Source organism: Manihot esculenta, chromosome 9, assembly GCF_001659605.2.
Source record: "Manihot esculenta cultivar AM560-2 chromosome 9, M.esculenta_v8, whole genome shotgun sequence".
In the NCBI taxonomy this organism is placed as follows: domain Eukaryota; kingdom Viridiplantae; phylum Streptophyta; class Magnoliopsida; order Malpighiales; family Euphorbiaceae; genus Manihot; species Manihot esculenta.
Window position 1 is genome coordinate 37,323,980 of NC_035169.2, and position 110,023 is coordinate 37,434,002.

Consider the following 110,023-nt stretch of genomic DNA (forward strand, 5'->3'; position numbering starts at 1 on the left):
AGCAATAATTTAAAGATGAGTAAATCAATAAGAGAAGAATTCTAGTTGAAGAATGGATCTATTTCAGTTTGTTTAGAATTGATCATTGATCTTTTCGATACTCCTATTTATTTCAATAAATTAGTTTAGGATGTGGAAGACGCTTCTCACAATCCAAATTCCTCCTTAGTTCTAGTTTGATTAGGAAACGTTCGCTAATCAAACACTAATCAACAAGTCGCCAAGGAACGTCCTTGGGGCATTGTAGCATCGAACAACTGTCAACTGCATTAAGACTTAGAGAAACCTAATTCTAACCTTGCCAACCGCGTGGTCAAGTTTAGATTATGCAACTTGATTAAATGTGTGTTTAAATAATCTAAGCAATTACGGACCTAAATTATTCAAACAATTGTTACTTAAGCAATTAAAAGCAATAGGCCTAAATTGATTCTAAGAGCAAAGCAACAATTATAGAAAGATCAAATTGCATAAATATTGAAAATAAATAGAAGTTTAATAATGGAGATTTAAATCTCCCAATTCATCACAAATCTGAAATTCACCAACTTCAACTAGAAAATGTTGGATTTAGCCACTCATGGTGGACAAAATCACAAAAGGAAGAAGAAAGAAAAGAAGGATAATTTCTGCTGTGTTGCTGGAGAATTTCCGAGGATGGCAGATGCTGAAAGAGATGATCAGATGCCTTTGATGCTGCCCTTTTATAGCTGGAGAGTCCCAAGTCCAATTTGATTAGGGTTTTGTAATCTTAATTTGATTTGGTCTTCTTTGTAGTCTTTGATTCCTCTTTGAATTTTGTGTTTGATTGAGAATGGAACTCTCTAAATGAGGGGCGTGGCTCTTGGGACTGATCTTGTGGTGTTTGAAGTGGACTTGGACTTCTTTCCTTTGAATTTGGATTTTCTGCTCTTTTCCCGCCTCTGCTGTATTTTCTGTTATTAAAGTGATTTGGGCAGATTCTGCAAGTGATTTGGGCAAATCACTTGCTCATTTTGCCCCAATCGCTTCCTGAGGTTTAGTCCAGTTTCTGTCTTTGTTTCTGCGAGCGACTTGGCCAGTTCCTGCGAGTGACTTGGGCAAGTCACTTTGACCCAATCACTTTTCCAGCTTTTTCTTCACTTTTTCTCTAACTTTCCAATTTCTTCCTTTTCTGTAAAAACATATCAAAAACATAAATTAAGCTAGAAAAATGTGTAAATAAACAGTAGAAAATATAATAAAAATGTGGCTAAATTATGCTTGATCAGCAGCTTACTTTGGAGCCTTTCATTATGTCATCAAACATAAGGCTGGCCATAGTAATAAGGTGGCAGATGCTTTGAGTAGGAGGGCTGCTCTGTTGATTACAGTTAATCAGGAGGTTGTAGGTTTTGAATTCCTGAAGGATTTGTATGCTACAGATGATGATTTTGCTGATATATGGGCTAGAGTCCAGAATCACCAGCCTAATGGTGGGTTCTTGATACATGATGACTTTCTTTTTAAGGAGAACATGTTATGCATCCCTCGATCTTCCTTGCGGGAAAAGTTGATTCGCGAGATCCATGAAGGAGGTTTGTGATAAGTGGTTGTCGAAGCCGTCAAAAATAAACCTATTATCAATCAACAAATAAATTTGTAGATAGTGGCAATAGGGTAGAACCACAGGGAATTGACACCAAAGATTTTCCTAATAATGACTAGGTAAATAGCAAGTAAATAAAAGAGGGGGGGTTTTGATTTGATGATTAAAATTAAATAGCAAAAGAAAGCAATAATTTAAAGTTTGAGTAAATCAATAAGAGAAAAGCTTCTAGTTGAAGTCTGGATCTATTTCAGATTGTTTAGAATTGATCATTGATTCTTTAATACTCCTATTTATCTCAATAAATTAGTTTAGGATGTGGAAGACGCTTCTCACAATCCAAATTCCTCCTTAGTTCTAGTTTGATTAGGAAACGTTCGCTAATCAAGCACTTGTTAACAAGTTGCCAATGAACGTCCTTGGGGCCTTTGGCATCGAACAACTGTTAATTGCATTAATACTTAGAGAAACCTAATTCTAACCTTGCCAACCGCGTGGCCAAGTTTAGATCATGCAACTTGATTAAATTTGTGTTCAAATAATATAAGCAATTACGGACTTAAATCATTCAAACAATTTGTTACTTAAGCAATTTAAAAGCAATGGGCCCTTATTGATTCTAAAAGCAAAGCAACAATTATGGAAAGATCAAATTGCATAAATATTGAAAATTAATAGAAGTTTAACAATGGAGATTTAAATCTCCCAATTCATCACAAAATCTGAAATTCACCAACTTCAACTAGAAAAGAAGGAAATTAGCCACTCATGGTGGACTAAATACACAAAAGATGAAAAGAAAGGAAAGAAAGAAGCTGCAGAGTTTCTGGCGAGGGGAGAAGATGCTGAGTAGCTGATCCGAAGATGCCCCTTGCTGGTTTGGAGGCTGCCCTTTTATAGCTGAAGAATTCCATCCTTCTAGGGTTTTGAAATCCCTTTTTAATTTGGCTTGTGATTCCTCTTTTGATGTTGAATTCAATTGCAACTGGAATTCCTTAGGTGAGAAACTCTTTCGTGGCTCTTGGAATTGTGTTGGTAGTGATTGAGTTGGATTTGGACTTCTGAAAATTCGAAATTTGGTTCCCTGCTGTTTTCTCGCCTCTGCTGTCAATTTCTGCTGTCATTTGGGCAGTTTCTGCGAGTGATTTGGGCAGATCATTTGCCCAATCTGCCCCAATCGCTCTCTGGGATTCAGTCCAGTTTCTGTTTCTGTCTCTGTCTCTGCGAGTGATTTGGCCAGTTTCTGCGAGTGATTTGGGCAAATCACTTGCTCATATCACTTCTGCCTGTTACCTCCAGGTTTCTGCTTCAGCTTGATCTGGGCAGTGATGTAATACTCGGCTAGAGTCCGGCGTCGGAATTCTACTTTCCGGTGGCGTTCGGGATGTCGGAAGTCTCTCGAAGGGTTCGATTTATGTTTTTCTAAACTGTTTTGGTATATTGCATAGTTTTAAAGCATAAGGAAATGAGTTTTGAGTGAAATGAACCAAGGCAGAAAAGTCAGGTTCGGCCGCCGAAGTTGAGGTTCGGCTGCCGAACATGCATGGCTTTCGGTTTCACGTGTGGCCGCCGAAGGTGGTCTAGCCAGCCACCTATAAATGGCCCTCAGTCGGTTGAAGCGGTAAGAGCGCCGTTTCTTTCACTTGCTGAGGTGAAACTTTGTCCTTTGTGAGTATTTCTTCATGTTTTCATTCAATCATGCAAAGATTTGATTAGTTTTCATGATTATTTGAAGGTTTTAAGTGAAAAACTCAAAGTTGTGAAGTTTGGAGAGTGTGAAGGGAAGTTGTTTTCACAAACCAGGCTTAACAGGTATGAGTTAACCCATCTAGAGCAAACTCTAGTCAGGGGTACAGAGTACAGAGTACAGAGTACAGAGTACAGAGTACAGAGATAGTGAATGCACAGGTTAAGCCTTGGTTCAGAAAAGAATTTTTATTTTCACAGAAAATGTATGATCATGTATGAGTTTACAGGTTCACAGAGAGGATAGCAGGCTTGCTACGGGTTCTGGCGGCCTTAAGCCGACCTGAATCCTAGTGCCGGTGACGGTCCATTTTGAGGTCGTTACAAGTGATTTGGGCAAATCACTGACCCAATCACTTTTCTGTCATTTTCTGCACTTTTTCTCCATTTTTCCAATTTCTTCTTTTTCTATAAAAACAAGGTAAAAACCATAAATTAAGCTAAATAATGTGTAAATAAACAGTAATAAATATAATTAAAATGTGGCTAAATTATGCTTGATCAGTTTGAGTGGTCATTTGGGGCGTGACAAGACTATTGTTGGGTTGGAGGAGCATTTTTACTGGCCTCAATTAAAAAAGGATACAGGTCGGATGGTTCAGAAGTGCCCAGTGTGTCAAACTCAGAAGGGGCATTCGCAGAATACAGGCTTATACACTCCACTGCCTATTCCAGCCCATCCTTGAGAGGACTTGTCTATGGATTTTGTTCTTGGTCTTCCACGTACTCAACGTGGATCTGATTCCATTTTTGTTGTTGTTGACAGGTTCTCTAAAATGGCGCATTTCATTCCCTGTAAGAAAACTAATGATACTTCTCATGTAGCAAAACTGTTTTTCCAGGAGATTGTTCGCTTACATGGTGTCCCCAAGACCATTACTTCTGACAGAGATGTGAAGTTTCTAGCTCACTTCTGGGTGACTTTATGGAAACATTTTGGGACTGAACTTCGATACAACAGTGCTGCCCATCCCCAAACTGATGGACAAACTGAAGTCGTGAACCGAACGCTTAGCAATCTTCTACGCTGCATCTGCAGTAACAAGAAAACTGCTTGGGATCTTGCTATTGCCCAAGCAGAATTTGCTTACAACAATGCGATTCACAGCTCCACAAAGATGTCACCGTTTGCTATTGTGTACAGAAAAGTCCCAGTGCATACAGTTGATCTTATCGCACTTTCCACAGGTTATCACAACAATCTTACAGCAAGCAACCTGGCAAAGCAGCACGTGGATATTTTCAAGCAAGTACAACAATGCCTTACGGAAGCCAATGATAAATATAAAGCTACAGCTGATAAACATAGGCGTTTCAAATCCTTCAATGTCGGTGATCAAGTTATGGTGTATTTACGCAAGGAACGTAGTGGAGGACAGAAAAAGCTGGACGCCAAGAAGATTGGTCCATTCCGGATCATTTAGAAGATTAATGACAATGCCTATGTTCTTGACCTCCCATATGAGATGAAAATTTCCAAGACGTTTAACGTGGCAGATCTATTTCGGTACTATCGTGCTGAAGACAACTCGAGGTCGAGTTCTTTACAAGTGGAAGGGAATGATATGGAGCAGTTAGCATTGGACTTTATAGCAGACTTGGATCGGGCCTAACTTTTGCTGTCGACATCCGATAGAGACCCACGATAGCTTTTCAAAAAGGGAATTTCGAGACGCACGACTTTTAAAAGTGTGACGAGGGCCATAGGCTTGTCACGAAATTCGACATGGAAATTCCATCGTTTAGGGGGGTCAATTTTGCAGTTTAATTATTTTTTTAGATATTTTGGGTATTTTCGTAATTTTGCATATTAGGGTTTTATTTCTATTATAAATAGCCTCCCTTGACTATTAGAAAGGCACTTTTCAATCTTTGAGGAATTTCAATAAGACTTTTAGTCTTTCATCCTATCTTTTCTCTTATTTCGTCTTAGTCAAACGATATTGGTTGAAATTCCTGACGGAGTCTAAATAGTCCTTTATCACACTGTTTTTTCTGAAATTGTCGGTCTGGTTATATTGGACACAGCAGAAGAGGCAACGGGTTTAAAAGAACATGTCATGAACATATGACCAACTCTTCCACATTCATAACATATTTGCAGGATGCTTTCATATTCAATAAATTGAACTTGCCCTTTTATATCTAATTTCGATATTAACAACTTTTTGAGATTGATCGAGACAGCAACTCTTGCAAATTTTCTATGTAAAACATTGTCTTTTTTCTCATCAACCTTAGACCACTTTCTCCCGTGTGGATGCAACCCTTCTCAGCATTTTCTTATAATACAAGTGTAGTGGGAGACCCGAGAGCCTAATCCACACAACCACCGTGTTAATGCATATGGATTTTACGTCAAAAGAAGATTTCCATGGTTGAACCAACAATTAGCTCCTAAGAACGATCACATCCTTCCACTTTCTTGCTAATTCGTTTTTCAGAGCATCTGAAAAAGAGATGACAGAAACCAAACCAAACATGGTAATTGTAACCTCATATAATCATCAAAATAAATTTCCACACCAAGATTTAAGTATGCTGAGAATCCATGCTTGTGGCTCCAATTGCCTTGTCTTTGAAGGAAATATTTATTTGTACAAAGGATGTGCTGTTATCCCTTTGTTTCACCTTCTTTGCCGCTCCATCGTTCTCAATTTCTAGTTCTTCATAGAATCTTGGAGAGCTCTTTCACGTTAGATAAATACTTGTATATTTAATTTAAACAATGCTAAATTGAAAAAATGATTAAAAACATGGAAAAAGCCTGGAAAAGTAGAAATGCTTTATGACCATGTATAATCTGCGCTACTGTGTTTGAGACTGCTTTTGCCGTAACGCGCCAAAAAAACAAAAGATTAGACAGCTGGATATTGACACGTGTTGCACAGTAGGAATTCGAGATATTACCACATGGGTTTTGATTATTCGCTTGCTAATACACCCCTGGGAGAGAATTTCGAGTTTTCCTCCCATCGCACGACAATTGCGTTACCACCAAACTGTACCCAAACAATAAATATAATTTTTCCGAACAACCCACAGATTTAGTCATTTCACGGGGTCCTCTCCTCCTAAATATTTACCCTTTTTTTCCGGAAACAAAATAATTATAATTTTCAATATATATTAATTTCATTTTTATGAATTTTACTAATTATGAATCTACATATTTTACAAATAAATTTATTACAAGGTTTTCAATTTTGTTCCAATTTAATTTTCCTTTTTTACTTTATTGTTCTTAATTAAAAAATTAGTTTGCTCAAATTCAGTTTTAATTTATTTTAAAAAACTTACTTTAACCAAGCTACTACAAATTTGACTTAGCTTCAATTTAAATCAATCTGACTTTTGATTAAAATCCGAGGGTACGAGCTACTAGAACAAGTATAACCCTTATTCTTGCTGGCTCGTTGAAGGCGTGAGCCACCCGCCGAGCGGTGCCCCCTTTATTTATTTATTTTTGTCAATCCCATGTAACTCGTGCAATTTGATGTACAGGTCCACAGCCCCCCCCCCCCTTTTTAAAGGTGGCTTCACTTTCTCTTCTACTCCCGACTCCCGCCTTTGCATTTAAGTTCTCTACCTTCACAAATCACAACATTATCGATTTCATCAGTAATAAAAAATTAAGATGTCCAGAGCAACTGTCGAGCTCGATTTCTTTGGCATGGAGAAACAGATCTCTGCTAACTCTCGTTTCCCTAAAATCCTTCCTCGCCAAAGGAGCTTTCGAGGTCTGTTTTTCGTCTTTCTTCTTCTTTCTTCTTCTTCATCTTCTTCTTTGCGTTTCATGTTTGTTTTTGTTCTTTCCTTACCATTTTTCTTTTCTACTTTTTTTTCTTCTTGTTTTATCGCAGATATTCAGAGCGCCATTTCAAAAATCAATCCTGAGCTTCTCAAGTCTGTGATTGCCTCTGGTTCTGCCAATCAGCGGACTCCTGAAAATGGCTATCAGTTGGATTCAATAAAGTTGTGTTCGGTGCCTTCTACCCCTAAACAAGAACTCACTCCATTTCGCCCTTTACCTGTCTATTCTCCTCTTCAAAGGTGCTTAAACGCCTTCTATTTTTCTTTGGATTTATTATCTTAACGTTAGTTCATCCTATTAAATGTGACCAAGAAAAGTTAATGTTTAGGCCTGCCTTCGAGAGTACTCCGGAAACGGCTCCTTTGACGATCTTCTACAACGGAACCGTTGCGGTTTTCGATGTTCCTCGAGATAAGGTTGGTGAAGATAAAAAGATAATGAGTATTCAAAAGTCTCCAGTGATTATATGCATTTTTTATTTGTTAAGGAAAAAAATACATTGGGAGTTGTTTCTGAGATATTCTACTCGAATCAATTTTACAGGCGGAAACCATTTTGAAGCTTGCCGAAAATGGACTCTCCAAGTCTGTTGAATCAACCAATGAAAAACAGCTGCTGCATACTCTTGATGGAGGTGAGTGGCTATGGCCGAGCGCCACCTTTTTTTTCCCGTAATTGTTTTGGTTGTTTATTTATTTATTTATATTTGTAATGGAATATGGATTTGTGTTTATCATCATGAGCAGATCTGCCAATTGCCAGGAGAAAATCTTTGCAGAGGTTTCTAGAGAAACGCAAGGAGAGGTAAAACCGTGTCTTTCTGTTTGAATTTTGGTTCACGAAAATGAGGTTCTAGATCCGAATATTAGAAAAAGTCTCTCTAGTTTTGCTTTTCTTTCTTTTCTTTTCTTTTGTTTTTTTTCTTTTTCACACACACATATATATGCAAACTCTGCACTAGAAGACCAGGTCTTGGTTTAGTTTTTCTAAGAGGAAGGTGTGATTGAATTGGCTTTTTTAGTTAACCATTGATTTTGTAGGAAAAATAATTATCCATGCCCGATTTCACCAAATTGAATTTACGATAAATCATATACGAAGAAAAATTAGATCAAAAGAAATTCATAAGAATTCGGTTACCCAACAAATGTAGAAATTATGTCATGCATTAGTCACTGATTACTATATTTAGAAATGCCAAAATACGTCTTTTTAAATATGATAAAATTATTCCAAAAAAAAAATGATTTCCCTCTATCAGTGTTGATTTAAAGCGCAAACAAAACTTGTTTGAATGTATCAAAGTACGTGTCCGTGTCTGGTTTGGTCATTGTTATTCTCTTCTGGAGGTTGGTGGGAGAGAGTGGGGGTGGGGGGTGGGGATTCATTTCCATTAGAACATCTCCTCGATGAAGCAGAAACGGTAAAGAAAAAGCACCGAAAGTGGTTTGGGAAGCACCCCAATGTTGACTGAATCACCTTGTCAAACATCAATCCCTGAATAATAAATTAGGCAACACCGTTGATATTATGCCAATATAAAATGACATTTTTCATGTTTCAATTAATGTGTATCGTGAGTTTGCCTCTTGATATAAGCGTTCCTAAATATGATAAATAACCATTAACACGCAGGTTTTGATTTATCTTTGCAGGTTGACTTTGGCATTCCCTCATGCATCCTCATCTATTTGTCGTTTATTGAACAAAGCAGAAGTGGGAAGACCGTGAAGGAGCTGTTTCAGGATAGGGACCTTAGAATACTGTTTCCTCCTTGTATGGCGCAGGATTGGGTTGCTTTCTATTATGCTTTCCGCTTTTGATGGATAGCTAAACAAAAAAAAGTTAAAATTTAGATAATGGCATTGCTCCGTAGGGTCCATTTTTTAAGTGGTTGAGTGTCACGTTTTTTGTAATGGGTATTTTGGCAATTAGGCTCAAGTATTCGTTACTCTGTTTCGCTGCAGTTTCCTATGGTCATCATGTCTTTAATTGATGCCATTATTTTATCTGCAGCGTTTATGTCGCGAACTTATTTTTCTAAACCATTATGTATTTCTTTAAATCCCTAAAAGCAGTGTTAACTGTTAAATTCTTACTTTTGGTGGTTTCAACATGTCTGCATCTTTATTTTACTACTCAAAAGATGGCTAACTTGGAACAGTTATTTTACTAATGCTATTAAAACAATTTCGGACTATTTGCCTGGCGAGTCCATTAGAGCGCTGCAGTCATTGGACTAGGACGATTATGCACGCAGCATAAGGGAAAACCATTTTTATTATAAAGGAACACGGCTACGTGGTGCAAAATCTTTCCGTAGTGCTTAGTAAATTGAGGCCCAATTTCATGGTCGGCCCATCGTGCTCATAGGTTTTAACAATAGTCTGAAGTAGGTTTTTCTTCCAGATCATGGTCACAATATTTTAAAGTATCCACTTCTATAACATTCTATTAATGAATTTAAATGTTTTATTATTGAAATGGTTTTGAAAATTATGATGATAACTTAAATTCGTGATCCAATTTGAAGAGGTGGAAAATGAGTTTGATGGAATAATAATATAAACGCCGTGGAAAATCATCTCATGTTCAAATGGGTTGTCGTAGTCCACGATTGCTGTTGAAAATTATTTGTCAGTTATTTTATGAGATGAAGAATGAACTAAAAGAGGATGAAGGAGAAATAGCACAAGGCGAATGGCAGGAAGAGAAGGAGATGCTCTAAAAAATTGATCTCACATTAGATAATAGAGATATATATATATATATAGTCTAATAAATAATTTCCAAATAAATATTAATTAATTATAATTTCTAAAATAGATGGATTGACATTAATAATAAAAAAATAAATTCTATGAATCGAAAAAAAATCGCCATAAATAGGCCCAAGCCTTTAGATGGCCTGAAGCCTTAATGTTTGAAATATAGATTAGGCTTGGGCAATGGGTTTACGAAACTAGCCCACTTGGCTAGAACATGGATGAATCCATACCATCAAGGTTGTGGAATTGACATGCTTCAATTCCCTCAAAAGAAATTCCTTAGCCTGGCTAAGGGTGGCCATTATATAAGCAATATTAGGTTGTTGCAGTCCCTAAAAATAAAGAAATAAATGACGTGTAATATGATTTAAAAAAAAAAACTTTTGGTCGGTCTATATTATTGGCCAATTTTTATATAATAAATCTAATCTATTTTTTTTAAAAAACAAAAAATTTTAAGGGTGTGGCTTACATCATTAATATGGTGCATTTAAATTTGTTTTGATGAATGTTTAGAGAATAAAGCAGTGGAATTCATACGGTTGCTTTTTTTTTTTTCTTTGTCGGAACATACAGAGATGATGCCATCGCATCAAAGAATCCATGTGTTTTGTAGTACAGGTGCCCAATTTTTATGTGCATATTACAGGACTCTGTCTAAAGTTACTCTTTATATTATTATTATTATTATTATTATTATTATTATTTCATTAAGAGTGGACACATTTTCCTTTTTCAAGATTCACGTTCCCCTTTTTTATTGTTTTTTTTTTTTATATAAAAAATCAGACGTCGACGTGACTCAACCATGACAAACCCATCCCTCCCTTCCTAATACAAACCCTAATTTACAATGTATAAATTCCCACAAAGATTTCCTTTTTTTTTTTATTTACCATTCAATTGAGATTCGAATATGAGAGTTCATAATTTTACAAATTATTTTACTATCATTCATTTAAACTTTATTACTATTAAATACAAAAAAATAATAAAAAAATTATTACTATTAAATACAAAAAAATATACATTGTAAATAACCCATAGTTTATCGCTATTTTAATTAAAATTCAGTTTTTACCTTTTAATTGTCAGAAATCTGTCTATAAATAAAATTATATTAACAATACTAAAAAAATCACATAAGTTAAATTCTTTAAATATTTAATTTGAAAATTATTCTTATATATGTAATATTAAGTTTATATTAAATACACGTTTAATTAAAAAATAAGATAAAATAAATATAATTAATAAAAATTGATGACATAATTAATGGGAGAGGGATTAGAAAGGGGAAGAATAATGATGGTAGTGATAGAAAAAGAATTGGAAAAATAAACGAAGTGTTGATTATTATAGGAATAGTGGGGCCCACAAGACAAGTCCGGCTTCGCACGCGCAGTCAGGCGGCTGTGGCCCACAAGCGGAACTGGTCCACTCACGTCCATGCAAAATAATTTATTTTATTTTATTTTTTGCAGAAAAGAAAACTGAAGGAAACTCGAGGGTGCAATGAGTTATGGTGAACCCTCCATCAGGATTTATGATCCCGTTCATCATGCGCATAGCATAGGATTTTGGGCCATGCTTATATTTTTACTTTGTTTAAATATATACTTAAAGCATAATTAAGATTATAATAGTTGAATATAAATCAAAAGTGTTAGAATAAAAATAAAAATTAGTTCTACCAGTAATTGTTTATTTTTTTTTTAATTTTTTTTTTATTGTAATCTAAATCGTCATTTCATAAAAATTTAAAAAACATTTAATAGAATTATTTTTAAAAATATACTGCATCAATTTTATCTCATTTTTATATTTGTAAAATTATAGTTACTTTTTGTAGTTCTATTTAATATTATTATATTTTTTAATAAATGCAAAATAACATTTATATGTGATGGGGATTATATAGTTTTATAGATGGAAATTAAAATAGAAAAATTGTTGGAGTGGTGGGTAATGATTATAAATAGGGCTTTTGCTTTTTGTTCACTGCTAAAACAAAAATGTATCACTCAAATCAGTAATGTAATGATGATGTTGTCCAACTCCTTATTTATTTTAATTTAATATAATATTTTCAATTAATTAATATATATTTGATGAGTAGGAGGAAAGGAAAGGAAAAAGATTTAGCTTTTTTTAGTTTTGGTTGCCTTGCAAGATCAAGATCAAGATCAAGATCAAGCTCAAATCTCGCTCTTTGATTTTGATATTTAGTATAGTTTTCTTAACATTATTAAGATTAAAAATTAAATAAAACCCAGTTAAGGTTTTGAAGAAGAGAAGAGAAGAGATGAAAAGCAGAGTGGGAGAGAAAAGTTGAAATCAAAGTCAAAATAAGAGTAATTGCAGTATAGGCTTTCTTTTCGGTAATCAATAATGACATTACGGAAAAGAAACCTATCTCAAATCTCAATACCACCCGCCCAAGAAACACATCTATGTATTTTTCATTTTTTTAAATATTAATTTGGCTCATTTTTATTAATTACATTTTGTTAATTCATATAAAAATATTAATACTGTTACTTTGGGACATGGGAAGTGAAACTATTAATTTTAGGTTAAATATAAAAAGTGAAAGCGTCAAAATTAATAATTACATCTTAATTTGGAATTTGTGAATTCCTAAGCGTGTGTGCTTATTTTGTAGGATTCAAGAAAGCTAGCGTGTGTGCTTGCGTGCGTGCTTATTATGAAGCAAAGATGAGACCCTCCCTTCCCTTCCCTTATGAAATTTGAGCAGACCTATTCGAACCTTTATTTTTAATTTCTTTAGGGTTACAAACCCTATATATATATATTCATTTTTAAAATTAGTTAAAAAAATTAAGATTTGAAATCTGACAGAAAAAGATGATGATTTCGAATTGTTAGTGAAGGAAAGGCATAAAAGGAAAAAAAAAAAAAAAGAAGTGAGGATTAATGATGTAAAAAGAGGAGAATATTCTTATAAATGTGAGATTGAAACGGCATAGCTTTGCTTGCATTCAAAGGCGACATGACATGCAATGCAATGCAAAGTGGGTAATCCAAAAAGAAGTTCACAAATAGAAAGTTGTCCCTTTTTTTCACTTTGGAATCATTACTCCTACCTCATCCCCATTTACATGCCATGCCAAATTTACCCTAAATCCCCTCTATTAGCAATGACTCTGAATTCGCATCAACTGGGTTTAAGGAAATAAAGCAATGCATGGATCAGATGCAATTAGAACTAGAGGACAGAGAGAGATTTCTTTTTTCCAAGCTACATGATGATTGAAAATAGAAATGAGAGTGCATGGAAATGGGATACAGCACCACCTAAATCATCAATGTAATTTAGCAATTTGTCAGCTCCATAGCATCCTTTTGGGATAGCTTACAACTTTTTGCATAAATGCAGCTTTCCTGCAAGCAATCCGCTGTGTCCTTATAACCCAGCTTCCTTCTTGTGTATCTTTTTGTCCCTTAACCACTTGCCATCACAAAAGTAACAAAACCCTATAATTATTGTGCTTTAATAGCTAGCTAGGGAGGTGGGGTGTGCAAAATTTTCAATTTTGAACACCTGCCTTATGACGTGGGACCAATTAATTGCGAGGGAGAATCATATAGTTACTATTATTCATTCTATGATATATATTTTATTTATCAATCAACCCAATCACCTAAATTATAAAGCTCAACAAAACACGAGTATGAATATAAATGGAGGTTAAGCTAGGAGAAGAGCAGCAGGCGGCCTCTCAAACCAAGACGCACATGCACTCAAAGCTCGAAGATAAGTCAGAGCATTTCTTTTCTTTTTAATTTTGTGTTGTGTGCTCAATAACCTGACAAAACTCCTCCTTTACGTCATGCACCTCTCGGTTTCAACAAATTTAAACTTTTTTATTAAATTGAATTTTCCCATATATTCACATGCATGGACTGACATGCCCACTCATTATTCCACACATGCAATTACATATTCCCTCTCTATAGTATTCTATTCCACACACAAAACACTAGTAATTAAAGCTGATGGGTTTCTGTAGAGAAGTGATGATGATGGTATTGATGATGCTATTATGACGAGATTAAAGCAAAATTCCTTTATTATTATTATTATCTCGAATTGGCCTCTCTCTGTTTTAGTGGAAACGAAAGTACCCCCACTTTCTGTAATGGGAACATCAACATACATTGTTGTTTTTTCCCTGAAAATTTAATAATAAATAAATAAAAATAAAAGGGGGGGGGGGGGGGGTCTTGGACTGGATTGGTCCCTGTGCTTAGTACGGTGGCTGAAATTAATTTTTTTTCCTGCACTCTGGTGCATGAAATCATCTCTTGAGTGGATCTCTCCTATGATATCTCATGCATTATTATTACGTATACACCAATCCATGTTTTCTTTCCATTTTCTTTTTTCCTTTTCAAACCCAGAAGAGAAAAAGAAATATATTCTATCTATAGCTTAATAGGAGATCACTTAGCGTTGGGATATTTTTATTTATTTATTTATTTTACCAAGTGGTACATCCTCTGGGCCCCCGGACTCATTATAGAGCTTGAACTCTCTTTTTCCTTGCTCCTTTTTGCTCATGTAGAGTAGACATCTTAACTTTCTTACTGTATTTTCATCCCCATTAATGTCCTACAGCTTTTACATATTAGTCTCCAATGGCATGTCTACAATTGGCTACGATTCTTGAATCTATTTTTATCAATGTTAAAAGGGGAGAGATCTTTGTAAAATATTCTTTGCAGTCAATACCTTGCAAATAGTGGAGAATATAAATTATTGTTATGAAAGAAAGGTTGATATACTGAAATAGAAAATTCTAAATAGAATGTAGAAGAAAGAAAAAGGAAAAAGAAAGAGATGAGGAGTGTCCACATTGTAGAATCCTGAAGATGAATTTTAGGTAGAAAGATATCCCTATCAATAGGGCTTTGGCTTTCATGCTTTTATTCCAAGCTTAGGGCAGGCCATGCCCATGCACTGTCACGCCCTCATCCCCTTTACAAGGCCACCAGTACGACATTTCTCAGTTTTTTAGGTTAAATTCCCATCCAAATTAAAACCTATCATTCTTAGCTTGAACTTTGGTCCTTTCTTAATATATAATTATTCTTTTTCCACTTTATAATCAGCCATTCTTCAACTGCACACACATGTATGTTACTTCTATTATATCAATGATGTGCATAAGTACAAGGTTAAATGGATCATTTATTGATTTTGCAATTCGATGAAATTATATTTCTTATACCAAATTTTGACCAAAAACAAGCAACGGATAGACTTATTTTGGAAATAAATCAGTCTTGATTTAGAGTTCATTGCGATTTGACTCCATTGGCCTAATTATCAGCTGCAAGCCTCAGCTCATCTTATTAAGAAGGTTCCCTCACAGAATTAGAGAGAAAGGGGAATATACAGCTAAAAAGTACTTCTGTGGCATCTACACATAATAAGCTCGCGGATTTTTTTTCTTTTAAACAAAAAAGGTAAACTAACCTGTGTATGTGGAGGAGGGACTTCTCTCAACTTATAAATAAATGGATTCTATTTAATTTTTATGACAGATTCCATTACTTAAAAAAAGGGAATTATGCTTAAAAAAAAATATAGCAAAAACTGCACTAAGTGATGAAGTAGGTTTGCTGGTTGTGTTTTCTAGTTCAGTTCAATTATGAAGTACTCGTGTAGAAGTTTCAGAATTCCGACAAGGTTGATGGGTCTGATATTGTGTTGAATTTGGTTCAGTTGGTTTTGTAATGATATATATCCTAATTCCTATGTGGTAGCCTACTGCTCAATAGCCTTTGTAACAACGTCATCCACCTGCTCTTGAAATGGAAATTTTCAGTATCGCAAAGAAAAAAAAGGAAAAAAGAAAAAGCAGCATTGTGTCAACTCATAAATGGATGAAGCTCTTACACTATAAAAAAAAAAAAAAAAAAATTATAAGCACGCAAGCATGTCATGTGTAAATGTAGTCCCTTCTCAGTTCCAGAGTTTTCAGTTACGGAATTCGTTGATTGACTCATCTTTGAAAATGAAAAGCTCCGTTGCTTCTTTCGAAACGCAAAAGAAAAGTGTTTTCTTTCTCTTTTCTTTCCTTCTTTCTTTCTTGCTTGAGAGAGAGAGAGAGAGAGAGAGAGAGAGAGAAACCATGTTTGATGGGCTGGAAAGAGAATTATCAGCTTTTCAGGAAGGGAAGCAGAGCAGCCACCATTGTCCAATTTTATTATTATTATAATTATTTTTAATAAAAAACAAAGCTTTGAAAGTGCTTTAAATTAATTAGTATTAAGTCTATAATATAGTTACGCAAACAGAAGAAACAGGGCATGGGTGTCACCAAATGAGAAAGAGAAATTTTTATTGACAAATGAAAGCGTTACAGTTGTTGCAGATAGGGTGGGAGGCACATGCTCATGCGAGGAATGTCCTACATTGCCCACGTCCCTATGCCCCTTTCCATTTCTCGGCTTCCGGGGAAAAACCACCATCATCATGCAATGCAAACTTAGTTTTTTGTTTTTTTTTTTCGAATTCTTTGTTTTTATACAATTAGTAACTAATTAATTAGTTAATTACCCTTCAGTTGCCAGTTACTGATATTTGTTGGAAAAAAACATGTATAAGAGACGATTGGAAATATGGAATCTTTCAAGCTGAAGGGAGGGGACCAAAAATTGGGGAAAAAAACAATGAATAGAAAGAGCAGAATCGGTTTTTAGCTGTCTGATTTTCCTACACAATTATTGTTGTTGTGGGTTAGGTGTCCTAAAAACCCCTGATAATCCCCAGTTAGGGCTAAAAAGGACCTTTTATGATATATTCTGAAAAGAATGAGCCTTTATGGTCATTTTATCCTTGGAACGTGCCCTTAAAGTTGTTAGCTGGATGACCCTTTAATATTTTTTATTTTTCTTTTTCTTTTTCGCATTAGAAAACAGGTAGAACACATATGTTTCGTCAAAAAATATTTGCTACTGTTTCGACCACCCTAAGAATATATATATATATATATATATATATAATAATTAATAATTAAGTTAACTGACTGACTGACCACCATTTTTCTTTCTTTTCTCTCTCTCTCTCTCCTCTGCAACTATTTCATCTTCACAAGCTTCCAAACAAAGAGAATTAATGGAAAGTGAGATTTGCAAGGTTTATTCTCCTTGTTCTCCTCGGATATGTTCACGATGAAACAGAACATAAAAACCCTTATCTGGTTAATGGGTGTTTCTCTCTCTATTGATTTTTTAATTTTAGCACATGCCTATGGCAACAACTACTTTAGATCTCTATTTCCAATATAACTGCTCTTTCTCTGCAACTGCAACCCTTTCAATCTATGGCTATCTTTGAGAAGATCATCAACAACCTCATCAATCATCTCCATCTCCATCGGTTTATGCGGTTCGGGTCTCTAGGTTCTCGGATATGACCATGGTTCCTGCTCAAACCCTCTCTAAACAGAAACAGCAACAGCAACAGCAAAATCATCCTTTTTACGGCGGTTATGGTGGTTGTGGCGGCGGCGGTTATTCGGACAGCAGCTTTGGTCTTATGAGCCGATTAGAAGAAGGTTATGACTATTGTATTAGTGAAGCTTGCTTAGGATCTGATCTAGTGCCTAGTAATCCTCCCATGGCTGAAGATGAATCGAGAACTAATAGCCTTAATGAACCTGCTCTTTCCAACTCCAAAGATAATATTCAACAACAAAGAGATGAAGGGTGGCTCCAATTAAGCATAGGCGGTCACACAACAAGCCATGAAAGCAAACATCACCAAGTGGATCCAACGACTACAAGGGTAGGATTGATGGAGCTTGATCTATTACCAGGTAGCAGCACTTCACAGCAAGGGAGGCCGTTTAGCGCTCCTATTTTCCATGTTCCTGCTGATGAGTTTAGAGCTTCTACGAGACCACTGATGAGCATTGCAGGAGGCAGCAGTAGCTATACTACGACTTCTTTATTCTTTCAACACCAACCAGGAACCAGCACGTATCCTCCTTACCGCCATCAAGAGATTAACTGGGCATTTAGGCCTATGGCTCAAAATATAGCAACTATGGCTTCTTCTCAATCCTCTTCTTCTCCTCTTATGCCAATGGGGTCCTATTTGTCGCGTCCCTTTCAAGTCCATAGTGGAATAGATGTTGCTGGACCAAGTTCCGACTTTAGAATCATTGATCCTCCAAGAAGTCCCCATTCTGGCATTTGGTTTACACTCCAAGCGTCTCAAATCCAGTAAGTGCAAACAAGAAAACAAATTCAAAGATTAGCCCCACCATTTTCTTTCTTTTATTTACCTTTTTTTCCCTTAAAAAAAATCTCATCACTATTGCTGTTTAGTAATGTGTTGCGGTTGGTTTGTGAATGCAGAAACCAAGAACCGTTGTTGCCTCAAATATCCAAGAGCTACCTGAGAATCAAGTAATTAAAACCTTCATCCTCTTTTTCTTCTTCCTCTTTTCTTTGGGTCCAGTTTAAACAAAGTTTTTGTCATTTTAAAATCCTTAGGGATGGGAGGATGACAGTTCGGTTATTAATGAAGTATCTGGTTAACAAGCTGAAACTGGATAGCGAATCAGAGGTATTTATAACTATAACTGCATCTCTTTAGCTCCCTTATTCTATTCCAATGTGCAGTGGAGGATCGATGCATGGTACTATATATAACTATGGTTTGTGATGTTTGCATCTGTGTGTAGTTTAATTTTTGGCAAGAAACGCAGGCAGAAGATCACTAGAAGGTAGTAATTAAAAGAATGAAAATTTAATTAGACGTATACGGACACAGTTGGTGTTAGAGAAATGACAGAAACAGCAGAACTAATTGCGTTTCTCTAGTGGCATTTTATTTTTGTCTGATAATATAAATTTTTAGGTGGCTAGTATATTTCTAGGTAGCCATCTTCTTCCTTTTGTATCATTAGCTTTTCAGGCCATAATTCGATTCTTGAAAAGATGGTCTTAGGAACTGAACTGTTTGTCTAATCAAGGCAATGAGTCTTCTAAAATGGTCATATTACTTGATGTTTAGTTAGTTATTTATAGATTTTTATATTGATGAGAGTAAAGGGTGTAGGGTTCTTAAGAATGTAATGTAGAAAACTACCTACCACCCTCTTTCCCATTATCCCCCCTAAATAAATACAACAAACAATATATATCATCCTTTCTTCGTATGGGTCTTAATGATTTGAGAAATTTTTACACTGTATATCGATTCGTAAATTAGCTAAAATTATAATAAATCATATATTTAAATACATGTTATTAGTTAACTTCACATAATAGAAATTTCCTACTGCTTTAGACTGTTTATACGTTTGATTCTTCTTTATAAATAAATCACAAACTCATAGAATAAATGCATATAGAGATTGAAATCCTCGTGTAGAAACCTAAAAATTGCTAGGATTAATTATACATTATGAAGCCTTTAGGCTATTACTTACTGGTCTAACATTAATAAAAAAAATTTAATCAAGATTTTAAATTCTGATAATTATTTTTTAAAAATATTAATTGCATTATAAATTGGTTGGATGAAAACAAGAAGGTAGGGATGGAAGTGAGAAGTTTTGTTGGTATATTAGACGTGATCGAGGAAGGGTCTAGATTATCTCTAAGTACATTAATTGATCATACATTGTCTTGACGTATTATTTGTAAGCAAGTATATAAAGATTAATATTATTATTGTAACTAAATTAGTAAGAAAATTTAAGAGGGGTTGGTCGATTATCTCTGAGACAAAATAATTAAATATATAGAAACTCATGCTTTCCAATAAAAGTGCAAGGAAGAGATTGGGTTTGGTGAGGAACAAGTAGTGCATTATTATTAATGTTTGAGAAGAGTAAGACGCATGTTCTGATTCTGACATACATGCTGAATGTTTTTATCTCATTAGGGCATAAGCTTTTGTTTATGTATTAAAAGGGTCCATTCTCCTATGAGGAAACCTTTCATTAGTTAATTAATTGGAGACTGAACAAACAGTCGTTCGTTAACCTAAGTTTAAGATGTAATCATTTCCTATACTCTATACTCAGTACAAATTCAGAGTACCCAATAAGAGTTTAAATTTTGGTATACAAATTTAGTGGTTATAAGAGGGAATGTTGGTGTACACAATGATAATAATATATAGCTAGGTGCTTTATGTAAAGCTATATAATTAATCTTTGTATGAGATTCACATCATTTTGTAGAATGCTTCTCATGCACACTTCATCATCAACTATTATCTTATTTTGTTATTATTACTGGAAATAACTAAAGTTTCTTCTATAATTATTGCTTATTATATACTTTAATGTGATAGGCAATGAGCATTATAATTAAACCTACGATACTCCAAACATATATAATTCATGTATAAGTCTACTCACGTGTTGGAGGAAACTAAACAAATCAAGAGCAGCGAAGAAATCATTGTAAATATAATATAATTTGCAAGTATATTTATGTGTTATGGTCGAAGGTTGTCTAAAATATAGTAAATATAAGAACAAACAACAAGTAAATGGCAGATAAATTGTTGTCTTCTGCTTCTGGTTGTGGTGCATATAGGGACGTCTCTTACTCTTAGGAATGAAGAAAAAGCCATGATATATCACTTGTCTTCTACGGCTATAGCAATGCGTAGAGATGTTTGTAGGGCAACCGACAAAAGAAAATAAGGGCAGAAAACAAGAGGAGAAACTTATCAGTATCCATCGGATACTCATATTTATTAATATATAAGACATGGTCTTTATTTGAATTTTACATACCGACACGATGATCCATCTCTAATATTTTGTTTTATATAAAGTAGATAATAGTTTTTTCTTGCACTTCATGGCATGGCATGAAGTAAGGGAAAGAGAGAGGTATATGCAACAGCCAAGAAGTTCTCTCTGTTTCTCTTTCCTTTTTCGTTTTGATGTGATAAAATATATTTATACTCATTGGTCAACTTGGATAGAATTAAATATTGCGATGTCTAAACATTCTTCCTTGTGAACATAATGAATGTGAGATTCATTCCTCTTTATTATTGTGTATTAAAATATAGATAGTTTGAAAAGTATTTTTGTTTCATAATTCTGAAAATAAGCTCTCTAAACTTAATCCACATGCCATGCAAGTCATTTTTGTTTATATATTTTAAAAAATAATCAAACAACATTTACTACTACTCTTATGGGATTTTTTCAATAATAATATATTTTTAATTAGGATGCATTGACTTTAAGATAGGTGTATACAATCTAAGAAAAAGAAGTTGAACTAGGATGATGATGTTGTGTTGGATTAGTTGCACTCACTTTTTTTTTTTTTTTTTTAAAGTATGAAAAGGGGTTTTTGATAAATGATAGTTGGAGGAAAGAATCAAAGAAATGATATCGTAGGGCCAAGAAGATCACACGTGGATTGTGTCATAATCCAAGACATCTCTGTTGCGTTATGACGTCTCCCCTTTCGTCACGCTTTCGCCTCCTTCCCTTCAGCTCAGCCTAGCCTAGCCTAGCCTAGCCTTGGGAGCTTGAAAAAAGGCCAAATCTCTATGATCGATGAGAACAAATCTCTAAATCAAAATTCCCAATTTTACGTCCTAGGAAAGCAATGCATTAATTCCACAACCCAATCATTCCTTCTTCTTCATAATCATTAATTAAACCCACAATATTGCTTTTCTTTTCTTTTTGTTGGGTTTTGTTGTGCATGCAAAATAAATTAAAATAATAATTTCCTTTAAAAACTCTATAGACATGTTTATTCTTGGAGGAATATATATTATTATTATTTTAATGGAATCCAGTGTGAGAAAAAGTAACGTGGAGAATTTGAATTCAAAACCTAAGAATTAATGTAAGATATTCATTTTGGAGAAAATGGGAATATAAAATGTGAAGAGCTAGGCTAGGGGTATTACAAAAATATAGTGAGAGTCTACGAGGTGATGATTTTGGCTTAGGAGCAAAGTCTGGTTGGGTCCCGTAATGATTGAATTCCGGGCCTTTCGAACAGGAATTAATAATGTGTATAAAAAACAACAAATCAATCCCTTGGAGTAAAAAACCAACTATTTTATGGGTGAAGTGAAAGTTATACACATACATACGTAAGCTTGTGACGATGCATGACCTCAAAAAGCAAAATCTGTATCTTATTCTTGACATGATTTATACCTCATATGCACTACTATGATATATGTAGATGTTTATATCAAAGCCCCCACATGCCAATATTTTTCTGCACCTTTCCTTACTTCTAACTCAAATTTACTTATTAAATACCTAAAAATAATATTACCCAGCAGAGGCTAGGGCTGATGAGAGTGATATCGATAGTTGGAACATTGGATAAAACTAATTAAATAAAGATGGTCAACGCCTTGTTTAATAATTATTTCCATATTTATTATTAAAAAATAAAATCTATTTTTTTTAATATCTAATTACTTAGATATTTATTGGCTGTTCATTTTAACTTTTTTTTTTTAAAGTAAATTATTGCATTTGATATATAAGTATTTGGAAAATAATGTGTAACGAGAGAAAAATATTGGGAAAAGCAGGTAGAAATAAGATGTAGAGGGCAACAGCTTCAACCATACTTGACAATGCAGCATGTAAGAGACAGCATATGGAGCCAAAGCCCAAGAGATGAACAACTCACTTTGCTTCCACACTCCTCAACCGCTGATCATGTCATGGTCCTCCACTATTCTAGGACTCCTCTTCATAACTCTTCATCATAACTCCCATTCTTTCTCATTTCTCTCTTCACTTGTATCATTGTTAAGTTATCAAAAACCCTTTTTTTCTTTTTTATTTATTGTTTCTTCCAATGGGCTCTGTTTTTTTTTTTTTTTTTTAATTTTAATTTCTTTATTCACTTCTCTAATTGGAGAAAATAGTTTGGAGAACCCCAAAATGATATGTATACGATGTTTTTCTTTTTGGGGGGTAAATAACATAACTCAAAATGTACCCAAACTATATCCCCATCTTCATATTTAATTATAATCGTTTCTGATTAGTTAGGGAAAAGTTACTCTCTTTTTCTTTTTCCTTCTATTTCTCAAAATTTTCTTCCTTACTCTTTTGCACTAATACATATAACTGAGCTTCAACTTTATAAGCTTGTAAAGGGACAAATTTGGCCACGCCACAGCCATCATGACATGATGTATGTATGTCTTCAATAGGAACAAACAAAAGTGGGATAATTTTGTTTTTTTCTAAAACAATAGTGAAACAAAAATCATTCTACTAAGTAGTGCAATTGAAAGCAGCCATGATTCATGGATAGGGCTTACAGATTTAATAAAGAATTCTCATCCTTTTATTGGGCTAGGTGTGAAAATAAATTACAAGTGGAATTAATACAAAAAACAACCATATTTATGGAGTAACTATTACAAGCTGGACATTTACATCTTTACTACATTCTGTCTCAATCCCTAGAATTTCAACGGATCAGCAAGCTAAGAACCTCTACACTTTAAAAGTATACATCCCCAATTTGCTCTGTGCCTGACAAATGTCCAAACTTTCTACAGAACATCCAATTATAAAGTTCAGTTTTTAATGGTTCACATGCCTGAGAGATGACCACAGAGATTAGGTTTGAAAACCTGAAGAAATACAAAACTTTGTGCATGCACACGTAATACTAAGAGAAGTGAGTGTGTCCCTGATACTCCTCAGGAAAAAGATTATAGCATACACCAAATTATTTTCCATCAATAGCACTCTGTAAAAGCAAACTTGAAGGCCTTCCATGCCAGCTAAGCCATAATCCGTATCAGCGCCTGTGAAAATGTTGTCTATTTCACACATAGAAGCAAGCCAATATTAGCTTTCCAATTCAATTGCTTCCTTTAATTTAACTGCCACAAGTTAGTGAAACGAGGGACTCTACAAACACATGCTATACAAAGAAAATATGGATAAAGAATTCCATAGACTTCCATTAATTATTATATCTAACATAATTATTTATGTATATGATACAATTAATTGCAAAATAAGGAAACAGAAACAAAACTTGACTGCACTACAGACAAGTTAAACAAAACATTCCATAGCCAAAACCTTAACAGCTTTTGAGCAAAACAAGAAATATTTACGAAAAGAATTGTTACCACAAATGTAATACAAAACTGTACATCACAGTTTAATGCCTGATCCACATCACATATTCAAAATTTGAAGTTTGAACTTGCCAAAAATAATAAATATATTAATTTTATCAAAGTACAATTTCAATGACTTGTTCCGGGAGAGGGCAAGTTTATGATGTGAATATGTGCTTTCTTTGTAGCAATGCGTGGCCCAATATTTGCCAAAGCAATTTCTCAACCTTTCCTAAACCATAGAGGAGTTGAACCATGGTTCTCACAGTCTTAATAGCTGAACATGATGCACTTGAGAATACAAAGATTAGCGTTACATGATAAAGTAAACCAACTTAAACGATACCATGGAAGCACTTAGTGTCATCCGACAGCATCCATAGATGCCTACTTCTCCATTGCTTTAGACAGGATGAATAACAGATACAACGATTCATCAACTCCATAATATCATATTTCCCAATAAAACAAGGGACAAGGAAGCTTAAGACTCTGAATGAAAGAGGGAGTCGTAATAGCTATGAAATTAACATTTTATTCACATGTAATCATTACTTTATAGAGCAAAATAGTGAAGAACTGAATGCATGGAACAATAAACAATTGATTTACGCTAAAATAGAACCAAGCTAAACAGGACCTTTTCCTTTCAGGCAACAACTGGAGAAAGTAGTCCATCATTGTGAACGGAGGAGAAAGACGTGACGACAGTGGCACACCTCTCAAGTCACAGAACAATATAGAGGTTCACACTTTTCAAACGGGTAAGGGGTTTTGCATCTGCATGCACAGTTTCGAGTGATCAAAGGCATAAAGAAGAGGTAGAAAGAGACAAAGAACGGCAGAAAAGAAGAGAGGAAAGTAGTTTAAAGAAGAAATATGGATAGCAAGTTGAGCTTAGGTATTAAAGCTGCTCTGTCTCTGAAATCTCTGAATCACTCTATAAGTAGCAGTGCACCTGTATCACAAGTAATGGGGCATATCTACCACGCATGCTTGTGCTTAACTTTATGACCCAACTAAGGCCCTTTGTTACAAACTTGCTAAGTAGTTGGCATATGAAGAACACCACCAATTCCAGTAAAAGAACTAACCGAGGATAACAATGAACTTGTAAGCAAGAGTCAATATCCGTAATATGGAAGCTAATAACGAGCAACTGATCACCTACACTATCAGAGCTAACATTGAGCATTAGGAATTATAACACTAAATCTTCGAATTTAAAGAGATTGCATGAGGGATAGATTTGGTTTCATTTCAAAGGTACAGCACTCAGGGAAGGAACACGAAGATGAATGTGCATATCATCCAACAAATCAACTTCCTATCTCCATTAATTAATTTTCCATTAAATCCATCTTAATTAATCAGGCAATTGCAATAGTCTAACACCCATATGAAAATGCAGGTGAAGTACCAAACTTTCAAGACCCCATAATGAAAGTTATAAAACTATATTGCCATTATTAGTTAGAAAGATCACAGTTCGTCCATAAACGGTCCCCACCGCCCCCTCTTCTCTTCTCCTTTTTTATGAGCAAAAAAGTTACACATTTTATAACAAAAATGAAAATATGTGAAAAGAAAAAACTCACGAGAACCCCTTTCGAAGCTTCTGAATTGCAGAGTACAGTTTCCTCCTGGAACCCACAGCGTTAATACCCATATCTTTAAGATCCTCCAAGGTTAGTAGTGGCAATACCTCATCATCCACTTCGTGTACCTCGAAAACAGAAGCATATCGGCTCAATCCCAATTCAATTAGCCAAGTCCTCACTCCTTCGCTCGTACTGCAATTTCGGTCCCTCGAATCTGATTCCGGGAGATTTTCCATTTCCATTGCATCGTTTTCTCTACCCTCTGAAACCCTATGCCGACCCGTGCCCGTTCTCCTATGCCCGTGCCACATATCAAGCGCAAAGTTATCCATAGAATCAACCGGGCTCTGCTCCTTTAACGGACTATCCAAATCCTGATCAAACTCCCTAAACCCTTCATCCCCATCTTCTCGGCTATCTCCCTCAGCTCCTCCTTCCTCAACCTTGGATGTCCAATTCGATCTCATTCTCCTCGTCGTCGCTCTCTTTGCTTTCTTACGGTGCCCGAACTCAAGATTCAGTTCACCGTTCTGAGCATCTCCCTCTGGTTCTTGGATTTCATAGCTCTCACTGCCGTTTACTAGGTTGGTTAAAGACCGAGCCTTGACGGACTTGAAGGAGTCTTTAGGAAGACGCCAGGTGTGCTTGGTGCGGCGCACGTGCGTGTCATAGGAGAAAGAGGTCGGTTGTTCCCCGATCTCGCCGAGACGGACGCTGGGCCGGCGTTGCCGTTTTGGTGCCGGAGGTGATTGTGGGGCTGGGCCAGCGTTCTCGGTCTCTAAAGGCGATACAGCTGTTGTAGTTGCAGTGGCAGGCTTGGTGGAGATAGTAATGCTGGGGGATTCGGGTGGCTGTAACCCGGCGGCCATGACGGTGTGAGGAGAGTGAGTAAGAGTGAATAATGGAGCGGGCGCAGGATAAGGCCTCCTGGTCCTGGACAGGGACGATATGCTGGTGGTAGGATGCGACGTGTATGGCTTTTGGACCGTTGAATGAAGCTCAAAGTTTCAATGTCGTTTTTAATGAAAATCGAAAGGCGGGGGTTTACTGACGGTATTGTGATGGGATAGTTTAGGCCGCAATTCTGAAGCCCACGAATTTCTCACGTTTACACAAAAAAATAAAAAATATTAAATTTGAATTTGTTGTACTCTTTTTTTTTTTAATAAAACTTTGTCTTACTTTTATTTTATATAAATTTTAATATATATTTAATTTGACAATAATTATTTCCACTCTTTAAATGATTTAATAAGTATAATTATAATTTTCATATGGATTTAAATTTATACCGAATGCAACCTAAATAAGTTCTATTTATATAAACTGGTTGTTTTCTCATCTACTATTTTTTTTTCCTCCTAATTTTAACTAAAGCTTTTTGCTTCTTGTATATACATCGAAAGAAAAAAAAAAACATATGTATTAATTATTAAATGAAAAAATGCTTTATAATTTATCCTCTCTCATTCACGGCCTCCATTTTGAAGCATCATTGCTCTTTCACGTCCTATCTACCATCTCCATCTTGGAAAAGAAAACCTCCCTCTCTTCCTCACTTGTGCAATCTATCCACAAAATCAACTAACTAGTTGCTGCAGACACTGCTACTTTGATTTTAAATTTTGTCTTAAACTCAAGACCCTTAAACATAGATTTAACGACACCATTACTAAAGTAATACAAGTCTTAATAGTACAAAGTAGTTTTGGTTGTACAAGAGTTGTCTGAAAATACAAACTTGACAAATATGCATGAGTCATTGTCCTCCTGCGTAACATGAATGGGTCAAATATTATTCATTTCTCAGGCTAGGGTTTTCTCTCCTTAAGTCATTTATCTGCACCTCAAATCAACGCTAGTGAGAAAGTGCTAATAAAGTCCACACCTTTCTTATATGAATATACAACTGACTTTATAAATTAAATAAATAAAAAGAAAAATCAAGAGTCATTAGGGCATGTAATCTAGTAGTATATTGTTACAGGAAAACGCATAATATATACGTTGTATACATGTAAAAAAGGAAGTCAATTGTTGGTATAGTAATTGGCTTTGAAACTATAAATATTTTTATGTACCTCAGCATCTCAATACTTAAATGTTGTAATTAAGTAGTTGATGAGCGGTGGCATTATTTGTCTCTTGATCAAGAAACGTCGAATATTGAGGTGTTGCCTCAACAAAAGATGAGAGGTGGTGCTGGTTGATGCTCCATTCTTGAAGTTGTGAGCTAAGATCCTGAATTTGTTTTCAAATTCAAAAGGAAATTAAATCATTTATGAGTAAAAAAGCACGAAGACGGTTAATAATTTTTCATACACGTGAATAGGAGAAGTTTTAATTATTAGCACTAGAACTGCAAGGCTGTGAGTGTCCGTACGTTGCTTCTCCCCCTTCTTGCTCTCACATGAACGAAACCTGTCAAAGGCTGTTTTCTGGCACTAAAAGACTTAATTTTTTTTTTCCTCTGCCATGATGATTTGTTCGAGTCGTTGCAGCTTTTTGTTTTCTATTTCTGATCCCTAGTAATTAAAAAACCAAGGAAAAAAGAAAAACAATATTGTATTTAGCCGTACCGATTCATGCAAGAATTGTACTAATGTACTTTAGGTTAGTGATCCATGATAAGATCATATTAAAATTGAGTCCCATCTCAAGCTGAATATGCCAAAAATAACTACTTAACTAATGCACCTTCAAGGTGTCTATGTGGGTTATCAATGGAGCAACTTGAACCCCACTGCTCTCATGAGGATCAACTATAAAGGAGGGAGAAGTTGAATGTTGATGGAGAATAACAGGAGAATCTTGAGTGTAAGTGGTAGGGACTTGTTGGTTGCGTGCAAAATGACTAATTTCAAGCAGATTAGGAGACAAGCTGTTGGCTTTCTGTGGCTGGAGAAAATGGTGACGAGCAAAATCAGGATGAGAAAAGGCTGCCATTTCAATTTTCAAGGAACTGGAAATGATGAGAAGCTAATGCTGGTGATTTATTTGGGCGACCTGTCATCGACCGTTAAACACGTTAGTGATGTCCCATCGTTTCAATTTGTTTGAATTTCAAGCATGCACTTGTCTAATCATTGATGCCTGAAATATTATTCAACTTCTAGTCTATATGATGCTTTGGTTCCCATAGATTTTCTTTTATTACAATTATGTAATGGGAGGTAGCATCGAGAATTATGATAAATGATCAAATCAAATCAATTTGATTTTCCAAATATTAGTAAATATTGAAAGCCGATCCTCATGCTACGTCGTTTAGATTAGGAATTTGGCTCTCTGCTTGTCTCGGAGACTGGTGCCTTACGCTGTACGCAATTGTCATTTTTCACCTTTCTTCTTCTTTGACCTTGATCATTCTTTTATTAAATTATGAATTTGAAATAGAATTATTTTACATAATAAAAGTTTTTTACAGTGAGCGTTGTATCTTGCTCATCTTATATTATATCCCACGTGCCTCTCAAATCTCTTCATCCAATCAAAATAAAATAAATAAATACATATATAAAAAAATTTTACTTATTCTATAAAATTAAACAATTACTATCAATTTAAAATTTTAAATTGTTAATAAAAATATAACTCTAATTATTTATAATATAGCAGACCAAGTGTGAGAGATCTTAGCAATATATTAACTTGTGCATCTTCCATTCTTTTTTTTTTTTCTTAACCTATATTTCAAATAAATGTTATACAATATTATTTATTTGACATAATGCAATATTAATGATCTCTTTTGCTATTAGACTTTAAAACTACTATATTAATAATGTTTGTGTGGCTTTAGACAGTATATTATTATATAGTGAATATGAGTAACGTGATAAAGAAAGGAAATGAACATATGATCACCGAATTATATAAGGTTTCTCTATCTTTACTTTGCGTATATATTCGATCAGTCTCTGCATATTTTTCTTTTTTAAATAGTTGAATTATATATTAAGATAAGGATAATGTTTATAAAAATCTCAAATTATATATTTTTATAGTTATGTCCTTACGAGTATTCTGAATTCTCGTTATAATCTCTAAATAAAAGATACTTTCGATTAGCTATAATTTCTTTTTTGAATAAAACTAGATTTTATAGAATTATATTAAATATTTAATGTTATATTTTGTGACTCGCTAAAAATCAATCTCAATTTTTATGAAATACAAGATGATTTAAACGTTTTTTTTTATTTTTTTTTTCTAGCAGCATGTGAAATACAATATTTTTAAAATTGTCCTTTTTGTCTATATTCTAATAAAAATTAATGGAGAATTTTATTTTTAACTAAAAAACTCTTTAATTAATAAAAAAAACTCTAATTATAATAATATTTAAACTTTAAAGAGAAGATATAGAGATAAAAAAAAAAAAAGACTTACTTTTTTTTCTTTTGTATTGTAATTAAATCTGCAGCATTCAGTTTAGAGCTAGTAACATAAATACAAATGGATAGGACAACTCTATTTAGGAATTTTTTTGTTAATTTTAAAATTTTCTATATTGAACTTATTTTTTGTATTAGTTTTTAATGAGATTGTATATAAACGGATGGTAAAATGATAAAGTTATTATTAATATAGGGTATTTTTATAAAAAAAAATATAAATTTTAAAATTTTTATAACTATTTTCCCTTAATAAAAATATATTTAATTATTTAATTTTTATTTTAACACTTTATATTATGCATTAAATAATCTATCATTCATTTTAATTATTATAATATTTATAAGAGTAATAAAAGTCTTGAAAGGATAAAAAAATCTTAATTTTAAAGATTTTTTATAATATTATAAATGATTGCAAAAATATGCTAAAGTAGGAAAATTGAAAATGCATATTACCATTACATATATAAAAAACAACACTCACGACTTATTATTATTATTAATGGTGATGATGATACATGCTATTCATGTTTCTGTAAATATAAGTGCAATGAATTTAGTTCAAACCAATTATTTTTAGAGTTCAAAAGAAATTTGTTGTCTTTTTTCCTTTTATACGGATCCTGCTTTTTTAGTGGTCTAGAATTTTCAAACAGATGCATGAGTTGTAAAGATGGTTTTAATATTATAACATAACTAACCAATTTTAATATTGAAATTTAAAATTGGGAGGGGGGATTCACCCAATATTATAACTTTATTTTCATACTTTATTTCAATATAAAATTTTCTAAGATAGATTGTTTAGTAGAGCTCAGTGGGAGGGTTCTTATGTTACGTCATAAAACCAAAAGTTTTTAAGTGTTTGATCTTATTGAGAATGGAAGTTGGAAAGAATATATGATTTGGAATATCTTTAATGATAGAGATGTAGAAGAAATTTTATCGATCATGCTCGCTGAATTAAAGATCTAAAATAAAATATATTGAAAGTTTAAATTAAACGAAATTTATTTAATAAAAAGTGTTTATTACGGTTTGAGAGGCATCGTTACTCACATGGATATTATTACTCTACAATTATAATAAAAATTTTAAAAATGTAAAATTTTTTATTAATATAACAAGTAGTTAAGTCTTTTTTTGTTTAAAAACTTTTCGTTGTCGTCGGTATATAAATATAAGTTCAAACTGTTTTATTTATCACAGTAGAGAAGAAATTTTATTCCACTTGTTTTTTGCATTGTTCCTTTGCAAGAACAGTGTGGATACAAACTACAATCGGGTGGCAATTTCCAGGGGTTACAAATTTGTTGGAGTGGTTTGTTAATGTTTTTCAAATAGCCAATAAATACATTGCTGAGGAGATTATGGTCCATATGGACAACAAGGTATAAAGCAGTTTGGAACCACAAATTCATGTTGCATCCATCTGTTGTTCATCTAGCGAATATTGGTCCAGCAACAGTCTTTAGTAGCAGACGATTTGATCGCATTTGGTCAAGACCATTGTCGAGCTGGTTAAACTTAATGTAGATGCCTAGCCAAAGCAATAGAGCTATGTAGGAGTAGGTGTAGTATACCTTGATGAATTCGTGTCTGCCAAAACATGACATATCCCTGGTTCCATAAAATGTTCAATTAGGTGAAATTGAGAAACTAGAATCATGTTATTGTTAAATGAGGTGGTGCTGTAAATTTAGAGTCTTATTTGAATGAGTTCTCTTTTAGTCTTTTGTTTAATGATCTTAAAATTTTATTAAGTTAATTAAACAACTGTAAATGCCGTTTTATTTATCGATTTGTAAATACTATTGCTATATTCCGATGCAACTCTCCTAATATTATTCAATTTCTGATGATGGAATAAACATAAATTAGTGGAAAAAAGAAGGTGGAGGGAGAAGGGGTGGTGAGTTATATTAAGTGCTATTTTAATCAAATGGATTTATTTTATTTTTTTTAGGTTGTAGATTGTCTTATCTGGCTTATTTTAAAAATTAACATAAAAATTAAATAGTTCCCAAAACTTTATATTAAAAAATGAAAAATGTATGAATTATTTTATCTCATTGGTATTTAAATATCATGTGTTTTACAAGACTTTATTGTTTCATTTTTTGGATTATTTTCTCCCATTAATTAATTCTTGTTTTCTTCCTTGGTAATGTAAATTTTATCCTTAAATTCCATTTATTTCTTTTAATAAATTTATAAATTTATTTATAAAGATGTTATACTAAAATTATCAAAGGCTTTTTTCAGTATATTAGTAATTTGAATAACTATCCGTTGGGGGTTATTTAATAATTATTAACTGGTTCACTAGATATTTACTGTTAGTAATGAGTTATTTATATAGTAATTTAAAATTGAAGTATTCAGTACAAAATAATCACTATTCCAAGAGTCAAACACTACTATAAAAAAAATAATCACTAAATAATATCTAATAAAAACTAATATTTTGATTTAGACTAACACTGTTTAATGGTTGTGTTTGATGTTTAGGTTTAATCAAAAATAATATTTTTATTATTTATTTTTTAATTTTATAGTAGTATTTGATAATTTAATTAGTGATTATTAAAATAATTACTTTAGGTTAGCAATCACTTATTATATTTTTTTAATACTTGTTTTAATAAATTTATAAATTTATTTATATTTTTATAATTATTTTATATTTAACAGTTAATCTAATATTTATTTTATACCGATCACTCATATTTTATACACTATCACTCATATTTTAAATACTATAAACGGTAAACTATTAGCCATGAATAGACAATAAAAAAAGTTAATAATTAATTAAATTACTAATATTAAATAAAGTATTAACTCAAATACTAAATATTACGATTAAATAAAATAAAAAATTAAAAAATGATATAAAAAGATAAAATTATTTTATTATTAGCAGTAAACTATTTTTCATTTATTAATTTTTGTGAGTGTTCAAATGAAAAAAAATATTTTTATAAAAAAAATATTTTTCATAAAATAAATAAAATTTAAAGTTTATTTGGTAGCTGATTGTGAGCCGATAATTGATTATATATATGAGGTGATTGTTAAATTATATAAGGTGGTTGTTAAATTATGTAAAATGATCAGGCATACATTAATTTATTATTTTAATATGGTAAATATAAAAATATTAATTTATTATATACATAATTTTTTATTATGTTTGAATGAATAATATAATTATTTTAATTATTATTTATAATATATTTAATTTATTATTATGTCTTATAAATTTAAATAATTTATTTATATAAAAAATTAATTTAAAATATTATAATTAATAAATTTTAAAAGATAGTATAATTTAAATAAAAAATAAAGTTAAAATCTTTGTTATTTAATGAAAAAAAAAAAGAATTTATTAAAAAATACTGTTAATAAATTTTATATCAATTAAATATCAGCTGATTATTTAAATATTTATCAATTATTAACTACATTCAACTGCTAAACCAACACCTAAGTTATTTTTTAAGAATATAAATGGTAAGTTTCCAGCAATGCAATATTGCATACAGTTCTTCACAAAATTATTAAAAGCAATTACTTAATAATTTTATATCAATTAAAATCAAATATTGAAAATGATATACATAATTAACCAAATTAAAAAAATAATTGTAGAAAATGTATTATCACTTTTACTTTTATAATTCTTAATTACGATAGAGATATTTCTTTTTTATTTGAAATTAAGAAATGTGGATCAAGTCTTGGATTTGAATATTCGTTTGTTTGGGTGATGGAAAAAGGGGTTCAACTAAGAGGATGTGGAGTCTGAGGACCAAACCCAACCCATTCCCAATGGCTAGTTGTCATCAAACAACACGATTTTCGCTTTTCCGGATCGATGACGTGTACGGCCCAGATTCAAACTCTACCAAATACTAGATTCGCATCCACATCGCCTCCCTTATTATAAACTCCTCCTCCGCATTGGTCTCGACTTCCGTCGTCATTTCCATCGACTCAAGTTATTTATATTTCATCTCATCAGAGAAGCAAAAAGAGAAAAAAGAAAAAAACCTCCATCTCCAAGCAATTCTAAGTTCGATCTGAATCTCTGTAACGCAGATCTGAGATTCAAAATTTCGTACATGATTTGGTCAATAGTTATAATTTATCGGTTGTTAATATCAGATCTTACAGAAAAAGGAGGTGAAAAAAAAACCCTAATTTAATCCGGTAAAGTGGGGCGTTGTGTTGAAGCAGATAGATTTTTTTTTTTGTATAATTATAGTTTTGGGGATCCAATTGGTCTGAGAGTAGGTATATTAACGGAGAAACCTGGATTCAATGGGTAAAGATGATGAGAATTTGAAGGCAGAGGATGTTGAAGAGGGTGAAATTTCCGATACAGCGTCAGTGGAAGAGATCAGCGAGGAAGATTTTAAAAAGCAGGATGTTAATGTTGCACAAGAATCGAAACCCAAAGATGGTAGGATTTGGACGATGAGAGATCTATACAAGTATCAGATGGGAGGAAGATACGTCTCCGGCTTGTATAATCTTGCTTGGGCACAGGCAGTACAGAATAAGCCTCTAAATGAGCTGTTTGTTGAAGTTGAACCCGATGAGAAATCCAAGCGATCGCCGCCGCCGTCGTTTGTTCCGTCTATAAATAGCATTTGTAACAGCAGCAAAGAAGACGAGAAGAATAAAGTTGATAAAGTTGTGATTGATGATAGCGGCGATGAGATGGATGATAAGATTGTGGATGTTGAGAAAGAGGAAGGTGAATTGGAGGAGGGTGAGATTGATTTGGATTCAGAACCAGGTGAGAAAGCTGCTGGGGAAGGTAAAGAAACGATGTCGAATAGTGATGAAATGAGTGTTGATGGCTTGCAGATTGAGTCCAAGGAGATGAATTTGGAGGAGAAAATTAAATCAATTCAGGAAGCTCTGGAGAGAGTGACTGTGATTGAAGCACAAAAGTAAGTGATTTGTAGGCTGATGTTTTAATTATTGGGTGATAATTTGAGAGTGGAATAAAGATGCACATGTTGAACTTCATTAACTTTGGTTTATTTGTTGTTAGATCATTTAGCACAACTTGTTCAAAATTGCGCAACACATTGGAGAGCTTGCGGAATGTGGTTCCAGAATTTAATATTCCCACAAAAGATTATCTTATGCAATTGGCATTGACTGCTGTTAGAGCTGTTAACTCGGTGAGGCACTTATCTCTTATTCAAGTTTTTTGCATTCTTCTATAAGAATTCACTGATTTTAATAATTTGAGCAAGGGCATTAATGTAGTTTCTTTGAACTAATTGAAATGCTTGCTGTTGCCATTTCCAGGTGTTTTGTTCCATGAACCATAAATTAAGGGAACAAAATAAGGACCACTTTTCAAGGTGTCAACCTTAGTTACGCTCATTACTTTCATTTGTGAAATTTTTTACATCAAAAGATAACTTGGCAATTCCTTTGCTCTGTACAGTTGGCTTTCCCTTGTAAATAGCTATGTCCCACCTCTTTTCTCCCCTGAGCAGGTCAAAGAGGTATGTGTAACAATAACCCTAGGATTTGCTTCCTTCTGTGGTATACTGTCATTTGGTAGGATTCTTTTGTCGTTGAATAAGCTTGAAAATTGCATTGGTTTTCACAGATTGAGGTCATGGTTTGCTCTCTAGATTCTCCTGGTGTTCTGATGAGTTCAATATCTGGTGAAAAAGAGAAAGAGACACTGATTCATAGCGAGGTGAATAAGGACAATGATGTCTCAGCTAAAAGTTCAGTGCATAATTTGATTACTGCAAATAAGTTTCCGTTGTTTGCGGAGTCTTATGTTAATAATAAGCCAAACATATCATTAGAAGCTCCAAAAACAGGAGTGTCTGCTTTTAAGAGTAGAACAGTTTTGGCCCCGTTGTTAGACCTCCACAAGGATCATGATGCAGACAGCCTTCCATCTCCGACAAGGGAAGCACCACCACCATTACCTGTACAAAGACTATTAACACCTAAGGTGGTGAATGACACTGAAGATTCTAGAATGCATCCATATGAAACTGATGCACTTAAAGCTGTTTCTAGCTACCAGCAAAAATTTAGCCATAGTTCATTTGCAGTGAATGACAGGCTTCCAAGCCCAACACCTTCGGAGGAATCTGGTGCTGCAGATGGTGATGTAGATGGGGAAGTTTCTAGTTCATTGACTGTTGGTCGATTTAGACTTGCTAATCCGCCAATTTTCAGTCAAACAATTCCTTCTGCTGGTCTTCCTCGCACTGAGAGTTCTAGTATGCAGGGAGTTATCCCTCCTAAAAGTGCTGGATCAGCAGGTTCTGGACCTGCTTTAACTGTGAAAGCCCCTGCAAAGAGCAGGGACCCTAGGCTTCGATTTGTTAATTCTGATGCCAATTTTTCAGATCAAAACCAGCATGCCCTGTCAATGATGAATCATGCACTTAAAATGGAACCTGCTTTAGGAACAAGAAACTTAAAAAAGCAGAAATCTGTAGATGATATTATTCAAGATGGTCCTTCATTAAAAAAGCAAAGGAACACATTGGAGAATTCTGGAGTTATAAGGGATGTGAAAGCCATGGTTGGAAGTGGCGGTTGGTTGGAGGAGACTGACATAGTTGGACCTCAAACTGTGAATAGCAATCAGTTGGCAGAGAATGTGGAATCTGATTCCAGGAGAATAGATAATGGAGTAGCTTGTCCTAGTACAGTTAGTGGAATATCTAGTGTAAATGTTAGTAGAAATGAGCAGTTACAAGTTACGGGAACTGGTGTTGTTGCTGGAGCTGAAACGGCAGCTGTGATGGGTAGTAGTGCAACATCTCTGCCAGATCTGTTGAAAAATATTGCAGTGAATCCAACAATGTTGATAAATATACTCAAAATGGGACAACAACAGAGATTAGCAATAGAAGGACAGCAGAAGCCTGTTGATCCTGCTAAAAGTACAACACATCCAACAAACACAAATTCAATTCTGGGAGCTCTTCCTATGGTGAACATTGATCCTCCACAATCCACGGGGATTTTGCCAAGACCAGCAGGGACAATTCAGGTACCTCAATTGGTCGCCGTGGTGAATCCCTAGGTTTATTCTATTTGTTGAGGATCCAGAATTATGATTATGTGAAGTGTGCACCTCCTATGAGAACGTTTTGTATTATACTATGAACCGTTGATTAGAACTGTTTGTCATATATGTTTATGCTGTTGGACTGTCTGCTTGAACCTGAAACAAAGGGATTTCTATAGTTATACATTTTACATGTTTTGCCTGAGAATATCGTTTTAATTCCAACGCTTTATATAATTATCCTTGGGCATTTTTCCCTTCGCATACACAGATATTTAAAGTATATTAAGGCATAGTATGCTGTATCTGATATTAAATGTTTAAAATATTGATAATGCCTGTTTTTAAGCATCTGATGTTTTGCATGTTTAAACAACACATTGCAGGATGAGATGGTTAAAATTCGAATGAAACCACGAGATCCTCGCCGTGTTCTCCATAATAATACACTCCAGAGGAATGGGAGCTTGGGGTCTGAACAGTTCAAAACAAACATGACATCTACATCAACTAACCAGGGTACTAAGGACTGTCAGAATGTCCAAAAGCAAGAGGTGCAAGTGGAGATGAAACCGCCTATACAATCTCTTGTCCCACCAGATATTTCCTTGCCATTTACCAAGAGTTTGAAAAATATTGCTGATATTGTGTCTGTTTCCAATGCATCAACAACTCAATCTCCTGCTTCTCAGAATGTTGCATCTCAACCTGTGCGATCTATAATGTTAAATTCTGACAAGCCAACTGGAATTGGTTCAGCACCAGGTGTAGCACCAGTAGGTCCCTATTCCCAGAACGGATGGGGAGATGTTGAGCATCTCTTTGAAGGATATAATGACCAGCAAAAAGCTGCTATACAGAGAGAGAGGGCAAGAAGGATAGATGAACAAAAGAAAATGTTTGCTGCAAACAAGCTCTGCCTTGTGTTGGATCTGGATCATACACTTCTTAACTCTGCCAAGGCAATTTCTCACTGTCGTATAGATACATTTTCTTCCTTATTTTTAGGCTAATATTTGAGGAATAAGTTGATGTTCACTATTTTTTAGAGTAACATTTGAGGAAAAGAGTTGATGTTTGTTAATTTAGGATGACTCTTGTTTATCTTTTGTTCAGTTTGTTGAAGTTGACCCTGTGCATGATGAGATATTGCGGAAGAAGGAAGAACAAGATCGTGAAAAACCACAAAGACATCTATTCCGCTTTCCACATATGGGAATGTGGACAAAATTGCGCCCTGGGATATGGAATTTCTTGGAAAAGGTAGTTTCAGTCTGGAAGCTTCTTTCAGATCAAATGCTCTTTAACCCTTGAGTTGTATGCAAAACATTCTAATGCACTCTCTTTCTGCTTTTTAGGCTAGTAAACTGTATGAGCTGCATCTTTACACAATGGGGAACAAATTGTATGCCACAGAAATGGCCAAAGTTCTAGATCCAACGGGGTTGTTGTTCAATGGGCGAGTTATTTCCAGGGGCGATGATGGAGATCCTTTTGATGGTGACGAGAGGGTTCCCAAGAGTAAGGATCTTGAGGGGGTCTTGGGTATGGAGTCAGCTGTTGTCATTATCGATGATTCTGTGAGAGTCTGGCCACATAACAAGTTGAACTTGATTGTTGTGGAAAGGTTAGCACTAAGACAACCACTTCATTCTTTAATGCTCTTTTTTTGTTTTATTTCACTATCCCTATCTTTATATACGCATTCTATATGCGTGGCAGGTATATTTATTTTCCTTGTAGTAGACGTCAATTTGGGCTTCCAGGTCCTTCTCTTCTTGAGATTGACCATGATGAGAGACCAGAAGATGGAACTTTGGCATGCTCTTTGGCGGTGAGGCAAAAGTTCCCCATCCCCTGTGATTTTCTTATAATTAATTTAACTTAGTGTAACTTTTCAACCCCTTATATAACTTGTTTTTGGCCTTAAACAGGTTATTGAGAGAATACATCAAAACTTTTTTACTCACCTCTCCTTAGATGAAGCAGATGTTAGAAATATCCTTGCATCATTGCAGAGGAAGATTTTGGCTGGCTGTCGGATAGTATTTAGCAGGGTCTTTCCTGTTGGTGAAGCCAACCCCCATCTACATCCGCTGTGGCAGACAGCTGAACAGTTTGGTGCTGTCTGCACAAACCAGATAGATGAACAGGTTACTCATGTAGTTGCCAATTCGCTTGGAACAGATAAGGTAGTTTCTGGTTTTTCTTTGCGCTCTTTCTCTCTGGCATACACAGGCACACCCCTCGCTCTTTCTTTATGGTGGATAGAATTTGAATGGGCTTTCAAATTGTTTAAGAAATAAAACCTCTCAGGACTAGTAAGGATGTTATCAAGTTATTGTAGGAAGTGAGCAAGTGTGTTGGCTGTGATGCTTTCTTTTCTTTTGTTCCTTATTCTACATTTATTCTGTTTTTCTACCTTTCATTGTTTACACTCTTTTCTTCTTATTATGATTTTTAAATACTGGGAGGGGTTTCATAATCTTAATGCTGTTGGTGAAAATTGACAAGTAAATCATTCAGCAACATTTTAAATTTTATTTTAGGTTGGTGTGTGATATCATTTGTTTTGAACAGGTGAATTGGGCTTTATCCACGGGACGATATGTTGTCTATCCTGGGTGGTGAGTCTCTTTCCTATTTGTTTATTTTGCACTTTTATGGAGGGCGTTTCTTTTTCCCCCCTTGATATCTTGTAGCGAATGCAGGGTGGAAGCTTCAGCTTTGCTATATCGGAGAGCAAATGAGCAAGATTTTGCCATTAAACCATAAAATTCACCCTAACCGTTATGGCAAAAATTAAGACCCGATAAATTTTAACATCAAGTTCTAGCTAAAGTAGGAGATGAGTCTTGTTGTGATGGGCGATTGGGGGTGGAGCAGAGATTGGTCGGAGTAATTTGGAATTTTTTATTCATTATAACCTCCCATTATTACTGATGGGTTCGCCTTCCATTTGATTTTGATCTACCAATGTGCTGAAGGGTCGGAAGGAGATTTTTAGTGAAGGACTTGATGCATATATGGATTACAGGAGGCCCGAAAGTATCCAAAATTGGATTCTGGGGATTCTGGGTAGGTCATGGAGGGAAAAACGAAGCAAAGGAGAATGGTTGACCTCGGTGTCTGTGGGGGCAGGCCCAGCAGAAATGGAAGTTCACCGAGTTTTGTACTTACGGGAGGTGTTGGTGGCTACAATGGACATTGTTAAATGTAAATTTGGGAGATCCACAGGTGAATTAAACAATGAGAACAAGAAACAGCTAAAATTGTGAGAACTTGAGTCAGACATACAGTTGTAGAAGTGGGATGCGGATAATGACAGGAAAGAAGAAAAGGCGTGAGAATGATAACTCGGTTAGTGTAGGGAAAGGAGATTTTTTCCAAGTCAAGAAAGCATTAAATTTAAGGTGGAACTTTGTCAGTGAGAAGTAATTGTCAATGAGGTCGTGGGTTGGTCGTATTAATTTTTCCCCCTATTGCTTAGCATCAGTTACATGGCCATTCATCCATTTTGCTTTTGCACTCTCTTTATCCTTCAAATTGCCATATGATTTTTCAAAAAAAAAAAAAAGGGAAAAAAGGATTCTTGAGTTCAATCTTCTTGTATTGCAAATGGTTCTAGTTGGTGGATATTATTTGAACAAAGAACAGAAAAGCAGTAGTACGAAAGATTAACTACATTAATCTAAAATTGACCTAAATATACTACCACTCTGGCAAAGACAGATGGAAGATTCTCAGTCTCGAATATTAATGCCTTCCTGCAAAAAAAAATTATTAATGCGTTGTCAATTGGGTGAATTCTTCAAGGATTTGCCTTGCCACCCAATATCGACAGGTTGACTAATTTCTACGTCATAAACCAGTCAGCTGAACTGTTAAAGAGGACCACGGATCGTTGACTTGACAGTGGAACTATGATCGGGTGGATTCACGTGCTTGTAACCTCGTGTGTATCGTCAGCTTTCGTTCTGTCCTTTCATCTGTTTCTATCCATTCCCTGATTATCACTGAAAGAATATACTAGTAGCTAAGACGGATTACCATGGTCAAGCTATGGTGTTAGATTTTTGCGAAACTTGAAAGCGTAAATAATAATAATTATAATAATAATAAATAAATAAATAAAATACAAGAATGGTTTGAATTTGCATTTTTACCTGCCCATTTTCCTGGGGGTTGGTGAAGGTGTTGTGTTAAACGAGATACTTAAAAAAAAATGACATTGATCCAATAAATTAATTATCTATTCTTTTGTTTCATAATTTTTAATTATTTTAAAATTAACATTTAATTTTTTATATGATAATAATATATAAATTAATTATTATAATTTTATTTTTAAAATATTTCTTAATATTTAATAAAATTTAATATTTTTTAAAAAAGTATAATTTATAGGTGAATAGAAAAATTATATTTTTTAATACATATAAAAAAATAAAATAAAAAAAATTATATGACGAAAAGATTATATATTATAGAAAAAAAATGAATATGATTGAGACTTGAAATTTGTACTACTGCATTATCAATGGATTAAAATAATGCCCGGTAAATTGAAAAATATTATTGGTTTGGATAATTTATAATGAATTTGGACCAAAAGAAATGGGCAGATCGACAAGGTTCAGATTCAAAATTTAAATATAGAGGAGAATCAATAAAATCCTCCGGCAATTAGAGGAATTAAATTAGTTATGAGTCTCCTTTAATGATATCCCATATATCGTTATATTTAAATAAGCAGCAGAAGTTTCAAATTTGAAATTCATGTATATTCATAGTAATAAAGAGGAATAAAATCTACAGGATAGCAATATCTGAGATTTCCAAAAAAAAAAATCGAGGGATGATTTGCTAACGTTGGTATCAGTGAGTTGAAATGCAAAGAAAAGGGGGTCCCCTGGTTTGAGTGCAAAAGAGTTCAACACAAGGTTGGTGTCCTCCAAGTTTAACAATCGTTTTCAAGTTCCACTCCCATCTCATTTTTGTAGGTTTGGTTTGATCATTCTTTTCATTTCAGACATTGCATGCATTATCCTTTCCTACCATATAATTCAGATTTTCATGGAGGACGATAAACATGACTTCTCTTCTTCCTTTTCATGGTGGTCAGGCACCCATAATCGACCCCTTCAATCTCCATGGCTTCAAGCCACTCTTTCAGGTTTATCTCTCTCTATCTTCTCTATGAATCTGAATAAAGGATCACTTGTTAGTCAAATCTGGTTCAACAACAGAACATGAGAACTTTACTAATTGTGGCATTATGCAGATTTGGATGAGAAGATTCAATCGATGGTAAATCTTATACAAGATGATGGAGATTCGTTTGTGGAGAGGGCTGAGAGGTTTTATAAGAGAAGACCTGAGCTCTTGAAGATCGTGCAGGATATGTATAACTCATATCTTCGCTTGGCTGAAAAATATGACCAGCTGAGATCTGCAGAATCCATTCCTGCTTCCTATTTCAGACCATCACCTTCTTCTTCTTCTACACTGAAGCTCCTACGAAATACCAATAAAGAAAATACTTCCCAATCCCAGCCAGTTCATAAAGAAGGTTCTGATCCTGAAACTCAAGCCTCCAGCTTCGAGCAGTATTCCTTTCATGAACCAGTTTCATATAAACAATGCAAGACGGAAGAAGATAAAAATGGAAGTAATTTGAACGAAGGTGGGCTGAACCAGATTATAACTGGTGGTGATAGCGAAGAGAATGAGAAAATATGGAACCAAACGAGGCAAAAGTTGTCAAAACTTATCGAGGATAACTTGAAGGAGCAGAATGAGCTGATAAGGAGAAACGAAGAGAAGAGAGAAGTGATTAAACAACTTGGTGCTCAAATCATCAGGTTAATGGAAGAGAACAGGGCATTGAAGAGTTGTCTTCCAGGTTATAAGATGGATATGAGACGAAGCGAATCTCGTGCCTCCAAGCTAAAGGGTCTTAATTGCATCGGCAAGTTTCAGAGCTAATCTGGTCTTCACCTGCTTTGGACATGGTTTCTATTATTTTATTTTCTTTGATTACAATTGGTTTTGTCACCCACGTAAGAAAGTGGAGTTCTTCCCTGGGAACTGGAAAGTTCTCGCCTTCTGAACAACAAGAAGCTATTGTTGTTTCCTGTTTGTTGTCAAATACTGTTTGTCAATGAAGGGATTTATTTGTTTGAAGATGGTCTAAAAATCCTAATAATTTCAATTATTTCTCATTCCTTTATTATTTTCGTTATGTTATTTTGAAATAATTAATTAGGTCAAATTTAAATATTAATTATTGGTCATATAAGCGAGTATTATGTTTGAATATAATTTGTTTTTTAATGATTAATTGCCTTCTCATATCAACTAAGTACTCAACTCTATAGAGTTCAAGCAAAAAATAAGTTTTTTTTTTCACATAAAAATCGCGGCATGAATACCCTCAATACAGAATTTTAAGTTAAACATATTATTCCTTTATATGGAAAATTATATAATAATTATTCAGTTATTTGTTTATTAGCATATTCATTTATATATTTGATTATTATTAATTAATCCTACATTGACTTTTAGTAATTTTATTTAAAATACCTTATTTTTAAATATGTATATTTTACACGAAATATATTTACAGGAATTTTTTTATAAAATTAACTTATGATATAAATATATTTACCGTAAAAAAATTAATAAATTAATTTTTGAATTATAAAAAAATAATAATATTCATAATATGCAATTTAAAAAAATAGTAAAAAATAAATTAATTTACTTAGAGAGACTTTTGAGAAAAAAAATCTACTTCATCGTTCTACTCGCCCAACAAAAGCCCGTGTGAGACCGACACATCTCCCGCTTGTCTCTCTCCTCTCCTCTCCTCTCCTCTTACGCCGTGTGTTGCTATCTTCTCTCTTTATTACACGCAGATCTAGGCATTCCTCAAATTTCAGACATCACTCGTTTCCTTTCACTCTCTATCTCGGCTTTTATTTTTTTTATGGACCGGAACAGAACAGAAAGCCCCGTTTACGCGCGCCAATGGAGCAACGAATCCAGCGCCGCCGGCTCTGGCCCCTCTTCTCCGGTGACAATGTCTCCTGGACGTCACCACCACTCGCGCTCCTCTTCCGCTAGTGGACTTTCCACCATCAAGAGAAACCAGAATTTCGCTGCCAAAGCAGCTGCTCAGCGCTTGGCTCAGGTCATGGCCTCTCAAACCACAGACGATGACGAGGAAGATGATGACGATCTAGGGTTTAGATATAGTGCACCTCCTCCTCTTTCATTTTCCAGGAATGTTAACTCTACTGCTGCTACTACTACTACTACTACTACTAAACCTGCGCTTCCGTCTAGCAGGATCACTAGATCTCCTTCCCCTGCCGTATGTTTTCAGTTTTTTTCCCCTGCATTTTGAGTGAAGGATTGAGTTTTAGTATAGTTGTGGTGAAGTAGAATACTAATGGGAATTTCTTGTATTTTAATTAGTTGGCTCGGAACGTGGCGGAGGAAACTCCATCGGCTCGTTCAACATCGGCCGGAAGGTCCTCAATGTCCCTTCGAACAGCACCGCCAGTGCCACCCAGTAAAGGATCGGTGAGGACTGCAGTTTCTCTACCACCAATGGAGCCGTCCAGAAATGGACAGAGAGACGGTAAAAGGTAGAACCTTTTCTGACATTGCAATATCTCTTCTGCTTATACAGTTGAGTAATCTGAATAAGAATTGTGTTATTTAGTGATTCAATAACTTAAAATGTGAATTGGCATCCATGATTGCAGATTCTTATCGGATATGGGACACTCTAACTCTAAAGATACAGGAGGTCAGCGCGAGGCGTCTGCTCTTCGCGATGAAGTATGTTAATAATACATGTTAAGTTTCTGTCTGTGTAACTTGTGTTTGACTATAAAATGAGTCTCAAATCAGAGATACAAAATGCTGCTTTTTTGTTGGTTTTACGATAATGAAGGATTGGCTCCTCTTTGCAGCTTGATATGCTCCAAGAAGAGAATGAGAATATCCTTGAGAAGGTGTGATAATTTTGCATTTTCTACTGCTAAAAATATATATTTCATTCACTTTATTTAGTACAATAGAACCCGATTTCACTTTACAGCTCAGGCTTGAGGAAGAGAGGTGCAAGGAAGCAGAGGCCAGAGTTAGAGAGCTTGAGAAGCAGGTGATTGTTTTTTTCCGCATTGGTAGGTGACGTTTTTAATTCAGTTTGTTGGCTTTGGGCGTAACTATTGAAAGACTCATAGTTACCTCCTTCCTACCCCAAAGGTTTCAGTGATACATGCCTTTTACTGCATGTTATGGGTCTTTAGGTTGCTTCTCTTGGCGAAGGAGTATCTTTGGAAGCGAAATTGTTGAGCAGGTAAGTTGGTGGTCTAACAACGGTATTTCATGGCTTTCTATTTTTCTTAATGTTTTTGTTATGACATGCTCCACCTCCATCTGCAGAAAGGAAGCCGCATTGCGACAAAGAGAGGTAATGGGGATACTTGAGTTTTGTTCCATTCTAAATGTCATTGTGCAGTTACTTTGGCTTAGCAATTTAAACTTTTATGTTTCCATTTTATTCCTTCAGGCTGCACTCAAGGATGCAAAACAAAACAATATGGTGGATAAGGAAGTTGCCTCTATTAGATCTGAAGTGGAGGTAAGTGGCAATTCCTTGTAATGCTCGAGTTTCTTATGTTAGATTTCCCACCACTGCTAGTGTTAGATTAGCTGATTCATTTATTTTTCTACCACTTCTAATATGCGGTTGAAATTCTTGATCAAATTAGAATGCAAAAGAGGAGGCTACTGCCGCTGTCCAACAGCTTCATGGAGCTGAATCTGAAGTGAGAGCCCTTCGCTCAATGACACAAAGGATGATTTTGACTCAGAAAGAAATGGTGTGTACTTGGAGCAGTCAGGAATGACCAATTATAATAATCTGAGAATTAGTTATTTACTGTATTTGTATTTCAGGAAGAAGTTGTTCTTAAGAGGTGTTGGCTTGCTCGCTACTGGGGCTTAGCTGCAAAATATGGTACCTTCTGGTGAAGATATGTTTTGGTTTATCACTGGAATTTTCTTCCTATTTTCAAAATTTGGTTGGTTCTTTTTGTTGATTATGAGGCAATTTAACAGATCCTATACTTCATCATTCTCTGTGTATGACTTCTTGGTGTAGATGAAATTGGAGGATCTCATTGAAATTAGTCACCTCTGAACCCATAATTGCATTAGTCTTTAGTTTTGATTTCTGATATGGGATGTCTTACTTTAGTCTACTATATCTTCATGGGATTCGGAGTTGGCATATAATATAATTCATTTTTGCCTCTGAACTTCTGTCATGTGTGCATCTGCTGGCAATATTTCACCAATGACATTTTTTTTCATGTTTAGGTATCTGTGCAGATGTTGCTGTGTCAAAGCATGAATACTGGTCATCCTTAGCACCTCTTCCATTTGAGATTGTTGTTTCTGCTGGACAAAAGGCAAAAGAGGAATGTTGGGAAAAAGGTTTTCCCTCTTATTGATTTTGCAGCTACTGTGTTTTGCCCTATCACAGACAATATTACTGGATGCCTTTTTCTGATAGATTCGATGTTAGTGTACATTGTGTTATTTATTTCAATCTAATTCAGGCTTTAATTCTTAAAACTTTGAGTAGGTGATAATGACAATGAAAAGAGAAGTAAACTTGCTGATGACCTGAGCGATCTAACTGGAGAAGGAAACATTGAGAGTATGCTTTCAGTTGAAATGGGCTTGAAAGAGCTTGCTTCTTTGAAGGTTTTCCTCTATCACATTGCTTGTTTTCTAAATGCTGGATCTATTTTTTGTAATGTCATGCTGTTTCAAACATTTAAGGTCGAGGATGCAATTGTGCTTGCATTGGCTCAACAAAGGCGTGCAAGTTCTGCTCGGCTATCCATCTCAGGTAAGAGTTGGATAACTTCAACATATTCAGCTTTATTCCTCTGCTGATTTAGTGAGTTCATTCCTTTTCTTCTGTTTTCCTTTTTTTTTTTTGGTTAGATTTCATTTATTTAGCCTGCTCTGTTACACTTAGCTGCATTTTTGATGATGTGTTCTGAATGTGTACTTTGTCGTTGCTCTCAGACATCAAATCACCAGGTGATCCAAAATATATGGAGGCAGTTGGTAAGTCATATTTTTGCTACTATACATTTTGCAATTAGAATATTCTATTCTGTTGAAATTAATATCGGTACACCATACTATCATTTGTGTAAAAGAAAGTTGACAGCCAATATTTTCACTATTGTGATTTTAATAATGTTTCCAATCTGTTCTCCCAGAATTGTGTCCTGAGGAGTCTGAAGATGTTCTTTTCAAGGAGGTGATGGCATTTACTCTTTAATCACCCTGTTCACAGTTCTTTTAATTTCTAGCAGCTTTATGTACTTCCCTTATGATGGATGTGCGATCTTGGGACTATTGGATGTACTGTATTCTTTCATCCTTTAATTCATTTGCCTGCTTCAAGATACTTTCAGTGACTAGCCCAAACGGCTTAAGGTTTCTCACCTCTCGGTGAAGAAAATGGTTTCGCAGAGTTATTTTTCACTATATTTATGTTTGTACAACTGATTCTATGCAAAGAACAAATGTTGGTTTCTTACTGGATCTAATTAATCTACAACATATTCACACAGGCGTGGCTTGCATATTTTTGGAGGAGAGCCAAAGACAACGGTATAGAGGACGACATTGCAAAAGAACGGCTTCAATTTTGGATCAACCGCCGGGGACACTCACCAAGTTCACATGATGCTGTTGATGGTAAGCCTACTCTTTGCTCAAATTACTGCTCGCGAATTTCCTACCGCAATGGAAATGCATTCTGGTCTAAGTCACAGAACTTCACTTGGGACATTTTAGGAAGTAGACAGACCCTTAGCTTCTAAGGATTTTTGGTGAGGACCTTATATATTTTTTAATATAGCAATTTGGGTGTTGGATGTTCAGTTGAGCAAGGCCTGATGGAGCTCAGGAAGCTAGGGATAGAGCATCGACTGTGGGAAGCTTCTCGCAATGAAATTGATCAGGACCCTTCCACTAAAGTAACAAGGAAATAAGCTTCACAATTCAAGAGCTCTGCTTGATGGGAAACGTCCGTGTGTGTTTTTATTTTTTATTTTTTTATTTTGGTGTGTGTATTTACTTGTGTTTGTTGGAACACATCTTAATCATTGAAGTGATACATGAGTCATGACCACCGGTTCTTTATTTTCCACAAAACTACTAACCATTGACACGTTAGAAAAGTAGGTTCCTCTCAGTCGCAGACAAAAGAGGCGTTGAGATCCAAGGGGGACGGACAAATCTCTTGTAGAGAAATCAATGATGGAAGATGTCTAGACTGCTATTTCATTCTTCTGTTTTTCTATATTGTTCCACTTAACCTGGACAAGATGCCATTTCAGGTTACACTCGCACACTGCTTCATGATGTTGTTTTTGGGCTTTTTTGCTAATTTAGGGTTGAAAATAAAAAAAAAAAAGTGTAATTTAGGGTTGAAGAAATTTAAGGTCTGACAGTCGGTAGCGATCAAAAATAGTGTCTGGTGTCTGGCGCGAGTTATAAAGGTGTTAGGGTATTTATTTATTTTTTATTTTTAAGAATGGTCCAAAGTGGGGTAGGGTATGATTTAAATTTTTTTATTTTTTAATTATTAAAATATTATAATTATATTATTTAATATATTATTTTTATATTATATTAATTTAATAATTTTATTTTTTATTATAATAAATTTTGTATAATATATTATTATAATAATATTATAATTAAATAATATTAATTATAAATTTATTTATCTATTATTAAATATATATATAAGAGCATTGAATTAAATATTTAATAAAAAATAAATTAATTAATTAATAAATTAATATAAATATATAAAATTATAAAATTAAATTTATTTTTTATTGGACTGTTATTATCATATATAATTATAAAATAATATTAATTTTATAGTAATATATTTAATTATAAAATAATATTAATTTTATAATATTGAAGTTATATAGAATTAGTAATATTTTTTAATTTAAATATTAATAATAAATATATTAAATATTAATACATTTTATATATTTATATTAGAATTATAAAATAAAATTATATCGTAATTAAATAAAATAAAATTTATTTCTTTATTTTTCTTCAATGAACTATAAATAATTTAGCGTTTTTATATAATAGTAAAATAATATAATAATTTTAAATATTTTACATGATAGTTTATAATTTATTAAAAAAATAAATTAATTAAGTAATAAATAGTGAAGTAATTATATATATTTTTAATAGTACGATAATATTACAATTTTAAATATTGTGTTCAATGACTTTCTTATTAACTTTTATATACTTTTATAAATTAAAAATCACTATTTATAATTCATCTTAATATTTTATAAAATTATGAAATAATATTATTATATGATTAAATATATATAAAATTACTGATAATATTTAATTTCAGTATTATTATATTAATTTATTAAAATAATAAAAATTATTACTGAATATGGTATAATTAAATTATTTTTATATATTTAATCGTAATTAAATTATTTTTGTATATTTAATTGTAACATAATATTAATTTTATGATTTTAAATTATATAATATCAAAAATTTTTATTTAAATATTAATAATGAAATCTATTAAATATTAATATATTAAAATTATAAAAAATATTTATTATTATAAAAATATAATATAAATTATTAAATTAATATAATTATTATAATATGTCATTATTTTTTTTATTTTTAAAAATATCTGTATGTTTTTTTAATTATTAAAATATTATAATTATATTAATTAATTAATTAATATATTATTTTTATATTATATTAATTTAATAATTTTATTTATATTATATTTTTATTATAATAAATTTTTTATAATATATTTTATTAATTTTAATATATTATTATAATAATATTATAATTAAATAATATTAATTATAAATTTAATTATCTATTATTAAATATATGTACGATAGCATTGAATTAAATAATTAATAAAAATAATAGATAAATAAATAAATATATATATATATATATATATATATATATTTAAAATTATAAAAATTAAATTTATTTTTTATTGGGCTGTTATTGTGAGTCGTATATAATCACAGAATAATATTAATTTTATGATATTATTTTTATAATATTAAATAAGATCAGCAATATTTTTAATTTAAATATTAATAATAAAATATATTAAATATTAATATATAAAATATGTTAATATTTAAAATTATAGAATAAAATTATATTTTAATTAAATGTTGTACGCGTTATTTGTAATTTATAAGGATAATAAATTTATTTTGTGATTAGATTAATTTATTTTTTTGATAAATTATAAATAATTTAGTATTTTCATATAATATTTAATAGCAAAATAATATAATAATTTTAAATATTTTATGTGATTACTGAATTATTTATAATTTATAAAAAAAATTAATTAATTAATTTAATGAAATGATCTTATATACGTTTAATAGTAGAATAATATTATAATTTTAAATATTTTTATGTGCAGTCTTTTAATTATTAATTTTTATAATATTTTTTTATTAAAAATATTTTTATAAAATATAATAATTTATAACGAATTGAAATACTTTAAAAAATTATAAAATAGTATTATTATGTAATTAAACATGTATTAATGTATTAAAATAATAAAAAAAATTTATGAATAGATAAATATTTACCATATTATTAAATTATCTCTATACAGCTAATTGCAATCAAATTATTTTTATACATTTAATTATAATATAATATTAATTTTATGAAATGAAATTATATAATATCAATAATTTTTTATTTAAAAATTAATAATAAAATCTATTAAATATTAATATATTAAAATTATAAAAAAGTATTTATTATTATAAAAATATAATATAAATAATATTATTAAATTAATATAATATAAATATTTAATTATAATATATTAATAATTAAAAAATAAAAAATAAATCATGGAAGTGGCGCAGGCCACAATTTAAAAAAAAACTGGCAATTGTAAGTCTTAAATCAATTATGTTACATCATAGAATAGGAGATGGGAGGCTCTTCTTTTTACTCGGGACATTAAATTGTAATTTTTACATTAATGTAGAAATATGCATTATTTTAAATTTGAGAAGATGCACTTTTCTAATTGCGGGGATTCTCGGAGGGTTTAGGGCACCTTTCATGTCTATGTGGATATAAATCTTGGTCGATGGGAGGGTTGCAACGCCTCTTACCCACTGATTTTCTTGGTACTTTCTTAAGACAATATCTTATTACGAGGAATAGTTGATCCCTAATTTGGTTAACGTGAGAGCCACGGGTGACAGCCCCCAAATAAAAATAAAAAAAAAATGAACGCTTGCTCGAGTACTCAGCTAGAAGGATCATAACCACTTACATTGACACAGTAGTTAAAACGTTAATCTTCTACATACAGAGCCCAACTAAGATTTACCATCTTTTGAACTTGAATTCGTAACAGATCTTCATCCAAGTCTGAGATGGTTATCTTGGCCAAAATAACTTCAAGGGTCAATCAGAAACAAAAGGCATCGGTTACCATGGTGCAGCAGCTAGACTATCGAAATCTTGACTGGAGTGCACAATGTCTTCACTGATAGCATTAGAATTCACTTGTAGAGCAATAATTGCAGAATCTTTCATCACCTTCATTGCTGTTCTCATTGCCCTTTGCTCTTCTAACTCCCTCATCTGCTTGTCAATTGCATGAATATCTTCTTCCAATTTGGTTTTTTCACGATTGCACTCTGCAATCTGAATGTGAACATTTTTAGACTGATCCTGAAGCTGGTCTCTCCTATCTTTGATCCACAATAACTTGTTAAGACGGCCTGCAACTGCCTTGACATCAAATCCAAGCATTTCCAGATCAGCAAGAGTTTCCAAATAGCTCGTAAAAAGCTCTCTAGGATCATCAACTTTCAACTTGGATGTCTTATCAACCAAAGTTGCAAAGGTCAACATATGACCAATAGCAGATCCTTCCCGGATCGCCTCTTTACAATCAATCAAAGGACTAAAATGCGGTTTTTGTGGTAGACGTTTGAAAGCTTCCAGAGATTCAACATTTTTCCAAATAGGTGAGCTCTTAACGAAAGGCGTGGTTTGAATCTTCACTGGCTCACTGCCCACCATGACAATCGTTGCAGTAGATTGTGTGGATTTGTTAACTTGTCTTTCTCCATTACCTGCACAATGATTATACTCAAGCATACTGGTCTATAAAATCAAGAGTGCATAAAATTGTGCTTCAGTTACCCACAGTCGTCAGAGCATATACCTTCATGACATATTGATAGAGATTGATCATCATTACTGGATGCTCTTACCATAGCCACATTGACTTCTGCTTTGTTATCCACTGAGGAAACTGAGGCAAATTCAAGTAACACAAATCAAAGGAAGGGTCAGAATAATGACAAATATTGGCGAAAAGATAGAATAAAAATTAAGCTTGTAATAGGTCTGGTTATTTCATAGAAAAGTTTGTTTCAATTGTACATTCATGAAGTGTAGAAGGACCTCCATCTTATCAAACAAACTAATCCCTGTTCTCCCAGTTAGAAATGACAAAGATTTCCACTTTTTCCCATTAGTGGATTTCTGTCTCCAAGAATTGTCAAAGTCTGAAACTGAAACTGAAACGGCAGAGGTTCTGGCATTCTAAAAACCTCCTTTGCTAGTAAGAAATGCAACTCTAGCTCAAATGATAAAGCTTGGTTGAAGATGCTAAAGTTTCTTCCTTTCCTTCTCCAAATTTCCCATGCTTGTTCGTTCAAGATCACAATAGAATTTGATGTCAAAACCTTCTTCCTTTCTCTTCTTGCTATTTCCCATTTATCTTCCATAAGAATTCCAGGGTAACCACATCTGAACTCCCAAAATACTGCCACTCATTTCCAACACCTACACTTTTTGTAAAACCTTTATCTTTCTTTTTTCCAAGAACATGTCCAATAATTTCAGTACCAAAAAATTCATTTTCGAGAATGAATTGTGCAAACACTTCAGATTCAACTAATATTGTCCTCATTTCAGACTCTAGTTGCCCATCATCACCATCTTCGTTGTTCTTCTCCTCATAGATCTCACTTACATTAGACTTGTCAACAAAAAGCTCCTGCTCCATCTCAATGGCTTTGTCTTTCTTATTAGAAGTTTCACACAGAGACTCTTGTACTTCGCTAGACTTTTCAAAATTTTGATCTTCATTAATCAAGACTGCAATCTTTTCCTTTCTCACTTGAATTGATTGTTCAAATCTTTTCATTTTCTGATCTAAACTTTCTACTTTCTGAATCACTTTTTCAAATCTTTGTTCCAACTGCTCCTTTTGTTATTTTAATCTTCTATCTAGCATTTCTTGAACTCTGAAGAAAATTTTGTGTCAAATTCCATAATTCAAGAATTTCAAGGAAACAAAAAACAAGAAATCAAGAAAGAGTGATCTGATATTTGGGAACTCAAGGGAGGAAATTTTCGGAAAAATCAAGAAAGAAGGAAGAAGACGAATGTCAAGAAAGGGAGACAAGAAAGAAATCTAAATAGAGGGAAGGGAGATGGAAGAAAGGAGAAGAAAGGAAAAGGGTAGATTAGCAAAGTAAGAACAGAATAAGAAGAAGAGAGGAAAAGAAAGAAGAAATCTCAGAAAAGGAGGAGGAAGAGAAAGGAACAGAAGTAACCTGGTATTTGGGAAGACTTCAACTGATCTGCCATACATGCAACTCCAGTGAAACAATTTCCAGTAGTTGCCCGCTGATCTAACAGCTCTTATTCCACTTGTCACATAATCAGAATCTCCATTACAGAATAATAGAAATTAGCCAAGAAATATAGAAATGAAAGGGAGGAATAGAAGAAGAGAGAATTAAGAGAGAAGAATTTAGAGAGACGAGAAAGTAGATCCTTATTGATTAGAATTTCAGAATGACAATCCTGGAGCTATTCCATTCCTTTTATAGGTCAGTTTCTTCTAAAGACAGCAGTTCCCGCCAATTCCTTCTTACCTAACAAATCTGTAACAACCCTGGACATCTAACCAGAATATAATTCCCTCCTTAACTACTACTAGACTCTTATATGTAAGAGAGATGACCAACAAACCAGTCATCTATGTAGTCCTCATACCATAGGCATAGATACAAACCAAAATGGGGAACGGTTAGATGTACACCAACCTAATAGCTTACGGGTGTACCTCAATATTTAGTTCAGGTGCTTCTACTCATTTATTTATTTTGTACTGCATGTCTGAAGTTACTAAATGGAGAAGGATTTCAAGTTGTTAATCCCTTGTACCTTCAGGCTCCGAACCTATTAGTATAGACAATTCAACCTCTTTATCTGCACAATGTTTAAAATTCATTTCGCTAGCATCTCCAGGTGCATCGTGCTGGTCACCTACATGAAACACATTGAATTAGTTTTGCCATATACAATTATTCAGCCATTATTTAGGTAAATATCTGCACCTGCTTTCCGCTGCCCAATTGCATCACTTTCTTTCCGTAGATTAACCTCCTGTACAGTTAAAGCACAGACAGCAATTAACATGTATGGATATGAAAAATTGGCCAATTGTAACCTTATTATCTCCACATTATTCTAAAATTCAACATATTTCATGGGGGGAAATGGAACAAGTAGCATATTATTCTCAATTTCATATGCTTGACTTGTCGTGCCTGAAGCAGCTACTTTCCCAAGTGATGTGAGACTTCTTTCTTTGGAATGTTCTTTACATTATTGGATCATGCAATACCTCATCAGGAAGCTGGTAAGAATTTTCTGGAGGTAAGCCCCTTCTCCCCTCAGTTAAGGCACCAGAAGATTCAGCATCTTTTTCTACATGCTCAACTTCAGTAGTAACTTCATAAGAATCTCCTCTTGTCTTGTCCTCTCCACCTGCTGCTCGAATCCACTGACTTCTAACTTGGGCATTCGGTAGTAATTTCCATTTTAGCAAGCCAGCTTCTTGTTGATTAGGCTCCTATTGTCAGAAAATAATCCAAACAAAGTTCTCAATAAAATAATCCAAAGAAAGCCCATGAATCTATACGTAAATTTGCCAGATGCTTCACAAAGTTCACATTATTAACAATAAAATTCATGGTATGATGTGATGAAAACAGGATATTATCACTATGCCAGTCTTTGCACTTGTTTCTCTCCATAGTATAAATTATTTAACAAATGTCAAAAGCAAAAGGTTGGCTTACAATGTTATTTCCCCTGAATGGACTCTCAGATCCAGCATTGTCAACCAATTGTTGGGTTGAGCATTTAGTTGGTGCACTGTCTGTGACCTGTACTTCTTGATTTGTTGTCTTGATTGGTATCAACTTTGCAGGATGTACTACTGGAGACAGAGGGTTTCCCGACTTTTCCATTTTGAACTTCTTGGAAGCACATGATAGTTTGTACTCAATCTCAGGTGCCCTCTTCTTCACTGCCATACTTGCTGATTTTACTTTACAGGGGGTTGAAAGCTCCAATGAGTTCCTACTTGAATTTTTGCATGAGGATTTCTCTTCTGAGTGATCCTTTTCTGCAGTTGAACTCTCAATATGAAAAGTTGCCCCAGGACTTTCAGCATTGTTGTCAGCATGTGTTGGATGTTCTTTGTTTTGTATATCAATTGATGTATCCTGAAACAAAGCCCATTATCTGAAGCTAACATACACTAAAGTGGTTCTGCAGATATATTCTTCTAGAGCAACACAGCTGTACTAGGTTTACACATAATAGTACCACCAAACTACCAGTCATATATACTAGGGATGATAAGTGGGGGATATAGGGAGAAGTGTCATATTCACATCCAATAATACTAATTCTAGTTTAAACTTAGGCAACAAAATAATATTGTGGTTTTCATGAGGATGATCTAATTATCCTTTTCCTCTCTACTCCTTTGAAAGTACAAAGCAACATAGAACATTGTTCCAGTCACTTAGGTGAATCTTTCTGTCAAGTTCAAATTAGCGTGTGCGTCTATGTAGTAGGCATGCATATCTGTCCCAAAAGACAGTGCAAGAGAGTTATCAATTAACAATATTTCAAGAACAAAAAATGCAGCAGATAGAAGACGGAATACCCTGCAATAACTAATCCATGTGCCATTCTTCAGGTACTGGCGTGGCCTTATTTCTGATTGGCTGAATTGCCTCTCCTCATCAGCATGTTTTAGAAAGATGTTATACCTTCCATCTGTAAGAATCTTGGTAATGAAGCCATCCCTCCAACTTGAATTACAGAAAGCATCTACTGATTCCAAGATTTGAAATTTTTTGACCTCCAAATTAGGAGGGGGAGACCGGATGTGGAAGGAATCAACAATTCCTGTTGTAAGGCCATTCTCATAATTGTTTCTTGAGCTGCCAAACTCCACCAAGAAAGAATTGAAGCCAACTTCCTCGATAACAGTTGCTGGGAACCATGCATCGTGTAAATTTTCCTTGTCAAGGTTCACTTCCACAGCCGTGCCTTTTCTAAAATTTAACCCTTCCATTCTCTTTGAAAGGACAAGAAGACAAAATCAAACTTACCAGTCAAAAATCTAAGTAATAACATCGATAGAGAGAGAGATTAAATGAATGAGGGAAAAGAGCATGATATTAGAACATGAATATGCTGTGCTACAAAGAAGAAAAAATATCGTTTTCCGAGGAATATTTAGCAGAGACTGTACTTGCTTATTGATAATTGCAAGAGAAAAACCTCACGACAGCCAATATTAGGTTTATTCTTCTTGAATATGATGTAAAAGACAAACTTTTCTTGTGGAAAACACTAAAAAAAAAAATATGATGGCTAAGGCAAGGATACTACAAGAGACTTGATTTGAAACGGTGCTTATCACGGGAGAAAGAAAGCGAGGAAATATGAAACCAACGTATCGATGATCCTGATCAATGCATTGCATGTAACCAAATATAACGCATGCATGTTCGATAAGGAAATGCCCAACAGAGATTAGTAGTCATAGTCAATAATCACAAGCATCAGCAGCCGTAAGGATATCAAACTGAGTAAACAATTTAATGGAGTGAAACAAGAAAGCAGAGTGAACGTATTAGCCTTGAAGCAAATATACTAATCAGTTTTTTTTTTTTAAATTCCATATTATTCTAATAATCTATTTAGTACCAGCACACAAATTGAAGCAAGTATTTCATAATTAATAAAGCAAAAGCAGAAGCAGAACCCACATGAGATTAAAAATAAAATAGAATGTACCTTCTGCTTTGGGGGTCGAACCCATCTGCCATTAATCCAATCCCAGTGGAACCTCAATTCTGCAGGGCAGAAGTCGAACTGTTCAGGTGGGTTTTCAAAGATTACAGTGTACCTCTTGGAATTGCTCTTCTCCTCCAAAACTTCAACTTTAGTGACAACTGCCTTCCACCACCCATCACGGTGGAAGGCGTCAACGACGTCGTTTGGTTCATAAGACTGATCAATGTCAGGAGGCGGAGGCAGAGGCCTAATGTAGGACGCATCGACAAACTCAGTCAAGGGCTCGTTCTCGTCATTATCGGAAAGTAAAGTATGGTACATAACAAAGACCTTGGATTTTCCCTTGGCTGGGTTTTTTCTGGAAGAGCAGGGTGATTTAAGGATTGTGGCTACATACCATGCGCCAGTGAACCCTTCTTCGTCGCTGCTCACCTCCACTTGCGCATCCACGCTTAAAAAATGTGTCTTTCTGTCTATAAATGCCCCTTTGCCTCTGCCTTTGCCCTTGCTCGCCATGGTTATGTGCTCTGCCTTGGATTGTCCTTTGAGGCGCGTTTGGAGAGAAGGCAACATGCACGCAGGAGTCAAAAGCTTTCCTATTATTTTCTCTCGCTGGCTGCCACGTGCCAGAGATTACATTTTTCAACGAAAGCCGAAAGACCGAAGGTCCAGCCATTTCTTTTGGGCTTAGGGCTCAATTCAGGAACAAAACCATCCGAAAGTGTCCCATTCTAGTGGGCTATAAACCCATTACAGAATCACATTGCCAACTTTATGGGCCAAGGCCTGTATCTATAAACTCCTTACAGAATAGCTGTCCCACTATTGCATTGCATGAACTCAATAGTTATGAAACTCATCTGCCAACTCTTCGTAATTCGTGACCTTCTCCACCCTACGAAGCAGCTTTCTCTGTGGAGCCCGTTCCTGGGAATGGAATTTGTCTTGTCATTTCTGAAGGGGAGCCTTGTCAAATGGTGTCGTTGGAAGGCTTTGGAATCATTTGGATTTGGATGTCTCTAGCCAGTTCAACCTTTTCCATTTCCATTCACTTTCATGCATTAAATTATAAAATATTTTTTATATATATATTAATAATTTATTTAATTTTTTATTAATAAACCCTTATTTACTATATATTTAAAAAATTAATTCTAAAAATAATTTAATAATATAAGTTAATTTTTAATAAAAAAATACGAGTAAAAGTAGTCACAGGTCCAAACCATAACCTTCCCCTAAAGTATATAGGTATAGGCAAAATGATTTAATGTTTCATTTATTTTTCTGTAATTGGCATGCATGTTCATCTTCATTCATAATAAAATAAGGGCATTAACAAGAGAAAAAGGGTTTCTTTTTTCTTTTGGTATAAAGAAGGGAAAGAAAGATCCCACATACAAAGTCTAAAGGTCATTTATTTTGACCCCAGCTAATACCTTAAAAGTGAATTAGGATCGAATTTATAAGAAATTGACATTTAAAATTTTTAGACAATAATTAAAAAAAATAAACAAGCAAAAGAGAGATTTTAATGAAAAGTGAAATTAAAATATAAATCGAATGTCTATTAAATTTAATTCATCAAATGTCTTAAGAATTAGGAAAATACAATTCTAATTAACAAACCAAATCGCGTCTGAATTTAAATTTGATCATACAATTTATTAGTGATTACACTTGTTAAATACATAAGCAATTACGAATTTCAAACATCTAAATTAACAATATATTATTTTAAAAATATGAACAATGAATTTTAGGTCAAATAAGAATGCAATAGTAAAAATAATAAGAAAAATTATATAAATATTATAATAATAAAATATGAATAATAATGTTTAGGCATCATCATTCATAAAAAAACTGAAATTTCACCGTATATCTAACTAGAGCTAAAATACAAAAGAAATAAAAAAAACTCAATTGAAAAGAAGATGATGTTGCGGATGTTCACTCAAACATGATTTTATAGGGGTTGAACCCTAGCAAAATCTCTGTCAATTCTTATTAAAAAATCTGATTTAGAATTGTTTTAATTATATATCTCCTTTTTAATTTATTTTTAAAAATATTATTATTTAATTTATTTCCAAGAGATTTTTTGATTTATAGAAGATATTACGCCGCACTTGAAAAAAAGATCATTTGAGATCTGGTAGTTTTAAATAAGGATATCTAATCTTTCTTTCAAATCTTGAATCAATTTCTGGTCTCTTTTCAAATTTGGTGCAAATTGTGGTTTGGTTAGAACTTTGTGCAAATGTTTGCTCTAAACTTTAATTAGATTATTGTCTGTTCAACTAGAGAATTTGAGTAGATTTTATTGTGCAAAGCAAGATCAACTTTTGTCTAAATTATTAATCATCAAATAATTTTTTTTTCATTCTTTTTATCAAATCTGTCATTCACTCCAATGCTTTTATATGAAAGAGCACCAAAAAATAGAAAATTAATTAGAAAGTACTCAAATCAATATTGAGAATAGAGCAATGTGTGTGCTAAAATTGTGTTTTATCAGTTATATATTACACAGAAATGATAATTATAATGGATAGAACTCAACTCTCCAAATTCTAATCGTAAAAGTTGGTATGGAAGTAAGTTAACGTAGATGGATCGTGATAAAGGACTAATTAGACTCCGTCAGAAGTTTTAATTAATATCGTTTGCCTAAGATAAAATAAGAGAAAAGATAGGTTAAAAAACGAAAAGTCTTATTAAAATTTCTCAAAAATTGAAAAGTGTGTTTCTAATAGGTAAAGAAAGCTATTTATAATAGAAAAAAAAACCCTAATATGCAAAATTATGAAAATATCCAAAATTTCCAAAAAAATAATTAAAATACAAAATTGATCTCTTAAACGATAGAATTTTAATATCGAATTTCATGACAGGTCTACGGCTCTCGTCACATTTTTGAAAGTCGTGCGTCTCGAAATTTCCTTCCCGAAAAGCTATCGTGAGTCTCTATCGGATGTCCGCAGCAAAAGTTTGGTCCGATTCAATGCTAATTGCTAAACATGGTTGAGATGGTTTCAAGACCGAATTTATATATACGCGTGAGTACTTTTTCTGTATAAGTTTTTGCTTTTTTGTCTCTACAAATACAAATGGCTGGCTGGTGTGATCAAGGAAAAACAAAGAAAAAGAGAAGCTTTGCAACATGCTAAAGCTAGTAGTGGAAATCATCGGACAAGCTTAATTAATCTCTTTTCAAACTTTTGTTCATATTTGTTGAATTATGTCTTTCTCCAATGTATGTGTATATAGTTGAATACCTATATTTACATATGATATACGTATTCTAGACTTGACTACGTGAATTGTCCCTTTGAAAAAGCACATATCATTTCATTTATCATTTAGTTTTTAAGGTTTTAGTAGAACAACCTTAATGTTAATTAGTTTCTTAGAAAATTGGGAAGCCAAAGTTGCATTGTAAATTAAGAAAGTAAGAAAGCTTTCTTTTTTCTATTTTTGTAAATTAACTAAAAATAGGAATCATTGAAAGGGAAGGAAACATACAAAAGGTTATGAGGAAGAAATAAAGTGGAATATATTTAGCTTCCATTACAAGACACATAAAAGCTTAGGATTTATTAGTTCCAAGCTCATTTCCCAATTCCAACCATGGCGACCACACCCACTGCCCATATCTTTGTTTCCACTTAATTTTCTTTTTAAAAGTTACCTTATTATGCTACAATGTGAGACAGAGATTATCATGAGTTCCAAATCCATCCAGTAAGCAATGCTAAATTTGTAAACCCATTTGAGTCCTGCTTCATTTTTTTCTTGTGGGTTCTAAATTTTGACCCAGCTATTTCTCTTATTATTCACTTTGAATGCACTTCAAACTTGACAATTTACATTTCTGAAAATAATCACTGAAATAAAACTTAATGATTTTGTTTCATGTAATTGATTTTTTCTGTAATGTATGTATTGATGCAGAAAAAGAAATAAAAGTTGAGAATAAAGAAAAACAGGCTTTTTTTTTTTTCAGAAAAGAAAAAACCCAAATGCATTCTGCTTCAAGCTCACTACTCTGAGGGGAATGCTTTGCCTTTGTCCTTCCATGCCCCCCTAGCCCTAGGCCCTAGCCAATTACAAAGGAAGGACCGCGCAATTCCACCCAAGAAATGAATCTTTGGCCAGAGATAAAGACAGGTCAAACAAAGTAAACCACCTCCAAAGATTCTTATTCGAGTATATACGGAAATTTTAATTCCAAAATACTTAAAATAAATAAATAAATAAAACTAAATAATTGAAATTTTGGCCGTTGGGTTTAGAGTGAGTGACATAAAAATGTCAGGAATTTTTTAAAGAATTTTACAGTAAAAAAAGAGAAGAAAAGTAATTTTTTTTCCTGTGATGATTCAGGCCATGCTTAAAGTGGAATGAAAAGCCTTCTTTTTATTGGGAAAAAACCAAAAAGAAAGTCTTCATTGCTTGTGGCTATTTAACATTGAATAGTTGATTGAGCTCATTAATCATGATTCCTACATAAAACCATTTTCTTCAAATTTTGCATAAAGACATAGATGAGATATTCAGGAATATATTCACTATTTCCAAAATGATTCTGCCTTAGAGAAAAGGAAAGATACTGTATAATGTACACCATGCAAGCTGATACTGTTGATATGATTATATTTTGGCTTCACTCGTAATAATTCTAACACTAAGAACCAACATGGTATTGCTGCAACTTCCATGAGCAATTCCTGTGTTCAGGCCTTCAAAAGCACACATTCTCTCTTTTCAACTTTTATTTTTTTAGTTCACAGGCCATTTGCAGACTGAAATAAGTTAAGACCACCTTTAGATAATATTATAATTATAATAAATAATGCAAAAACACAGTAACCATGTCCTCTTTTTTTTTTTTATTATTTTTTTTTATTTTTATTTTTTATGTTTCTAGTCTTTATATAATGCCTCCCACCAAGCAATACCTCTTAGCTGCCTTTAGTAACTTTTCTTCTTTTTACACATCTCCATCTGGGTTCTTTACCATCTGCTCTGGAACCATGCTTTGTCTCTCAAGGGAACAAATGGCGTTGCCTTTAGTTTTGCTTCTGCTATTTTTTTCCGTAAGAGTAGAGTGCAACCTCTCTCTTTTTGATAGAATTGTTCAGTTACCGGGTCAACCTCAAGTCGGGTTCCAGCAGTATTCGGGTTATGTGACCGTTGATAAGAAAAACCAGAGAGCTCTCTTCTACTACTTTGCTGAAGCAGAAACAGATCCAGCTTCTAAGCCACTTGTTCTCTGGCTAAATGGAGGTCTTAAAGCTTTAGTTATTATTATTTTTCTTCATTTATAGGGAAGAAAGGATTTTTCTTTTGGGTTTTGATCGTTTGTTGATGACGCTTTCTTCAGGGCCAGGTTGCTCTTCTTTAGGAGTTGGAGCATTTTCTGAAAATGGGCCATTCAGGCCAAGAGGGCAGGTTCTTGTCAAGAACCAATTTAGCTGGAATAGGGGCAAGTTCTCACATTTATCTTCGGTTGTGCTATTGATTGTATTTTTCCGTTAAACAATTCACAAACTGAAGATGTTAAGCATGTTCATTGCATTGCAGAAGCTAATATGTTGTATTTGGAAACACCAGTTGGAGTTGGGTTCTCTTATTCCACTGATACCTCCTCCTATGCGGATGTTAATGACAAGATCACAGGTATATTTCCGCCAGTTTTTGGTATTTCTCCTTCTGTTGAAGTACTGATTAGCTTTTCAGTTTGTTTTCACTCTCAAGTTGCTTAACATTCGTTTTCCAATTTTTTTACTTGGTAATCTTGCTAGAGAAGCAAGTATAAGAACTGTGAGTTGGATTATGTTGAACTGCAGAAGGAGTAATTTTGTTCCAAAGATTCAAAGTCAAGTTCTTCCCCTTTCTTCTTTTCTTTATTCTATTTTTATAAACTTCGCGGGTATTACTTTTTTTACTCCTGTGCTCTAAATCTTTCGAATCTTTCTGCACACAAGCTTCAAAGACTGAATCTCTCTCTCTCTTTTTTTCCCTTTCAGCTTTACTGATACACCATTTATAATGGCTACCGTGCTTTATTTTTTTTGTTGTTTTGTATCTCAGTTGGTAAGAGGTCCCCTTTACAATAGACCTTTCATTTTGAACCTACGTTTGTCTTTTTGTCATCCATAGCTAGGGACAATCTGGTGTTTTTGCAAAAATGGTTCATCAAATTCCCACAGTACAGAAACAGAAGCTTGTTCCTCACTGGAGAAAGCTATGCCGGTAATACTTTGCTGTTACAAACAATTTATTTTTCCAGTCTAATCATATTGAAAATGGAATGTCTAATTCTTTAATCCTATTATTATAAAAAAAACTAGGTCATTATGTACCCCAACTAGCAGACCTCATGATTGAATTCAACAAGAAGCAGAAGCTGTTCAATTTGAAAGGAATCGCTGTAAGCAGTAACAACAAAGAACAAAGGATCCCCTTCTCTTATTTAAGACAGTTTTCTGTTATTCTGGAGCATTCAGCTTAAGTCCCTTCTTTCTGAATTTATAAAAGGATGCAATGTAAAGCATTTGTCCATTTTGGTTGCAGATAGGAAATCCAGTGTTGGAGTTTGCTACAGACTTCAATTCAAGGGCTGAGTTCTTCTGGTCTCATGGATTGATATCAGACACAACCTATAAAATGTTCACTTCATTTTGTAACTACTCACGTTATGTGAGTGAATACTACAGAGGTTCAGTTTCTCCTATTTGCTCAAGGGTTATGGGCCAAGTGAGTAGAGAAACCAGCCGATTCGTAGACAAGTATGATGTCACCCTAGATGTCTGCATATCATCAGTGCTCTCACAGTCCAAAGCCCTTAGTCCCCAGGTGAGTAGAGTCCATCGTTTGATGTTCTATTCTTTCGTTTTCATTTAGGATATCTGCACTGCAGCAGCCATCCAATCGCTCATTGTAAGACTGGTCTTTTCCTGCCCTTTTTGGTCACACAGCAAGTAGCTGACAATATAGATGTATGCGTGGAAGATGAAACAGTTAACTATCTCAACAGGCTCGATGTGCAGATGGCTCTCCATGCACGCCTTGTCGGTGTCCGACAATGGACTGTTTGCAGCAAGTAATTTCTTCTTCTTCTTCATTATATCTATACTGCATTACTGATTCCAAGGCAGTTAAGAAGTTACTGCCATTCACAGAACTTGCTTTTGGAATAAATTATGGAATAAACAATTCTGTTATCCATTTCTCTTTTCCGTTTGTTGATCACAGCATCCTAGATTATGAGCTGCTGGATTTGGAGATACCAACAATTCATACTGTGGGGAGACTCGTCATGGCAGGAATCCCAGTCTTGGTATACAGGTAAATGTTCCTGCCTTGTCAGACTGATTTATGCATGGTTGATGAGAACTGAACACTGCTTCTTTAGAACAGTGGGGATCAAGATTCTGTTATCCCATTGACCGGAAGTCGAACATTAGTCCAACGATTGGCTGAAGAATTGAAACTGAAAACCTCTGTTCCTTATAGAGTTTGGTTTGAAGGACAGCAGGTAAGTCCGGTTGAATAGAGAAATTAGAAATGTAGAATTTGATTATATGGGGGCTGGTGTAACGGAGAAGGAATTTTATTGGTTTTTTCACCTCAGGTTGGCGGGTGGACTCAAGTATATGGCAATATTCTGTCGTTTGCCACCATCAGAAGAGCATCTCACGAAGCTCCATTTTCCCAGCCAGAGAGATCATTTGTGCTGTTCAAGGCATTTTTGCAAAGGCAGCCTCTACCAGAAGCATTTTGATATCAATTCTTCGATGGGAATGCAAATTCAATTGTAAGTAAAGTTGGATTGCTGTTGCAAAATGGTACCTGACAATTATCTGAGAAGGAAATATTGCATTGGTTTGTTTTATTCTTGGATTCGTCCATGCTATGGAATATAGAAAAATTTTGTAAAGATTTCCGGTCAAGAAAAAAAAAGTTTTTCTATTGCAAATTTTGAAACATTTTTTTCCTGCACTATGAATAAATTAATGAATCTTCAAAAATTTACGAAAAGTATAAAGGCTTAGAATCAACAAATGATGACAATTTGGGATTTTATGAATTTCATTGCATCGCAATACAAGGAGGATGGTTTGGGTGGGGGGTATAATGTGTGCGGTTATCAAGAAACTACTAAAGAAGTTCCTGCAGAACTTCTAGGGCAGGGGGGAACTGCAATTGGGGCTTCAACCTGCATTGTCAAACAACTGAACTGCAAAGCCAATATGGGTTTTGATAACATCACAGATATGCTTAGTCTCTGTTCATCATCTAGGAGTTCTCCGTTAGTAGAATCTCCAGATTTGCATTTGTGATGGCCCAAAGATTCTTCTGTGTCATGCTTTGATGTAGGACCTGGGCCTGACACTTTCGCAGGCTGCACTGTTCGCATCCTGTGACATTGTATAAAAATGCATATTCAATAGTCATTTTGTCTGAACTCTCGCCTTAGCCTAGTGGTAAAGGTGGCGTCATTACATATTTAATTAATGTAATCTCCATCTCCAATACTTCAAAACATCATTTCATCTGCTATAAAAGATTTGAAGTGAATTTTTGTTATATTATCTGATTGTTTTTGCAAATTGAAGTTATAATGTCATATACCCAAATAGATGAAACAGCCTCTTCCATCAAAAGAAGAATAAAGAAGAATACTCCTTCACCTACTTATAAGCAGAAAAGAAAAGATACCTGCACTCAATATTGCAGGAATACTTCAGAAGGTTTGGATTATGCTTTGTACGTCCACTGCATTTTCACAACATGGATACTTCAGTTGCCATGGAGTAAAACAGGTGTTCATTTAAGCAACAACCACATTGAAATTTACCTATAGCTTGGTAGTGACAATTTAATTGATGGTCCTGCTCTTACCCACTTGTCATATTTCAGCCCAGGAACTGATATCATCAGGAAAAGAAAAAAATAAAGAATATGCAGCAATGAAACCAATTATGATCCTCTAATGACAAAACGCTGTATTTACAGAACTGTGCAGCAAAAATTTCTGCCGCGAAACTTGTTGCCTAATGATTGATGGCGATTAAGTCCCTAGATAAATGGACTACTGACCTTGAGGCTTCTATATCTCTTACCAATCATCTTAAATCTCTTGATATGGGTAGAAGCTGCATCTTCAGTAAGGGCAGCACAGCTAACAAATAAATAAGAAAACTACGATGCCTATGATAAAGCCCAAAATCACCAGCAGCCTCCGAGCCTACAACAGCTAGCTGGTAATGCAACAAGGGTAAGCACTAAGCAGTGGTTCCTCACTTCCTCAAATGACACGAGACAAGGAGAGGCTAATCTCATTGCAACAGGAATAATCAACTTAGGAGTAATACTAAGTGGCTTTTGAAGACAATGACACCAATAAATTCTCCTTTGGTTTCTTTCTCATGGAAAATTCTACAATTGAGAATCAAAGCAACAGTTTAGCTCGAAAGAATTGAAGTTTAAATATAACCAACTCACCAAGAGTTGCAAGGTTGATGTGACACATGTTTGTCGCAGAAGAACCGGTAATTTCAGTCACCTGGACATCCATCCTATCCTTGGATCTAGAGTGTCCAGTATCCAAACCAATCATTTTGAGGAAGAGATTGGATTTACTCATGTGCTGCGTAGGAATTGCGGCAATCCTCTGCTTGAAACAGACCACATTACAGAACAAGATAAGAATGTCTCATTTTCATTCAATTGATTGAAATTTCTCTTAGACTTGAAATGTAAATGACTTTGACTGAGAGATGGTAAAACCATAATCTGCCCCTGGTGCTAATACACAAGGAACCCTACTCGAAGAATGATATTTCATGGTTATGAAGTAGCAGATATAGCATATCAAACAGAGTAATAAATGCGGTTTAATGGAAGTTCACAAATTGAAGTATCACCTTAGAAAACTTGGCAACATGACTTGGGAGCCCAACTTCCTGCAAACAAGGAGTGAAAGAATGATGACCAATAAGATATCTACTTCTCGTTCAATGCCATTGCGCTAGTAGCCCAGCGGGCGAGTTGTAGTGCAGGAATTCAATGTTTGAATCCTAGACGACTTGTAATCCTTTAGTAAGTCCCGAAACACCAAAAAAAAAAAAAAAAAAAAAAAAAAAGAAAAAAAGAAAATAAAGCTTTCTGGTTCAGTGGCCAAATAGTACCATGTTCACACATGGCATCCCCATCTCAGCTCATGGAAGCTGCTTGAGTAACCAGATGAGAGAAAAAGGCAGCTAATTCCATGTGGGGTAGTCGTCTTCTTTTTAAGGCTTAATTGTTGTTGGTTCTTTTCACTTTAGAAGAATATTAAAATGCTATAAAAGCAATTGCTCCCCTAATGATATATCAATTCACTCTAATGATAGTCCAATGAATATATTCTTAGAATATTCAAACGATTAAGATATTCCCATGAAAAATGCTATGTAACCAATTTAAATACGAAGCCAAGTTTCAGAATTTGCAAAGCATTTTTGTGACCTTCCACCTTTCTTCCATGACCACAAGCATCATTACTGCTCACAAGCACCCTGGCCGCCCATCTGTTGACAAAATGAAAAGGGCCACTTAAAAGTGCAAACTTCTAGTTGATAACTTCCAAAATATAAATGAAAAGAACATCCTGTAATAGCAGAAAGGTAACTTTCTGGTTTAGGTTCAATGGATAGGAAACTGTGTGCTCCAGGTCACACTGAAAACGTACTCCCATGGTTTGTTTGATGCCCAAGTCACCAACATGAGACCACAGCAACTTCACCAGTTGCTCTGAGGCCACTTGCAGATAAATTTGGTGGTATTTATATTTCAAAAGATGATTCATTTGATAGAAAATTCGTGGAACAAAAGAAAGCACATGCAAGTTACCAACTTGACTGACCCAATACACATATGTATCTACTAGAGTCGGACCAAGATGGCCCTAATACATTGAACTGACATAATAAAAACCCAGACCAAGACCAAGGCCGTGGGTCTGGAAGTTGTACTTAAACCAGGAAATAGATGGGACCTTTCACTTATAGAACAATTATTTATTGTTCATCATCATTGTAAACAGGAAGATATGGATGGGTAAACTCACGCGCAGGACGTTGGAGGGTTCCACACGATTCCCGCAATCACCACTAGCTGTAGATAGAGAAAAACACTGTTACTTTTGCTAGGGACCAATGAAATAACAAAAACCAGACCATTTTCGTTGTCATGCGATGAAATCAATCACCGAGAATTGATTTAACAACCACTCAATGCAAACAATTTTGAGTAAGAACATTAGCCTAGCCTACAACCTCATCAAATGCCCCAGCTGGACTTTCCTCATAGTTAGCGAGAAAAAAGCCACCAAGTGTGTACCTACAGCGTAAACACAAGAATTACGGGTGAAAAAGGGAGTCTTTAACTGATAATCCCAGCCCCTTCGCCCCTTCAAAGTTCAAAACAATGATCATACAAAAAGTATAAAGAACATGTATATACCCAAAAGCTTCAACTAATCTAAACTCTTGTGGAATGAATGCTCTAGCTGTTTCTGCTTTCACAAGATGAAGCTGATACAAAGCACTGAATGAACATACAGATCATTAAGAATCTCCATGTACGGTACTGGTACATTATATGAAGTTTAGCCATAAAGAAAAATGAAAGAAATTGAAGTAAATTAAAGATTTGTAAGAGACATGCCTGCCCTTAAATATCCATGGAGGCTTCCCATAGCCCGACGAACATTTTGTTTCTGCAATTTCCATGACTACAAGATTTGGAGATGCCGACAGCAGTTCAACTTCAACCCATCCTAACAAAAATACAGTAATATCCATTCTTTTTATTTGACATGAGAGGAATTCTACAAACAATTAACAGATCTGCATCCTGCATTGTCTCTGTACAATCATACCAATCAAACAATTTGAGAATGCTCTCTAACAACAGAAAATCTGGAAATATATACTAGGCACTCCCATCACATGCAAGTTCATCAAGGCTTTAAGTACAAAAGTTAAATAAGAAGTCTAAAAGAAATTTCAAGTCAAGAGACAAGATTCGGAGAATAAAAAATTCCTGCATGAACACAAGAGATATCTGATCATAAGGCTCCAATAATTGTTTCATGAAGATAAAGAAACTGTTATATCCAGTTTATTCAAATTTGAGAGAATGGAACACAAGACATGAACATCAAGATGCTTCAGGGTAAGATAACAAACATACCCATGGATGACAAAGTAGCACAAGAGAAAACATAACAAACATACCCATGGATGACAAAGTAGCACAATAGAAAACTGGACAGGTACTTGTAAACCTTTAAGGGAAGTCTAATAGAAATAAGGAAGCAAAACCCATCTTATATTTATGAAAACCAACAAAACTTTACTGGGAGAAGTGAGAAGAGTCGAGCTTACAGTTGCAAAGAATTGAGTGGGAGAGTGTGGAAGACACAGAATTTATAGTGGGGCCGGAGAGAGAAATTGGGTAGAGGGGATGGAGTGAGCAAAGCAATCAGAGGCCGCGAAGTGGATAGGATTTATCTATCCATCCATTCATTTTATCATACGTGAGCAGTGAGTTTTTTTTTTTTTTTTTTTTTAAATGGTGAGCAGTGAGCTTTTTCTTTGGCGCCAACCGCATTTAACAATTCCATCAAATTCCAGCGGGGGCTTCGCTTCACCGACTAAACTAGGGACGCAAAGGAGTAGAGCATAATTTATGTTATTGTTGGTAGATTATGTGAAATATATAGTTAGGGGAGCATAATGGTATGATCCACAGCCAACTGCTGCCCCGCCAATTACATTATTACCAAGACCAAATCACTAGTTGTCCCGTTTTGGGTACGGATAAAAAAACAAAAATTATAAAAGCTTAAATTTATTCCGAGTAAGACTGCTAAAAATATTATATTTAAATTATCATTAAAATATAAATAAATTACCGGGAGTATAAATCATATTTTTTAATTTTAATAAATGATTATATTAATTATTTAACTTTTAAAAATAAATTTAAATACAACAGTAAGTTATATACAATAATTTAAAAATATATATCAGCCGTAGGTTACATATAATATATAATTAAATCAAACAAACTTTATATATCCATTAATATAGGTGTTTGGCAATATTTGTCTTTGAATCAATTTTTGAGTGAAATTAAATTAAATTAAATTTATTTTTATTAATGGTGAATAAAGCAAAAGCTCTCTCGAGTCTCAACCTTATCCGAGGATTTTGCTCACAATAGAACTCTCTACTGAAATGTAAATTAATAGTCAGGTCTGCATAAAAAGAGCTAAAAGTTAAATATGAATGACCTGACCTCAATGAAATTGCTAAATTTCCTATTCATAGATCACACGCAGAAATGGATCACCACAATCTCAATCAATTTGTTTGATACCCTTAAACTGCAAAGCCTCACATTTTCTACTATATTTGAAATTCAAAAGCCCCATTCACCATCACACAATCAACAAGTCTATTAAGATTCTACAAGACGATTCGTACACGCACATAAATTATTTTTGCACTTACAAACCATCGAGCACATCCCATGTTTCTCCTTTACAGTAAGAATTATTTGATTATATTAAAAAACAAGGGAGTATGGAAATTGGAAGGTAATTAAAGAGCTTCTTTTCTGTTATTGTCTGAAGAAACACATGCAGAGCAATTAATGGGACAGCTCAATGGCTACAAGGGACGTTGGTGAATTCTGAACAAAATGAGACCATTCCTTATCGTTTTCCATTTCTTCATTTTAGGCTGAGTGTATCAAGCACTAAACATGGTCTTCTCCGAAGACTGGGTGACTAAATATGATTTCTACTGATATTTTATAAATATATCTATTTTTATTTGAGTGGTTTTATATATACACAATAATTTTAGAATAACACACAGATTTTATTATTGTTATTCTAAAGGAAAAAACCTTTAACATTCCAATTCCAATTTTTACTTTCCGATGAAAGTAAACTTACTGACATTAATCAATACGATTTGTCAGAGCATTAATCAAAACGTTACTTGATATACATAGTTTTCCTTCAGTAATTCAATTCTGAGGAAAAATCCAAGGAAGGCCAATGGGCTTTGAACTCGTATCTTTATATATGTACCAGTTGGGCTTTCAATTCGATCATAATCCAAGCTTCGGCTGAATAATCAAGAGGGGCTCAATTCCTCGGGCTTCCGGCTCCCCATTTCCGCGTTGGAGTCGCGTGCAATTTTTGTGAGGCAGACGAAACTTCAGCTCACGGTGGCCGGTGGGCACTGCAAGGATGCTTGAGGAGTTCTTCGCTGGTGGGCAAATGGATTTTACGCGCCACCAGTCCCAACCTCTTATGTTCCTCTCCGGTCCTCCTTCTTGGTGAGTGCTAATAGCCATATCCTCGCTCTCTCCCTAGCTTTATTGGAAATCATAATTGAATTTGGTAATTTGCAGCGGGAAAACGTCTTTACTGTTCCAGTTCGCATTCAACAACGCCATAGCTGAGACTAATGAAGGTGCCAAATCTACCGTGGTCTTCATATGCAACCGCAGCAGGCTAGAAAACAAACCCCCTTTTCTCTGTCAGGTCTTGCTCTTGTTCTTTATTCTGGTTTTTCAATCTCTCCCTTCTCCTCTCGAAATGGGTTTTTCCCCCTTCAACAATTTTATGGTTGAAATTTTCAGGGCGTTGATCCATCTTCTGGCACCTTTCAACGCATACAAATGAAGTAATGAACTCTCTCAGTTCTTCCACAGTTGTTTTAGATTCTCTTTTCACCTGTTATTGAATCATTCTTCTAAAAGGTATGTGCATGATGATGAAGGCATTAAAAAGTACTTTGCTGCATTCCACCTGTATGATAAATTTCCAGTAGCAGTTGTTATTGATGATTTTGGAGACTTTTTCAGTGAAAGGTACTCACTATCTTGTAAATTATTTCTTCATCTCTCCTAGTTCTCAGTATGAGATTTTACCCACAATTATATTCTATTTTAATTTCATTTTGTTTGCCTTTTACTTGCAAAAATTTTTAAGGACCTGCCAACAGAGATATCAGAATCCTCGCGGAAGAGACTTAGCGATGGTTCGAACTCTTGCTTTGTGCCACAACGCAGTAACGCATGCAAAGTGAGTTTAATTAACACGATGCTCTGCCTGACTTCTTAATTCTCCTTCTTGCAAGTGTTAACGCTGGTTTAAACTGTATGGACAGTGAGAAAGGTCATTGCAAGCTTTTGCTCTCTGATACCCACCACGGAGACTCCCCGAGGTCGCTCTTCATCTATAAAAGATGGGTTTCATCCATTTTCACCATCAAAGGTTTGCACCAAAGTTAAAACCTGTGATATGTGGGAAATGGTTTATGTGTTTGAATGTTGTTTTGGTACCATTTTTGTACATATAGTTAGACGACTAGACGTTAAAAGAAAACTAGGATTGATTGAATATTTTTGTCGAAGGTGATGGCAAGGGATCATTTCTTCTAAGAAGACGCAGTAATTTGGAAAGTGGGAGCTCTGAGAGGACAAGGATTGCCAAATACTCTATAGCTCTTCAATATTTATTTCTGGAGGGGATCCTCGAAGATGATGAGAATAAAACGTAGTGTTGCTTCAGTGCATGTAAAAGTAGTAAGTGCTTGATGAATATCCAACTTCAAATAACCACATGTAAATTACAATTCTTTCTGATGATATGAGTTGTAAAATCTACGGAAAAACTTGGTAATGAAATGTTTTCTTTTACCTTAATTATGGTTGAGGGTATTGGAGTGTTGAATATTCACATCCAGCATTATTAGTTGTATATGTTGAAATTCCTCTTTCCTTTAATACCCCCCTTTTCTATCAGGAACTTAGAAAAGAAAAGAACATATTTAACTTGCATGTATTGTTCAACAACTTCGTTAGATACATTGCCAAGGGATTTATCTTCACTAAACATTCTATGTAGACTCCTTTTTGTACTCAGGGTCACAAAATTCTCCACCAAGATCATCACAAGCCTCTTCTAGGAACACCCTGTAACAAATAATGAAACATCAAATGGAAGATCCTTATCGGAAATGAAACAACTTTGTTAAACAACAGATATCTTACGTCTTGGGACTATTGTATTCTAAGTAGTCTGTGTCTATCTGTTCAGTAGTAGTGCTAGTAGTGCTTTTGGCAACTGATTTGAGCTTCACTTCAGGATACATTTCAACATCACAAGCTTCCCCTCCTATTGTCTCGCAAGCCTCAGCTGGGAAAACCCTAGGTACAAAAAGCATCCCAATATATTATGCTGTTAAATGTCAAGTGACTTCACAGTTTGGTGATGAATGGAGAAAATGAGACTTACGAGGTCATGGAGCTGTAATCAACTGTTGAAGCGTCATCAGCCACTACTGAACTTCCTTTGATTGGGGAACATCTGGGAATATTCAACCTTGGGAAGGTCCTCCTTTGCAAGACCAAGGGTTTGGCAGGAGTTGTAACAGGGAGAGGTGGCGGCGAAAGATGTAAGAGCGCCTGCATCTTCTGTAGGTGGTGCTTGAGGCAAACATCTGAAGGAGAGGGATCAACGTTATAAGCATCCAGTATATCATTTTCGTAGAGTGAAAATGACTTGGAACGGATAAGGTGGCAAGATTTTCCCGGGGAGTGGATAAGGTTTTCTTCTGTCTGACGTGGGAGTGAAGCTTTCAGAGCCTTGGATATTTTGACCCATTGACAGGTAACAGATGAGGGACCGTTAACCATTTATATAAAACCTGTTAAAGTAAAGGGTCGAACATTGACAAGGTTAAAAATGAAATTAACCTTTGTAAAATTACGTGCATGTGAAATTAAAGTTAAAAATTTTGTAAATAAAGTACCTCTATTATTCTCACCACTAATAGAAATACTATTAAAAAATGAGAAGCTTAACCCTCAAAAAAGGCTTTCTTTTTTTTTTTATTTAAAAAAAAGTGTCGAGAAGATTTAGTTGAGAAAGACCTAGAATTACACTTAATAATTAAGCTGGTGTTTAATTTACTATTTTGAGATAGTTATTTCTTATTTGCTTGTTATTATATTTATATATAAATGTTTGGTTAAATTTATGAATCAGCTCCTAGCTGCATTTTGGAGCTTTTTTCCATCTATTGTTCTCTTAAAATTTATTAATTATAAAGTTGATAGATTTTTATTAATTTTATTATAGCAAATAAATATAATAATAATATGGATAGTAAATAAATTAGTTAAGCAAGATTTAGATATTATTTTATTGAATGCGTCCAATATATTAATCACAAAAAAATTGTCTAGAACGAAACTCAAATATTAAATGTTTGTTTATTAAATTCATAAGTTAGAATTTTAAATTCTAAAACCCTTTTTTTTTAAAAAAAGAATATATTTCTTTAAAATAACAGAAGGCAAAGCTGCAGAAGAAATGATAATTGTACATCCAATCCATAACATAGATACGGATGGCATTGTTGATCTATGATTGAGATGGCCATGATTTGCAAATCGGTTGATAGAATGTCCTTATCACTGCCATTTTCCCATCACTGACAACACCCGACAATTAGCGAATCAAGCAGAAAACCATTATGTAATCTACAACTCCTCTTAACACTGTGTTGCCTGTTTAATTTCCTACAGCAACATCTCAGAAATCAAGGGCTTAGTATAGCAAAATTTATAACAGAGCGAAGCCAGTTTGGTCAATAATGCAAAACGCACGGACACGGAAAAGAAATGCATGTTTCTGCAGAAGCAAAGGCAGAAAGTTGCCCTGAAGCACATCTTTTTCCCAATACCTAAAACCAAGGATCCACTAGACTAAACATCCCTGGATAGTGCAACAAATGGGTGATTCCATAATTTTACTTATCGGCAATCCAAATTACATGGTAAGAACCAGAAACCTCGAGAATCTAACATGAAAAGGTTGTAACCTTAAACATTGACTTTTTTCCTGCAACCAATCAACAAATACCTTTCCATCACACCTCCAATAATGCAAGCAAGTTTAAAGGCTCACGCAATGCTTTAAGCCTCATATGGCCCATAGGATAAAAAAATAAAAATAAAAATAGACATGCATGGTCCTTTAAGGTAGAGGGACCTGTAATTTTAAAAAAGTTGTAGAAATAAAGACAGCCAACGAAGCCCCACCATCATTAGTTCAGAACACAATAATAGATATGTGTCCAACGTAGAAATCATCGACAAAACTGTCTTCTATAGGGTTAGTAACTCCCTTGACTATATATACCAGCGCTGATTCTTGGGTTACAGCTATGGCCTTTTCATAAATTTTTCAGCAAATCAGAATTGCAGGCAAAATCCCTCTAAGCAAAAATCCAATTTCCAAAATTTGTAGGTTGCAATTTGGCAAAATATACTTACAATTCCTGTTAAAAGCTGTGCAGCTGAGATAGCATGAGGACAAGCTCATCACTTGAAGGCCTATCTGCTGGCAAATCTGATAAGCAAACAACAGCAATTCTCACAGCCATAAGTATCTCATCTTCCTCACCTTCTCCCCTGAGAATGCTCTTATCTAGTGCTTCCCCTGCCTCCCCTGCTTGCTGCAAATGCTGAAGCCAACGACCTAAACTACCTCCACTGGCTGCTTCCCCAAAGCAAAGATCGGTGGGGTCTTTCCTGGTTAACAGAATACCCAATATCATCCCAAAGCTGAAGATGTCACTCTTGTCTGTATATCTATTAAAATTTGGGGGGGGGGGGGGGGGTAAGAAAAAGTTTTATTGTGACTGAATGTAAAGTCTGAGTTAAACAAGTCATGCATAAAACCAAAAATAAATAAATAAAGCAAGGCGTGCATATCAAACAAATTAAAGTTAAAGGACATAACTTTAGTAGCTAATTAATATATCAAGAGGTCCTGAATACGGCAGAATATGTGGAGACTGGACTTCTTAGACAAGCTTTTTTAGCAAAGACATAATATACAGAAAACATTAAAAATATTAGTACAAAGAACAATGAAGTGCTTGTACAGTAGTTTGACGAAATGTCACTTTTAATTGGGTAAATCTTCTCGTTTAAAATATATTGCTTCAGCAAATTTAATATCTAAGGGGACAAACGTTTCTCTGACTTGAAATGACCAAACTTTATATATGAACTACATTTATGTTAATTATGGAAAGAATCAAATGTTTTTCAAGTCCCATAATCCATAGAACAGCAGAACATGAAACAAATAAATTTGGTATTTTTGCAATTACAAGAATTAGAAGTTGCCAATGAGAAATGCAATAATTTGAGTTTGCCAAGGTCTACTGGAGTTTCTAGCGCCATAAATGTCCAAGATGAAGTTACCTCTTGTATCACAACTGCATGACTGTTGATTGCAGAAACGAGCACCATCAAACAGCATTTCCATACACACACACAAATTCAAGTTGTTTCAGGGAAGAAAATTCATATACCTGCAATTCTGGAAGCACTCGGGAGCACTGTAGCCAGATGTAGCTCTATCCAAATTAGGCGTGAGTTTAGCCAACCCACAATCTGCCAACTTCGGTTCAAACTCATCATCCAACATCACATTTGTAGGCTTCAAATTATAATGCAAAATCTGAGGGACGCATTCAAAGTGAAGATATCGGAGCCCCTTAACAACCCCAACTGCAATGCGTAGCCGAACTTCCCATCCAATCTGCAACTGATTCTCCCTCTGTCTATTCATTGCATCTTCAAGACTTTCATTTGGCAAATAATCATAGACCAGAGGGAACCTATCAGATTCTAGAACATAAGCTCGTAAACTCATCAATTCCTGTGTCTCAAGCTGGCTAGCCTTTCCAGCTCCTGCTGTATCCTTCGCTCGACAGACTTGCTCTGCCTCTCCTGTGAGCCACTCTCAAATGGTTCGAGCCTCTTGACAGCAACTGTGAGCCCATTTCTAGAGCCGTCCTGTAGTACTTCCCATTTGAGCTGGAACCCAGCAACTGGTTTTCGCTTGCAAGAGCTGATTGAAGAGTTTTGGGAGCGATCTTTGGGGAAAATATAACAGGGCCTTTGAGGATTGGGGTTCGGTTCATGTAGCGAACCAAGCAACGGACCACATACGCACAAAAAGTAAATCCTGTTAATCCAGTCAAGACTCCTAAAACGATGCTGAGAAGAGTTCTTTTGAGTGAAGTGTTGAAATGGTGCGGTCTAGAAGGCGATGGAGTTTCGGCGGAGAGGTGCCTTGTCATTTTAGAACCACTTGCTTGACATTGTACAATTATAGGGTGACAGCAAATATTCAACAGAAAAAGTAGTGCTATGATTTTGAAGGTGAATTGGGGACTGTATCTTCTTTTCTCCATAAGACCATAAATGCCCACAAGCACCAAGCTCCTACAAATGAAAATAGAAGCTCAAAACCAAAAGAAACCCGAAAATCCACATCTTCCAAGCTAGAAACTCAAATGCTTCGATCCAAAACGCGGACTCGAGAATAAAGTAGACGAGAAACTCAAAGGGGCTTCAAAATGTATGAATGAAGAAGAAATTCTGCTCCTCTCCACATTGTTGGGGAGAGGAAACGCAAATATGAAAACCCAACAAAATAAGAGCAAGCTTTCAAGTGCTTCGAAACTCGAAGCTGTAAGGAATAGTAGTGAGATAAAAATCGAATTTTCGATTCAAAATCTTCACGAGAAAGACGCTAAAGAATCACAGTATCACCAATTTCCATCTCTTGGACGCTGAAGTTGTCCCCTTTCTACATGAAACAGAGACCCAAGACGTAAATACATACTTCCATGTCAAACATAAAAGTAGCGCATTTTGTAAGGATTTTTCTGTAAACAAACCCAAGATAGAGGCCGCAACCAAAATCAAATCTTTCACTGATCTCCGAAAGGCCGCTGCTTCAAGCCAGAGAGACGTAAGTCTTTTTCTTCCTTTTCCTTGAGCAAATAACAATATTAAACAAAATCCCAAATTATTTCTTCAAAATGAGAAGACAAATTTCAAATATATAGCAGGGGAAGAAGAAACAGACTCACAGCTACTACCTTGCGTCTCTCTTATGCACTCACATACTAAAATAAACAAATATATCCACCATTGATATGGAACGCCGGGAACTTGTGAAAGCTTTGGCCTTTTTTCTTTTTTGTTATATATGTAAATACATAATGTCATTGATTATTATATAAATGGACTGTCTTATCATGGTTGAATAAAATAAATCAAAGTTATTTTTAGTTATTTCCTAATTAAAATATTCTTCCTCAAAAAAAATTAAAATATTTGACACTTGCAACTGTAAAATAGAATTTATGGTTAGAATACTATTTTCCAGCATCTAAAAAACAGAAAGAAAAAGAAAGAGAACGGGCGCCATCTAGGTTTTCGTAGCGATGTTCTTGTTTTTTGTTGGTTTTGCCTGCAATCTCTTTGTTTTAGACTTGGTTTTGTGAAATGGCTTAATTATCTTCCTCTGCCGTGAGGCAGAAAAAGGTTTATTTCTGTTTGTTTTGATCTTTGGTGTGTCTCCTCACAGTGTGGTTCTCTCTCGTCATGACTGGGCGGCGGAGTTTTGATTTTGTTTCTTTGGTTTTCCTTTCTTCTTAGGTCTGCGATGTTTTCTGTTTGAAGGAGTTCTCTTTTGGACCTAGGTTGAGAGTGTCTGGAGGAGTCTTCTCCAGATTCCAGGGAGGGTTATCGTTTGCGTTCGATATCTGTATCTTAGAACCGCACCGCCACGTCCGCTGAACCACGCTCCCGTAAAACTCTATGGCGTCCCTTGCTTGGTGTTTCAGGAAGTTCTCAGTCTAGCCGAAGACCTTCTCTACTGATCTGATCCATGGTGTAGTGCTACTGCCTGATGATGTTTCTTGTTGCTCTATTGTGATTATTTGTGGTTTTTGCAGCGGTTGTTTGGCTTGCAATCGTCTTCTCGGCATTGTGATGCCGTTTTTTGCCCTGTTTTTTCCTTGCTCTGTTTGTCGACGCAACAGGCGGTGTTAGTCAATTCGAGGATGGTTTCTGGATTTGGTTTGTGGGTTGCGATTTGTGTGGTTGGTAGTCTGATTTGCTTCTGGTTTGGATGCTTTGTTGTGGATTAGTCTTTGGTTTCTGTCTGAGCTCTCTCTTGTTGTATAGCACTATGGTGGCCTTGCAAAAATACAATATGTTATGTATTTGTAGGGAAAAAAAACATTAAAAAAAAGAAAAGAAAAAGGAAATCTCTAATTGAATTTCCACACTCCAAGCAAAACATAAGTTGATTTTCTGTGCATGGCACATGAGGTAAGGCGTTAGAGACCAAAATTGATAAACAATATTAATATATAACAAAAAAAATTGATAGAAAAATGAACGTTTTGATGAAGCATTGAGAAGAGCAAATTCTGAAATTCAAATGCCATCATTACATAAAAAATAACTTGTGAATCATTTATCGCACAACAAAATATGTGATGGAATTAATGAACAACTATATCCAATCCAATCCAATCGTTTAGACTCAAACCAAAAATAAAATCAATTTACAAATACACGATGCCCTAAACTAAATCCTCACAGCTCCACCACGCAAGGAACCGAACATAGCTCATGAAGCGAAAACAAATGACATTATACGAGCCGCTTCACTCAGATGGGGCAGCATAAAATACAACCCTGAGGGTCGGACTAATTAATTTGCACAGATACCCCATGGGGCAGGCATGCCAACCTACCACTCTCCTCTATTTCAGACGTTGAGACACCTTCAATGGAGAACCAGCCCCTTCAACTTACAATATATACTTGCAGAAAAAACAATACCATTATCAAGTTTTAACTCCCCAACCTCATAGTAATTCACCTTTAATTATTATTCCTTACTTAGCATGTCACCCATTTGCATCTGATAATAGAGTGAGGACATTAGAGTCGACGAAGTTTGACTCTATGGCGAGCTCAAGAGGGGTTTTACCTTCCCCATTCACAGCCCGAGGATCTGCTCCCCTGCAAACGCAACTGCAACCCTTGAGTAGCATGTTATTGCAAACCACATTCTTCCCCTTTTCTTGTTTGTACATGTGCATGTGTGCTGTGTGGAGAAGCCATAATTGATGGGTGGATAAGTGTGACACATGCAAATGCCACAACACTATTCAGGTGTGCATAAAAGGGAAAACCAAATAACCTAATAAAACTCTAAAACCATGACTCAGAAGGCACCTGCAAGTCACCTTGAAAGTAGCAATTTTGCAAATGTAGCTCTGCCTCTAAGAATACAACGATGCAGTGGTGTCTGACCTCGCAAATCGGTTGAATTTATATTTGCACCATACTGTAAGAGGAGTTCTAACATGCCAATATCTGCAGTTTCACAGGCAAGGTGTAGCAAGGAACACCCATCTAGATCCTCCAAGGTCCGACCTTCACCAGTACCAGCCAAATTTAAAGAGCTAGTGGAGGACCTGTCCAATGAATTCCCTGTTGAGCAGCTAGAGCAGTGATCAAGGCCTGCCTGCTCTTGTAATAGCATCACTCTAGCAAGGGTTAGAGAAGTGCTACAAGATGGTTGCTCGTAAACCACATTGACATCTGCTTCATGATTAACAATAAGACGGTAAACAGATTTCTTGTCATTAGCACGAACAGCTTCTGCCATCGGTTGGGACATTGAATGAGGATACTGACTTTCTCTAGGCTTGCGAACAAACAGCTTTTCTGCATACTGTGATTTTAAACAAAGGGAGGATGATTAAAATTCCAACACTTCATAGAAATCCAAGAAGTCAAAGCAAGAAGCATACAGCAAAAGCATCTTTGTTATCACCAAATAGGAACTGTGTATTCTGCTTAAATATTGTATGGTGACCCAGATAAAACTGTTCATTTTGCTGAATCTCTCTCAAAAAGTGGGCGGGGGGCACATCTAATTAATGGTGCATATTTCTATCACAGAGAAAAAATTGTGCCAAGAATTGAAGAAAATTTGTATGAAGAAGAAGCAAAAGAGAAGCTCACTGGATACATTATCCACCCCAAACCATGGGCATCACTCTCCAATAAAAAAGACAATCTAAAGTTAAAAGCATTAGGCAGGTGGACCTTTGCATGGATAAACTTCTCCTTTACTGCAATAGACTCAGCTGGACTGGGTTTGTTGATAAAATGCAGCTGCGATTTATCAGACTTGTATGAGCTTCAGCATCAAAATATCAAGGAATGTTAGCAAACAATAATGAAACCAGCTGCTTATCACTGGCAAATAAAGGAAACCTTTACTCAGGTCAAAGTGAATTCTTTACCCTGTGGGGATAAGATCAGCCTGGAAGGTGCTTCTTGATTGCAATAACTCCTCCCAGACTGAGTTTGCGAAGGCATTTCCCAGAGACTGAAACAAACTTATAATAGAAGGTTCCCATACTTTGACATCAAGTGTGAGGGACCGTACCTGCAATCCAATTCGAAACAAGAATAACAGCTGCAAGAGTGAACCGAGTGTACTAATATTGTTACAAAACAGGAATTGGTTTACATACAGAACTTCTCTTTGAGGAAAAGTCACCTCCATAATTATCCTGCCAAAATTTCTTCTAAAATACAAGTTCTACAGCTGCCAGATCTAGTAATCTTATTATTGTAACTTAATGCAGATTGCTTAATTTAATCAACAAAATAAAAAGGGTAAGATATTTTGGTCAAGATATGATATGACTAAGAGACAAGCTTCAAATCAATCGGATGTTAACTATGCAATTGAATACAAACACCAAAAGGCTATCCACCTATCAAATACCATTCAGGCATGCTGCAGAATTTATATAAACAACCATTCTAACTGTTTCACTCTGTTCTTGAACAGATATTTCCACATAATCATCATTCCACTGACATCTGATGGCATGACTCACCACAAGAACAAAATCATAGCTTACAATGGAACAACATGTAGCGGTCAAATGACTCAAGTGGAATAGGTTACCTTTGATATATGCACACCAAGATTACGGTGAACACCAGAGCATTCAATGCAAATAAGAACACCAAGATTTAGGGATGCCCAATCTGGCTCTGGGGCCCCACAATCAGCACATTTATCATTCCCGCATACTCTTCGCAGCACATCAATTGGCTTCTCTGCGCTGGATCGTTGTTGTGAAATTCTTGATGACCTTTCATGATGTGAACCAGCAAGGCTTCTCTCAGATGTAAACTCATCAACAGCAGAGTGGTCAAAGTCAGCACTTTCAAATGAACTACTCTCACTGGCAGACCGATGATGACCACTTCCCATAGAAATAGCAGGTAGACACTGAAAATTATTGGACAACAGTCAAAATGACAAGTAAATAAACTTAATATTGACAAATGCAATTGAAAAATACCCTCTCAGGGGCCTGAGAGCTGAGTAATGACGCAATAACCCCTGTTATCTTTTCAATCCAATCCATTTGATCAAGTGAGCTCTCTGCCTGCACTGACAAGCATAAAGAAACATTATTAAGGATCTATGCTGAAAAAATATTCCAAATTAAACACAAGTTCACCCATCCAAGCAGAATCATCAATCAATAATGACAATATATTTCAGGCAGAGTAACCTTGCCTAAATTCAAATATTCAAATGCATCTTACATTATACCTGTAAAGTGTAGTTTTTTGTTGGTGAAATAATCCTGAAGCAAAACCGCAAGTCTGACTGATCAGCGTCAACCTTGATTGTTGATGTAAGAAGGTTCACAGTGTGGTGAGCAACGGATTTCTCATCATGTACTCCTCCATGATAATGAGAAGACAGCCACCGACTCAACAATCCAGATCCAAGCTCAGAGCTATTCCTTTGACCAGAAAGTTGACTGCCAGAACCCTAGAAACATATCAAGTATAGTGATAAAGGTGGAAATTTTACAAATTTAAAAGGGGGGGGGGGGGAGAGAGAGAGAGAGAGAGGTGCATTTTATGTGTTACATTTTGTTTCACATAAGTTACTTACAGATGATTTGCTACATTGTTTCCGATAGTAATACAACATTCCCCGGCTATCAAGAACAAAAAATCTTCTTTTCCAGTCACCTCGCAAGTTCGAGGAACGTTTTGATAGATAACCTTGCCTAATGGTTTGGACCTGAAAGTTTGCTCGCTCCTTTAGAACTAGACAACCAAAGAACAAAATTAACTTCTTTCAAAGTATTCGTGTACCTTTCCCCTTGCAGCAGATTGCATTACCGCCTCTATCATTTTATGTGAACTTCTACCAATGGCCTGTATACCATCTCCATTGGAAGATCCATTGGAACCATGGGAAGACCATCTACTCTCACGATCAATCTGCCTTTTGTACTCTTGCATCCTTTCATTAAGAGCTGCCTGCTCATAGTTAGACCTCTCTCTTGACTGTTGAGCATAAGTCAGAACCTGCAAAAGAACTAGTATATTATCTCCAAAAATTGATAAAGCAAAGCCTTATTTAAAATACTTTGGCTGACCACATAATACTTGCTTCTTCTGCTGCCAAACAAAACTTTCCAGTTACTCAACAGGTTGATCAGTAACCTATACTAACATTTGTGGCACCTACAAAGGCAATACATATTCAATTATCAGCGCTGGCTTCTGCTTGAGACAACAAAGCCAGCCATCACTTCTTGACATATGCCCTCTCTGCCCACCGCCCCAACCACCCAAAAAAAAAAAAAACACCAACACCTATCAAACTATCAACATGTACCGGACATGTAATACCCGGCTAGACTCCAGCGTCGGAATTTCAACCTTCCGACGGAATCTCCGTTGGAATCCGGAATCTCGGATGTCGGAACCTCTATGTTTTTACAAAATGATTTTCATGGTTTTATTGTTTGGTTTTGAGTTAAAGTTTTAAAAGAAAAGAAAATGTTTTTTTGGAGGAAATCCAGGTTCGGCCGCCGAACATAGTGCTATCGCAGGAGCTCTCTTTTCAGCCCCCGAAGGTGGTCTGGCCAGCCACCTATAAGAGGCCTCCAGTCCGAAAATGGGAGAGTTTTCTCTCTCCATTTTCGGGCAAAGGTGAGTTCTTGCCCTCCTTTTGATGATTTTATGTTCTTCCTTCAAATCCTTCAGATTTTCATGAGTTTTCTCTTGTTTTTGAAGTTTTAAGCTTGGATCCAAGATTTTAAAGTTTGGAGACCGTTTCTCCTCAACTCCAAGTTTGGGTCGCATCTACTTTAGATCTTCAAGAGGTAAGTGTAGATCATTGCCTTTTCATATGTTTTAAGTAAGTTTTAAAAAGGGGTTAAGGGTTAAAAATGCATGAATGGCTAGATCTAAGGTTATAGGCTTTGAGTAGGGTTTTGATGAATGTATGCTCCCTATTGTGTTTTATTGTTGTTTGTTAGGGTTTAGGCTAGTTTTTATGCCCCTTATACATGTTGGAGTGAGTATGTATGTTTTGAGAAGTTGGATGTGAGGATTTGAGAGTTTTGGGGCTGAAATGCATAAGGCAGAATCAGGTTCTGCCATTCTGGAGAACCCAGGTTCGGCCGCCGAACCTACATGGAAGGTAGCCTTTTGGCCGCCTAACATGCCACCGAAAGCATGCACTTTCGGATCTGTAAGGGAGTTTCAGCCGCCGCATCCGCCCTCAAAAGTCCCTGACTTCGGATCTGTTGAGGACCTTCGGCGCCGAACCTGCCCCCGAAGGACCCCGACTTTCGGATCTGTAGAGGACCTTTGGCCGCCGAACCTGCTGCCGAAAGTCCTCTGCCCAGCCTTCCTTTACTTGTTTTTATATGCATGATTTGTGATGTTTTAGGAGGTTTTTGGGGAGTGTTTAGAGTCATGTAATAGCTATGCTTGGTCCCTCATTTGAGTCCACCTGTGTAGGATCGGACCAGGGAGACCGTAGAGGCTTGCAGTGAGGTGACTGCACCAGTTTAAGCCAAGCGTCAGCCAGAGGTGAGTAGAATTGAACTAATCTCTTGTTTTAAAGTAATTAAACTTTTGAACATGTTCATGCATCACGAATGCCATGTTATCTAATAGGTTGTTGCATTAGAATTCACGAATATGATGCATTGCATAATTTACTGTTGTTGTGGATGGATATTGAATGACCCACTAGCCCTCGAGCAAGTTATGTTATGACGAATATGGAAGACCAGGGCTGCCCATTCTACGCGCCCTGGCACTGTGTAAGAGAAAGACTAGGGCTGCCCATTCTATGCCCCTGGCATTTATGGATATGTTATGTTATGTTTAAGAGGAAGTCCTGAGGAGCTCCGTCGAGGGCCAGGCACTATTTGGAATATGTAGAGGGTTACTGGTGACAAGTCCATCTTATTGTGATTTGTTTGTGCTGTGACGCATTCCATATGAGCATATGTTTATTAAACTATTTTTATGGTTCTGCTCACTAGGCTCTTGTAGCTTATCCCTTTCCCCTAACCTCAGGTTTACAGGGTCAAAGATAGAGCGGGAAGTCGGCATAGTAGCTGGTATAGCTTATGTAATAGTATAGAGTGGACATGTATTTTCTTTTATGGACTAGAAATCTGCTTGGCCCTAGTATATGTTTTGTAATCCCTGTTTATCATGATCTTCATGTCAAAGTTTTAATGATGAGTTATGTTGAATCAAGCTTGAGGCATGTGATGTTACCATACTAGAGCATTTGATGAGGGCTCTAGTGTGGGTTTTATGTATATAGTTTATGATGCATGTGCAGGTCAGGCATTGGTTCAAGAAATGTTTAAAATTTTTATGAAAATGTATGATCATATATGAGATTTTATCAGGTATACAGGATGTATAGTAGGCTTGCTATGGGTTCCGGCGACCTTAAGTCGATCTGAACCCTAGCGCCAGTAGCGGTCCGGTTTCCGGGTCGTTACAAGACAACTCTAGAAAACTGCCACATTAACCTTCAAAGCTGATAGAATATAAGAACCCCGTCCCCTAAAATATGGAAATGTGTCCATATGAATCCGACCAAGGGGGTTGGTTCTGTACGGAGCTAGAAAAGAGACTAACAGTATAACCTCGAGGTTAAGACAAGGTTGACACTTAAGGGGCATATGTCATTTAAGAATGTATGCCCCAAATAATGGAAGGCTTGAGTATCCTTCAGCTTCAATAATCACCTCACTAAACAATCCACTCAGCCGGATAAATAGCCCCGCCTTTAATGATTTGATAATATGCACGTTTATGTAGTTTTAATATTATAAAACACTGAAATATTGAGTTTGATTTTGCTTAAAACACGTTGATTCGTTTAAATTTTGTTATCTTGATAGGTTAAACAAGGATTGAAGAATAATAAGAAAAAAAATCCAATTTGAACTCTATATTCTGAAACCAAACGTGGATACAATCAAATTCATAGAAGGATAAGAAGCAGAGTCATACTTAAACTCTAATTCCTAGACGAACTGTGTTATGGACTACATTATGGGCATAACATATTTGACGAACAGAGTCCAGTTTCAAATCCGAGAAACAAACAGATAACTCTCATATGTCAAGATGTACTCAACTTTGATTTTTGCTACTTGTATTTAGGATAGGTTAGGACTCTTAGCACTATAAAAAGAAGACATTCTGATATATCTAGGATCTCATCTCATCTCTCATCTCCTATTCTTAATTAGTTTAAGAGGTTGAAAACACTCTTCTCATTGTGGTGTTTCAGCCATGAACATGTGTGGTTAAATTTCTTCTTTCAATTAAAAGATAATTCAGGTTTCAGTTCAATTGATTGTAAGATTTATGTGATTTTATTATTTCTTTAATTGTTTTTGATATTTACATTACTTCTGTAACTAGTGTTTATTATTATTCTATTGATTATTGCAATAAGGGTTCGTTGCACAGTTATTAGAATAATATATTGCTGTTCAGATTGACAAGTAGTGAATTAGGTTGCGTAAGGCTCTCTTAAGGAGCAATATAATCTAACTTAAATGAACCGAGCATTTCGCATTCGTTAATTAGAATTAGGTCATTCTAAATCTCAATGTTGTAATTGGAGTAAATTTTAGGAGCGTCTCCTATGATTGTTCAAGAGCTATAGCTAGTTAACGAGCGTCTCTTAGCTATTTTAAAATCTAAGGAAGGATTGGATATATGAAGCATATTCGATATCTATAACTGGTTTATCAATAATTAATTTTAGATTATTTTTATATCTATGATCAACCAATTAAGCAGAAACTAAGATTATTACTTTGACTGAATATTTCTCATCTTAATTCTTTCGCTTAAATTCAATTGCTTATTTCTTTGAATTAGTTTTATTTATTTTCACTTCTCTACATTTAAAACATCCCCCATTTTATTTTATTTTATTTTATTTATATATCTTGTTTATTCAATAAAATTAATTTACTTACCGGTCTCTGTGACATCGACCCTGCTGATTATTATCACAAGTTCTGCTCTAAACAGGAATTTATTTTTAGTGATATCGACGCTCATCATGATTCATACAGATGCAGTCCTATAAACTGATAAAGTTGCAAATAGAGTTACCTCTGGGTAATCATTACAGCCATAGGGATTGATTATCCATAACCTTACCTATCTAGGTAAAATCATAATAACCTGGTATTTTACTCACATCTGTCATCACAATGTACTAGAAAAGCCCTCAGTACTAGGTAAGAACATCCAACATTCTTGCACTAAGACCTAGTTCTTAAACATTTATTCAAAAGAACCTGCATTCATGACATTTAACCCTTGAGGATTTACTCTGTTTCCTCAATAACTGAAACACATCTAACTTAATCATTGGAGTGCCAGTGGCGGGAAGCCCCCTTTTGGCTTTCTAATCTTTTCTGTTTCACTAATGTCACACTTATCTGGATCCTCAAGTTCTAGCTCCCGCTAACTATATAGCTGACATGTGGCACCCATCCATAGCCTGTCAGATCTCACGATTATGAGAAGCCATTTGTGCTGACTTTGCTTACCACTGGAGGATACCCACAGGTAAACACTTGCTATGCTATCACAAAAATGGCTAAAAGTTAAAAGGGTCCATCTGATTTCTCTTCCCTCATTTCTCATTAATTGTAATTGTTTGCTTTGTTATGTTACAGGAACGAGCTAGAGTAAGAGGTGAGCTGAAAATAACTAATATCTTACAACACAGTGACATATATATATATGTAGATATATGTAAACAACCTGATTTATATATGGCTCCATTTGATGCAACAACTCATACCCCTGCATGGAAAAGGTTCTTCTTGAGTATGCAGATTATTAAAGCACGTTGAATAGGCAGAGAAATCCCACAAGCTATATACCTGCTTGAAGTAACGAAGATGTGCATCCATTGTGCCACTGACTGCTTCTAAAAATTCAAACCTCTTTTTTGCTTCAACATTAGAAAGTGCAGTCACCTAGACAGAAAAAGAATTATTGACATGTCTGCTACTGTATCTGCATTTACTGTATCTGCATATCATTGAAATCAATAATTGTAGAAAGAACAGCTAGTTTGGGATGTTATCTTACAAGATTAAAGCGAGCTTGCTCAAATGCAGACCTCGCAGTATGAAGCTCCTGACATATAGCAAAAATATTAGAAATTAATTGGCAACTATGGCTAGAATGTGATGATATATAAATCAAAAAGACATGTCACGTAATACCTCCTCTAATAGAATAGCTACATCAGTCTTTGAGCCCTTCCTCAGTGATAAGAATTTCTCACGGGCCTATGTACACCATGAAAACTAAAATCGATTACACATGGTTTCAGAGATCGTTTTAGCTGTTTAGACATGAATTTGATTGCCAATTGGCTTGAGAATCCACTTATTTTAGTTCACATTCTGACGTGTGAAACTAAGAGAATTATGAAGTGATGTATGTAACAAGACAAGAAATAATTGAATAATTTATGTGTGTCTTCTCTATTGAAATAATTATATTTATATACAGATTATAAGGTCTTGTTCAATAGTATCAATTAACCTATGATTATATAATTTTCGTTAATTATATACAGATTATGTTCAACACTCTAGCACTCCCCTCATGTTAAAGCATAGATATTTATCATGTCCAACTTGTTACAAAGATATTCTATTCGAGATCCATTTAAAACTTTACTGAGTAGATCATCCAATTGCTCTCCTATCTTCACATAATTGGTTAAAATTAACTTTTTGTTAAAATCTTCTCACAGAAGAAATGGCAATCAACTTTAATATACTTAATCTGTTCGTAGTATACTGGGTTGGAAGCAATTTGAAGAGCAGCTTGATTATCATGCCAAAGTTTTACGGGTGACGCAATATCCAAACTAACTTCTTCCAGCAGATGATTTATCACAAAATCTCATAAGTGGATTGAGCCATGGCTCTGTTTGAATACCACATTTTATTTCTTGCTTTTCCAAAATACTAGGTTTCCTCTAATAAACACACAGTAGGCTGCAGTTGATCTTTTATCACTTTTGGATTCCGCCCAATTAGCATCTAAAAAACACTCAATTGCACTTAATTGCAGTATACCCACGATTATTGTAGAGTATACCGAGTCATGAACTGACTTACAAGGCTTACTACAAAAGCAATATACGGATGAGTCATCACTGTAAGATAGTTCAACTTTCCAACCAACCTCTTATGACCCACAGGGGTCAGCATCATGTTTTGTGAGACATATATTAGAAATTATTGATGTGCTGCAGGGTTTAACCCCCAACTTTCCAATTTCTGCAAGTCAAGGACATACTTCCTTTGAGACAAAAAAAATTCCCTTTAATTCCTCCAGGCTTCGACTCTCAAGAAATATTTAAGCTAACTCAAGTATTTGGTATGAAAACTCGCATGCAAGAAAGATTTAAGAGAAGAGATCCCTGCACTATCATTTCCTGTAATGACAATGTCATCAACATACACAACAAGGAGGATAATACCAATATTTGAATTTTTATAGAAGACTGAGTGGTCACACTTACTTTTTTTCAATCCAAATTCTTAAACAACTTCACTGAACTTGCTAAACCATGCACAGAGACTTTGCTTCAATCTATACAAAGATTTCTTCAAACAACAGACTTTCTCATACTCTTTCTGAGCAATAAACCCAGATGGTTGCTCCATATACACCTCCTCTTGGAAATCGCTATGTAAAAATGCATTCTTAATATCTAACTGGTGTAAAGGCCAATGATGAAAAGCAGCTAGGGAGATGAACAAGCGAACCGGGGTCATTTTAGCCATGGGAAAAAAGTGTCAATGCTATAGGTTTAGGCGTAGCCTTTAGCGACAAGACGGGCCTTAACACCTCGCTACAGAATCATCTAGATTAACTTTCATAGTGAAAACCCGTTTACAGTCCCCATAACCTTCTTGCTAAAGGGTAAATCAGCTAGTTTCCAAATATGATTTTCATCTAGAGTCTTGACTTTCTCAAGCATTGCATCACGCCACCCAAAATGGGCCAGAGCCTCCTTTACTAAAGAGGTAGAGGAAGAGGAAAGAGACAAGTAATCATAAGAAAGGGAGTTAGAAACAAAGTAGGTAGATTTACATTGTCGTTTATATTTATGAAGACTAATGGAAAGGTCAAGGTCACTCGGTCATGGATCTGATGGCGACATAAATTCTAGTGCAGGACATGTATCATCAGGTCCTGGTCTTCGAGAGTAAACTTAAATAACTGCCGGTTTATCAAAAAGCTGAGTATTAAAAGGCATGTCACCATTACATTATGCAGCAGAAGGCACATTAGAGGAGTTCCCACCATTTATAGATGAGCCACACATTGTCCTCCATCTCACTAGTAGAGATTTGTGTAGTAGCAAAAAAGGAAATTTGCTCAGAAAAGACTATATCTGTTGAGACCAAATATTTATTGAGCTCTGGAGAATAATATTGATACCCCTTCTGAAGGTGAGAATATCCCAAAAAGTCACACTTTAAAGTTTTAAGATTAAGTTTAGTCATATAAGGTCTGACATCCTGAACATAACAAGTACTATCAAAAAGTCGTGGTTTTAGAGGAAATAATGGCTTCTTAGGAAAAATGACATTATAGGGAGTATCACCATTTAGTATTGGAGAGGGCACGTGATTAGTGAGACAGCATGCAGTAGAGACAACATTAGTTCAGAATGGCTTAGGAACTTACATTTGAAACGACAGAGCTTGAACAGTCTCAAGGAGATGTCAATTCTTCCTTTCAGCTACCTCATTTTAAGCGAGTGTATCAACACACGATGATCAGTGAAGAATATCATTTTGAGTCATATAAGTCTAGAATGATTCTAGCATATATTCTTTAGAATTGTCGCTTCGTAAAATTTGCACAGAAATATTAAATTGAGTTTTGATTTCAACATAAAAGGAAGAAAAAAGAGAAAACACTTACGAACGATGCTTCATTAAATAAATTCAAGTCATTCGAGAAAAACCATCCACAAAAATGACAAAATATCTAAATTCAGGCTTAGACCGAACTGAACATGGTCCCGAAACATCCGAATGAACTAATTCAAAAACAAACTCAGCTCGTTTATTGACTCTAAAACTTAAAAGGCTTCGATGATGTTTTGCAAGACAACATGACTCACACTCTAGTGAAGATACCTCGTGAAATTAAGAGTATAGTATCTTCAAAATTGATAAAAAAGGACGTTCGACACTAGAACAAGCAACAAATCGAGGTACCCATGCATCCAAAATGTAGAGATCACCGAATACATGTTCTTTACTAATACTCTGCTTTATCACAAGATCCTGAATGAGACAATGATAAAAAAAAAAAGAGACAATAATTTAGGTCTTTAGTGAGTTTAATCATATAGATTAAATTAAAAGCAAGATTAGGTAAACTTAGTACAGATAATAGGATAACAGAAGGAATTATCACAAGATCCTGAATGAGACAATGATAAAAAAAAAATGAGACAATAATTTAGGTCTTTAGTGAGTTTAATCATATAGATTAAATTAAAAGCAAGATTAGGTAAACTTAGTACAGATGATAGGATAACAGAAGAAGTGGATTCAATAGTCCCAGAACCCTCAACATTATAGGTTGACCCATCAGCTATCATAACAGGAGAAGTGCCATATGAGATCAAAAGTTGGCAAAAATATGAGTATTAGATGTTGTATGAGATCGAAAGTTGGCAAAAATAACATGAGAAGTGCCGTATGAGATCAAAAGTTGGCAAAAATATGAGTATTAGATGTTGTATGAGATCGAAAGTTGGCAAAAATATGAAGATTACCTATCATGTAATCCGTGGATCCACAATCAATGACCCATTTGTGTGAAGATGAGATAAGTCATGTTTTACCTACTATTGGAGTGGACCCTTTTAATCAATTTTTTAATTTTGGTAGGCGTTGGAATGATTTCACTAATATGGATTTTACTATTAGAAGCCATTTTAACCAAAACTTAACACAGAACACTAATTCACTTCACATAATGCTTCAAGACACGAAATCAGACCTTAAAACACAATACTCAACCTCAAAAAGCTTAACACAAATCAGGAATGGAGGATCTAGAATTTGCTTAGTCACAACAAAGGAGAAACCCAACTACAGCAGCATTCGATGACAAATCTGCAGCCAGAGATTGGATGGAAACTACGGGGCGACCTTGTAACAAGAACCAAAGACTCGCTGGAAGCGCCATGCTCCACGCGCCGGCTCGTGACAGATCGAACCAACCTTCAAACGGCGCATAAGATCCACTCGTCAATAGGATGACCACTGGATTTCAGGAAATGGCCAAAAACACGCCTACACCCCTTGGGAAGCTAGAGGTGAGACCAAACGGGCACCGGATTCCGGTGATCCACCCAAATAGTTTCTCTTTACCAGAGAAACGAAAAGAAAAAAGACAGAAGACCTTTAAACCCTATAATAAGATAAGAAATAATTGAGCAATTTTAGTATGTTTCTCTATTGAAATAAGTATATTTATATACAAATTACAAGGCCTTATTAAGGCAACTCCTAAAAATCCTCTATCAATCAATTAGCTTATGATTATGTAATCTCCTATGATTATGTACAGATTATATTCACACTCTAACAAACCCAAATGGTCTGATTCCATGTAACAAGATAAAGAACAATTAGGCAATTTCTGTGTTTCTTCTCTGTTGAAATAACTGTATTTATATACAAATTACAAGACTTTGTTAAGACAACTCCTAAGAATCTTCTATCAATCAATAATATCAATTAACCTATAATTATGTAATCTCCTATAATTATGTAATCTCCTATAATTATGTAATCTCCTTTAATTATGTACAGATTATGTTCATACTCTAACAATATAAAACTTATCCTTCTATAGAATATAATTGCACATTCTGACTTGCTAATCCTAAACCGGTTCAACAAGGTTTGTTTGCATGCTTAGAGAAATGGTAACCACATGATGATTTGGAAGCTCAGAGTTCAATACTCTTGCATAACTGTAACCTCACATTTCAAAAGAGGAATTAAATGTGTCAGTGCTGATTCCAACAGGAATCAAACGACTACAATACTTTTGGTTATAAGTTTGAGAACACAGCATAAAAGTGTTCAAAAGGAAGAATATTCTTAAAGTTTCAGGCAATTTCATAAAATTATATCTCATTTGCAGTCCACAACAACAACTAAGTCTTAATCCAAACTATCCGTAATCTCATTTGCAGCCAAAATGGAAAGCTGTGATTTGTATGTAAAATGACTGAAAATTTCATCTTAATAGCAATGAGAAATTATGAGCAATCCAACAAGAGGGAAGCACCTGATCATAAAGAAGGCTAGCCTTGTCAAAACGCTTCCTTGCTTCCTGCACAAAGAAAAGATCTTTTAAAATATAAACCCAAAGGGATGTTTATGAATTGGGGAATAGTCAAAGGGTGATCCTTAAAGCAGAAAGTTGCGGGGAAAGTTTGCAATAATCAATATTCAAACAGCAAAATCCTAACTACCGAGCAAGAGCTCTTGGGCAATCTCGCTAGATGAGAAAGTTAGATGCCTGAAGAATATGGAACCTAATAAAGAGAGATTCACACATATTAGTTACTTGAGCCACTACCAATGAATATGTGATAAAAAATTTTAGGTAAATGAAGAAGAAAGTGGCCAAATTACAAGAATTCAGACTGCATTTCTGTAAAGACTTGGTCACCAGGTATTTCCCTAGGGTTGTCTATTATACAATCCCTATCATATATGCAAGAATGGGCGATTCTCAGTACCTTCACCTCGTGCAAATCAATATTGACATATTGTAGTAATCTGTCATTCAGCATGTGCTCAACCTGAAAAAGAAACAAGGACATCAGGTCAGATGAGAAAAAGTAAAACAAGCAAAAAATTTTGTTCTGAGAAATAAAAATAATTAAACCAAACAAAAAATTTTGTTCTGAGAAATAAAAATAATTAATGTAAAATATGGTGCTCCAAATTCTGACTCTAATTCCCAAAACTGCACATTATATTTGAATCAGAGAGAGGACCAACATCAAACTGGTCTAAATACTCCTTTACTCCAAAGAACACAAAGACGCTCCTGTTTCCTTGATCTCATCTCTACTTTATTAGATAAAGATTTAAAAGGAGTCGGTTCCTCAAGCCTCATTCATCTGAACTATTCATCTCTAGTGCACTACCCCTGTCAACATAGGCTAAAATCATGCTTCTGCTTGAAACCTCTGTCAGATTGCAAGAGGAAACAAAAGGGTAAATTGGAACCCTATAACAAGTCTAAGTCAGGTTTCCGTGTGGTCCTCCCCCCCAAAAGACATTTTAAAGCCAAGACATGCAAGCTGCTTCTTGCTCTTTGAAGCAAATTATGATGGCAAAAATTATGAGAGCCAAACGATCACAAACACACTTTTGGAAGTACAATCAACTCAAGTCGGTTGTTAGAAGGAGAAAAATAACATAAGTAGAATAAATTTTGCTGTTGATAAAATTCTAATCCACTCCAAACAAAAGTCTAAAAAATTAACCAAGACATCTGATGAACTACCATAGAGGTTTCAAAAAAAAAGCATTAATTTGAAGGAAATCACCATAATATTTTGCAAAATTTGTGGAATGCATAAAAATCAGAATTACCTGAGATCGAAGAACTTCCTTATATGTCCCAATTTCTCTCAAGGCTATAGTAAATTTGGTCATAACAGGGCCTACATTAGCAAATAAATGATCCATCAATAAGCAACTAGCTATGCTAGCTCATCATAACGAAATTAAAAGGAAAAAAGAAAAGAAGGCTAGTACTGACTAAACTAACTTCCAATTCAAATAAAATTACCTCCAAAGGCCACGCTAATAGGATCATTATGTCCTCCACCAAAAGCTTCTAGAGCACTAGCAAAGGCAATGTCCCCATCATATCCCTCACCTAGTCCTTCACTGCAAGAAAAAAGAATGTGTTCATATAAAATCCATTACAAACTCATTGCTCTTGAAATAATGGAGGAGGATATAGATAAAGAAGAAAGAGTGAGAGAAAGAGAATGAGAGAGAAAACCAGTTCCAAAAAGTAGATGAACAAAGAAATTGATACTGTTGAAAGGCATCTAACGTCAATGCAGCTAATAAAAATCTAATTGAGAGTAAGTGCAATTTAGCATCATTGAGCATGTAATTTAAACTCACCAATCAAAATGCACACATACAAATTACGAACTTAGAAAAAAAAACTTACAACTCAGTATAATTATATACAAAATAATAGCAATTGAGATTATGAACAATTTAGTATCACTGACTATGTAATTTTAATACATTGATCAAAAAGCTCATGCAAATTACATACTTCGAACAAATTAAATAACTCTGTATTCCATTTCAAAAGAAATAAGGGGGGAAAAAACAACAACAACACTGTATTCCATGACACCAAAAACCTTCACTACAGACTAGTTAAGGTTCTATAGCTTAAAGGTTCTACTTCTATATTAATTGTCTCCATTAAAATAAATATGCTTAGCTTAAAATGTCAACATTGTAAATTAGTAATGGACCAAATATTAGACCTTGCATTCCTAAAGATACTTAGTTGAAATGAAAATGACATACGTGTATTTTCGACATCCTTTGTAGAACTTTAGACTCCTCTCCCTTAGCAATTCGGCATTTTCCTCCAAGGATTGCATCTGTTTGACCAAATAAATTATGAATAGCCACTTGTACTGCAGATAAATTAAAATCAACATATCCTACCTGTAAACACAAGCATAACTGCCACCATTAACACAATTTGTTTAAAACATCAACTTCAGAAGAGTAATAATAGCACATATAGCAGTAGGAAATAGTAGGAATATCTTGCAGTAAAATAAATCCAAATGTATTTAATAACATTAAGACTTTAAAAACTGTGCTACTTGCACTCCCAACTTATTTTCAAGTTTTAACTGCCAGACAAGGCATAGATATTTTGGTGTATGTTAGCACTCCAAACTAGAAACTCAGGGTTAGGCAATGATCATATCTGAAGATCAGGCAAGATAACCGAGGCAGTTAAGAAATTATTCTTTTGGGGGAAAAAGGTTAAAATCAGTGCAAGGATCCTCATACAAATAAAAACAATTATTCACACTAGAGAATGATCAATAAGTATTTACTGCTCTCTCAACTCAGCAAATGCATATTTATTTTCCATTATTTCCTTGAGAAAACGTAACCAATTACTTCAACATATCTGATCATTTTTATCCAATAAACAAGCTATCCCTATTTGTCCAAATAAATAAATAAGCTTTCCTTTAACTCCCAAATTCTTACCATACAGCAGCTAAAAATATAAAGACAATCAAACCAGACATTTGAAGATTGCGGCAAAAAAAAAAAAAAAAAAAACAGGAATCTAGAAATCAAGATATCTAAGCAATTGAACTCTCCAAAATCCGAAATTGTTACTGCTCACCCTCTATTTCCTTTTTTTTTTAAAAAAATAAAATAAAATTCTAATTGGAAGAAGAAAAAGAAGTAGTCCGCCTGCGGCACTTCTCTATGTAGCTGAAGAGTTGTGAATTTCGCAAAGCTGTTAATGACTTAATTCAACTTAACAAAACAAAAGAAAAAAAAAAATCCTCGTGTTTCTCCGACTCCAAAAAGAGAGAGAGAGAGAGACTGACCTGCTTGCGAAACATAGGAGAGTCGTCGAGCTTTGCGAAAGTCATTTTTGATACAGCGATTCTTCCTCTCCTCACGATAAATTCTAATAACCATTACAGCAATGCTCGATCTTGGAAGCTTGGAGCTAATCTAATGTCATAATCACCTCTAATCGTCGAAATTAAGCTGAGATCTTGCCTTGTATACCGATCCTAAAGGTACTCGCAATGAAACCACCCACCAAACATATATATATCAACCTACTAATAGAAATTAAGAACCGATGATACAAGAACTCGATTAGCGAAGTTCCCGAGCTCCAAATAAGTCCTTTTTCTTTATTGTTCCTTTGGTTGGTTTAGAACCCCTAGCCGCAGGTGAGCACAGTACAGGGAAAAGATGATCAAAGTAAGAAACCTAGAATGGACAGAAAAACACGAAAGTTTTTCGACTTAGGAGGTCGTGTTTATGGGATTCTTGGGAATTGAATGAAGATTGATTAGGCTTCATTAACCTGGAAATATGCAAACCAAGTGTAAGAGAAATACACACTACATATAAAGCTCAAAGCTAACCAGCTGAGCCCTCCTCTTTTCTTTTCTTTTCTTTTCTTTCCTTTTCTTTTCTTCTCTCTCTTTTTCAGTTTGCGAGGCAAAAATTTTAGTAGGAGATGGCGTTTTAACGGTGTTGACAATGGAGCGGATTGAAGCCACATCAAACAGAGAGAAAGCACCGTGAGGCTAAGAACGGTGTCGTTGTAGTTACTTTAACAGAGTATTTCGCTGACTCTCTGCCACTGACAATGGTCACCTTTACACTGTCATGCGAAACGAGGACGATCGTTTTTACCACCGCAAGAACAGGAGCGTGTGCTACACTTTCCCAAAAGTAGAGTGATTGATTTATTTGTTCAAATAAAAATAAAATATATCCTTCGAACAAACTCATGCCCTTTTCCCTAAAAGAATAACTGGTTAGTCTACTTTTTAAAATTAAAAAAAGATATTGATTTTAAAAATAATTTATTAGTTAAAAAATAAGTGGATGGTATATAAAAAGATTATATAAAACCTACCTATTTTCATTAATTAAATATTAATTTATATAAAAATAACTACAAACTTATCATAGAAATAGAGTTATTTTTAAGTTATGGTAATTTGAAATTTTTCATTCAGGTGTTCATTTATATAATTTCATAAAGAATAAATATTAATAGGTATTAAAATAGCTTTTTTTATTAATAATAGTAAAAATAACTATCTTATCTATTTTTTCAAATATTATTATAATTTTATAGAATGAAGTAGGAATAAGTTGATAAAAGTAGAGCAAGCGCGTGGGGGACGGGCATAGAATCTGAAGATGCTTCTGCAACACACACTCAACACTTGAAGTAGATGGGTCCCAACCCAAACTTCCCTCCATTACTACATTGGTCGACACAATAAAATGGAAGTCACTGGCTGCTCCGTACGACAAAATATAAATATAGTTTATTTATTAATTAAAAAATTATCTACTAGTAATGTTTTGCATTGCAACTGCGAAAACACTCATTTCAATCATAATGGGAAAAAGAATAAATAAAAATCATTCTACTGGGACCCGCAAACTTCCCTTCTGGACACACGCCAAAAAAAAATCCCACAAATGGATGAAATATATTAAACTAAAGCTTTATTAGGTTCAAATTGGTTGTTCCATGGAAAATAAATTTCACTTTTTGGAGAGTTTATTTGTTAATTTGTTCTAAATTTTTCAAAAAATTAAATAAATATAATTTTAATATTTTTTAAAAATTTAAAATTTTTTAATTAAATTATTTCAACTAAATAAAGTCTAAATCTATAATTTTTTTTAATTTTATTATAGTTTGATAAAATTATAAAAATCGGTATTTAGATTTTTATAGATTTAAAAAATTAAGAAAAATAATTCAATTAGCATAAATAAATAATTTTTCTTAATTCATTAAATTTTTTATAAAATATATAGCTACATAAATGTAAAATATACAAAATATAATAACCCAAATTAAAAAACACTCAATAATTGTATTCAATTAAATTTGAAACGCAGAAGCCTTATCATTTTTAATTTTTTTTATGATTTCAAGTTTAATGGGACTAAAAAAAAAAAGAAAAACAAAAAGGATCAAATGGAATTAAAACTTGAGCAAAGACAATGTTATAGTTTTTTAGATGTAGAGCATATGAAAAGTGGGAATAAAGAAGATAACTTTACAATGACAACTATGGTCTAATGTTGTTTACTTTTTGACTGCTTGTGTTTCTTTTTCCTTCTTTTTATTTTCACCAATCCTTCACTTTTTCAACAAAATTTACATTGTTTAAAAAATGTAAAGTTATTACATATAGCATCAATTGTATTTTTTTAATTTAATTTTAATTATAATTATAAATAAATAATACTAAATTGTACACTGTAGGATGTTTTTGTGTAACAATTACATTATCTTTTTAAATAAAATTTTATTAGTCTATTTATAAAAAATTTAAATGTAAAAAATTCAAATAATCTAAACAAGCAAACCTATTCACGTGCACTCAATTTAGAGTCCAAAAAATTTAATAAGAAAAATTAGAATAATATCATAATAAAAAATATAAAATATAATCATTCTACACAATGAATAAACAACCGTACTAATTTGTGTCAAAATTTTAATTAAATTTTCGATAAAAATAATTTTATATTTATTAATGTGGGTGAAATAATTAAATTATATTTTAATAGATTAATATGAAAAAATATGAGGGGTTTGACACTTAAATAGCTATTTTAATATTTAATTCAATAAATTAAATAAAAATAAAAATAACATAATAATTTACAAATTGATTAATTGAAATACTGTTTGATTTTAAAAAAATATATAATATAATTATTTATACAAAATAAGCAATTATACTAATTTATATCTAAATTTATAATAAAATCTAATTAAATTTTCGATAAAAATAATTTTATATTTATTGATGTGATTAAACAAAATTATAATAATCATCCTAAAAAATAAAAATGTGAAATATTCAACGTATAAAATGCTTTAACGGTTAAATTAATAAATTAAATAGAAAGATGAATATAATATAATATTTTATAAATTATCAATAGTTAACTATACTTTTTTTAATTACATAAATTGATTAATTAAATATCTCAAAAAAAAAAAAATAAAACGCAAAAAGCGAAGGCTGAGTGGAATTGTTGGAAACGTGGGAAAGGGGCAGTAAGTGCCAGCCAATATCTAATCATGGAAGACTCAAAAGGTAAATGATATACAAATGAGATCATCGCTCCTTTGAAACAATTTATTTGTAAAAAAAAATAAAAATTATTTATTAAACAACTTTACATGATTTTTTTCAAATAAAATTTTTAAGTTAAGGAACTAAATTCTATTATTACAGATAAAGAGGATTATAAAAGAAAATCAATAAAATTGAATTATTGTAAAATAAGGGAAATATGTATAATTAACTAATAAAAAAAAGAAGTAAAGGATCACAGAGACGGACACCTCATACCAACAATCAAAACTAAAGTACACAATCCTTGCTTTTTTACCCCTTCCAATGGTGGGCTTCAATCGGACTAACTCAGCGGATTATGGGCTCATTGGCCCAAACTTCAAATTACCACAACGCCCCGCAGAAATGAAGGAAAACCCCGCAGGCGGTGTCATGCCATCGCCTAGAAAATCCACCGATTCCAAAAGATCAGCGATCGCGAATGGCAACCTCAGATGCAATGGACGATAGCTTCAGAGTCCGAGTGGAGAAGATTTTTGGACCATTGACTTCTTCCTCGCCGCAATCTTCGTCTCTTCAATCGACTCTCTGGTCTCTCACTGATGATGAGATCGAGAGAAGAGAATGGAGGCAAGGAGGCGCCGGAACACCTGACAGGGACGAAATACCTTGCTCATCTTCGTTTGATGATTTGAAAAGGGATCTGCGGAGGACTTTTCGTAGAGAGCTCCAACGTGATCTCGAAGACGAGGAGGAGTCCAATACGTTGCGAGGGAGAGGAGCGGGCACGGATGGTGAGGATGAATGGGATATCAGGTCCTCGATTGGCTTGGACAGTACGCTCGATAATGAAGTTTAGTCTCCTTTCTGTTCATTTCTTGTTTTGGCACCGTTGTGTTCATTCTGCTGGCTTATGCTTTTTGATTTATTGTATGTGGAGAACTACCTAGAATGGTGAGTGCTGATCGCCAAAGCTTTGTGGTCTTTCACTAAATTATGTTTAAATACCGAAAAGAACACATTTCTTTAGCCTGAAAGTTGAAACTCTGAAGCTTTTACTTATAGTACGACTAGTCTCCTTGTATTTGAAGTCAGCGTTTGTCTGTAGAAACAATTGCTGTCGTCGTATCTTCTTTCTTAGTTAAAATACGAACTAGAATTTTAGTCTCCCACTATGGCAACAACCATTGACCCAGGAAGCTGCCACTACTTTTCATTAGCAGAGTATCCGAATTAGATAAGACTAGGTATTGAAATGTGACGAATGTGTGATCTAAGGACGTGATGGGAATTGAGTTGGAGACTTATTTCTAGGCATTGTTGTGTCATGTTAAGCGATTATTCTTTTTTTTTTTCCCCTCAAACGATTAGATATATGTTCTTTCAGAAAGTAGTTGATTCATGAATAAGAATACAGCAGCACATATTAGTCATTGAGTTTTGGCTTGATTGGTATATTTAGTCTTTCCGTAACATTCTTCATCTGCTCGACTGCTCCTCTTCCTTCTCTTTTGCTGTTAATGACAGAGTTTGATTTTTATTTTTATTTTTAACGCAACTGAATGCAGGAAGAGGAAGATGAATATGATAAAGTGGCTTCAGGAAGAGAAAGTGCTGGGGAACGTCTTTATATGAAGAATGTTATTAATCAAGGCAATCGTACTGTACTTGCAAAGTCATTTCATGGCACAAGAGATCCACGTGCTAATCATATGGCAGCAAAAATTAGGCTGACAGAAGATGAAGCTGAAGCTCAAAAGTTTTCTCAATATGGCTGTGATACAAAAGTCAGAGAGCTCCATAGGAAACCATATAATGAAAGTGGCAGTCAATTGAGATCTATACTGAAAAGGAAAGATAACAAATCAGATTCCAAGTGACATAAGCGTGTCAGGTTTGTTGACCCTGGGTGTAAAACTGAAAGCAAGGAAGAAGCATCCCAAAAAATTCAAGCCATTTCTGTGGGCAGTTCTTCAGTAAACCGTATGATTATGGATGATGAACACGTTTCGAGGCAGAACAGATTCAGCGTTCCAGATCATGTGGAGAATCCTTTTAAGTGTACCCATTACAGCTATAATGCATCTAGTGAGGTTGAAGAGAAAGCCCATGCGGGGGCTGGCATGAATTTTCTTAAGCTGGTGAAAGGTCAAATCCACAGAATCGGGATCAGAGTCCGAGAATGCCTCAGCTAACCTTACAATTCCAAAGTCGGTGACTTTTATTCCCAAGAAAAAGGCAGGTGAACTTAAACCAGGAAACTGTAGCTGCAAGGTTAAGCAAGATGAGGGAGGGGATGGTAATCTGTCCTTGCAGCACACAATATTACCTGTTGGCGTTGAGGCCGTAGAATCACAAGAATCTGGAGCTCGTGTAGTAGAGGAAGACGGAAGAGAAACAAATGACATAATCAGAAGAGATGGTTCCCAAAAGACTACTCGCAAGTATCGAATAAGGTCTAACACAGATGAATCCGATCCTTGACGCCCCATGACCTTGTGATTATCCTAGATTTCTCTACTGAAGTCTTATAATTTTTTCTTTAATTGCTGCAACTGAAGCCGGTACTTGCTCCCCCGTTTTTTCCCGTTGAACATGGTTGTGTAACGTGGAAGCAGCACGTCCTTCCCATTTGGTTAAATGCGTTTTATAATGATGGTGGAATTCAGATCTGATGCTGCACAATCCGTTGAGTAGTTGGCATTACCAAAATGCAGGTTGTAGCTTGATGAGTTTGTGCTGTGCTATTACTCTTGAAAGTTATACGTTGCAATTAGTTTAGCCGAGTTAATGCCCAACAATTGAAATTAATCATATAGCACCGAGTATCATGGGTAGAAAAATATCATAGTACATAGTACAAGAAAGTACCATGTCTCCTGAATTACACCGTTATTATATCCTAGAATTGAGAAAAAGATTATAAGTTGCACAACAGATTTAATAACGTATATGGGGCAGTAAATAAAAGATATAATAATTCATAACCTGTACAAAACTCCCCAACTTCAAACAGGGATTTAAGATTCTACTATATAAACTTTCTGCATGATTAACAATAAAAGGGCAGATGGGGTATGTACTATGTACTTCCTTTTTTTTTTTTTTCCAAAGTACTATGTACTTCAAAACCTGTAACTTCATTACCTTTGTATGGATACTATACGCGGCATTGAGCCACAAAGTGTCGGAATTGTAAAAGAAAAATACTCAAGAAAATGGGAGAAAACAAAAGAGCATGTAAAATTCCATCTTGAATGTGGTCCTAGAGGAATTCTTCAAAATTAAGTCACCAATACTTCAACCTCAACTATTTTGTATAGAACTAAGAGAGGAGCTTCATTATGTACAGTCTTCAGATTGCCTTTTGCTACAATTTATCAGCGATTTTCCCAAGAGCATCGGCAAGCTTATTAAGAACAGCAACCAAGCCATCTGCATGTTCCTTCCGCTGCTCCCGCTCCAACTGGAAATTGGTGTTCTGCACTTCGAGTTGAGCAGTCAGAAGCTTACCATTCTTTTCCAAGATATCAATCAACTGATTCTGGACATTGATTGCTTCTTCATCCCCATCAGTTGTGAACCGCTTCCGTTTCCGACTCTCATGTGATGCCGAACCCCCTTCAGGATTGGAAGTTGGCTGTTTCTCATTTGTTGTACCTTCAGAGAGAAAAGATGACAAAATTTTATTATGCACTATATTATTGAGGATGCAGATACCAGCACCACAAGCTTGGAAAGGAATAAACTATAATGTGTGCAACCGTGGATCAACATGAGAAAATTACATTTCCTATTTAGCATGAAAATGGAAATGAGGAAATGCGGAAATGGTAACAGAGAAATGGCATAAACTAATATTGTAGGAAACAGAAAGGAGGGGAAACATAAAATATAAAACTATGGGAGTATATTTATAAATTTTAACTTTATATAAAATATGGAAATATTTATAAATTTTAATATTTTGTGTAAATAAATTGTATATACAAGTCTCCTAGAGTTTTAGTTTGTATATTTTTCTGAAACACATAAATTCTGATACCCTGAAGTTTTGATGCTTTAGTAGTACATTCCAATGCAATGCAACAGCAGGTCATGTTTCAATGACTAAATGGATTGGCATCAACTTTTTATGCCCGTCTAATATGCAACACAGCAACAAGATATCTCAGCATAGAGAAGTCTCGTATAAATTCTCTGTTCAACATTCTGACAAAAAGAAATATCTCACTGTAGTGGGGGAAAAGGTACAAAGTTAGGAACCTAAATCGAGATAACTATCTCACTGTAGCTCCATTTGGCATTTTTTGTTCCCCAAACCAACAAAAAGACAGAGAATGGTTTAGTCCCATCCACCTCTCTTCCAATCAATGGATTTTAACCATGATTTACATAACAAGGTGCTCAAAACAGTATGAAAAATACATCTAGTCTCAGTTGTGTGCTCACATCTCCTTCAAACAACATATTTTCTGTTGATTTTTACAATTAACATAAATAAAGTACAAATGAGACTAGAGTAATATATCATGCCAGTAGTTATTAATTACTTCAGATCAAATGAGATGCAATCTCATCATGACAAGCTGGACTGAAGTGTCTACTCCAAACCCCAAAGGTAATCATAGATCATGGAGTCACAGACCAGCCACGACAGTGCATCATATATTCATAGCTCCACTATTTTTCAAATTTATTATGTCACATTAACAATTCTTTGCAATCTCAAAATGTTCGACAGTGAACTATTAAAGCAGTAAGAGTTAGTTGCAGAAATATAAAGAATAACATAATTATTGTTCAAACAAAAGAGAAGGGGAACTTGGGAAGCGTTGAAAAAACTAAAAACAAGATGCTATATGCAGGGGTAAAGGGGAGAAGAAAAGGACTGTTAGGCCTATTAAAGAAAAAGAATGAAATGAATAAGAAACAACAATACCTTGAGCTTCATCTGCTTCAAGAGCTGGGTGGTACTGCTTCTCTGAAAATCAAAAGAAAACTAAAATATAAATATTAAATATCAGCAAGTAGTTCACATGGGTAAAATTTTATTTCAACCATAATCTAATTAAAAGCAAAATTTTATTACTTGCAAACGCTCCTCGCCAATCCCCAAAAATAAAAAGGAAATTAATAAATAATAAATGATCGGAGATGGATACGAAACACCATGGAGTGCACTTAACCGAGAAGAAGGGGAAAATAGGTGCAAAATAAAAGAAACATAGAGAATCAACCCACACCATTCAGTGGTTAGAGCCCCACCACCAACTTTATAAAATCATTCATCTCTGACAAAAAAATATATCTAAAATCCATGGTGAGAGAGAGAGGGAAAACAAACTGTATGATAAATCCTATTAAGAATTGAGACCAACCACAGTTATTGCATAAACCCCTGATAAATTCTGCTTCTTTAAGAGCAAAAAACAGAACAAAAAAAAGGCCAAGAAGGCCCAAAACAATAAATTGATATTCAGAAAGCCTCCGACTCCAATTACCTGAAAGGGGTATAGGAGCAGCAATTCCTGCCGCTGCCGCTGCCGCCTTTATTGGTGGAACCTCCTTAGCAGCAGAAACAGCAGCAGTTGGCTCCTTTTCTGGGCTCCCACCGGCCTCCTCCTGCTCAAAGTCAGAAAATAGCCCATCTTCAGCCGCCGCACTCCTCCCACTATCGAAAACCGCCTCCACATCCTCCGCCGGCTCTCTCGATGGAGCCAGAGCGAGGGCGAGTCCTGGGACCACGGCAGAAACATCCCCAACTCCATCCAGAATATCATAAACCTCCCTATCGAAGAATCCCGGCAATTTCTTTTCCCTCCTCAAGTCGTTTCTCATCGCCCAAAAAGATTCTGTTTCGTCTCGTATGTGAGATTCCCATTCCTTTATCTTCTTATAATCGCCAGCTAAATTGCTCCACCTCTTGCGACACTGAACTGGTCCCCTGTTCACACCATGCCTTTTACAGTATGATGAGACCGATGCCCACTTGGGTTCCACCTGAACGGAGCCAAAAGCCATTCCGACCGTCCGGCCCCTCCTGACCCGATTCTCGGCAACTTTCTTCCCTTGAATGAGGACAAGAATCTCTTGCCTAGTCCAGCGAGGCAGCCTAGGGGCTTTGCTTCCGTCATCGCCGCCATCGATGGATAGCGGGCGAATGTCAACGCCGTTAGTGGGGTGGCCGTCAATGGTATTCTGTCCTAAGTTTAATTGCTGCTCTAAAACCATAATTAAATGAAAGGGATATAATATTAAGAAAGGCACGTGACACGAGTCAAAAGCGTCGGGTAGGTAACGGCGTTTTAAGGAAGTGTCCGTTACGGCGTTTAAAGGTACTCCTCCCTCCGTAAGATAAAGAAGAGAAAGGAAATGAAAGGAGAGGAAGAGGAGTGGAAGTAGTAGTAGTATTACACCAGAGGAGATGGGGGAAGGTATTGATTTTGGTTTTTCTAGAGATTGGTGGTTTTTTACTGGTTCCACTGTACAGCTATTGACTATCCCCTTAATCCATAATTAAGGGTAATAATCTTTCATTAAAGGATAAGCTTTCTCGCCAAAAGGACACCCTTGTCAAGGCCCCTGCAGGTCTCTTTCTTCTTTGGCCAACTTTCGCCACGTGTCCATTCCTATTTTCAACCAACCATTTAATTTTTCTTTAATTTCACTGTATTATTTCTCCTAAAAAATGGTGATGCCCTAATCATTTTCCCTAATATTAACTTAATGCGCAATGCTTATTAATGGTGCCCTTCCATTAAAGCTACTTTCTTTTGTTGTTTATAATTCAATTTGGACTTTCCTTTTACTTTTATTTTAATGCTAAATGCATATTAGCATAAACAAATGAAAACAACTTGTAATTGAAATAAATATTTAAAATGAATTTTTAATTATACTATAATTTATTAGGAGACGGAAGCTTACAAAGCTGCGATTAGAGGGAGGGGTAAGTGAAGGGTCATATTCTTCCTGTGATACAGTGGGGACCACCTCTCCATTCACCTCCTCTCTACCCTTTGGAAGGCTACTGAATTTTCTAATTCTAGGCCTTTTCATCGATTCAGGGAAATCATACATTTAAAGGAATCATATTTCTGAATAATTATCAACCCAAACGATTTGATCCTATTAAGGGAAATGAAATTATAGCTTTGACAACCTGGTGGTAATTTAATTTAGATAGCAGTTTGTTTAGCTAAATCCAAGCAATTATGGTAATTATGTTTGATCAGAAGCAGAGAGGAGAGGGACACCATTAACAACAATCAATCTCTTATGTCAAGGTCTTGAGGTTTGTAGGATTAGCGTGGGTTTAGTGGGCCCAAAAAGTTCCTTAATCACATGAATTATCTCTTAATTATGGCGTTTGCTAATAGAAGCAAAGCAATTGATGGATTGGATTGGATTGTTTGGTTTTGGAGTCCAATCCCATCTCATCTCATCTCATTCTACTTTTCATGACCACCTTCAAAATCCAAACTTTACCCACTGCTAGCTTTTTATCTCCTAGTTCCACAGCCTATGGAAGACTAATAGTTCCCATTTTCAATTTTTGTAGAAAATATTTTTAAAGAATATATCTTTACAATTTCTTCTAACAAAAAAGAATTATTTTTTTTGGCTTATGTCTTATTCAAGACTAGATTGTTTATTAATAAGTTGAGTTTATGACTGGACAAAAAAACCCATATCTTTAAATTTCAATATAAAAATGAGCATAAGAGAGTGCTCCCAAAAGCCAATAGGAAAAGGGATTCTCTCTCTCTCAAGTGGTGGAAATGGTTAAATTACAAATAAATCCTTGATTAAGGAATAGAGAAATGCCATAATAATCAAGTTTGGGTAACATGTCATTCTAATCTGTAGATTTGGCAAGAAGATTGTTACCCTAGCTAGCATTTTGTGAGAAGTTATAAGAAAACAGGATTAGGTAGCAACCGACAAATTAGTGGACACGTATTAATCCATTATTTGCTCTAATCTTCAAAGAGTCTTACGTTTGGCAAGTTAATAGAATTTTAGCAATCTGGTTTTCTGATTCTGTGACCTTAAGTTAAATCTATACATGTATATGTACAAGTAGCTACATTTGGTCCATACATATGCCAACATTTAGAGTACGGTAGTATGCTGTCGTGTTGAATATAATATAACTTTTTTAAATTGAATTCTGATTAAAATTAAAATTTGATTTTAATACGACTCGGTTAACGTTGATTGGTATTTGAATTTTTCTTGGCCAATCAACTGCTAACCCCTACAAGGACGTAGTTGGCCAAGGGTTCAACACATAAGCATCTCTGTCACTGGTAGATTGTTTCGTAGGTGTAATAATCATTCAGAGACTAGGTCTTTGGTTGATTATTTTAAATCCAATATTAGTGAAATACTTGGCATTGATTTGAGGTAGGGTATGTGGAAGGGATCACAAAAAAATCTGCTTTTTCTTTCTTTAATAAAATAACGGACACCAGCCTTAGCCCTTCACCTATAATTTATGTGTGGCATAAGAATATTTTGAATAGTTTAATGATTTTGCCATAATCCAACAAATTCCATAGGTTTTAGAGACACTGTCCTCTTCCTCCATCAAATGCCAGCTGACCAATTCAGATAATTACAAATCCACCCTTGCCTCTTTTCTTCTTATTTTTGCACCTAGGAAGCAACTGTGGGATATATAAACTAAATCACTACTATATTAAAGAACAAGCTTAAAATAGCATTATTTTTAGGGGGTCTTGTGAATAAGAATACTACCCACTGTCTATATCAAGATGAAAAGCTTCTTGAATGGGATGTTAATTGGCCTGTTATTTCACAAGCAAATCTCTCTTCTTTTTCCTAGTAGCAAAAACCAACTGGATTTGTGGGCTTGCCTTGCGTTGTGCATGTCATACCTTCTCTTTATTTTTACTTTCATAAGATGGGCATATTTCCACTTGTATTTTGCTTCTAAAGTACCAAAAGAATCCTGCTCTACCCAATGCTCAGGCACATCAAGTGAAGTTGGAGGTTTTCTTTCTCTACAGTCTATACTAGTGTTGGCATTAAAGGAAAGACTCAGGAAACAGCTCTTGGGATCATCAATGGGTGGGAAACACAGGACTTGGGACCCTCCGCCTTTTAGTTGCTAGGTACAGCTCCCCCATGAAATAGACAAACGTGCAAATGAAGCCATAGTATGTTTCCACAGA

At 34.8% G+C, this 110,023-nt stretch overlaps 15 protein-coding genes, 1 long non-coding RNA gene and 1 pseudogene across 24 annotated transcripts; 9 read left to right on the forward strand and 8 right to left on the reverse strand.

Annotated features, from left to right (window-relative positions):
* The first annotated feature begins 6,802 nt into the window (after nucleotides 1-6,802).
* On the forward strand, nucleotides 6,803-9,225 carry LOC110622465 (protein TIFY 9). The gene is made up of 6 exons (XM_021766967.2): nucleotides 6,803-7,053; nucleotides 7,177-7,366; nucleotides 7,456-7,543; nucleotides 7,671-7,761; nucleotides 7,874-7,931; nucleotides 8,783-9,225. The coding sequence occupies exons 1-6, from the start codon at nucleotides 6,951-6,953 to the stop codon at nucleotides 8,856-8,858; spliced, it is 606 nt and encodes a 201-aa protein (XP_021622659.1). The 5' UTR covers nucleotides 6,803-6,950; the 3' UTR covers nucleotides 8,859-9,225.
* Nucleotides 9,226-16,963: 7,738 nt separating this feature from the next.
* LOC110621972 lies at nucleotides 16,964-25,977 on the forward strand. 2 transcript variants are annotated; one of them, XM_021766292.2, is made up of 4 exons: nucleotides 16,964-18,154; nucleotides 18,290-18,340; nucleotides 18,428-18,500; nucleotides 24,698-25,977. In XM_021766292.2, the coding sequence occupies exons 1-4, from the start codon at nucleotides 17,340-17,342 to the stop codon at nucleotides 24,728-24,730; spliced, it is 972 nt and encodes a 323-aa protein (XP_021621984.1). In that variant the 5' UTR covers nucleotides 16,964-17,339; the 3' UTR covers nucleotides 24,731-25,977. The 2 variants fall into 2 exon arrangements, with proteins under 2 accessions (XP_021621984.1, XP_021621983.1); XM_021766291.2 differs by lacking the exon at nucleotides 24,698-25,977 and adding an exon at nucleotides 22,482-23,581.
* LOC110621973 (ankyrin repeat and SAM domain-containing protein 3) lies at nucleotides 22,753-26,646 on the reverse strand. The gene is made up of 2 exons (XM_021766293.2): nucleotides 25,643-26,646; nucleotides 22,753-23,735 (listed from the first exon to the last, which is right to left on the reverse strand). Exons 1-2 carry the CDS (start codon nucleotides 26,512-26,514, stop codon nucleotides 23,714-23,716), a joined length of 894 nt encoding a protein of 297 aa, XP_021621985.1. The 5' UTR covers nucleotides 26,515-26,646; the 3' UTR covers nucleotides 22,753-23,713.
* Nucleotides 26,647-34,006: 7,360 nt separating this feature from the next.
* LOC110622473 (RNA polymerase II C-terminal domain phosphatase-like 3) lies at nucleotides 34,007-40,949 on the forward strand. Its single transcript, XM_021766973.2, has 12 exons — nucleotides 34,007-35,012; nucleotides 35,117-35,249; nucleotides 35,380-35,435; nucleotides 35,522-35,582; nucleotides 35,690-37,105; nucleotides 37,510-38,085; nucleotides 38,240-38,386; nucleotides 38,482-38,750; nucleotides 38,846-38,957; nucleotides 39,058-39,315; nucleotides 39,704-39,750; nucleotides 39,835-40,949. Exons 1-12 carry the CDS (start codon nucleotides 34,375-34,377, stop codon nucleotides 39,896-39,898), a joined length of 3,777 nt encoding a protein of 1,258 aa, XP_021622665.1. The 5' UTR covers nucleotides 34,007-34,374; the 3' UTR covers nucleotides 39,899-40,949.
* Nucleotides 40,950-41,948: 999 nt separating this feature from the next.
* On the forward strand, nucleotides 41,949-43,274 carry LOC110623763 (protein NETWORKED 3A). The gene is made up of 2 exons (XM_021768783.2): nucleotides 41,949-42,299; nucleotides 42,408-43,274. The coding sequence occupies exons 1-2, from the start codon at nucleotides 42,200-42,202 to the stop codon at nucleotides 43,109-43,111; spliced, it is 804 nt and encodes a 267-aa protein (XP_021624475.1). The 5' UTR covers nucleotides 41,949-42,199; the 3' UTR covers nucleotides 43,112-43,274.
* Nucleotides 43,275-43,943: 669 nt separating this feature from the next.
* LOC110623424 (coiled-coil domain-containing protein SCD2) lies at nucleotides 43,944-48,536 on the forward strand. Its single transcript, XM_021768366.2, has 17 exons — nucleotides 43,944-44,504; nucleotides 44,609-44,781; nucleotides 44,902-44,977; nucleotides 45,112-45,153; nucleotides 45,240-45,302; nucleotides 45,451-45,500; nucleotides 45,587-45,614; nucleotides 45,714-45,785; nucleotides 45,916-46,026; nucleotides 46,103-46,163; nucleotides 46,526-46,642; nucleotides 46,794-46,915; nucleotides 46,994-47,063; nucleotides 47,246-47,287; nucleotides 47,446-47,486; nucleotides 47,803-47,929; nucleotides 48,116-48,536. The coding sequence occupies exons 1-17, from the start codon at nucleotides 44,118-44,120 to the stop codon at nucleotides 48,223-48,225; spliced, it is 1,692 nt and encodes a 563-aa protein (XP_021624058.1). The 5' UTR covers nucleotides 43,944-44,117; the 3' UTR covers nucleotides 48,226-48,536.
* Nucleotides 48,537-51,575: 3,039 nt separating this feature from the next.
* On the reverse strand, nucleotides 51,576-58,060 carry LOC110623460 (DUF724 domain-containing protein 2). Of its 2 annotated transcripts, XM_021768417.2 has the most exons (8): nucleotides 57,464-58,060; nucleotides 56,322-56,738; nucleotides 55,444-55,872; nucleotides 54,987-55,214; nucleotides 54,697-54,745; nucleotides 54,524-54,625; nucleotides 52,506-52,595; nucleotides 51,576-52,413 (listed from the first exon to the last, which is right to left on the reverse strand). In XM_021768417.2, exons 1-8 carry the CDS (start codon nucleotides 58,034-58,036, stop codon nucleotides 51,761-51,763), a joined length of 2,541 nt encoding a protein of 846 aa, XP_021624109.1. In that variant the 5' UTR covers nucleotides 58,037-58,060; the 3' UTR covers nucleotides 51,576-51,760. The 2 variants fall into 2 exon arrangements, with proteins under 2 accessions (XP_021624109.1, XP_021624110.1); XM_021768418.2 differs by lacking the exon at nucleotides 56,322-56,738.
* LOC110623461 lies at nucleotides 52,674-54,517 on the reverse strand. Its single transcript, XM_021768419.2, has 2 exons — nucleotides 53,908-54,517; nucleotides 52,674-53,595 (listed from the first exon to the last, which is right to left on the reverse strand). The coding sequence occupies exon 2, from the start codon at nucleotides 53,493-53,495 to the stop codon at nucleotides 53,052-53,054; it is 444 nt and encodes a 147-aa protein (XP_021624111.1). The 5' UTR covers nucleotides 53,496-53,595; nucleotides 53,908-54,517; the 3' UTR covers nucleotides 52,674-53,051.
* Nucleotides 58,061-62,391: 4,331 nt separating the features above from the next.
* On the forward strand, nucleotides 62,392-65,456 carry LOC110623677 (serine carboxypeptidase-like 45). 2 transcript variants are annotated; one of them, XR_002489313.2, is made up of 10 exons: nucleotides 62,392-62,755; nucleotides 62,853-62,954; nucleotides 63,053-63,148; nucleotides 63,632-63,724; nucleotides 63,823-63,902; nucleotides 64,046-64,327; nucleotides 64,450-64,574; nucleotides 64,727-64,819; nucleotides 64,887-65,009; nucleotides 65,106-65,247. XR_002489313.2 is itself a non-coding variant. In XM_021768689.2 (10 exons), exons 1-10 carry the CDS (start codon nucleotides 62,407-62,409, stop codon nucleotides 65,253-65,255), a joined length of 1,488 nt encoding a protein of 495 aa, XP_021624381.2. In that variant the 5' UTR covers nucleotides 62,392-62,406; the 3' UTR covers nucleotides 65,256-65,456. The 2 variants fall into 2 exon arrangements, 1 of the variants encoding a protein (XP_021624381.2); XM_021768689.2 differs by having other exon boundaries at nucleotides 64,892-65,009; nucleotides 65,106-65,456.
* Nucleotides 65,457-65,536: 80 nt separating this feature from the next.
* LOC110623678 (protein NEOXANTHIN-DEFICIENT 1) lies at nucleotides 65,537-70,030 on the reverse strand. 3 transcript variants are annotated; one of them, XM_021768692.2, is made up of 11 exons: nucleotides 69,907-70,030; nucleotides 69,185-69,296; nucleotides 68,981-69,064; nucleotides 68,794-68,857; nucleotides 68,586-68,632; nucleotides 67,992-68,046; nucleotides 67,402-67,440; nucleotides 66,980-67,148; nucleotides 66,333-66,402; nucleotides 66,194-66,250; nucleotides 65,537-65,892 (listed from the first exon to the last, which is right to left on the reverse strand). In XM_021768692.2, exons 2-11 carry the CDS (start codon nucleotides 69,247-69,249, stop codon nucleotides 65,622-65,624), a joined length of 921 nt encoding a protein of 306 aa, XP_021624384.1. In that variant the 5' UTR covers nucleotides 69,250-69,296; nucleotides 69,907-70,030; the 3' UTR covers nucleotides 65,537-65,621. The 3 variants fall into 3 exon arrangements, with proteins under 3 accessions (XP_021624384.1, XP_021624383.1, XP_021624382.1); XM_021768691.2 differs by having other exon boundaries at nucleotides 69,757-69,920; XM_021768690.2 differs by having other exon boundaries at nucleotides 69,185-69,384; nucleotides 69,757-69,920.
* A 1,632-nt stretch (nucleotides 70,031-71,662) lies between these two features.
* LOC110622011 lies at nucleotides 71,663-73,249 on the forward strand. The gene is made up of 7 exons (XM_021766345.2): nucleotides 71,663-71,875; nucleotides 71,951-72,083; nucleotides 72,182-72,225; nucleotides 72,302-72,412; nucleotides 72,534-72,626; nucleotides 72,712-72,818; nucleotides 72,959-73,249. The coding sequence occupies exons 1-7, from the start codon at nucleotides 71,787-71,789 to the stop codon at nucleotides 73,102-73,104; spliced, it is 723 nt and encodes a 240-aa protein (XP_021622037.1). The 5' UTR covers nucleotides 71,663-71,786; the 3' UTR covers nucleotides 73,105-73,249.
* A 122-nt stretch (nucleotides 73,250-73,371) lies between these two features.
* On the reverse strand, nucleotides 73,372-74,257 carry LOC110622012 (light-regulated protein 1, chloroplastic). The gene is made up of 3 exons (XM_021766347.2): nucleotides 73,842-74,257; nucleotides 73,598-73,753; nucleotides 73,372-73,519 (listed from the first exon to the last, which is right to left on the reverse strand). Exons 1-3 carry the CDS (start codon nucleotides 74,240-74,242, stop codon nucleotides 73,444-73,446), a joined length of 633 nt encoding a protein of 210 aa, XP_021622039.1. The 5' UTR covers nucleotides 74,243-74,257; the 3' UTR covers nucleotides 73,372-73,443.
* A 614-nt stretch (nucleotides 74,258-74,871) lies between these two features.
* Nucleotides 74,872-78,646, reverse strand: LOC110622351 (annotated as a pseudogene).
* A 176-nt stretch (nucleotides 78,647-78,822) lies between these two features.
* LOC110622352 lies at nucleotides 78,823-79,497 on the forward strand. The gene is made up of 2 exons (XR_002489091.2): nucleotides 78,823-78,964; nucleotides 79,079-79,497. It is a non-coding gene; the product is annotated as an uncharacterized LOC110622352 (long non-coding RNA).
* A 358-nt stretch (nucleotides 79,498-79,855) lies between these two features.
* Nucleotides 79,856-98,268, reverse strand: LOC110622349 (ADP-ribosylation factor GTPase-activating protein AGD3). 4 transcript variants are annotated; one of them, XM_021766835.2, is made up of 19 exons: nucleotides 97,563-98,258; nucleotides 96,502-96,578; nucleotides 95,732-95,832; nucleotides 95,533-95,603; nucleotides 94,668-94,730; nucleotides 94,211-94,255; nucleotides 89,086-89,151; nucleotides 88,949-88,996; nucleotides 88,738-88,833; nucleotides 88,616-88,657; nucleotides 83,648-83,863; nucleotides 83,442-83,573; nucleotides 83,091-83,315; nucleotides 82,834-82,920; nucleotides 82,431-82,760; nucleotides 81,754-81,899; nucleotides 81,554-81,647; nucleotides 80,686-81,176; nucleotides 79,856-80,458 (listed from the first exon to the last, which is right to left on the reverse strand). In XM_021766835.2, the coding sequence occupies exons 1-19, from the start codon at nucleotides 97,605-97,607 to the stop codon at nucleotides 80,344-80,346; spliced, it is 2,490 nt and encodes an 829-aa protein (XP_021622527.1). In that variant the 5' UTR covers nucleotides 97,608-98,258; the 3' UTR covers nucleotides 79,856-80,343. The 4 variants fall into 4 exon arrangements, with proteins under 4 accessions (XP_021622527.1, XP_021622526.1, XP_043815952.1 ...); XM_021766834.2 differs by having other exon boundaries at nucleotides 96,502-96,645; XM_021766836.2 differs by having other exon boundaries at nucleotides 80,234-80,458; nucleotides 80,675-81,176; nucleotides 96,502-96,645; nucleotides 97,563-98,263.
* Nucleotides 98,269-101,184: 2,916 nt separating this feature from the next.
* Nucleotides 101,185-103,501, forward strand: LOC110622867. The gene is made up of 2 exons (XM_021767552.2): nucleotides 101,185-101,673; nucleotides 102,389-103,501. The coding sequence occupies exons 1-2, from the start codon at nucleotides 101,302-101,304 to the stop codon at nucleotides 102,698-102,700; spliced, it is 684 nt and encodes a 227-aa protein (XP_021623244.1). The 5' UTR covers nucleotides 101,185-101,301; the 3' UTR covers nucleotides 102,701-103,501.
* A 538-nt stretch (nucleotides 103,502-104,039) lies between these two features.
* LOC110622865 (trihelix transcription factor ASR3) lies at nucleotides 104,040-107,364 on the reverse strand. Its single transcript, XM_021767551.2, has 3 exons — nucleotides 106,325-107,364; nucleotides 105,763-105,804; nucleotides 104,040-104,480 (listed from the first exon to the last, which is right to left on the reverse strand). The coding sequence occupies exons 1-3, from the start codon at nucleotides 107,052-107,054 to the stop codon at nucleotides 104,191-104,193; spliced, it is 1,062 nt and encodes a 353-aa protein (XP_021623243.1). The 5' UTR covers nucleotides 107,055-107,364; the 3' UTR covers nucleotides 104,040-104,190.
* Nucleotides 107,365-110,023: the final 2,659 nt, after the last annotated feature.

What these genes read in the sequence shown, in the direction of transcription:
- LOC110622465 (XM_021766967.2), top strand. Translation starts at nt 6,951, where the DNA reads ATGTCCAGAGCAACTGTCGAGCTCGATTTCTTTGGCATGGAGAAACAG. An exon ending in TCGCCAAAGGAGCTTTCGAG is followed by an intron (nt 7,054 to 7,176) that starts GTCTGTTTTTCG and finishes GTTTTATCGCAG; the next exon opens with ATATTCAGAGCGCCATTTCA. An exon ending in TCGATGTTCCTCGAGATAAG is followed by an intron (nt 7,544 to 7,670) that starts GTTGGTGAAGAT and finishes TCAATTTTACAG; the next exon opens with GCGGAAACCATTTTGAAGCT.
- LOC110621972 (XM_021766291.2), top strand. Translation starts at nt 17,340, where the DNA reads ATGACCATGGTTCCTGCTCAAACCCTCTCTAAACAGAAACAGCAACAG. An exon ending in CTCCAAGCGTCTCAAATCCA is followed by an intron (nt 18,155 to 18,289) that starts GTAAGTGCAAAC and finishes TTGTGAATGCAG; the next exon opens with AAACCAAGAACCGTTGTTGC. An exon ending in AAGAGCTACCTGAGAATCAA is followed by an intron (nt 18,341 to 18,427) that starts GTAATTAAAACC and finishes TAAAATCCTTAG; the next exon opens with GGATGGGAGGATGACAGTTC.
- LOC110621973 (XM_021766293.2), bottom strand. Translation starts at nt 26,514, where the DNA reads ATGGCCGCCGGGTTACAGCCACCCGAATCCCCCAGCATTACTATCTCC. An exon ending in AAGCTTCGAAAGGGGTTCTC is followed by an intron (nt 23,736 to 25,642) that starts GTGAGTTTTTTC and finishes TGTGTGAAATAG; the next exon opens with ACAACATTTTCACAGGCGCT.
- LOC110622473 (XM_021766973.2), top strand. Translation starts at nt 34,375, where the DNA reads ATGGGTAAAGATGATGAGAATTTGAAGGCAGAGGATGTTGAAGAGGGT. An exon ending in CCCCTGAGCAGGTCAAAGAG is followed by an intron (nt 35,583 to 35,689) that starts GTATGTGTAACA and finishes TGGTTTTCACAG; the next exon opens with ATTGAGGTCATGGTTTGCTC. An exon ending in GACCAGCAGGGACAATTCAG is followed by an intron (nt 37,106 to 37,509) that starts GTACCTCAATTG and finishes AACACATTGCAG; the next exon opens with GATGAGATGGTTAAAATTCG.
- LOC110623763 (XM_021768783.2), top strand. Translation starts at nt 42,200, where the DNA reads ATGGAGGACGATAAACATGACTTCTCTTCTTCCTTTTCATGGTGGTCA. An exon ending in GCTTCAAGCCACTCTTTCAG is followed by an intron (nt 42,300 to 42,407) that starts GTTTATCTCTCT and finishes GGCATTATGCAG; the next exon opens with ATTTGGATGAGAAGATTCAA.
- LOC110623424 (XM_021768366.2), top strand. Translation starts at nt 44,118, where the DNA reads ATGGACCGGAACAGAACAGAAAGCCCCGTTTACGCGCGCCAATGGAGC. An exon ending in AAGAGCTTGCTTCTTTGAAG is followed by an intron (nt 46,916 to 46,993) that starts GTTTTCCTCTAT and finishes CAAACATTTAAG; the next exon opens with GTCGAGGATGCAATTGTGCT. An exon ending in TTCACATGATGCTGTTGATG is followed by an intron (nt 47,930 to 48,115) that starts GTAAGCCTACTC and finishes TTGGATGTTCAG; the next exon opens with TTGAGCAAGGCCTGATGGAG.
- LOC110623461 (XM_021768419.2), bottom strand. Translation starts at nt 53,495, where the DNA reads ATGAAAAGATTTGAACAATCAATTCAAGTGAGAAAGGAAAAGATTGCA.
- LOC110623460 (XM_021768417.2), bottom strand. Translation starts at nt 58,036, where the DNA reads ATGTTGCCTTCTCTCCAAACGCGCCTCAAAGGACAATCCAAGGCAGAG. An exon ending in TTCGACCCCCAAAGCAGAAG is followed by an intron (nt 56,739 to 57,463) that starts GTACATTCTATT and finishes GTCCTTTCAAAG; the next exon opens with AGAATGGAAGGGTTAAATTT. An exon ending in CATGGATTAGTTATTGCAGG is followed by an intron (nt 55,873 to 56,321) that starts GTATTCCGTCTT and finishes GCTTTGTTTCAG; the next exon opens with GATACATCAATTGATATACA.
- LOC110623677 (XM_021768689.2), top strand. Translation starts at nt 62,407, where the DNA reads ATGCCTCCCACCAAGCAATACCTCTTAGCTGCCTTTAGTAACTTTTCT. An exon ending in CCAATTTAGCTGGAATAGGG is followed by an intron (nt 62,955 to 63,052) that starts GCAAGTTCTCAC and finishes ATTGCATTGCAG; the next exon opens with AAGCTAATATGTTGTATTTG. An exon ending in CAATGGACTGTTTGCAGCAA is followed by an intron (nt 64,575 to 64,726) that starts GTAATTTCTTCT and finishes TGTTGATCACAG; the next exon opens with CATCCTAGATTATGAGCTGC.
- LOC110623678 (XM_021768690.2), bottom strand. Translation starts at nt 69,321, where the DNA reads ATGGATATTACTGTATTTTTGTTAGGATGGGTTGAAGTTGAACTGCTG. An exon ending in CATCAACCTTGCAACTCTTG is followed by an intron (nt 66,403 to 66,979) that starts GTGAGTTGGTTA and finishes TGATGATATCAG; the next exon opens with TTCCTGGGCTGAAATATGAC. An exon ending in TTGTCACTACCAAGCTATAG is followed by an intron (nt 66,251 to 66,332) that starts GTAAATTTCAAT and finishes GTGAAAATGCAG; the next exon opens with TGGACGTACAAAGCATAATC.
- LOC110622011 (XM_021766345.2), top strand. Translation starts at nt 71,787, where the DNA reads ATGCTTGAGGAGTTCTTCGCTGGTGGGCAAATGGATTTTACGCGCCAC. An exon ending in GGAGACTTTTTCAGTGAAAG is followed by an intron (nt 72,413 to 72,533) that starts GTACTCACTATC and finishes AAAATTTTTAAG; the next exon opens with GACCTGCCAACAGAGATATC. An exon ending in ATCCATTTTCACCATCAAAG is followed by an intron (nt 72,819 to 72,958) that starts GTTTGCACCAAA and finishes TTTTTGTCGAAG; the next exon opens with GTGATGGCAAGGGATCATTT.
- LOC110622012 (XM_021766347.2), bottom strand. Translation starts at nt 74,242, where the DNA reads ATGGTTAACGGTCCCTCATCTGTTACCTGTCAATGGGTCAAAATATCC. An exon ending in GATTACAGCTCCATGACCTC is followed by an intron (nt 73,754 to 73,841) that starts GTAAGTCTCATT and finishes TTTTGTACCTAG; the next exon opens with GGTTTTCCCAGCTGAGGCTT. An exon ending in GAATACAATAGTCCCAAGAC is followed by an intron (nt 73,520 to 73,597) that starts GTAAGATATCTG and finishes TATTTGTTACAG; the next exon opens with GGTGTTCCTAGAAGAGGCTT.
- LOC110622349 (XM_021766834.2), bottom strand. Translation starts at nt 96,638, where the DNA reads ATGTTGATTTTAATTTATCTGCAGTACAAGTGGCTATTCATAATTTAT. An exon ending in TAGCTATTCTATTAGAGGAG is followed by an intron (nt 88,997 to 89,085) that starts GTATTACGTGAC and finishes GCTATATGTCAG; the next exon opens with GAGCTTCATACTGCGAGGTC. An exon ending in AGAAGTTTATCCATGCAAAG is followed by an intron (nt 81,177 to 81,553) that starts GTCCACCTGCCT and finishes TTAAAATCACAG; the next exon opens with TATGCAGAAAAGCTGTTTGT.
- LOC110622867 (XM_021767552.2), top strand. Translation starts at nt 101,302, where the DNA reads ATGGCAACCTCAGATGCAATGGACGATAGCTTCAGAGTCCGAGTGGAG. An exon ending in ACAGTACGCTCGATAATGAA is followed by an intron (nt 101,674 to 102,388) that starts GTTTAGTCTCCT and finishes AACTGAATGCAG; the next exon opens with GAAGAGGAAGATGAATATGA.
- LOC110622865 (XM_021767551.2), bottom strand. Translation starts at nt 107,054, where the DNA reads ATGGTTTTAGAGCAGCAATTAAACTTAGGACAGAATACCATTGACGGC. An exon ending in TGCTCCTATACCCCTTTCAG is followed by an intron (nt 105,805 to 106,324) that starts GTAATTGGAGTC and finishes TTTGATTTTCAG; the next exon opens with AGAAGCAGTACCACCCAGCT. An exon ending in TGAAGCAGATGAAGCTCAAG is followed by an intron (nt 104,481 to 105,762) that starts GTATTGTTGTTT and finishes TTCTCTCTGAAG; the next exon opens with GTACAACAAATGAGAAACAG.